Consider the following 144,179-nt stretch of genomic DNA (forward strand, 5'->3'; position numbering starts at 1 on the left):
ATATACAATTTCCGCCGTATAGTTAATGTCGCCAAGTGTTGCCTTAATGTACAGTAACAGTATACATTTCGCAGCTGTCTATAACTTTCTTTGATGTCATTTGTCGTATTCAAAATTGCTATAATGCCTCTTACTTTCTTGATGGGTTTTATTGTGATTTGTTTACTTTTAGACAGATTGTTCAGAGCAATCTTTTCTGTTAGAGTTATGTTCTTTCTGATGTGGATTGCGTATGGAATTTCCTCTATCAATCTAAGTTGTTTCGAGACAGTTTTACAATTTTTGGTTTTCTGCTGTTAGTAGTGTCGACATTGGATTTATCTTAGAACATCGATTGATCGTTTGTTTCTCATGAAATTGCACTATCTTATGATGCGAATAAATTTGTTGGTATCTGATAGGACAATTTTTTTTGTATAGGCACTTCTGAATGGAATAAATTTCAAGCCTTTGCTTAATGCTTTGATTTCAACATTTGGTAGGTTTGATTTGCAAGATTTTTTATGAATCTGAGAATCTTCCTGAGTTCTTGTTTTTGTTTAATCTTCGAATTTCTGTTTATGTTCTTCCTGGCGTTTTTCTGTTTTTGGTTTCCAAACAGCAAAACGATACCATGCCGAAAGGCAAAGACGCTTTTCATAAAATTCACGAAAGCTGCAAAAAAGCAAGGTAAGCTAGCTTAAAAAGGTAAAAACGTCTTCTCGCTCTGTTAATAAAACCCTGAAGAAACAGTCTATTTTAGGCCAGCACATCCTCCAAAAAGAGAACTACTGTAGCACAAAACTATGTGTCTGTCACCACACATCGATACATAAAAAACCAGAAAATTCAACAAACGAAAAAGGCTTCTCAAACAAAGGAAGCAAAAGACCAAAATCACAAACATAAAACCTTTTTTCGGGGACTAAGGTCACATGACCAGGGTCAAGGCATGATTTATTCACCGGTTTCTCGCCATATTTTTGTTATCATGAAATCACACTACTATTGATCTACTCACTATATCGTAACACTTTCAAAGGTAGAACCGATGCGTAAAGTTGCCCTCATTTCCTTTACATTGATTCAGTTTTTCAGACAGAGGCCATTTCATAATAGTTTATAACTTGTGTTGAGCTTATTGGATAAGTTTTGGTACATTTATCATTTATTTTGAGTTTATGGATCATCAAGACAAATTGTACATTACCTTTAAATTATTATTTTGTCACGTAAATGGGCTATTGTACTAAGCATAGTGAACTTCATAATAGGCCATTTTGTAATTTTGTGGCCATTTTTGTTTCATGACGTCATCACAATAATTAATTTGTATCAATCGTATGTGTTGTCCGTAATTTGGGGTGTTAATTTCAGTTCATGCACTAAAATGCTGGACACAGACTTGACAGTATTTGAACATTATCACACGATGTTATGGGGCTATTTTGAATTGGGGGTGGTCGGCCATTTTGGCTTTATGACGTCATCGCAATAATTGATTTGTATCATTTTTATGTTTTATTTGTAATTTGGGATGTTTGTGTCAGTTTATTCAAAAAAATATTGAAAACTGCCCGAACTAGGCATATTTTACCATTTTTAAGCAATATAATAGCGGCCATTTTGAATTTATGACGTCATCGAGCCTTTCCGGTGGCCCAAATTTTTGGAGCAATAGCTAATTTTGATCTACACATATATGCGAACCTCTGTAGCAAATTTGGCACTTTTGTCATCCGTGTAACGATATTTTTGTTAAGCCACCTGACTAGAGGTAATTTGAGCTTCGAAGTGATAAAGTTGAACTTTTCTCAAATTTTTAAACGAAATTTTCAACTCTTCTCTATCATCAAACCAAGAATAAAATTTGTACTAGATAACAAAGTATGGTACATGAGAAACAAATAATATACCATTTACCGATAGTTGAAGAAGGAAAGTGAAAAAGTCAACGTTTGTCTCAGTGTAAAAGAAAAATCTCTTAATCGAGGGTGTCATTTTTTCTGTTTACACATGGAGATCAACAACTTGATAGCTTCAGCACGCAAAAAAATATATTAATCAGTAGTTCATACATGTAAACTGAAATCATGTTTTTGAAATAAAATTTTGATAACAATGTGTAAAAGAATATCACCCTGCATAAACAATAATAAAAAAAACAATAAAAAAACAATAATTAAAAAAACAATAATTAAACAAATTATACCGTCGAGTTTTGTCGTAGTCATTTATTTGGAAAAAGGAAGGTTAAAAACATTCGTCAAGAGGTCGTTCTTTCTATGGCATACCCAGCTGCATTCTGGCTCCTTGTCCCAATTCTACCGCTGGCTACGCTGCTCATCAAGATAGGATCAGGTATGGGCAGAACTTTGACTGCATATCACTTGACAAGATCATATGGAAAATTGATGTCTCCGACTCTGTACTTCTATGATGGCATTATACGGTGAAATATAACGATTATCGTCTAAAAAATTAATTTTCGCTTCTCATTCAGTGTTGACATAGGAAACTTGGTTCGTGAAACCATGTAGGTAAAGTTACTCCATGGGCAAAAGAAATGTAAATTCGATTGGTAGCTTCAATTCGATTGGTAGTGCAATCAATGCACTCGTACTATTTACCAATGATAGCCATTCTTACGATAGTCCATACCTGACCCTTTTTTCGTGAGCAGCTGTAGAAATCGGGCAGGGGACCAGACTTACGTAGCGGTTGTCGGGAGTACATAGAGCATGCGCACCAATGGCGAATATCAGTCAGATGGTCAAGTCACTTCATCATAATCACTCGACAGAACACATAGGTGCGATGCCGTCTCGTATTCATTGAACATTGAATCTGATTTGCTAGCGATACACAACAATCTGATGTACTTTGCTTCGCTCGGAAAAGTACTGGTGGCAGAATATACAGTCTCCCTCAGGAAATACCTTGGAACGTCCAAGAGTGCCCTCCAAGGCCATAAGGTTCTGTAATATTCCATGAATAATTTCCTTGAATTGTAGGTCGACAGTCAAAAGAATAACAAATTAACTTTTATACTCGAGCATTAAAAATTTTGTAATTATTAAATGCGGCTTGTGAAATTGATAAATGATGGCGGTCGAGGAAATAAATTAACCTTGCCTAAAAGGTATTTAAGGAGAGAGAGAGAGAGAGAGAGAGAGAGAGAGAGAGAGAAATTCTGTCATAAAATTCTCAGTAGATTGAATACGACTGTTGTGTAATAGTACATAAATGATAGTGCAGTAGTCAAATGTAATTGAAGTCATGGTATTGCAAACTCAGTTCTCGTTACATCCGTTTTTCTTGCCATAAGTATTATCTACTCATTGAACAAGTCAAATAGTCCCCTTTATTTATATACAGATATGTACGATTGTGTGAATGCTTGTTGGAAATAAATACAGAAATATTTTTCCAGGGAAACATTTTGTACACAGAATTTAAATCCAACCGTAAATGCTGGTACAACATAGACATAATACCTAGAAAAAAGGAGCTTGAAGTGTTGCTTTCTCTTCAGACGTACGGTCGTTTACCGACGGAAAACGCCCATTTGAATACATATGTGAAAGGTAACGTGGCGCATTGTCGTCCCATACTAGCTGAAAATTTCCGTCCCTTTTTCGCTTTCTCCTCTACCGTCGACTTTGACTTTTGAAATTCGTAGGTAAGTATGATTGATTTGCATTTGCAAAGTATAATATATTTTTATCTGATATATTGCCTTTATTTACAAGTGGATACTTTGGATGTAAAATCTGTCAACAAAAAGATTATGAACAGAAGTTAAATAATGAACTAGAAAGTTTGAGTAATAGAATTATAAATTACTCTACAATATTTTGTGAAAAATATGATTGCTAATAATAAAAGTATCACTGCAACTTAAACAGGCTGGCAGTGGCAGGTTACTTAAACAGATGCATGTATTAATTAACATCAAATATACCGGTTCTCTATTATATTAAATGGGAATGATATCACATGTTTTTCCAAACTGCACAACTACAGATCTGAAGATCATTGATTTGATTAAGTGTGTTTCAAAACCGTATTTAAAACATTACTTTTAATGAAAATTAATAACTTTGCATGAAATACACATAAATGGACAAAATACAAGTTACTTTTGGCGCACATCAAATTACTAGTAGTATTAATTACAGTAATTTCAGCCTGAGGCAGTTGAAGTAAATATTAGTTACATGACACCTACCTGGAAAACTTGCTTTGGAATTTTCTTCTGTAATTTCTAGTTCACCACAAATCCCATCATATGGCTCAGAATGCTGCATTACACACCCATCATTCTGTGCATGCTGTTCAAACCATTTAGTTGGTTTCTCTAGTGAAGTAGGGGCATCGAGGTCATATATCAGACGTTTCCTGCACTTTGGTGCTGTCTGCTTCGACATGGACTCACCCCAGTTGTTTTATTCGAATAAGGTTGGAACCGGATGTTCAGATGTAGGGCCTTTGTTACCTTGGAAATGCCGGGAACACACTCTGGAAAACTTGTTTGGACACCAACTTGGTTCCCTCCGCAACACACGAATCCATTGTAGTCGCAGGCGTCTACATTTTCTTTCAGTTGGGAATGAGTGGAAAGTAACATCTTCCATCCACGGGTACTTTTGCAGATTTTCTAGCTTGTCAGTGGCCGAATTACAACCAGGGGCATTGCAAAAAGAAATGAGGCATCTTCTGGAGAGTAACAGTACTAAAAGTTCAATAATCTGAAAAATATTTACTCGTGGCTGTGTCTCAATCCTACAGACGACAGTTCACATCTGTCCTGCTAGCAGCCATCTTGAAATTCTAGCCCTACCAGTTGTCAACAAACAGCGCCCCCCGCACAACAAACAACCCATTATTTCTTTCGTTTTTATGCATCTCGAATATGGCGTATTGAATAGTTTAGTCCACTCCTATTTTGTTAATGGTTCAGTCCAATGGTAAAGCTAGCTCTGAATGGTACAGTCCAATCCTACAGCATTGAATGGTTCAATCCATTCCTATAGCATTGAATGGGTCAGTTCAATCCTATAGCATTGAATAGTTCAGTCCAATCCCATGACTTTATATGGTTCAGTCCAATCCTATGTGGTGTTGAATCTCTTCAAAAGAAAATAGGGCCGGAAGTTCGAAGATGTTAGACGGCAAGTCCTGACTCTTGTTTTTTTTACAGAATCATTTGAAACTTTTCATATGAAACAAAACTCCAAGGATGGGATCTTCGCTAAATTTTCTACTCCAGTATGCCAAATAGTGATTATATCCAGCTTCTGCACCATATGCTGCATCTTAACCTCAGGACTTTTTTAAAGCTTACATTTTTCTTTCTTTATCTTTACAGTACAAAAGAACCATATGGTAACTGTGTTAACCATAGTAGCCTGCATATTCATGTATTTTTCTGGAAACTCGGCGACCCATTTCCTATACTTAGTCAAAAGCATGGTGAGTACGACAAGGGTACTTTGCTTCAGGTATTTCTTCCTGTTTTGGTTTCACATGCATTGAAATTAAAGCACTTCTGAACAAGATGAACAAACCAGTCTCTGTGTGTGGCAGCTATGTATCCTTGTGAATATGTAGCGCCACCAACTGTTCAAAAATATAGATTCTCTTGTTTGCATGATTTGTTTGTTTGTTTTTTCTTTCACCACTAGGCATCTTCACTATAGAACAGGGTATTAGTCGTGTAGGTGTGATTGGAGTGACACTGATGGCACTGCTGTCCGGCTTTGGTGCTATCAACTGTCCCTACACTTACATGTCATATTTTATGAGGTAAGGACTAATACGAGTCGATGTTCCAATTCCACAACTAATCATGTGACCTATCATGATTCTTTTCAGTGACAAAGCATTATTTCTACAATGGGCAGTGGGGATGATAACATAAATGTAAAAACTTCCTTGGTGAAAAATTGTTTTTAATTCTTTATCAGGATTTCAGTGTACTGCAAGTTCAACCAGTATTGAAGTGTTTACGCTAAAAACTAGAAAGGTACTTACAGATATAGCTTGCCTGAAATGCTGCTTTGGAGATTGAACCTATAAGAATGTCTGACCCGTTGGCTTAAACACCTCTCAATGCCATGTCACATGAGTGAAAACCTGTGGGAAGGAATGGTGTTCTCTAACTGTTACATCGATAAAGCAAGTATGCACATTTGCTCTGTGTTTACTGTTTGCATTTAGTAATGTTTTGTAAAGCTGAAATTTACCGAATTATACAAAGACTCACTGATAACAATGAACAGATAACTTACCTGCTTAATCACACTGGTTTTTCTCAGGCACGTCAATGATTCTGATATCCAGGCACATGAAAGGAAGTTCATGCAAATCATGGACATGATTTTGACCAAGAAGAAGAGGTAAGAACAATGTCTATTACCATGGTGTGTGAATTGTGTGTGAATTACATATGATTGGTATAATTCATGCTTCCATGTATTAACCCTTTTCCTGCCAGACGGTATCACTTCCCCATCTGCCGAGTCAGTAAAAAGTGGTATTGAGCCAAAACATGACGTATTTTCACCCACTTGGCTTGGTATGTTATTGCAGCTTTCGTCTGTAAAAATCATGTTTACAGTATCTCTTTCTTCAGGTAACTCAAGACTTCGTTAAAATACACCATATGGGACATGTTTTTCTTCTCTAATTTTAACCAACTTGACCTGATTGTGAAACATGAACTTGACAGGTAAAGGGTTTACCAAGTGAATTGTCATTTAAGATGCTGTGAGCAGCATTCTTATGACCAGAGTGTTTAAATCGCTTAGAAAAAGTTTCCGAGTTAATGCTGTTCAAATTCAAGAATATGACCACACTGTATGTCATTATGTGTTTCAGGATTGCATTGGCAGAGAGGGAGAGTTTACAGCGAGCTGCCAGTGGTGCTCCAAAACAGACTGGTATCTGGGGAATGCTGAAAAATGTCACTGGGTCCAGTGGTAAAGAAAGTATCCCATTGAATTGAGTCCTGCAAATCGTGTTTCCATAGTAACTTCACTGTCCAATATTTATATAAGTTGTTTAATATTGAGAATGAAAACATTATGCTCCATCAGCAAGAAATAGTCGAAATTTTAATATATCAGACTTTCCAACAAAGGAAATTCATGACAGTTTCATGCAATACTTTTCAAATAATATCAAACTTCAACATGGCATTTTCTACCATGTTACATAAGAAATTATACCAGGTTACAAATTTACTTTGAAATTTACTGCTCATTGTAATATGCATACACACAAGTGTGAACAAGTCTGCTAGAGTATGGCCCGTAGTAAGTTTCTTTATCAATGGTAGAATACGCCCTGTTGATATTCTTCAAGTATGGACTCATTGTGTAGGAACTGAAGTTTTATCTATCTTTTGTGAAAGTGGAAACTTTAATTTGTACAATTTTACAATAGTGTTAATATAGCTGCAGTGGCCAATTTAAAACAAATATTGGAAAATGTTAGGTAAATTGTTTCTCTCACGCCTAAATTATTCATGGTAACCCCTGATATTTATTCTTGATTTTGAAAGAGACTGGTTTAGCGCAACACTGAGCAAACTCTGAGATAAAATTCAGATTTACCAGTTTCTTTGACACATACACCTTAACTGCATTTGTCAGATATAAGTCAGTTACAGCAAGAAGTCAATGCGTATGAAGAGCTGAGTCGACAGCTGTTTCTGGAAGTCGTTGACCTTCACAACACCAAGGTAAAGATGTCACATATGAGTATTGAAGAATTAAACTGTCAGTACGCATTGTTTTATCAAGTATTACATTCAGACTACCTAACCTGCAAAAGTCCATGTTATGTTGATACTGTCGAAACAAATTGTATTTCAGCCTGTTGTAATGGTTAGACTGGGTATACTGGTAGCTATAAGTCAGGAATGCTCTATGTCACCATGTTGATAAACATGGATAATTTTCGTGAAGCTGAGAGAGTTTTAGTGTTCATCAGAAGAGCTATTCATTGCTGTAGTTCCCGACAATCTTCGATCTTCAGTGTTGCTGACTATGCACATTATGCAAGTATAAGAAAATTAAGGAGTTAGCATTAGTCAAATATCAAATAAAAGACACTACTGTTCCTTTCTTTTGTCCATGGAGTAAATGTTGAATAAAAACAGTGTTCCCTCTAAGGGCAGGTGAAAAATTTTTTTGAGTCAAATGGAAGAAAAGTTGACATGCTGTGTGTCACCGCATGCATGAACAAGTTATAACTAAAAAGTTAGAAGTATAGCGCCCTCTATGGTTGTATGTCTTTCTCGATTCCTGATACTCTCGTTTGAGTCAGTTAGAAGATCATAAAAACAACAATGGCTGCCTCCTTGCCCACCAATCATTCCGCAAGATAAGTTTACTATCTGTACGTAGTATATCAATGCGGAGACTTACAGAAATGACGTTTTCGGATTTTTATTTAACCCAAAACTACAGGAAAATGTATTACCTGTGTAAATTATGATTCTGCTAAGCATTTCTAGTCATTGGCAGGCTTTTTACAGCTGCGTCAGTGATGCGTCAGATTACTTGTTATTTTGATTGTGGCAGGCAGGTTTGCCCTATGTCATGACACGTCAAATTTGTTTAGGGGGCACACTGAATAAATTTAAGTGCACACACATCATTTACACGTCTTAATTTCAGTTCAAACACAATTTTATGATCTGGAGACAAACTGTAGTTGATACACTTTCAGCTATATCACATCCTTCTTCCTTCTACAGACAAGAAGCTTGTATCACTTTGCAGTGGCTACAGATAGCTGAATACATCAACTGTATGATGTTACCTGTCACATTATAGACAGTAATCATGAAGTGGAATGCTACTATAAATACTCTGCGTAAATCTTCATCTGAAACCTCATTGTAGATGGGTGACATGTTGCTGCTTTGTGATTATTTGAAGGGGGTTTGATTAGATAAAGGGAATTCAGGCAATCATTCATCCTTGAGAAATAATTTACCGGTATATAATTTAAATAATTTTGCAGGTCCAAGAAACAAATAGAAAAAGATAATAAAGATTGCATTAATCAATTTAGATATCAGTCAAAGTTCTAGTGTCAGCATACCGGTAGTGTTCAGTTGCTGCATTGGCAGTACCATCAGTAGCAGTGCTCCAGCGACTACATGTACATTCTCCATGTTTCATCTGACGGCAAATTTACGTGTTCTTGTCTTCCAATGCAGGAGAGGATAATCTATTCCAGGACCCTGCAAGGCAAATACTTCAATTTCATGGGATACATATTTTCCATGTATTGCATGTGGAAGATCTTCATATCAACTGTGAATATTGTGTTTGATAGAGTCGGCAAGACAGATCCTGTCACCAAAGGTGTAGAGATTGCCGTCAATTATTTTGGAATTCAATTTGATGTGAGTCTAAAGCTTTTGAGGTTTTATGCCCCTTCCCACAGGTGCTGATGTGACTAGACCTGTTCATCCCAGTGCCCTGTAAACAGGTCCACACTCACCATTAATGACAATGGGTTTGGGCTAAGTCATGGTAGTATAAGGGTTCATAAAACAAATGAATCAAATTAGTGACTTAGTGATTGTGTTCACATGTACAATTCTCTCTACTAAGGTAGAATGTGTCTTTATGACAGATATTCATACTCAATAACTTTTACAAAACTAACAAGCTGATTGCTAAGTAAATGAACTTTTCTCTGTCTTCTGTTTTTGAAAGTCGAATTTCTTTTTTCCAAATTGAGTGATGACAGGGATAGCAGCCATTTTAAATATCAAATATTGGTAAATTCAGATTCAGATTTGGTTCCAAAGTAACAAAATTTTCATGGAATATAAAGTGACATTTAGCTTTAACGCCATAAGCATATGCAGACAGCAAGCTAGGTTGCCACCAACGTTTATGTTTTTTCCCCTTTTCTTATCACAGGTAAAGTTCTGGTCACAACAGATATCTTTTCTTTTAGTCGGTATTATTATAGTAACTTCAATCAGGGGGCTGCTAATTAACTTGACAAAGGTAAGGTTTACTGTTGTGCATGGAGTGTTTCAAACATTATAAATGTCACAAACCATTCTACCACAAATCAAACAAATATCAAGTTTGTGACTCTCGCAAGATGAGCAAGGAACATAAAAATTTCAATGGAAAATTGTGAATTTTAGAAACAGGCATCATCAGCTGGCAGTGGAATCTAAGACTCATTTCATTGATGGTTTATTAGAAGCAGTGATTGACAAAAGAATAAATCAAGTATCAAGATTGGAGGCAACATCTCGACGGCCATGTCTTAAAGTTGCATTGTCCGCCTTGTGTGTATCTGTATAAAAACTGCCATTATATTACTCTCGTTTAAGTCAGACCGCACCTCAGAGACAGACATTCAAACTCTCAAACTTTTACAATTCTTTACTGATCTACCACTTGTGGGGTCTCATTTTAAACCTCTCGGAGTGACAAAATTTTCAGTCTCAGTTTTCCAAAATTCGAAATTGTATTATTCCTCATAGACTTAACACAGGATGGCGGCCATTTTGGTTTTTAGATATCAGAAAATGCTAGGTAATTTGTTCCTTAGTAACACATTTTGCATGGCGACCCCTGATTTGATGCTTGATTTTGTAAGAGAATGTTTGAAAGTTTCAGTGAGGAAATTTGAGCAAAAGTTTTAGTCTTTCACTTTCGAGATGGATACTACCCTAAGAAAACCAGTTTAAAATATTTCTGAATTGTTGGTTTGTGTTGTATTTGTTTTATAGTTTTTTTATGCTATCTCAAGCAGTAAGTCTTCCAGTGTTATTGTCCTGGCATTAGCACAGATTATGGTGAGTACCCAGCGTTTGTCAATCCAAGACAGTTTTCTGTTGTGATTCCAGAATATTTCAAACAGGGTCTTGTACAGAAAGCAGTATGAAAGTACAATTTCCATCAAATTGTCATCAGATGTTAATAGTGTGTGTGTTCTCAGAACGTGCAAAATTCAAATTTGAAAGTCAGTGATTGTTTTTATCGCTATAACTATTTTTTTATTGAAGTTTACTTTCAAACTGTGTCTATAGTAGTATTACAAAAAAAAATATTCAAAAGTAATACTAAGATTATCACAAAAGGGAAATTAAGATAATTAAGTATGTAAATTGATGCATTTTTCAGTATTATTGTTATGTCTGTACAATACCTTTTCCTTGTTTTCTACTGCAATATATCAAAATGTCTAGTGCTCATCATAGTAATGTTCAATGTCCATTGTTATTCTTGACATTGAAATCTAGTCCAGTCAAGAATTTGTTTGTCAACAATGAGATTGGGGAGTGTGCAAAATGAGCAAAGTTGTCAAGGGTGATATTTTACCTTGTATATCAACATTCTTTAGGGAAAACAACAACTAAATGTACTTGTTGCAGAATAAGAACATCGTATTGCAGCAGCAGCAAACATTGTGGCAGTTCGCCATTTTTATGACAAAGTCAAGTATAAGTCTGGCTGTGCATAAAATGCGGTCCATTCTCTACACGGCTTGATCAATATCTTTACTTATATAAGTATTGTCTTCTCAACACTTCATCTCAGGAATGTACAGTAATTACTGCGGCGGTTGTCTATCATTTGAGCGCTGCCTTAATCTCCAATGAGTAATCACATGCATGGGCATGGTATTCGTGAATCTGTTGAGTATTATTTTTGACAGTTACTTTCAAAAAATAATTATAATCATTTAGATGTCCACTTCCCGACTTTACGATGTATCTGTTGTTTGCATATCTAACAATGACAGCTTTTCCGTTTCTTTCTTCACAACAGGGTATGTACTTCGTATCGTCAGTCCTTCTCATCCGGATGAACATGCCGCTTGAGTACCGCAGGATAATAACGGAAGTCCTCGGTGATCTGCAATTCAACTTTTACCATCGTTGGTTCGATGTGATCTTTCTCGTCAGTGCTCTGTCCAGTATAGGATTCCTCTATCTTGCCCATCAACAGACGCCTGAGAAACATATGACTCCCTGACAGCCAATGAGCAGTCATTCAGTGGATCACATGACTATGCTTTAATTGCTACATAAATGGGCAGAACCAGAGACACATTAATTAGCCATTTGGTGTCGGAGAAGATGCATGGCATTGCAAAGATTGAGATGTGATAGAGGGGTGCTAGTGTTTGGAGTCTTAAGCAGCTAGAATTCTTGTGGGACATCAGATCAATGCAAAGAACGATAACAATATGTGGTATTCTTCTTAAGGAGAGTAAGAAAGTATGTGCAGATAGAATTGTCACAATTACTTTATCAGGATATCAAACAATTCAAAGCTTCTGATAAATTATATCTTACATAAATCAGATGTAATCAAATTAAAAAAAAATCTTATACTCACATTTGAAGCAGTCTTAGAAAAAAAGGATACACTTAAGGTAGATCATGCCTCAAAAATGAAAGAGGTCAACTTTTGCTGAAACTTTCGTCAAACAAACTGTCAACCATTCTCTTTAAAATTCAATAATTAAAATCGGGGGTCACTGCTAATTTTGGTGCTGGAGAAACAAATTACCAAATATTGAAAATTCCCCTTTTTCACAAAACTAAACCAATGAAAACTTTATTTACCTCATAAGCTTTAAAATGGGCCCCCGCAAGTGGTATGCTGAAATAATGAGATAGAAGTTTGAGAGTCCAAATATCTGTCCCAAGACGTATTTTACCTCATTCAGCAACTGCTTAGTATTGTCTGCTCTTACCTCGGTGCATAAGGTTACCAGTAAGTGTTACATAATACCCATAGAGAACTCATCTCATCTACTAGACACATACTGTTAGCCAGTGGGAAACATTGCCATGCTTTGGCTGATAATCATCAGAGTTCTTCTCCACAAGTGTAGTCCAGGTAATGGGCCATCCCACAGTTTTTGAGCAGTCTGTTCATAAAAGAATAGGTTCTCACAACAAAAGAATAAGTTAATTATGTATTTCTATGTAAATCTGTAAGCCCTCTGTTTTTCCCAAGCTATGGAGAACACTAACAATTGTGTCTTGCCAACTTTTGGATTTGTCGTCAACTACAAAGATGAAAAAAGCTGGTCTAGCTATTGAGCAACCAATCTATCATTTCAGTGTCTTGTAGAAAAACAGAAAAAGTAAAGCCATGGGACCAGCAGCACATATATAGCTCATTGAATAATAACAGTAATGGTTGATGAGAGAGTAATTATTTATTATCCTTTTCCCAATTCTGTCAGGCAACAACAAGATCCAATGTCATTGTATGTATATGATTATCCAAATTAGTTAAATTACTTAAAGGCACAAAAAGCCCCTCCCCATAAGGTACTTTATCAAATTGTAAGACTTACAGGGACAACTCATCAGCAGGCATTGTGCCCTCTGGCCGAGGCGATTTTTGAACTCTCAGAGTTGGACGACATTTCTGACTCTCTGAGTCCATTTTAAGAATTGTGCCAAATGTAATTGCATCAGTGGCACACTAGTTCATGAAGAGTGAAATTTAATTGCATCAAAGAGACTCCTAGAGTCAGTGGCATGTCAAATTAGCTTTGAGAGCATGGTTTAAACAAGAACACGATTGGAACTAATTTGGGATAATTGGATTTTCATATTTTTCAAATTTCTCAAAAGTGTTAGGTGTCCCTATAGCTGAATGTTGCAATATTGCAAATTCCTCATTAAAACAAGTGTGTATCTTAAAAAGAAAAGCAGATGCGATTACATTTGCAGATTAATCGACATTACTTCATCATCCAATTATCCCAAATTAGTTCCAATCGTGTTACAAGGTAGATCAACTGTGACTTTAATTTCCAAAGGTTTAAAATTTGCTATTAAACTGCACAGACAAGATGAAACCATAAATAAAACGCGGCTCTATGATGTCAACAGAAAAGATAATGAACTGTATGGTCCGATGAAACCTGCACTAATAACGTAAGTCAATTCTCAATGGATTTTCAACTTTCCTGCCACTTTGTACCTTCTCCATTCCATTTTATTTCTTCAAAGCATGGAAACAGTTCTATTGACAAATAAATGTCAAGGTGGTCGCATGTGAATTATTTGGCTCTTGTCTTTTGTCTTTCCATTTCAACAAAGCAGCTTTAGGTATTTTTTTTCATAGCCAAAAGTGTATTCTCTTCATCCGTATACACATCATGTACACTTAGGATGTTGCGTAGCTAATTGTTTACTATTTCAGGTTGAATGTACATAAAAACTGAAAACCTGACTTTTGTCTAAACTCTCCCAAATGACACTTTTCAACTTTCTCTCACCAAATCAAGAATAAAGATTAGGGTCATTTGGCAAATTTGTTCTACTGAAACAAATTACCTAACATTTACCAATATTTGAAATTCAAAATGGCTACTATCCCTGTGTTAGCTCTGTTGGGAAAAATGAATTTTCGATTTTCGAAAAACAAAAGAATTGTAAAAGTTTGAAAGACAATATCTATCCTCAAGGTGCAGTCTACCTTAATGAAGGAACGTGAGAAACTCAGGTGATGGGTTTCCACATGTAATAGTGAGTTTCAATCTTATTTGTAAAGCTGTATGGATGTTAATGCTTGGATATATTGTTTTATCTTCAATTCATATCTATCGTATGATCGAAAGCGCGCCTTTATGTGATGTGTTTTAATAAAGAAACAATATTTCGATAATATCAGGAGGAGCACGAACACTCACAGGGTGGGGGAAGGAGAGGGGCTCCTACTTCCACGATGACGACATTTAACTTCTACAAGTTTGAAATAAACGGGTATAAACTTTGAAGACTTAGAGTGTCTACCCAATTTATGTATCGCAACGACCTCTCGCATGGCAATATCCCGATAGAAGACAATTATGAACTGTCATACATGGCGGAGAATCCGGCATAAAAAGCAAGATGTCAGTTGGAAAAGGCAACACTGAGTGGCAGAACATGCCGAAGGATTCATCCGGTCAGTGAACGAATGGTAAACAACGACTGTTTTGAACCAGGCAGAGGTTGTGAGAATCTGACAGAAAAAAGGCACACTGCATGAAGATGAAAAGCCAGTTTTTAAACGACCACGACGACCACAAGAAGTACTGAATACGACGAAAGGAATTCGACTGAGAGAGTAACATTGCAATACACCGAACAACGGAGACCAATACCGAGAGGTGCGAGAATCATCGACATGTTCAGGGAAGCAGAGTGTGAGTATCGTAATAAAGTTTGAAGCATCAATGACTCTCCGAACTCTAATTACCAATGAACCCTCGATGAACTAGTAAATACGATCTCTTTTATGAGGTTAATATGGCATACAGATTAATGCCATGTAAGTTAAGAATTATTATATTTGGTTTTCATATCGTAATAGTTAGAACTTGATGAAGAATTGTCTTTTTCTTCTCATTAAATTTTCTCATAACCTTACACCAATCAATGAAGTGAATGTTTGATTTAAACAGTCACATGTTAGTTGGAAACATTTACAAAAAAGGTGATAATTACAAGCCTCGACAAACAACATTTGGTGGCGCCAAAATGCAAAGTTGATAAAGAAGTGATCATGAAACTTATCTTATGAACGTCTCAGAGGCTGAGTTCGACTAGATCTGTAAGACTACAGTCGTAGCGTAGCCTTGCGGAGCAGGGCCATATGTTAATGGAGGCGTAACACACAGCCAAACCATGCAGACCTACACTTGGCGAAACCCTTCAATGGCACCACCATAATAAATGCATGACGTTTTGCATCGGCCATTATCATAAATATTGGACTGGACGACTTTGTGTCCTCTACTGAAAACTATTCTGGTCTAATCCATTCCCCAAAGGGCAATCAATCACACTCAGCGACGGTATGACCACGACATTTTGACCAGTTCACAATATGAGTGCAATAGCGAGTGCATATGTGGAGTGAACTGGTCAAAATTGAGTGGTATACCTGATGCTGAAGTGGTTTATTACTATTATATGACAGAGTTAAATTGACATTCTTGCGTGAAACGCTCTAGCTGAGAGCTCGCGCATGTTCCAACCGTCAAGCTCGAGCTCAGACACAGATGTTCGTTTGTGTTAGGATAAGGAAACACATGTCATGTACATGGCAATCCTGAATAGTTTTTTTTTTCCTCCCATCGGAAATTTTCAAGTACTCAACATTCGTGCATCATAGTTATTACTACCTGCATAGATGATTTTACTCACGAAGTGAAGTGAAAAATTAGTTCTCTTAGACTAACTGAACGGCAAAGGTAATCTGTTTCGCGCTGTTAATAGGATCATGGCCTATGGCGGGGATAGGGTATGGTCGGGGAGGGCATTTTCCACACTGTTAATCTGTAAATTTACGTACATTTCCCAGATCCAGCTAAGCAAGGTTCTGTCCCCCTCCCTGGCAGTTTCGTTAAGCTACAGCCCTGGTCCCGGATGTGTCGTGACAAGTTACAGATCATGTTTCGTTTCTCTTTAGCTGTCGACGTCAGACAGTCGCTAAGGTTAGTAGCGTGTAGCATTTCATGAATTTGCAGGTAACTATATCCTCTTGAACTTGACTATTAGGTACAGACGTATTTACAAAAAAGAGACCACTTCCTACGACAACTCTTTCCTATTATTTGAAAACAGAGTAATTTAAATTATTACTTTCGTTTTGTCGACAGGCACAGCGTCGTCTGTGCAGGTTACAAGCGGCAAGGCCATTTTGTGGAGCCCATTTATGACTCGAAACGTTGAACTATCTTCACTGACTGACCTTCCTTGATATAAGTCGTAAAGCTAAGTTTTGTTTTGTCCTCGGTCGACGACTTTGACATTGAAAAAATCGGTACGTATGCTCGATTTTTGTTCGATAAATATATCAACCACAAACATCAGCCATGGCTTACAGGCTAATTGGCAATACTTCTCTTCCCTAGCAACCCTGCAATGAAGGCTACTTGTTGTTTACGTTGCTATAGCTAGCTAGTATGCTTTTTAAAATCGTAATTTCAGGTCATATGACTTCTGTGCGACAATTTTTAACTTGTTGTGTTGCATTATCAGTTTTTTTACACCTACGACGAGAAAACTCAGGCCCTGTCGAACTTCCGTTCTAGTTAATGCATATTAGTCCTCCGATCCCTATGAACAGGAGTCCATACAAAGTGATTAAAAAAGAATGTAACAATAGGATTCCGCAATGGCAGGACCACGCGATGCTATTTAATCTACGATGATTAATCACTTCGATGGTTACAAGGGCTACAAGAAGCAAACAACAATTATATCACATGAGTATGTCATTCCAGAATTTTCATCCTTGTCTGCCTCAGCTGGAAATTCTAATGAGTTAGAGTTAAAAAACAAACAAAGGCCGTTTACTGCGTCATTATTTTGATACAGATTTAAGCTACTTGTTACGATCATTTCATAAGAGGTCTGCGGTACACACGCTATCCCTCAATATTAATACCTAGATCTTCAATCGAGCAAGCTATGAAGGTTACATTATTCTTGGTTTATCCAACTGTAAACGTAGTGATACGGGAACCTACGATTTCACTCCATATCAATGCCAAATGCACTCACCTCCTGGCTATCTATCTGTAAATCAGTTGACGGTGACCAAAGTCCTCGCTCTTGCAGCGTGATGAACGGTTTTGCAGACCTATAACTTGCACTTTGAAACATGAGGTACGAGTCTTCGATTGTAACTGGAGCTAGCACACCAAGTTGTCGGTTGTAAGCACCATTTAAATAGTTTCTAAATATACATATTACAATGGATGATGTAGCATACAGCTTTAATTAGATACAGACTCGTCCGAAAATATAAAAAGAACAGGAATATTTCCAAAACAAGATGAGATGATCTTTCAACTTGAAGCTCAGTGGAGTCAACGTCAACGTACGGTAATTACTGATAACTTTAGCATCAGTTAAAACAATACTTCAGGCAACGCAAGGCAGATGGTTACTTCAATGTTGGACGTGTAAGCAGGCTTAGCGAATCACATGGAAGCTACGTTTGCTGAAAATCTTTACTATCAGCCAAGTTGATGTAGGGCAGCGTTAATAATCGAAAATCATCGGGAGAGGGAGGTATTACACTGGGGAGAATGAGGAAGACTTTACACTACATTTGGTTTAAAAATTAACATAACAGCTACGGCTTGCGATCGCCATACGTAACTTTTATGCATAGAGTCAAGAAAAGTTCTGGCACTCTCGCCTTACATCGGCCATTCCCTTCGTATAATTAATTGTCTTTTGCCGACCCATATTAATATACCTACCCTTTATCTCATGAACAAACGTCATGGCAGCAACTTGTGTAGTCATATCGAGGTAAACTTTTATTTGGCTTGTGTTCAGATTACTCGATGCTTTTCAATAAGATGTATAATATAATATTTAAAGCCTCATAATTTCACTCAATAACGTACCCATTGTATAGGATGTCCGTTTGTGTTACGATAAGCAGACACATGTCATGTACATGGCAATCCGAAATAGTTTTCTTTCCTCCCATCGGCAATTAGCAGGTACTCAACATTCGTGCATTATAATTATTACTACCTGCATAGATAATTTACTCACAAAGTGAAGTGAAAAAATATTTCTCTTAGACTAACTGAGCGGCAAAGGTATCTGTTTCGCGCTGTTAATAGGATCATAGCCTATGGCGGGGATAGGGTGGGGTGGGGAGGGCATTTTCCACACTGTTAATGTGTAAATTTACGTACATTTCCCAGAGCCAGCTAAGCAAGGTTCTGTCCCCCTCCCTGGCAGTTTCGTTAAGCTAGAGCCCTGTTCCCGGTTGTGTCGTGATAAGTTACAGATTATGTTTCGTTTCTCTTTAGCTGTCGACGTCTCACAGTCGCTAAGGTTAGTAGCGTGTAGCATTTCATTAATTTGCAGGTAACTATATCCTCTTGAACTTGACTATTAGGTACAGACGTATTTACAAAAAAGAGATCACTGTCTTCGACATCTCTTTCCTATTATTTGAAAACAGAGTAATTTAAATTACTACTTTCATTTTGTCGACAGGCACAGCGTCGTCTGTACATGTTACCAGCGGTAAGGCTATTTTGTGGAGCTCATTTATGACTCGAAACGTTGAACCATCTTCACCGACTGACCTTCCTTGATATAGGTCGTAAATTTCTGTTTTGTCCTCGGTCGACGACTTTGACATTGAGGTAAGTATGCTCGATTTTTCTTCGATAAATATATCAACCACAAACATCAGCCATGGCTGACAGGCTAATTGGCAATACTTCTGTTCCCTAGCAACCTTGCTATGAGGGCTACTTGTTGTTAACGTTGCTATAGCTCGCTAGTATGCTTTGTAAAATCGTAATTTCAGGTCATTTGACTTCTGTGCGACAATTTTTCACTCGTTGTGTTGCATTATCAGTTTTTTTACACTCACGACTAGAAAACTCAGGCCCTGTCGAACTTCCGCTCTAGTTAATGTATATTAGTCCTCCGATCCCTATGAACAGGAGTCCATTACAAAGTGATTAAAAAAGAATGTAACAATAGGAATCCGCAATGGCAGGACCACGCGATGCTATTTAATCTACGATGATTAATCACTTCGATGGTTACAAGGGCTACGAGAAGCAAACAAAAATGATATCACATGAGTGTGCCATGGTATTCTCTCGACCTGCATGCTATATGTTCAGGAGAAGCATCTACCATACCAGAATTTTCAACCTTGTCTGCCTCAGCTGGAAATTCTAATGAGTTAGAGTTAAAAAGCAACAAAGGCCGTTTATTGCGTCATTATTTTGATATAGATGTGAGCTACTTGTTACGATCATTTAATAAGAGGCCTGCGGTACACACGCAATCCCTCAATATCAATAACTAAAACGTAGTAGAACGGGAACCTACGGTTTTACTCCCTATCAATGCCAGATGCACTCACCTGTCCTGGCTATCTATTTGTAAATCAGTTGACAGTGACCAAGGTCCTCTTACAGCGTGATGAACGGTCTGCAGACCAACTTGCACTTTGATACATGAGGTACGAGTCTTCAATTGTAACTGGAGTTAGCACACCAAGTTGTCGGTTGTAAGCACCATTTAAATAGTTTCTAAATATACATATTACAATGGATGATGTAGCATACAGCTTAATTAGATACAGACTCGTCCGAAAATATAAAAGAACAGGAATATTTCCTAAACAAGATGAGATGATCTTTCAACTTGAAGCTCAGTGGAGTCAACGTCAACGTAAGGTAATTACTGATAACTTTAGCATCAGTTAAAACAATACTTCAGGCAACACAAGGCAGATGGTTACTTCAATATTTGACGTGTAAACAGGCTTAGTGAATCACAGGAAGCTACGTTTGCTGACAATCTTTACTATCGGTTAAGTTGATGTAGGTCAGCGTTTAAAACCAAAATCATCGGGAGTGGGTGTTACACATTTGGTTTAACAATTAACATTATATAGCAGCTACGGCTTTTGCAATTGCAATACATAACTTTTATGCTTAGAGTCAAGAGAAGTTCTGGCACTCTCACTTCATATCGGCCATTCCCTTCTTATAATTTTCTTTTGTCGATCAATATTAGTATACCGACCCTTTATCTCATAAACAAACGTCATGGCAGCAACTTGTGTAGTCATATCGAGGTAAAATTTTATTCGGCTTGTGTTCAGATTACTCAATGCTTTTCAATAAGATGAATACTATAATATTTAAAGCCTCATAGCTTCACTGAATAACATTGCCTATTGTATAAGAATTGGGATGCGAGATATCTTTTTGCGGCTATGTTATTCAGCTAAGGTTGTCACCGGATGGTTTGGGGGGGGGGGGGTAAGCTCAAACCTGGTTATTTTCAAATATAAAATCCTATCTTCACCTTCAAGGGTTCACATTGGTGTTTTTCTTCTCGGACGTTATCAAATGAGACAGAGAACTATAGTCCTGAGATATTTATATCTTTATCAAATGAGACAGAGAACTATAGTCCTGAGATATTTTATATCTATCTCATGAATATGCATTACGTGCGTAATGATATCCCTCAGTGATTCAGCTTAAAATATTGTTTCAATGACCGAGTGCGGCCTTTTGTTAAACCCTTTAAGTGACGTCATGCTAAATTCCAGAAAATTATAAAATGAACCGTATCGTTATAATGTTTTTCTCCTGGTGCCCAGAGACAGCACCAAAAAGAACAGAGGGTATAGCTGTAATGCATAATTTGTGGACAACAATTTCCATCTGACCTTGTCTTTCATGAACAAGTCTTCACAAAAAGGAACCGGTCCTGTTCAATTATCGCTTTTTATGCCTAATATGGGATGAAATAATATTAGTGTTACACTTTCGTTTTGTTAACCTGCGTGGCTAGGTGTAAGGGTTATCACACCAGCAAATCTAATTAGTGTGGCTGGCAGTTTTCGGCTGTCTCATATACTGTGTCAGTCGGAAACGACTTCAACGGTACGTGTATGCTAAAATTATAATTTCATATATCTGCACTACTATCATCAACCATAGCTGCCAGGGCTGTTATTTGTTGCCAGGCAACCCTTGTAAGCATACCACTCGACATGCTTGGCTTGTTTAGCTATGTACGAGACAGATGCGATCGTTACTATAGGATATAGGTTGTGACTTGATGAAAGATTACACAGTAAGACTATGCCTTCCCTAGAACCTTTATCGACTGACATCGGATCAAAATCTATCTGTTAGGTGTCTGATATTTGGTACGATTCAAGCACAATTGAATATTGCGGACAAAATTCATTATTTGACCCAGTGTAGGGCAACAGAGCAATCCGATGTTCATTCAGTCCCTTTTTCCTCATAAATATAACGTGCCGATGTTGACTGAATGTGTGTATGGATAGTCCATGTCTGAATTAAACGTACAGCGACACCTCGAGGTAATTCTTAACACGATTGGAACTAAATTTGGATAATTGGATATGCGCAATTTCTCAAAAATTTTAGGAATTTGTTAAATATTACACCATATTTACTAACCATCTTTAAAATTTTACTCAAAATTTGCGATGTTGTGCTCATGTTATGAGTAAGAATCATTGCATGGCTCCAACTAATGAACAATATTTATATTTGAATGAAAATATGTGAACTTGTCTATACTTTCTTTGGTACTGAAATACTAGTTTTAATCTCGATTTGTTACTTTTCCCCAGCCAAAATGAATTTTTTCGATCGATTTAAGGTTTATTTAGTCAGGGTCATTTCAAAAGTGCCCTGACTACATTTAGTGTTTATTAAGCCTCAAATTGACGAAAAAGTAAGGGACATTTTAAAAGTGCCCCGACTCAAAGTCATTAATTAGACACATTTTATGCATTTTGTGTCGTTTTTTTATGACATTTACACAAAAATACCACCTTTTCATAGAAATGAATACGATTTAAGGGATATACAATAATTGACGTGTTTTTGTTGTTTTGTTCGATGAAAACAATATTTTAATTTTTACAGTATTCTATCATTTTGTAAAATTTAAGCTGTAAAAATTTCGATTTCATCAAACTTTCGTTATATTTACTCTCATCCAATTATCCCAATTTAGTTCCAATCGTGTTTCTTGAACTTGAACTGCACACTGTCTTTGCTAGCGGAACCCAGCTAACACTGTTCATTACTGATTTCCTGATTGATATTGGATAATCAAGGTAACGTCAACGGGCCATTGTATGTTAGTCATCCCAGATTAAATGTTCAGAAAAGTGCACCATTTTATTCCGTCAACTTGTATTGTTTAGGGAAATCAATGGTTGGTTTCTTATGACACGGCCATATTTTTGACTCAGCTGGAAACTACGTCAAACATAAAATACTATTCGCCATTAGTGCCTTGCATTGCTGAATGTGTTGCCAGCAACTTCAAAATGAGATTTTTGTATTGCATGCAAAATACCTTATTATCAAGTATTACTTTGTTGGAAATCATACAGAATACACGATACAAACATTGACTATTTATTGAGAGTATGCGATCCTGCAGACAACGTTAGAGTTTCCACCGGATTTGCAAACTAGCAGAACTTGTAGGGTGTTGAAAAGATTTCGATCCTTCCAAAGAAACGTCTTTGGTTTTATCGGATTACTGATGTTCAGAAACATATTTAAGTGCTCTACTTAAAGGCTTTGCTTTTTAAACGACGTGCTCGATTTCACTGCACAATACGGACTGGTGCAGCAGGAGAAAATTAGCCCATTCACCAGACATCTTCCTGCAACTACATTTCAATTCATGTTCTAGAAGTTCAATCTCAATGACATTTCTGCAGGGGTGTTATATAATGTGTTTACGTTTTATCACATTTAAGGTTGTTATAATACAAAAGTAAAATTAATTTTCGTACGTGGTTCTTTAATATCAAACAAAATGTAATGAAGATGGAAGAAGCAATTTGCCATGAAATTTAATACGGCTGTCATTACATTGATGAATGAAAATGTTGCGTATGCTTTAATGAGTTTTGAACAGCTCAAGCACAGCCATGTTTCAAAAACAGACAACGAACTATCTAAAAGTTGGTCATTGAGGGTGTGCAAATCTAGCTAGAATTAAGGCAGGTAAACACTAGGTAAGAGAACAATGCTTGAGGCAAAGACAATTAATCCAAAGGCATGGCGACACACGGATATAAACAGACCACGAAGAAATGCTCTGTAACAAATAGTTAAATTAAAAATTTTCTTATGATTCAATCCTTTTTTGCTATTTTGACATTCGGTAAAATCTATTTGATTCTGAACGATAATGGTAAAATTGTTTGAAAATGCCCTGCTATAACTAAATGTTATATAGCGTTAACTGTGAAGAGACATGTGATAAAAATAGTATTGCCTGAATACTTCGGTTTACGTGCTCCCGCAGCAGGAGAAAATTTGCCCTCCTGGCGTCGGGCAAATTGTCACCTGCTCTCGGGCACATAAACCAGGCAAAATATATATATAATATTGCACCATATATAAGTGATCATCGTTGAGAAGGATCAGCACTCTTCGAGTTTGCCCGACAACCAGGATATTGCTGGGTATACAACTTAATCCAAAACTCATCCCTTTCCAAAAGGTACTTTAACATACAACACCTCTGCCCAACTTTTACTCGATATGCGGATATCCTTACCATATCCTATGTGGAGAAGCTTTTGCCATTTCGAATCCACGAATCCACAAAAACTATCGTTATAAAATGTGAAACTGAAATACAGATGTCTGTTTGTGTCACAACACGCAGACACAGGAACGTAGTTTTTATGCGCAGTTATTTTCCACACCATCACAGAGTTGCCAGTATTTAACATTCGTGCATATAATTATCACTGCCTGCATAGGTGGTTTTACTCACGAAATAGTACCGAGTTGGTTTTCCTGGACCAATTGAACGTCCAAGGAAAATGGTTCGCACGGTCAACGGGCCCGTAACCTGCTGTGGGGAAGGAGGAGGAGCATTTTGCACACTGTCAGTATGCAAATTTATGCACATTTCCCAAATTTAGCTCAACAGAGTTCTGCCACCTCTCCCTAGCAGTTTCGTAATTGACACGTGATTATGTTCCGATGGTCTCTTTCATTTTAGCTTTCGACGTCAGACAGGCACCACGGTGAGTAGTGTGTGGAATTTAAAGAAGACATTTGAAGATAACCATTTCCTCTTAAACTTGACTATTATGTACAGCCGTATTCGAAATAAGTACCTTTTTCGATTCCGACTCTCTTTTTCACTTTATTTGAAAACAAAATGATTTTATTTATTACTTTCATTTTGTCGACAGGCAGAGCGTCGTTTAATATACAGGTTACCAACGGCAGGGCTACTTGTGGAGCTTATATGTAACTCAAAACGTTAAACTGTCTTGACCGGTTGAGCTTCCTTGTTTTGTTTTGTCCTAAGGCGACAACTTTGATATTAAGAAAATTGTACGTATGCTCGATTTTTATTCGCTAAATATATCAACTACCAACATCGGCAATGGCTGACAGGCTTACTGGCCATACATCTCTTTCTCCGCAACCCTTTCAATATTGCTTATTGCTGTTTACATTTCTATTGCTGGTTACTATGCTTTTTAGGAATCGAACTTGGTGTGGCATTTCTTCACTCGTTGTTTTTCTTACTAGTTTATTTTGCCTTTTAATTTTACACATACGACAAGAAATACGTTCTCGCCCTGCGGAAATCCGCTCTATTTATATTTGCATATTTGTTCTCCGATCCATTTGCAAAGGAGTTCATTACAAAGTGATTATCAAAGACTGTAACCATAGAAACCCCGAAATTACAGGATCACGTGATACTGTTTAATCTACGATGATTAAATATTTCGATGGTGCCGTGGCAAACAAGCTAACAACAATGATATCACATGGGTGAGCCATTGTATTTTCACGACCTGCGTGCCGAAGGTACAGATTGAGCATAGCCCACTCTAGACTTTTACACCTTGTCTGACGCAGCTGGAAATTTTAATGACTCAGAGTTGAAAAGCAAACGAAGACCACCTATCTTGTCATTATTTTTGATAAAGATTCGAGCTTGTTTTGAGAGTCATCCCATTGAAGGCCATAGGGGACATACACAATCCCTCAATATCCATGAATAAAAATTTAATCGAGAAAGTTATGAAGATCACATTATTTCGTGGATCTGAAACCTATGGTTCCGCAACATACAATGCCAAATATACTTGAGCTAGAATAGAACACATGTTGATAAAGTTAGGGCGAGTCGTCTTCTCTGTTCTGACTCTATGTGTTTGTAAAAATCATTTGGCGGTGACCAAGATCCTTGCCTATACGGTTTATTAAAGGCTTAGCAGACCTATAGCTTGGTTTTAATACAATTTAAAATTGGTTTTACACACCCGCAAATCAGGTTGATCGATTAGTCTCTGCATGAAAGGTAACATCATTTGACCAATGATAGACCATCTTGCTAGAGAGCTCTGGGACGCCTTAAACATGTGGCTTACTTTATAAAATATAACTTAAATCTATGTTATGATATGAACTTCGATATGCTTCTCAAAATTTTGAAATGTTGCTTTTATATCATAGTTACGTCCGAAGATCAAGTTTATGACATGTCTTGGTGTCAACGGTGATTTGTGGAAAAAATATTCAAGGTTTACGGAAGTTATAATTTCAAGTTCAAAAATTCTGTCATGGGTCGATACTCATCGTATCGATATGTAGATTAGACCTATTCCAGCTACGTGCATAGTTTTAGAGTGGAAAAGAAGAACTCAGAATTATAACAACTATTTGTTTTGTCAAAGATCCCTATAAAAACGGGAAATCATGCTATTCTATGCAATTGGTTTGTTTACTTCCGCACACTCTATAGTAAAATAGCAAGCTGCTGAAAATATGTCCAGGCTTGTAAAACTGCCATTCGTCCTAGAATGTGCGAATATTAATTCTCTGGAGGGAGGCAAATTGTCTCCTGCTGCGAGGAAACTGAAAATTTCTTCGTTTTATCAAAATCACAAAGATGTACTGTAAAACAAGAGGAGGTACCGCCAGCTATGTTGACTTGAATCACATAATAAAAAATCAGGAAATTCTGAATTGAATAATGTTGAAATTCGTATCGAATAGGGTCTGCCATATTGTTTAAAGAGTGGCAACACACGAGCTTTCTTTTCATCTCAAGTCTGTCGGAATTTGTGAATGACGAAGTACAACCTACAAAATGGAACTCGGAATCCAAATAAATGATCTGTTTCTTTTCAATTCATGACTCTTTAGACCTGTCTAAAACGATCTGACCTGCTGATGCCAAGGATAGTACCAGTATATTAGAAAAAAAATCCGTTATTCTGAAGGATTTTCCTACAATGGCTTCATGACCGAAGAGAGAAAACTATTTGTAAACTTTTGAGTAGACTATTATGAACAAGAGAAGTACGTTGGACAAAGAGTTCTTTGTTCTCTTTGTTAGAGTAACGATTCCCTACTTTTACTACAAGAATAATAGGTTGACCCCAACACAGCTCTTCTGACGTTATCATTATAAGCCGCACAAAAACATACTTTTCCTGTGTGTGATGACCACAACTATTCGCTGCTCAGTGACATGAAACCAAAATGAAAGTAACAATTTTAACCAGGTTTTGTTAGAAAATAAAGCACAAAGAGGCAAGGATTACTGAAAATTGCTTTCTGTTCATCTACTTTTCACAGATAATTTAAATTTACATGAACGTCATTTTTCCAATTGGTCAATTTAAATCTTTCATTATACAAACTATTGTGTCTGTGTCACGTCAACAGAGGAAAAAGGGACCCTAACGTGACATGCCCATTATAAAGTCAGAAAGCCCGTGTCCGTGAGCTTTATAGTTAGGGTTTCTCCTCCTATTTGAAATGTTGTAGCAACAGGCGTGTGTACATCGAATATTAACATAACAGCTTTGATTGCAGTTGCATTACCAAATACGAAACTTTTTCTCGGCATAACGAGGGGTACTGTTCATGGATATATGAAACATAATTTTTACGCTTATTGTACAGAAAAGCACCGGCACTTTCATTCTTTCATCGACTATTGTCTTCAATTGTGTCTGGCCGAACCATTGTAATCTACTGACCCTCGAACTCAAGACTTATTTATAAAAGCAACTTTTTTAGTCATATCGAGCTAAATTATTTTTGGCTAGTGTTCAGGTTACTATGTGTCTGTCAATGGGATGTTTACGACCTTTCCTAACATATGCAATTGACCGGGATCGGCCTTTTGTTGAACTGTGAAAGTGATGTCATGCGACAGAAAGTTACAGAATGAAACATCTCATTCTATTCTTTGTTTTCTTTCGAACCCCGGGTCAGCAGAAGGTGAGTAGTGGGTATTACTGCAATTAATTATTAGTTACCAAACATTTCCATGTGAACTTCTCTTCCACGATTCAAGTTGATTTGACCAAAAGGAACGGTCCTTTTCGCTTCTTGCATTAAATGCCTAAATGCGGGACGACGAAAAATTCATAAGTACTCCTTTGATATCTAAACAGGTGTCTTACAGTACGAGTTACCACCAGCAAAGCTTATTACTATGACTGACAATTAGGTATTGATTCGTGCGCAGTATTGCTTTAACAGTCGAACTGAAAAACTGCACCAGGGAAATTCTTTCAGGAAAAATAACAGCAAACCCTTTAAATGCACAACTGCTATGTCCCTTATAATTTACGGTCTATGAGTTGAGGTACCGCTCTTTGACAGCAAATTCTCTTAGTAGCTGAAGCTGACACGCCAAGTTACAACGATCGATAGCCAATTCTCCACCAGTTTGTTACATTAGGTACCAGTCTTGGATCGTATAATTCTTCAGTAATGAAGCTGGCACACAAAGTTGTCGGTTGTAAGCCCACTTTGGATCTCCATCACAAAACAGTATTAGTGATGACTCAACTTTTAAATCAACAACTTAAATAGTTTCTAAATTTACATATTACAATGGGTGATTTAGCATGCAGCTTGAATTAGATACAGATTCGTCCGAAAATATTAAAAAGGGATATTTTCGAAAGAGGATGAGATAATCTTTCAACTTGAAGCTGGCGTCAACGTCAATGTACAGTGATTTCTAATAACTTTGGCATCTGTTAAAACAATACATCAGGCAACGCAGTATTGTGTGTATTCTGAAGGCTTTTCCTACAACGGTTTCATGACCGCACAACGAAACTATTTATAAAGGTATGAGTACACAATGACAAAGTCCATTTGAGATAACAAAAGAAGTCCGTCGGACAAGGAGTTCTTTGTTCACTAAGCCAACGTAATGATACCCTACTTTTACTGCAAGAATAATAGCATGACCCAACACAGAATTCTGACGTAATTATTATAAGCTGCACAAAAACGTCGCTTGTTATCACTGTTACTGTACGAAGCACATAAAACCAAAGAGAAAGTAACAATTTTAAGCAGGTTTGTTAGAAATAAGGCATTCAGAGGCAAGGATTAATTACTTAAAATGATTTCTACATTTATATCGTTCAGGCCGTCCTATTGTCAATAGTCGGATAGGTTGTGTATGTTGGCTCATGGGGCTATGTCAAATATCACCAGAATTTCGCCAACCGTACCAGTATCGTGCCAAAACGATTAACATGAACGTGCATGTACCAGATCAGTACCTGAACTGTACCTATCCTTACCGTACAGTGCAGTACCTGTACCGTCCCGTACAGTACTGTACTAGTGTCTGTATCGTACATACGTTTCCCTCTTTTTGACACGTACTGTATGCATCTTCAAGCCACAGATAATGTAAATTACGTGGACGATATTTTTCAAATTGATCAATTTTAACCTTACATTATACCCACTATTGTGTCTGTAACGGTTGCGGGGAAAAAGAAGGACCCTAACAGTATGCATGCATGCATGCAAAGATCTGGGATCAGATTTCTCACACGAGGTGGGGATATTTTGTCTCACACGAGCAGCAGGTGAGTAAGGGACAAAATATTTCAAGCTCATGTCAGAAATATGATTCCCTGTCCTTGGTGTGTGAGGTTCCTTTCTCACATCATCACAAAATGCGTTAAATTCACACTGGAAGCATCGAATGTTTTAACTGCATCTCCGACTATTCTACTCAGTGGCCATGTAGTATTCCGTGGCACTAACAGAAACTCCGTGGCGAGTTCCACTGCCGATATTTCAACTACTGCTACGGACGAGAAGTCCAACAAAAAGGAAATAGGCTATGTTCCAAGTTGCCTTTGTTCACCAGTTATTTAGAAAATTCTGCTCCCTTTTGTGTTTGTCACCAAAGACGTGCAACATTATCCAAAATTGTGACAACGCTATCGTTTTCCACTGTACTCTGACCTGCTTGCTTTGTAGTTTACGGTCCGTGTGCTACTCATCGTGCTTATTACCACACTTATACCACACGAAATCTTTAGAAATCTTTAGAAATCTTTAGATTTTCCATTTCACCAGTACGGTTGTTGCAGGCCTACATGTGATCTTCAAAGCTGATTACATACACTCCATGATTATACCTAACTTTAGCAAATTATTATACCAAACTACTTACATGTAAAAGGGTCTGAACATGTTGACTCCTATCGCAAGCCTATCAACTAACAAAAAGCCTAGTTAACTTGGTGCAGTTTATATCAATGTTTTCCTTTCATAACCATCCGCTTATATCCTCTTTGCTGGATTTAACATGTTTATTTCTTTTCTCTGCTTAGGTGAAACCTCTCTCTGTCTCAGTTGCAGTATGATGACAATATTCTGTACTTGCTACAACTATATAAAAACAGTCACAGAAGAAAATTACTCGAACTGAGCAACCTATCATCATATTGTGTGCGGATCCCTTTTCATATCCTCAAACGATGATCACAATATATTGAAACGCTTATTCCGCAACAAAATCACATGTGTTACACTTTTAGTATCATACTATTACTCTAAGAGTATAAACTGCAACTGTTACAACACTTATACCACTCCAGGTCATGTGACCTATCGTTCTTGCCATCCATTTATCCCTGAAACACGACTGGCACCTATTGTTCTTATGCAAAATAAGTAATCAGTCATACTTTTATTCATATGTAAATAAGTAATCACCACACTTTAATGAAAGAAAATCATTATCATATCAATAAAAGTGTAGTGATTACTTATTTAAATATGAAAAAAGTATGACTGATTACCAATTTGCAAGAGAACAATAGGTCAAGTCGAGATTTCTAAAGCATTCACACACATTCAATAACAAAATGAAGACAATTTGTTCTACTGATATGTTATAGCATCACATTTTATAATTCAATTTTAACTTTCTTCGGACCATGCTCAATGTAAGCAACATGATTTGTTGATGCAGACTGTCCATCTTTAGATTCGGCGTCTTCTTGGGTTGGACCAATCTTGTCTGTTTTGTTACATTGTTTTGTCGTAACTTGAGAAACTGATTTACTTACAGATTCCTCTGATTTAACACTAGATGGAGGTGGTAGTAATATATTCGACATATGCTTTTGTTGTGCAGTAGACAAACATTTGAGGCGCGTAAACCGTCATCTGATCTGTGACCTGTTTTTTCTTTGATAAGCTGTTCATCGAATCCCTGATGATACAGAGATGTTGCCGCATTCACCTGAAATTATCAAACACAAGACATATGTGACAAATATCATGGAAATAAGTACAGCCTTTTTGTAACGTTTGTGGAATAGTCGAAAGAAATTCTGTGATACTGCCGCACACACAACAAATTGTTTTGGTCAATGAATTTAATTTTATAACTTTACAGAATTCGTTTTGGGTATAAATATTTTAGTAAAGAATAAATTACCTTGCCAGAATATCCAGTGTGCTGGCAGTCTGGCCAAGCCATCTTGCACATTTGCTTTAGGTAAAGACGTATATTTTCTGGCAGGAGAACTTGATTATCCCTTTGCAAGGGTCATCGATAGTACAATCCCGTCCGGTGTTATCATCGCCAAGTACTTTTTTTTTATAAGTTGAAGTACACATCGTGGATTTTATGCGCTCCGTAGTAGCGGCTGCTCTTATAGGGCAGTTTGCCCGTGTAAAATCCACTTTGGTTGGTTTTAAGGATGTACGATCGGAAAAAGTAAAAGTAATGTCAATTTTTTCACATGGGGTTTTTTGAATACCTACATATGAGAGTAGTCCAAAACTGGGAAAAAAAGATGGGTCACAGCGCTTGTTTTTTTACAAAATGACATTAAAAATTCACGGTTTTTCACAAAATCACTAAAAATCAACAACACAGGTCATCATTTTCATATTTATATCATGATTGCATTTTTCATGTTTACACTGTAAAAGAACAAACAAATTATAAATTTAAGCTACTTTGAAGATTTTACTTACATTAAAATTGAGCTAAAAAGTCACGATATTTATTTTTTAACCAAAATTGCAACAAATATGCACAAAATTTTAGGAATGGGAGAGGGTAATTTATCAATTATTGATAGTTTCTACTAATGTCAATTTTCTCAAACTTTGCTAAGTTATAGCTCTTTTTGTGAATTTTTCAAAATCACATTTTGTTTAGTAGGTCACCGAGCTCGATTTTTCACAATTTTGCAAAATGTAACTAGGATTTATAGGTTCTGGCGATAAACCATGCTCTCCCTGATTCGTTGTGCGAAGGCGCTCTTCAAATGCTGCTGACCTGCAGTGGCCTTGTCCAGGCATGGTCATGATTCAAGCCTAATAATACAGTAAACTTTAATGAGAGGGAAATGACAGAACAAAGCAAAGACTTTCAGGTTCTTCTACTTTTTAGAGTCTATATATTAAACTTATTGCCGTGACGCTTATCGGTGGGGATTAGGTTAACTTCGCTGCAGGCTAAGTTGTCACACACTACTAGGAGCCAGGAGCTGAGGCCATGAATCGTTTCCCCAATACACGATGACAATCGTAAGGCAAGCCCACAACTGACACAAGTGTCAAGATTTTTGGCTAGTACACTCAAATCGACAATGCGACGGCCATTCTTCCATTCTCCGGTAGGTCTACTAGCGACACTATCATTGGGACTATAATACTCGTCTTTCTCATTGTCCACTACCTCAGGCTCCTCGACCTCGTGAGTAGCGAATCGGACGGACGTCACACTTCTGAATTACGCTGTACAGCTGCATTTGTTTTCATCTCTTCGCTGAATTCTCGTACCTTCCAGCGTGTTTTGAGGGCACGCTGAACATTTTCTCGTCGCGATTTTTCTCCGCAAAATAGAAATTTTCCTTTACCTGCAGTATGGAAATCCGGTCACGACATGCGATATGCGACCTGCGACTTCAAAACTGCGATCGACCTGCGTCCTGCGAGTTTGAAACATGCGACCTGCGACTTAGGGCATTTAGACCTAGGTGTAACCTGCGACTTCACAACAGCGACCTGCGTCCTGCCTGTTTGTCAAACTGCGACCTGCGACTTCACAACTGCGGGTTTAACAACGGGGTATCTGAATTGTTTTTAATTTGTCCACAGTCCCTCGTGGGCTATTCAGCTCTGGGACTATTCGCCCCATAGACGAGTGTACATAAGCGAGGGTTCTTTCTCGCTTATGTACACTCGTCTATGGGGCGAATAGTCCCAGAGCTGGATAGCCCACGAGGGACTGTGATTTGTCTCCATTTATGCCGCAACTTATCGTATAAAACCAAGATGCAATCAGTCATCGAATTGGTACTAAAATCAACCAAACTCAAAAGATTGCTGAGCAATACAGAAAACATCATCTGGCAAAGAACATCAAAAACTGAGAGAGCTGCCATACAAGTAATCAAAGTTGGCGGCATGAATTAAATAAACAAATACTCTCCTCAGACCAAACCGATTTAAAAGACCGTTTACAGCAAATATTGTTAACGAAACCATGAAACCTGAGAATGGCTAAACATAGAGAAATAAATTTATTTCTTGAAACAGCCTTCACAACATGCTTTTCAAACACCGGAAAGCAGGCATCAATATCGACCCGAAATCTATTACAAAGTCCATGAAAAATTGACACAAAACCAAAAGTTCGGATAATTGCTTTCAATGTCCAAAACATACTTATCGTTGTCAGATTAGTACAACATTTACAGTTAACATAACAAGCACTAGCAACGCTCAAAATATGCAGTAAAACAAAAATCCTTATAAGCGTCCAGAAACTCCGGTCGATGCTGGGTCATGTTGACACCACACACCGGATCGCTCACTATAGAGTCAGCCAAAAGTGACTAATTCTCTCAATAACGAATCTGGTTTCTCCTCTTCGAGGACGAAGATGACTTCATCACACAACCAAGCGGAGGGGATACAAAACAAGAGAGCGACTGATGAAGGAACCCCATTTTTAGTTCCGAACGGTTAAGACGAATCACTCAATCAACAAACCGGTTTACCGGGGACACAGATCACATGACTAGGGTCAAAGCACTATCGATTCACATGTATTCCACACAAAATAAATGCAATGATCCTTTTATTCACCATTTCGTAATATTAAACATATTGCTAGAGCCGATGTGTGGAGTTGCCCTATGCCCTCAAAGATATTCATAATGTCTAGGGCTTGGTGGGGTGCATGGTTGTATTACCCCTATTTGTAACAATCAACCCTATTTTTAACAAAATTTCATTTTCAAAAACACTTTGCCGTATATGTTGAAATATTAATAAAATATGCATATTTGTATGTTTGAGGGCAATTTTCTTTTTTTTCCTTGTCAAAACTCATTTTTCCGAAACTGCTTTTGTTACAAATTGGGTTGATTGTTACAAATAGGGGTGACATGTGTCAACCCTATTTGTAACAATCAACCCTATTTGTAACAAAACCTAAATTTCAAAGAAACTTGGCCGTATTTGATGAAATCTTGATGAAATATACATATTAGTATGTTCGGGGGCAATTTTCTTTGTTTTCCTTGTTGAAAATCATTTTTCCGAAAATGCTCGTGAGATTGAATTTCGTTGTGCAGGTTCCTAGGGATAAGAGCGCTACTCGTAAGATATAATCAAGTCGTGCAGATACATGCCAAAGGTTTGTTTTGGGGCAATTTTCACCATTTTCGGTCAAAAATGTTAAAAATCTTGTTTTCTGACCGAAATCATACTAAACCTATATGGGGTTAACTTTTGTTACAAATTGGGTTGATTGTTACAAATAGGGTTGATGTGTCAACCCTATTTGTAACAATCAACCCTATTTGTAACAAAATTTAACCAACTTGAAACAAAACCTAATTTTCAAAAAAACTTGGCCGTATTTGATGAAATCTTGATAAAATATACATATTAGTATGTTTTGGGGCAATTTTTATTTTTTCCTTGTCGAAACTCATTTTTTCCGAAAATGCTCGTTAGATTAACTTTCGTTGTGCAGGTTGCCTGGTATAAGAGGCCTACTCGTAAGATATAATCGAGTTGTGCAGATACATGCCAAAGGTTTGTTTCGGGGCAATTTTCACCAATTTCGGTCAAAAATGTTAAAAATCTTGTTTTCTGACCGAAATCATACTAAACCTATATGGGGTTAACTTTTGTTACAAATTGGGTTGATTGTTACAAATAGGGTTGACGTGTCAACCCCGTGTCAACCCTATTTGTAACAATCAACCCTATTTGTAACAAAATATAATTTTCAAAGAAACTTGGCCGTCTTTGATGAAATCTTGATGGAATATACATATCTATATCTTTAGGGCAATTTTCTTTTTTTTCATTGTCGAAACTCATTTTTTTCCGAAAATGCTCGTTAGATTAAATTTCGTTGTGCAGGTTGCCTGGGATAAGAGGCCTACTCGTAAGATATAATTAAGTCGTGCAGATACATGCCAAAAGTTTGTTTCGGGCAATTTTCACCAATTTCGGTGAAAAATATTAAAATCTTGTGTTCTGACCGAAATCATACTAAATCTTTATGGGGTTAACTTTTGTTACAAATTGGGTTGATTGTTACAAATAGGGTTGACGTGTCAACCCTATTTGTAACAACCAACCCTATTTGTAACAATCAACCCTATTTGTAACAAAATTTAACCAATTTGTAACAAAACCTAATTTTCAAAGAAACTTGGCCGTATTTGATGAAATCTTGATGAAATATACCTATTAGTATGTTTGGGGCAATTTTCTTTTTTTCCTTGTCGTAACTCATTTTTTCCAAAATTGCTCGTTAGATTAAATTTCTTTGTGCAGGTTGCTAGGGATAAGAGGCCTACTCGTAAGATATAATCAAGTCGTGCAGATACATGCCAAAAGTTTTGTTTCGGGGCAATTTTCACCAATTTAGGTCAAAAATGTTTAAAATCTTGTTTTCTGACCGAAATCTTACCAAACGTATATGGGCTTAAGGTAGCTACATACCTTTTAGACACTTTCAGATTTTATTTTTTTCTCAATTGAACACGTCCAAAACCCAATAAACTATACATTTTCTGAAAGCCCTGATATAGAGCTATCCGACCAAGCACAGTACACGGTCATTATTTGCATAAGAGTCACGTGACAAGTGTTTTGCTGAACCTTCCAAAAACCGGTTTTTCCCGCCTTATGCGAACACGCTGCAAGATTTCCGGTTGAATTTCTTCATTGACAAGCCTTGACAATATCCCACAAAACCGTGTCTGGGATTTTCTTTATATGCCTTTGTTTTTTTTAATGCGCTCTTAAAGGTGTTAGATGAAGGTGCTTTTCAAGGAATTTTAATTATCGGGCCATATAATTTGAATGGAGCCTCCGGGAAAAAATCGCAGACACGGTTTTGAAGGATATTGTCAAGGCTTGTCAATGAAGAAATTCCAACCGGAAATCTTGCAGCGTGTTCGCATAAGGCGGGAAAAACCGGTTTTTGGAAGGTTCAGCAAAACGCTTGTCACGTGACTCTTATGCAAATAATGACCGTGTACTGTGCTTGGTCGGATAGCTCTATATCAGGGCTTTCAGAAAATGTATACTTTATTGGGGTTTGGACGTGTTCAATTGAGAAAAAAATAAAAATTGTAAGTGTCTAAAAGGTATATAGCTACCTTAACTTTTGTTACAAATAGGGTTAATTGTTACAAATAGGGTTGACGTGTCAACCCTATTTGTAACAATCAACCGTATTTGTAACAGAATTTAACCAATTTGTAACAAAACCTAATTTTCAAAAAAACTTGGCCGTATTTGATGAAATCTTGAAGAATTATACCTATAAGTATGTTTTGGGGCAATGTTTATTTTTTCTTGTCGTAACTCATTTTTTCGAAAATGCTCGTTAGAAAATTGCCCCGAAATCTTACTAAACGTATATGGGCTTAACTTTTGTTACAAATTGGGTTGATTGTTACAAATAGGGTTGATGTGTCAACCCTATTTGTAACAACCAACCCTATTTGTAACAATCAACCCTATTTGTAACAAAATTTAACCAATTGTAACAAAACCTAATTTTCAAAGAAACTTGGCCGTATTTGATGAAATCTTGAAGAATTATACCTATAAGTATGTTTTGGGGGTTTTCGGAAAAATGAGTTTGACAAGGGGAAAAGAAGAAAATTGCCCCAAACATACAAATATGCATATTTTATTAATATTTCAACAAATACGGCAAAGTTTTTTTGATGAAAATTAAGTTTTGTTACAAATAGGGTTGATTGTTACAAATAGGGGTGATACACATGGTCACCGAATCGAAGTACAACAACCACAGAATAAACTAGGTCATTTCGATCTGTGAAATAGCCACCACTTTAGGAAACAACATATATAACAACATGCTTGTTGAAGTAAGCTTATCAAAACAAATTTTATTCATGAAAATCGGTGATCAGTTAATCATTGTCCCTTTGAAACCGGACTTTGATAGCAACCGAACAACAAGTAGGCCAACACAGCTGTACGTGTCTTTGAAGCTCATCTCTTTCCTAAATGACACCACCTATCACTGATATTACTTGTGACTGCTTTTCATACTCTCAATAAACACCAAATACCTAAAATCATGGATCAGGTCGTGATCTCGCAGATCGCAGTTTCAAACTCGCAGGTGGCAGCTAGGCCAGAGCACCGGAAGTCGCAGGTTGCAGTTTGACAAGCACGCAGGACGCAGGTCGCAGTTTTGAAGTCGCAGGTCGCATGTCGCATGTCGTGACCGGATTTCCATAGCAGACGACATTTTGTACAACGCAAAAACGTTCGGAACGTCACTATGCGCGCGTGGTTACTATGGATACATTTCTGCGCGGAAATCGCCGCAGTACGCTAATTTTTCCGATTGTACATCCTTAAATGGCCGTCTATGGAACTCTAGGTGGTCTCTTGGGTCATCAGATCAGACAAGCTGACAAGGTCCATCTTAACCAGTCGAAAACACGAAAATGGTATTGAAAGCCTGATGCATCCACGAGGCAATCACATGCATCTACAGATTGAATTCCTTCTCGCTAGCCAATAGCCAACAAGATAGAGTTAGGCAAGCCATTTTATTTAACCAATCAGACTAATAGTTTCCTCTACACAGGTGCATTATACCACTCTGTAGCCCTTATTCAAATGCAGATTTGCAGTTGACCAGAGCCCTTGTTCTACTTGTCTGGGATAGGTCATTCTCCCAAACTCGCATGACCTCTGTGAACCTTTCGACGTACAATGGGTCACTCCTTTCCATTGTGGGTATTCAAATCAAAAGTAGACGATTTATTGACAGTAATTTTCAAATTTTAGAGAACATTGGCCTGTTTTTCGTGGTATAAGTCGTTAATCGCAGGTGAGCTGTTACAGTTGTAATCACCACACTTATAGTCAGGAACTTGTAACTTGCCTTCGGCCTCGTGACGTTTACAAGTTCCTGACCATAAGTGTGGTGATTACAACTGTAACAGCACACCGACTCGTGCAATTAACTATATATACTAAGCACTGTTTATTTTACAGAAGTCGGCAGTGAACTCTTACCAGGTGGACATACAGATTCTGACGATATGGCATCTGAAAGCAATACAGGTGAGTTATATTCTCAAAGACATGGATGTCTTTCTGCGGAGTTTGACTTCTTGTCTAATAGAGAGATAAAGGTAATAGATAAATAATGATTATAAAACTTTAATTTGTCGTCACAATGACTACAAATGCTGATTCCCAAAGTCGGACTATACGGGGAGAACATTTACATAAGCCTCAGATATATCATATATAATATATATATATATATATATATATATATATATATATATATATATATATATATATATATATATAATGTGTGTATATGTTTGTGTGTGTTGGTGTGTCTGTGTGGGTGTCTGTGCGTGTGTTTGTCTGTGTCTGTGTGTGAAATTCAGTACTTGTCACCAAAAAGCAAAGCCAAGACTTAGGGAGGTGAATTAATGAAATTGAGCAATATTTTCTTCATAATATTGGTATATTTGTTCGTTTTCATTCTAACGCTGTGGGCTTCTTCATCACATAACAACGCGTGAAAATTATTATTTTGCAACAGGATTTTATGTGTTACACTTATAATGTCATACTAGTACAGCATAAAGATCACAAATTACTTTATTTTACAGAAGTCAGCAGTGAACGCTTGCCAAGTGGGCATACAGATTCTGACGATACGGAATTTGATAGCAAGGGTGAGTTAGATTTAAAATAACATGGATATCTTTTCATTGAGTTTGACCTCTTGTTTTGCTACAAGAAAATAGAAAAACAGTTCATAAATACAGTTGATAGAGTTTTGCCAACAATAAACTATATTACGGGCATACAACTTCCATATTGAATGTTATTCTAACGACATTTATAGGGAAAATTAAATGCTATCAGCAACTTTTATCGATGTATAGGCTGACCATCTTTCTCATTAATGGCTTTGAGGTTAGATAAATCTATTGCACTTAAGCTGTACAAAATGCTTTCTCACCGATATACTGAGACTATATCTTTTCCTGAGTACTATGCGGTTTTACATTACCTTTTTCCAGTCTCTGCGATAAGCAAAGGCCATAACAGTGACATCAAATCAATGATACATGGTTCTAATAATGTCCATTTTACAATTTCATGCCGTTCACATAGTTGCCGTACCAATACCAGAGAGCCCTACTGAAGATAAAACTTTGAAAGAAGAAGATACATCTGGTGCAAGCAGACTAAGTAAGATACATGGAAGTTGAACCTTTTAAACTTATATAAGGGCGTAAACGGATACTCTTGACGCAAAAAGCTATTTTACTGCGATCTTAGCACAGGGATTGAGAGAAAACCATAGAAATTCACCAATGAACGATTTTGAACGGATATTAAAAGTTCTCCAGTATGCATGCAATTCACAAGTAGAACACCTATACCAAGTGACCAGTACAGTCACATATAGTCTTTTATGGCATTATCTGAATAACCCATAGGCCTATAGCACGTACCGTACAATCACTCAGTCAAGCCACAATATATTTCAAAAAATGTTATTATTGTTTCTTCCAACGAACGTAGGAAATGGAAAGGAATTTGAACAGAGAAATATCACTGACAGTTCGACAAAGACTGAGCAGGAGCTACTGATGGAAAAAACCAAAGAGGATCTGGTCAGTGAAATCGAAAATCTGAGGGCAGCTAGTCTTGAAAACTGCGAAAAACAGAAGGAGCAGCTAAAAAGAGAGGTCGACAACCTGAAGTTGATGGTGCCATCTATGGAAGGTAATGAAAGGGTATATGATTCTCTGTATAAAAACAAACTATGGAAATGCCATGCACTTTTGCACAGGCTATGTTTGTATTGCCATTCTCGTATAGCTCAGTTAGTACTGATATAAACCCGTAACAATATTTCATGCTTCAACATGATATTTCTGTCTACTCGGATCTAGGTAAACGCGTTGGTATAGTAGCCACCGTGACAATCCAACATGTCATTTGTCTTAAAATTTTATTGTCTTTCCTCGATTGTTTGGCTATAACACTTAGGCCTATGTACGTGCAAGTTTTACTGAATTAAAACAAGTGAGACTTTTCAGTCTTCACGATCGACGTTATCGTCCGTGTCATCAAGGCCGATGAACAGTCAATTCGACAGTGAATCATGGCAGAATGTCGAGTCTCCAAATAACGACTTTTAATGTGCCAACAGAAAAATGCAATTCTGTTTAGTGACCACAGAAATTACACGTGTACTCTTAATTTTTTATGAAACTCTCTACTTTGAAAATATTCGTCCTAAGAAAGTTTATCGCTAGGTTGAAAATGCCGTGAATACTCAAAGGTGGGAAATGGCCTTTCAGATAATTGCGTTATACACAAAACAAGATGATATAAAATTTGGGAAAATATTATAAAATCAACCCTATGATAACTGCATTGTTCTGTAACGATTGCTGAATTCACCGAAAGCTCAAAGCTGAAACGTATGGAACGCCGTTGCTGCCTTCTGAGGTTTATTTGCTGTATTTGATGAGATGACATCAATACATGATTTAGTAATGCCTTTATATGATAAGGTAGTGCCAATATATGATTAGGTGACGCCTTTATATTATAAGGTGGTATCAATATATCATAAGGTGCTGTTATTATATAATTAAATGACATGAATATATGATTTAGTAATGCCTTTATATGATAAGGTCGTGTTAATATATAATTAGGTGACGCCTTTATATTATAAGGTGGTATCAATATATCATAAGGTGCTGTTATTATATAATTAGATGACATGATCACATCAATATATGATTTAGTAATGCCTTTATATGATAAGGTCGTGTTAATATTTAATTAGGTGACGCCTTTATATTATAAGGTGGTATCAATATATCATAAGGTGCTGTTATTATATAATTAGATGACATCAATATATGTTTTAGTAATGCCTTTATATGATAAGGTAGTGTCAATACATGATAAGTGACACCTTTATACTATGAGGATGTGTCAATATGTCATAAGGTGCCCTTGATATATAATTAGGTGATATCAATATATGATTAAGTAATGCCTTTATATGATTTGGTAGTGTCAATATATGATTAGGTGACGCCTTTATATTATAGGGTGGTATCAATATATCATAAGGTGCCCTCAATATATAATTAGGTGACAGAAATATATTATTTAGTAATGCCTTTATATGATTAGGTCGTGTCAATATATGATTAGGTGACGCCTTTTTATTATGAAGTGGTGTCAATATATCATAAGGTGCCCTTAATATATAATTAGGTGACGTTAATATATGATTTAGTAATGCCTTTATATGATTAGGTAGTGTCATATAAGGTGGTTTCAATATATCATAAGGTGCTGTTATTATATAATTAGGTGACATCACCGTCTATGAATTTCCGCAAGAGATTTCCAAGTCCTAACTCCCGTAAAATCCGTTCCATCCATTGAGATTTGAGTGATGTACCTTGCAAGAACTTATGCGTCGGGCAAAGCGAATGAAAATTTGCACGCTTAAAGAAAGTGTCCGAAGGCGTGCGCCCTCTATATAATCATATAATGACTTTAAACATAACAATAAAGACGTTACACATAATAATAATGGCGTGCACACATAATATATTGACCCTTCTAATCAATATATTTACATTAAGTTATAATATAATGGCCTTTTCAATTCATACATGTTGTGCTCTAACAATATATAAGCACTGCTTAATCATATACTGTTATTGACTCGAAATATAAAGGCATTGCCTATTCACATGTAGATGTCACCTAATTATATATTTACGGAACCTTATGATATATTGACACAACCCCATAATATAAAGGCGTCACCTAACCATATATTGACACGACATAATCATATAAAGGCATTACTAAATCATATATTGATGTCACCTAATTATATAATAACAGCACCTTATGTTATATTGATACCACCTTATAATATAAAGGCGTCACCTAATCACATATTCACACGACCTAATCATATAAAGGCATTACTAAATCATATGTTGATGTCATCTAATTATATAATAACAGCACCTTATGTTATATTGATACCACCGTATAATATAAAGGCGTCACCTAATCATATATTGACACTACCTTATCATATAAAGACATTACTAAATCTTATATTGATGTCATCTCATCAAATACAGCAAATAAATCTCAGAAGGTAACTACGGCGTTCCATAGAAACGTGCTCGTAACCTCTTATTCTATGCTTTTGATATTGTTGTCGAGTCGGATTTTCTCTACTGACAAAAAATCATTTTAATCATGTTATAATTCAAATACCCGAACCATTGATGACTGTATTACTCAGTTTTATATCGCATGATCTATTCAAGTACATGGAACATACGCCACATAGTAATTCTGCAACAGAGTATTGTTTCATTATGATTGCTTCCAGGTTACTTGTAAGCTTATTCGAACATGACAGGTTTGCAAAAGTGACTCTTGCGTCCCGGTGGTGCAGAAGAACTGACATAATTCTAAATTCGTTTAACATTCAGAGCTGTTAAGAATGCTTTGAAACTACATGAAATTAAATACCACCTTGAAACTTTTGCGAAGTAAGAGTCGGGATTGGCGGTCTTGTCTGTGGCAGCTTCGCAAGGTAATCGGGTGCCGTACGTTTTTAGTTGAAGCCCATTAAAGATTTACTGTATTCTTTCACAATCAGACACGATTGGTGGTCCCGGGAAAGACGACGGCCATTTGAACATCCAAGCGGAATAGCAATTGATGAAAACGGTGACTTGATAATTGCTGACAAGAGCAATCGAAGGGTGCAAGTAATGGGTTGGGACAACGAATGCAAACGTAAAAATGTTTTTGACAAGTACGACGAGTGGTTCAGACCACGTGACGTTGCTATGTCTTCTGATGGTACTTACTTATCGACTGATCATGGGAAAATGCAAGTTGTGGCTTTTGATAAGAATAATGAGGTTATAACCTCATTTGGTGGAGACATAAACCCCTATGGCATTACGATGACTAAGGATGACCATGTACTCGTTAACGATCGCAGTAATGACACTGTGAAAAAATACACTAAAGACGGCAAATTTTTGACAAGTTTTGGATCTCACGGTAAAGATGAAGGCCAATTTGATTTCCCATGGTCAGTCGTCGTCAATAGTAAGAATGAAATATTAGTATCTGATCAAAACAACCATCGCGTACAAATACTCAACTCTGATGGAGAATATATTGCGTCACTAGGGTCGAAAGGGTCTGGGCCAGGTCACTTAAATACTCCCTATGGTATTGACGTTGATGAGGATGATAACGTCTATGTCTGTGATAATGGGAATAGAAGAATTGTTCAGTTTTCATCAGACGGAAAATTCCTTTGCAATATCGGTGAAGGAAGGGTTTCCCCGAGGTATGTTGCCGTAAGAACGGATGTAAATCCGATGAGAGTGGCCGTCACTGACTGGGGTCAAAATTGTGTCAAAGTATTCTATGTAATGAAGCAAACGCCACCAACACCAGGCGAGGGGTTACCGTAACAGGGACAGAATTAAGTATGTGGATCTCTGTATGCATTGCAATTTGGTAAATGAGCCATTTTGTACTATTGCTATGTTTTAAGTGTACATGTGTTCAGATGTGTTCTTAGGATGAATGCATGCGAATGACGTGTATTTTTCTGACAGAAATGAAAAGAAACTCGTTAATATTTTATTGATTCATGTTCAGCAGTGACAATAATTGATATCAGCTTTCCATTGAATTTTTCTGTACACAAAATGAATCCAAAGTATTATCTTTTTGAGATAGCTATTGCAACAAGTTTTCGTACAATTGTACTCTTAGAATATTATGTTTTTAATTGTTGTTGTGGTCGTGGTTGTTGAATTCAATACTCAGAATACGTTTGTTGCTGGTGTATATTTAGAACAAAGTCAACTCTTTTTTAAATGATCTTTATTGAGAAATGTCAACAAGTTTGTGGTAAAACATAAGTTTGAGTCTGTTTTTGACTGAGTGTTGTATTTATGTGATGGAGTTATACATTTTTGAAGTAGTGTTTACACAAATCTAAAATTGTAAGTAATATAAGCACTGTAACTTGCTCGAATTAATATTTCATTTGAAATGACGAAAGGCATTGTTGTTGTTACTTGTACCTTTGGCTCCAAATGCTTGAATAAACAACTGTCTTGATATAGAAACGCACCGGCTTTATGCTTTACTTATTGAAATATCGGTGCTAACCAATTGACTCATTTTACGATGATGGTACTCAACTTATTTCTGTTATATACACTTTCCCATTCATGCCTTTCACGCCTGAAATATTGAGTGGCAGCGATCATTGGAGCGCCTCTCATCGCTCTTTGTTTTAAAGCGGGTGTGTTATTTCACAAAATATTGTTATAACCCAAAAAAGAGATTGACAATATATTTTCAAGATCAAATGCTATGAGAAAAATTCCTGCGCATTAAATGTTGTTATAAGCCTGGATCAATACTCAAATGTTATCAAGAAGAGGGTATCTGCTTATGCGTAGAGGCGCCTTTTAAGTCGGTAATAAGCTAAAAAAAACTCATCGTGGGATGTTGATCAGAACCAGGGATGCATCTTCACTGTTAAGACCCTGTAACATCGTAATTTTAAAAAAATCCCAAAATCCCATACAGTAAGATTATATTACTACAATTCACCGTGTGGGACAAGTATGTTTTGTGTTCATAATAAACCATAAATCTCATTATCACTTTATATATTGTAGCTATCAATACATTTCTTGATTGCTGTTAAACCACTAAAAGTTAGATCTGTCTGGACTAATTTTTACTTGCACCAAGTTAAGTTATATGATTTTTGTTGTCGGCTAAGAATGCTTTAAATGCAACACATTTATTTCACTTTATATCCCAAAGCTTCGAAAGTAAAAGACTCCAACTTTTGCTCAAGCTAAAAACAAATTCAATGTTAGGTCATCTTTTTCTCTTCAAATTTACCAAATGTTTTTATCTAGTACCAATTTTACCGATATTCGAAATTCGAAATGGCCGTCATCTCTGTGTTAATTCTATGGGGAAATAAATTTTCCGTTTTGCGAAGAACTAAAACAGTGATAAGTTTTCTCGCACCAAAAGCTTTAATATCAGCCAAGATCTAATATAAGCTCCCGCGAGTGGTGTATCAGTAAAGTGTTGAAAAAGGATGAACGTCCGAACACGTGTTCCGAAGCACATTCTACCTTATCGTCACACCATACAACTAAATTCTTTCGGTTATTGTTTACATCGAATCAAAACTTTACAATTAACGGGTCAGTTATACAGCTAAACAGATTTGCCCAATGAAATGCAATTTGACATCCAAGCACATAGTTTATGTTTTGTATGCAACGTGTGTGCATCACACAGTGGGTTGTGGAGTTAAGATGAAATGCACTGTAATTGTTTTTTCAAAACTTGTCCTTGAACTTTCAAAATATTATCTTGACTGTGAAGAATGTGAAAAGAAAATTATGCACATTGCAGTCATTGTTAAATGATCGGCAAGACTACGTTCGGCAAACATATCTACTTCTAGCGCCCTCTGACAGATTTCTGCACGTTAAATGAGAATGGGGAGCAGAGATTTTAGTTAAATATACTAAGACCGTGTTTGCCTACTGGGACACTGGCGAATGTAGATATAAATAGTACCTGGTCTGCTATGTGGGAATATGGAAGTGGTGATAGTAAGGTGGGTACCAAAACTTACGTGTAACCTTTTGCGTGGACGAGAATTACTTTCTATGCGTGCGTAAAACTGCAAAGGAAGTACTCACTCGCACTGCGGATTTTACGTGAGTAACAGTAGTCTTTGAGTCTCCATTTGAAAAACACAAGTCACAATATGGTCAGGGAGAGAAAATGACATTGTGTCACGTCCTTCAGTCTCTTCAGTCATTTGTCCGGCAACGGACAGGGCAAGTATACCTATTTGCAGAACGTCAGAGGGAAAGTACAAAATGGTGTAGTTACCCTGTCAACACAACAAGACACACTTAAATGAAAGGGAGACAATCCTTCTATAAGAAAAACAACTTTCCGATAGGAAGACCATTCAATCATCTTTCGTGAATTTTGACATAGCTGTTTCGACTGCGATTTTCTCTTTAAAGAAGAGTTTCCTCGATCTGTAGAGTTTGCCTTAGATATATAGTTGTGTGAAAAAAATAATTTCATGCTTTAACTCCTCGACTTGACAATGACACAAAAAGTACAGATAAAATTGATCCATTCTGCAAAATTTAGACTTCGACATGCTTTTTCACCTCATCTCCAATCTCCCAAGAAGTCATACTATTTATTAAATAAACTTTGAGATATACGTAGAAAGCATGGTGACCTTTTCAAAGAAAAATTGAGAGATTTCTATTTAGCTAAAATTGCCGTTGTTGAAAACGAAAAGCAACTTTACTTTTTCCAAAAGGCTTTTTAATGAAAGAGAGAGAGAGAGAGAGAGAGAGAGAGAGAGGAGAGAGAGAGAGAGGAGAGAGAGAGAGAGAGAGAGATCATTTCTGTGAACAAAAGTCCAGGTCCTGATTGTATTTATGGTCGCACCCTGAAGTTCTGTGCTGATCAGCTTAGAGTAGTTTTACAACACCTTTTCCAAGTTTCTCTTGATACAGTTAGTATTCCTGCCATATGGAAAAATTCTATAGTAGTACCAGTCCCAAAGAAACCTAGCGTTAAAGAACCCAATGATTTTCGACCTGTTGCTCTTACATCCCTGGTAATGAAAACATTTGAGAAAATAATTAAGTCCATTATTCTGACCAAGGTTGCCGGGCAACAAACTATAATTTGCATATCGACCGGAAAAAGGTGTTAAAGGTGCTAAGCTTTTCATTGTCAATACACTGTACAAACACTTAGAAAAAAACATGTCCACATGCAAGAATCCTTTTCGCAGATTTCTCTAGTGCTTTCAACACAATCCAACCCCCCATCCTTGCAGAAAAACTCTTAAAATTTAATTTTTAGCAATCAACTTGTTCTTTGGATTATTGACTTTCTTACAAATAGATCACAAAGGGTGTTTGTCAATGGTCTTTTGCCAAGTTTCATTCAAATAAATACAGGTTCTCCTCAGGGTTGCGTTCTGTCTCCTCCGTTGTACATCCTTTATACTGACGACTGTAGAAGTACACATGAAGGTAGCCATCTTGTTAAGTTTGCTGATGATAGTGCTCTGCTTTCATTACTACAGGGATCAGAATATCATCATTGTCCCGCTCTTGGCGATTTTGTTGAGTGGTGAGATAATTCGTATCTAAACTTAAATGTTAAGAAAACTAAGGAAATGATAATTGATTTTAGGAGGCAAGAACGCAACCCTCCTACGTCAATTGTTCACGATCAAGAAGTCGAGATTGTTTCGAAGTATATACATACCTTGGTTCAATATTTGACAACAAATTGAAAGGAGATCATAACACCGATGCTATCTTGAAGAAGGGGCAGCAAAGATTGTACTTTTAAGGAAACTGCGTTCATTCATAGTTGATAGACAAATTTTATCTCTTTTTAGCGACGAAGCTACGTAACTGAGGAAGCTTATAGAGTTGGGAGAGGCAAAATTGACGTCATTTCCGTCAACAACTTCCGTAAAACTATTTTGTCACACCACGTGATCACAACTTCCGTAAAACTATCTTGTCACACCACATGGCATACCATTAACGCTGCACACTCACTATCAGCGAAAATACCAGATCGAGTTGAATTGACATTATATAATTGAACTTAGAGCGTACGTGTGAGTGTATTGGCCTTCATGAAAATGCGATAGACAATGATGCATTTACGTTAGAACGAACGTCCATGCTCGATCAAATTGTTTTTGTTCTGTCAGCGTAAATTACGAGATTGGTGGATGTTGACGGACATCTTGCGTGCGTTTGGTCCTGACATATTGCATGTCGATCTCATTTTTACTGCGCAGTGGAGAATGATTTACGTTCCTCATGGGTTTCAAATATGTCAAAAAAATACGAAGTTTTGAGTGGATTTACGATTTCGTTTGTAAAATTACGAGCGAAAATTTCAGCTTGCCATTTCATCGGCGCGACCGTGCAAGAAACCTCAGTCAGTCTCCTACTATCTCCATGATCACATGTTGTACCACGCATGAAAGACGGCCTCTGAAACACTCAGTGTGTAAGCGTGTGGAAATTTGCGTAGTGTTTTTTCTCATCTAATTTGGCAAATTATCAGCAAAAACCTCAATAATTCAAGGTAACCCTTTCTTCTCAATCGCTTCCTGGAGTTTCAAAGTCATTACAACGAAAATGAATGAAAAATTTCGATGCAAAAATCGTGCATCGGCGATAGTAATAAGCGTAAGCGTAAAGAGACTGAGAGTATTCATTCAGAAATAGCCCATGATTCGAGCATGGTTTCCTGTTTTTCGTTTGAATTTTGGCCAAATAGTCGCTTTTTAGCGAGTTTGAAATTTTTAAAGCATCTAAAAATGTTAAAATGACTTTCATTAACAAACGAAATAAAAAAGTAAGAAATTCAATTATTTATCTACAAAATAAAAATATTTTGGCGGGCTGAATCATGCAGCTAAAAAGTGAACAATCAATGTTTTGGACGAGTACATACGTGTGAGTGATTTTTCGCGGGGATTCCCCGACCGTTCATGCTGTGGCGCTCGAATATGCAGTCAGTTTCTGTGAAACGGGATGAAATTTTCTTTTAGGCGAGGCGTTTCAAGTTACTCTTGAGAAAAGTTACTTATTTATCAGTTGTTGTTTTACTGTTCATGACACATGTTTCTGATTCAATCACTTGTTGACCTGAAAACAACGATATTTAGTACTCTTTTTCAACAGACTGTTAGTAAGTATCGGCGGTACAGCTTTCAAAATACTATCGTTTTCAAAGTACATTTTGAGTGAACTTTGTAAATGAACATTCTGAACCATCGTGTAATCAAATTTTGTTGCTTTTGAGGTTTATTCGTGTTTTTTTTTTGTTTCTTTCCATCATCAAACATTGACAAGTAAGCTTGTAAAACTAGCCTTAAATCACTTAAATTAGAATTATGTGTTACTTTCTGGTTTTGTAATATGTAAAGAAATAAATAAGTTGATTTCTTTTGATCCTTTCCACTTATTGGTATTTTTTCCTGGTTTAAAGTTACTAATATCCTTAACCCTTAGTCTCTACAATCTTAGAAAAAATGAAACGATTGATTTAATAAAAGAAACTTATTGTGACACAGTTCAGTCATTTTCATAACACTGGTTCAAAATTCAGTGTGCTATACTCATATCTTGACAGTGCTGAACTCTTCTGTCATAGTATCTGCAATTGAAGAATTACTTCACATAGAATAGAATTTGTAAATGTAAATCAGTGCTGTTGAAGATTATTTAATTGTCAGGGTGTTGCCAAATCTTGTGTGTATATAAGTATGTCCGGTTCTGAGATGAGCTGTATTGGCATACAAAAGAAATTTATTGATAATTAACTGACCATTTAATTAATAAAATCAATTTGAAATTTACTCAAAACTTTTGAGACTGAATTTGTAACTTTACTAAGAATTTTCGGAAGCTAGAGGGGAAACAGACATACCAGTGTGATGGGCGGACCAGAAAGTCCATGGAAATCAAGCAGGTTGTTCTTACATGAACATTGCTGTTTAGTGTGTTGATTTGTAACACACTATGCTAACATGTTTCAACACCCAAGGAAACATTTGCAACTTTATAGTCAATGCGACATATTAATAAAATTATTTTAATTTTGTATCGGAATATCACAAAACAATGTTCATCGCAGTCGAGCTAGCTGTTATGAGTAAGCATGTGTACTTGGCTGGACCGATCAAGTTTCTGCAAAAATATCATTTCACCATCAATGACAAGCTAAAAGTGACGTCTTTAATAAATGTGTCCATTCGATATCCAAAGAAAATCAAGGCTATCAATGATGCGAAGAAATTTTTTTAGAATTATATTTTCGTTTTAAACTACAGTTCTTTGATGCAGTGTGGTCGTCTGGCAATCCATCATCACGGCAGATTGTAGTGCATGCAATACACAGTCCACACTGTCCAATCATGCGTGCTTGTTTCCTGTTACAATTCAATTGGGTCAGAATTTTGTAGCAAGGAACACACAAAATCTTGCAGATAAATCAATTTGGATGATCCATGTTGATCTATGCAAATTCAAAGTTTGGTGGACATGTGAAAATTATGGTTTTGCCTTCGTGTACAAGATAGCATGTTTACCAAGCTGGACGCTCACTGCTAAAAAACAATAGGTTTTATTACAGTTTCACATTTCAACCCTTTCTTTGCATCTTTCTCAGTAGCATTTTCCAAACCTCTCTCCTTGCATCCCTACCGCTAAATGCACTGAGGAGCACATTGTCATATCATTGACGCTATTTTTTATAAATCTTACATTGAAAGCGTTATTTCATTTTCATTCATTTGTTGGTATCAAAATCTGTCTGTTAAAAACAAAACTTCACTTGATAGAATTGTTTCACTTAGCTCAAAACTAATTGGTATACCCCAGAGAAGTCTTTCTACGTTTCATAATCAGCAAGTACTCAGGAAAGCCCGCTCAATTCTTTTGTCTAGTGATCATATTTTATCAGCACACACTTCCCTCTGGTCGGCGTTTTAGATACCCGGCTTGCAGGTCAAACCGGCGCAAGTTGTCATTCATTCCAACCGCTGTGCGGCTTTTAAATGATTCCTAAACTGTTTTTTATATAGTCCTGCGTCTCCTACCATTTTGTATTATTTTATTATATATTTTTGATGTTGTATTTGAGCCACGCTTTTAATTGCCCGTGTTTTGGATAAATAAAGTTCTATTGAATTGAATTGAATTGAATTGAGGAATAGGTATTCAGTTAATAATATCGCAAAAGTTAGAATTCGATAAGAATTATTACTCTTGTTATTAAATTTTCGCATTTTCTTACACTAAATCACTGGAGTGATTGTTTGACTGTTCAGAATTTAAAAAACAGGAAACATTGACAATGAAGGTGACAATTAAAATCCCCCCAACAACATTTGGTGGCGCTAATGTTACAAAGTAGATAAAGAAGTTGTCATAAAACTTAACTATCTTACGAACATCAGCGGCTGAATAAGACTCATCTGTAAGACTGTAGTATGCATAGCCTTCCCGGGGTTAGCCTTGCGTAGCATGGAAGCGTAACAAAATACCCAACCATGCAGAGCTACACTTAGCGTAGCTGCAATAATGGGGCTTGGGCTTCTGTCGTGCGGCTCGCGCCTTGCCCCAACCAGGGCTACAAGGCAATACTCATATTTTCAAGTAAAACGCCACTGATGATCTTCAATGCACGCTCAAGGGCCGCATTATCAGAGAATCTCGCCTTACCGTGTGCAAAGTTCACCATAATCCTGCTCCCGGATAATGTTAGAATCCTTGTAACCACGTATCGATGGTCAACTGTGCTCCTTGCAGCTGAAAAATGACAGTTTAATAACTCGGGCACGAAGTCAATTCAAACTAGACCGCCATCGTTGAACTCTGTACCAAGCCGACTAGTACCATTACATTTTAGGGGTGGCCGACAGGTGTGAGCGGCTGAAACGGTGGTACTAGCAGTAACGCATTAGTGGCAGAAGTTGTTGTTATTTTAACGTTATCTTTTTGGAGGATCGGAAAATGGGATTTTCCATACTGTTAATGTGTAAATTTATGTACATTCTCCAAATACAGCTGAGCAAGGTTCTGTCCCTCTCCCTGGCACTTTCGTCAGGCTCGTGACAAATTGCAGATCACATGATGTTCCGTTTCTCTTTAGCTGTCGACGTCATACAGGCACCACGATTAGTAGTGTGTAGGATTTCATAAATTTGCAGGTAACTATATCCTTTTGAACTTGACTATTAGGTACAGACGTACAATAAAGAGCGCACCTTCTTCGACATCTCTTTCCTATTATTTGAAAACAGAGTAATTTTGATTATTACTTTCAATTTGTTGACAGGCACAGCGCCATCTTGTCCAGGTGTCCTACTTTGTAGAGCTCATTTATGACTCGAAACGTTGAACTATCTTCACGGACTGAACTTCCTTGATATAAGTCGTAAAGTATTGTTTTGTCCTCGGTCGACGACTTTGACATTGAAAAACTCGGTACGTATGCTCGAATTTTGTTCGATAAATATATCAATCACAAACATCAGCAATGGCTGACAGGCTAATTGGCCATACTTCTCTTCCCTAGCAACCTTGCAATGAAGGTTATTGTTGTTTACGTTGCAATAGTTAGCTAGTATGTTTTTTTTTAACTGTGATGTCAGGTCATTTGACTACTGCGCGACATTTCTTCACTCGTAGTGTTGCTTTACCCGTTTTTTACACTTACGACGAGAAATAGACTCTGGTCGTGTTGAACGTCCGCTCTAGTTATTGCATGTTAGTCCGTCGATACCTATGAACAGTATAGGAACCGAAATGACAGGACCACGTGATACGGTTTATTCTACGGCGATTAATCATTTCGACGGTACCAGGGCTACAAGAAACAAACAACAATGAAATCACACGAGTGTGCCATTGTATTTTCTCGACCAGCGTGCTATAGGTTCAGGCATAGGACCTGGGGTCTAGGGTCTATGGTTCAGGTTGAGCAACTACCATTCTAGAATTTTCCACCTTGTCTGCCGCAGAAGAAAATTCTGAGTAGTCAGAGTTGAAAAGCAAATAAAGGCCGTTTATTGCGTCGTTATTTTGATACGTATTCGAGCTCAATGTTACAATCTTTCATAAGTGTCAAGCGGTATACACGCAATCCCTAAAGATAAATAAAAAAATCTTCAATCGAGCAAGCTATGAAAATTACATCATTCTCGGTTTATCCAACCGTAAACGTGGTGATACTGAAACCCACGATTCCACTCCAAATAACACTGCGAATTCCATTCAGCAAAACACAACAAAAGAATCATAGATTTCATTGACTAATGCGTATTTTGTTTCTCTGATGTACAAAGTGAATTTGCTGACTTGCTTAATCTACAGACGCAAAAAAACACTCTAAGACATGTAGAGAAAAAGGTGAGCCCATATGTCGGCTGAGGAACCCTATACCTCCAATATGAGAAACTATGATTCTCACACCACAGGATCATAATTCAGATGAACAACGGATATGAAAATATTACACAAAAATAAGATGATATGAAAGAGGGCAAAAATATTTCATATTGGGACTTTCTGTCTTATTAACAACATTTAGGTCATGATGAGTATATACAATAATATAATTTTCTCAAACGAGAACCATGTGATTTACACATGTAAGTCTTTCCCTTTACTAGCCGTGTACTACCTAAATATAAATTATGAAAAAGGGCTTTTACCGACAAATGTTGACTGTTTTGACTGCTTTGATTAATCATACGGCACAATGCAACATTTACTACCGGTATGAACTTCTTTCAAATCGTTTCTCTAAGTATTACCATTAACGTTCATTCGTCATCATTAGTATTTTTTATATATTAAGCTTACGCCTATGATATGCAAAGTTGACATTCATATTAGACGTGACCGTTATAAATAAACTAACATTGATAACTATGAACGGTAGAAACCAGTAAAAGTACATCAAATTCAATTGAGTTTCAAAATTGAGCTCTATTGGTCAAAGAATTGAGAACAATAACATGATAATTGCCAATAACAGTGTTGAAATAATATGTGTTCCTGTAGAGAACTTGATTTTACCTGTATCTTGCCTGCGAAAAGTGCACAGCGATAACAGGCCTGGGTTGAGGATAGGTCTGGATAATTCAAGGCTGCAGCTTCCCTTGTGGCTTTAATATACTGGCTGTTTTAACAAATTGAATAATAAGTTTAGAAAATGCAGCAAGAAGCTGTTACTTCTAAAAAAAGATTACGAGGTATCTTAATATAAAAAGCGAAATAACTGATATTAAAAATCTCTGAGATTTCAATGCTGTGTGGCGTGTATAAGTATGCATAATTCAACAGGAGGACTTGCAGATCAAATCAGCAGAGCTGTACAATGCCTATTTAGTAATAAATATAATTTCTCTGTGTTTTGAGTGTTTGCTTTATAGCAAAACTCTTATCAAATGAAACAGAACAACATATTTTGTTGACGATTTAAACATTGCAAAGTATTTAGCTTCGTTTAAAACCAGGGGTTTCTTTTTTCTAAAGCAATGACATTATGTCAAACATTTGGTTTCAGATCAAAAGCTATTTGATATGATTATTTTGTTGTAACAATAAACTTCTCTTTCTGGGGTCTTATCGACAGTGGCCGTTTTGAACCTTGACCAATGAATGCTACGTTTGACCAAGCTCCGCGTCCAGCCATAAATTTTAACTTATCTTTGCTTGGCTTGAAGTGCAAACAGAATAGGGCGTTATCTGTGACCTTTTTTAGCTCCGCTGTCAGCGACGCGGAGCTTATCAAAAAGGTTGATTTTCTGTTGTCCGTCAACAATTGCCTTCTCCTCTGAAACCTCAAGTCTGATTGCTTTGAAATTTTATATGCAGTTCACTTTGGGTGACCTTATTTAAGTTGTCCAAATCGTGGTGAAATTTGCATATTTCTATTTTGGGGCATGTTTTACTGTTTTTGGTAAAATATCTTCTTCTCTCCCGCTTGTCAGATTGCTTTGAAATTTGATATGCAGTTTATTTAGGATAACTTCAGTTAGATTTGTACAAATCATGGGGAAATTTGCATATTTGTATTTTTAAGGCAATTTTTGCGTTTTTGGTAAAAAAAAATCTTTAAAAATCTTCTTCTTCAAAACTACTGGTCAGATAGCTTTGATATTTGGTACACAGGTCCCTAGGGATGATCTATTTCAGATTTGTTAACATCGTGAAGAAATATGCAACTTTGCATTTTAAGGCAATTTCTGCCATTTTTGGTCAAAAAATGTGTTTCTCAAAAAGTACTGGTGTGATAGCTTTGAAATTTGGTATACAGGTTTCTACAGATGAACTAAGCAATAATTATTGAATTTCTGATGAAATCTGTAATTTTGTATTTTGGGGCAATTTTTGCCATTTTTGATCAAAAAATGTCCCTTTCCAAAACTACACATCCGATAGCTTTGGAACTAGGTATACAGGTTTCTATAGATGAACTTAATGATATTTATTAAAATTATGATGAAATATACAATTTTGTATTTTGGGGGCAATTTATGCCATTTTTGGTCAAAAATGTGTTTCTCAAAAAGTGCTGGTCTGATAGCTTTGAAATTTGGTATATAGGTTCCTAAAGATGATGTTAATGATATTTATTGACATAATGATGAAATCTGCAATTTGTATTTTTGGGGCAATTTGTGCCATTTTTGGTCAAAAATGTATTTCTAAAAATGTACTGGTCTGATAGGTTTGAAATTTGATATTTAGGTTCCTACAGATGAACTGTGATATTTTGAAAATTTGATGCAATCTGTTATTTTGTATTTTTGGGGCAATTTTTGCCATTTTTGGTCAAAAAATGTGTTTCTCAAAAACTGCAAGTCGATAGCTATGATATTGGTATACCGGTACAGGTTCAAAGGATTATTTTAATATATGATGTATTGAAATTATGGTGAAATCTGCAATTTTTATTTTAGGGGCAATTTTGCCGTTTTTGGTCACAATTTCATTCTCAAAAAACTACTCGTCAGATAGCTTTGGTTGACATGTTCTTAGGGATGATCCAATGTGATATATTCAAATTATGATGAAATCTTCAATTGTGTATTTTTGCAGCTATTTCAGCCACTTTTTTCTGGCCACCGAAATGAGCTATATGTATCAAAGATTTCTACCTTCTTCATCAACATGTGTTACAAATAGTTGTTCTCTACATAAACACAGCGGAGCTATATCGGCCGTTTGGCCGCTTGTTAATCATGTACTTATGCTCCTGTCTTGCACCGTCTATGCAACAGAGTTAGCACAATGTATTATAGGGACATTATCGCTATCTTTTGACCCTTTTTTTCACCAATATTGTTGCAAGCAAGTCATTGTTAATGACATAGTCCCCGCTCGCATTTCATGTTGTATGAATGGGAGAGTTTATGATGGATTGGTGGCATGGTGTTGGGGTTGTTGGATGTGGGTTATATGATTTTTGGGGAGCTTGTTTGAGCTTATACATTTGTTTCACATTTGTTTGTAATGAATTGAAAGTCAGATTCTCTATTGATGTCAGCATATTTAAATGATGTTTACGTTTTGAATTCTCTACACAATTTATGATAGTCAGGCTATGAAGAGAAACTGATGTAATTTCGAAAGGTACGGTTTCAAGTGGTTCGTCTGTTAATGTGCAAACCAAATGTTGTAAATGATTACAAAGCTCAGTCAAAGAGTCAACAATAACTAGCATTGCATGTCCATTGTAGTGTAGATAGCCTTCATCATTTCTGCTATGAGAATCAAATACATAGGAAAAACCATTCTGCTTAGATAATGCCATGCCATATTCTTTGATGATAAGGATTGCCTGTGTGGACGTCTGAAAAGCAGTGTGGAGAGCAGAGTATAATGTATAAATGATATTATCGATTGTACAGAAGTTATCCCCAAAATAACCCAACATGGATGAGGTTGGATCACAAGCAAAATACCACTGTCCAAATGAAAAGCTTGTTTTCAAATCTGTTGCCTGTAAATATGCACATGAATCTCTACAATGCCTGTGTGGATACAATTTGTCATACAATGACTTTCCTACATAAAGAATTGAATCAATACCAGTTCTGTTCCAAAAACACATGTCAATTTTTTTTTAAATATGCTAAGGCTATTAGGCTATTTGGCATGCATGTGCTGGTATAAGCAGCACAGAGTGGAAATGTAGGCGACCCAACTCCTTGTTTCAACTCCCTATATAGGCTTAGCTATTGACTCCACCTCATATGCCTTAGTTTTTATCTCCTGTTATGCCATGTTTTTGACTACTTGTTTTTTGCCTTATCTGGCAAAACTCAGCAACGATTTCCAAGCTTAATTGACACTGCATTTTATGTTGCTGTTTCAAATCGAACTGATGAAACGATTCCCCTCATACAGAAGTGACATTTTGGTATTTGACGTAAAAATATTCTAAAATATGCGAAAACATGACGTCTTTGTAATTTAATGCTTGCAATGGGTACACGGCTTACACTGCACTGCATGGCCGGCCTGAACATGGAAATAGAACACGTGCATGTGCTTGCAAGTGAAAAGGTTCATTCACGGTAACGCTACAAAACAAAAGTGTCTTTGATTCATCACTGTCCCTCTCTATGATCAGACCATAACTTTCCATGCAACATTGTATCTACGCATCACAAAGTGTTGTGCCAATCCTTAATTGCAAATTCTGCAAGGACAAGGTCCTGTTCTAGACATGTAGGAAATTCTCACGTAAACACAATACAGTTAGGGACCATTCAGTTTTTACGGCGGCGGGGGGGGGGGGGTATCGTAATTTTGGAATCCGCGAGGGGGTGGTCATCGCTTTTTCACTGGTAGGAAAGGGGCACCACATTTTCAAAAAACACTATACGTACAATAAAGTTCACTTTATGCCATGGCCATGATCGACCCTCTTTACCGGCGGGCCGCCTTTGGCGGCCCACTACAATAAATGACTTAAAAAAAGTTTATATATTACCCATGACCCTCTGAACGGGCAGACGCCTTTGGCGGCCCACTTCAATTAGGTTTACTTCGTGCAACGGCTATGATCGACCCTCTTTACTGGTGGGCCAGTTTCGGCTGCCGACTACAATAAATTGACTTTATGTAATAGCCAATGACCCTCTTAATGGGCGGACGCCTTTGGTGGCCCACTCCAATTAGGTTTACTTGGTGCAATGGCCATGATCGACCCTCTTTACCAGCGGGCCGCCTTCGGCGGCCCACTTCAATAAATTGACTTTATGTTATAGCCCATGACCATCTTAACAGCCGGACGCCTTCAGCAGCCCTGTCCAGTAAAGTTTACTTTATGCAATGGCCATGATCGACCCTCTTTACCGGCGGGCCACCTTTGGTGGCCCACTAGAATAAAGTTCACTTTACGTAATGGCCCATGACCCTCTTAACCGGAGGGCTGCCTTTGGCGAACCACTCCAATAAAGTTTATTTTGTACAATGTCCATGGACATAAGTTGTCTTAGGAAATGAAGTTAAATATTGCCTACAGTCGTCCTAATTAGCAGACGTTTGCATGGATGTGTCTGAGAAGTTTGTGCGCTGGCATCTCTGCTACACGAATAAAGTGCGCCGCGTACCGGAGTTCAAATCCAAACTGCGTGGGTAAATTTGACATATGGGTTTTGGTTATTTTCAGCCGGGTGGGGGGGGGGGGTCATCAATTTTTTCGTCTTACAAAGGGGGGCGGTCATCTTTTTTCACGAAAAAGCGGTAAATTTCCTCCCAAACCCAAAAGGCGAAGACGAGGGCATTCTGCAATGGACGCTGTCAGCTTTACCTTGTTTCAGGCACCACACCAATCTCGGCCCGGCCCCGCTTACAGTCTACAGTATAATTGTCCCGGGCATTGTCCATGCAAATTTCGGGCATGCCTTAGCTCCCTCCGATCGTCTCTAGACTACAGCCAGAATCACAGTACTAAGCAAATTGTGCAGTTGTGAAAGTCAAATACATGTATCATGAATTCTTTACGAAAAATAATTACACAGCCGAATCAAACCAAGAGGTTCGTTTGCTGTCGGGCCGGGTACGCACGGGACGACTTGCAACCACTTTTCAGTGAGGCCGGGAAGACCGTCATTGTCGTATTGCAGCTAGCCGGTATTTGTACTACTGTAGTCCTTGTGAGGATTAGATGCCCGTTACGTTTGATATTATTTGGAAATACTTTTAAATTTAATAAGTAAGACTTTTGTACTGCATTCAAGATATAATTTGGTCCTTTCTGAGCGTTTTCAATTACCGTAACGGCAACGACATGCGAAGTTGATAGGCTATGTTGCCTGCAGCGTAGCCCGGCCGCACACTAAAGTTCGTTTGAGTAGAAGGAGCAGAATCAGTCCCGTCATTTATTTTCAACGAAATTTTCATTACACTTCATAATGGAAGAAACGACTAGTTCAATGATTAGGATGGTAAAGTATTGAATTTTTATTATATATTATTTTCTCTCTCAATTCATTCAGCAAACTTGATCTCCGTACCATCGGTCACAACGTGCAATGCCTTGCATGAAGCTTACAATCGACTGCCTCCGTCGTTAGTTTAACTGTTCAAGACGTTTGTGAGCACGTCTCATTATAGTCGGAACAATCTGTAAACACTTAATATTAATATCTTTCCGACATTTCGCCCAACTTTCGCGCGTTTGTAGCTGAATCATACCCTTTCGAAGAGCGTAGGTTTCTATGGACGCCACAGTAATAAAACTTGCGTAGATGTGGTTGAACATGCGCGGTGGTGTAATTACGTTCGTTTCGTGTATCAACAAAGCCTGACTTATAGTCCGGACAAAAAGTTATTTTTCACTCCTTTTAGTGTTAATCGTACATGTTTGTGAGACGGGCTGGCCATGCAAACCATGCGATTTGGTATTAATCATGGTCTACTTTCACATACTGAGGATGTCATTTCAATCAAAAATATGAAAAAAATCGTTAAAAAAGTTAGAAATACTGGGCCTTTTAGCATGGAAGTACAGACAAGTTCTCTTATTCCACTGTGAATTACCAAGTAGATATGTTCGAACAAATCGCTTGTCCTTCATCAGTGTTCACACTTGATCCAAGTGCAGAAATTTAAACAGCTGCTGTTGGAGGTGTGAAAAAAATCTTGGTGTAAAACATTTCCTTCTGTCAGATCAAGTGTTGAAACGGATGAAAGACAGGTGGTTTGTTCAAAACACATCTGTTTGCTAATTCAAAGTGGAAGAAGAGAACTTTTCTGTACTTCAATGCTAAAGTTTCCATGATGAACATACACGGTATTTTAGGCATGACTCTCTCATTTATGACCGTGGACATCTGATACATTTGCATTGGCTATCCTAAAATTGCTTGCCAGTCGTTTGATCAGCCTAGTACAGTGGACGGCAGAGCACAACATTGGTGCATAAAGCATGCAAAGGGCGACACAAACGTTTCTTTATCTGCAGAAACATTTTAAGTTGAAGACGAATTGCAAAGTAGACATACTATGAGTTGTATACGGAAATCGTAAGACACTTTGCCAATGACACTTCTTAATAGTTGTTTACGAATACTTCATCGACCTGATTATACTTAACAAACATTATTTTTTTTGCTTTTTCGACATTTGGTATTGATCTATCCTAAATGAATCCGATAACATCACAACTTTATCAGAGCTATGATTGATTGCAATATGGTGTTTTTATGGCGATTGGCCAAATGCTATGACTGAGAGTTAGATAATTATTAAGCCTTTAACTGCCAAAATGCTGCATTTGCTATAGACGGTAGGATTTATTCATTTAACACGATTTTCAAATACTAAAATATTACCATTATTGAAAAGTCGACTTACAATTCGAAGAAGAACGGAGAATATTTTTTCCTCATTTGTATAATTTCTATTTCTCTCCTTTCTCAATGAAATATGTCTCCTTGAAATATTCTGGAATGACTTCTTGTACAATGCTATCCTCAAAGCCGTGTTACCATAGTCCGTGTGAACTATCTTCTTTAACCGTGACATCAAACATTTAGCTCTGGTACATTGGTGCAAGAAAATCAAAAGGGTATCATCAGTGGCCTTTAATTCAATCAACGCAATGGTTTATTGACTACGGCTACGTTTGTTGGGCGACGAAATCCAGCCCTAATGGATTTGTATCAATGGCCGGTATGGTAGAATGTTGAACAATTAATGTTCGGTGTTCCCTGTTCATGCTGGAAGAAAGTATTTAGTGCACAAATTAAACAGTAACTCGTTATTGATATGGAAATATGCAAAGAGGGTTTAAAATAGTGAGAATCACAAAACCCTGCTCTTAACCTTTTATTGCATGAAAATGAAAATGAAAGTGCAATCTACCATATAGGCGTACATTATGGGAAGGTGGTTGAAATTCCAACAACCTTCCTGACAACCCTCTTGATGTCATCGCAATTCTGTCCTTTTTTAGTTTTGCACCATGGCTGCTAATCCTGCATCTGAGGGTAGCAACATTCAGCGGCAAGATACAACACAGACACAACGCACGGGAAAAGCACTTGTGATCTTTGATTCTTGGAATATCACAAACTACGGTCTTCCAGAATTTCACAGAAATCTGTTTAAAGATATCTGCTCAAGACAAGAAGGAGCGTTGGAAGGTTTGCTACTGTGCTTGATATCGCTGTTAGTGAAGAACAGATCAGAGATGCAGGACAGGCTGGAATAACTTTGATACCCGGTAAAAGAACTGAGTACCTTGATGAGAACGATGACCCTATTAACATTCGCTGGCTGCATTACCATATGAGTTACTACCCGGATTTTCACAAACTTGACGACGTCAAATACGTCATCGGGTACGCCCCCTTCACTGCTGATGCTGCTGCGAAGATTAGAAAGGCTCTGTTTCGAAACGCCAAGCTTTACCAAATCAACGCACTGCATCCTGATCTTCGAGCGAGCGTACCAATAAGAGATCAAAGTAAGCTGGAAGGTGATATGCTGAGAATGGCGGGTGAAGCAGATGCAATGGTGTCGATTGGTCCCAACATGTATGATTACTTTGATAATGCATACAGGGTATATGAAGAAATAATACCTCACTTGTTACTCTTACCGAAGACTGAAGAGAGGTACAACCAACGGAGAATGACGGAACCACAGAACATAAGGCAACTCGTTATATTATCCTATGGTGAAATACACTCAAACATCCAGGAAGCACTGAGTGAGTATGATGGATTAGCAGCAGCTCTTGATAGGATTGCTTCTAACCTGAAAGGAACAGGAATCAGAAATATCACATGGAACATTGCTGGTGTCGCGGAACAATACGCTGAGACTGTAAAGGGATACGTGTACACAAAACTTGAGAGAGCTCAAGTAACAGTAAAACCATTGAGTAGATTGTTCCATTGATGGTTTAATATCCATGTTGCGCCAGTGTCATGTGTGTCTTCTTCCACAAGTAAGATGGACTATGGATTTATTGGTTTGGAGGGCATAGCAGTTGGTGTGCCAACCTTCATGTATGAAAAATCTCAACTTGGTTACTACATTGATGACATCTTAAAAGAGAAAAGCACACAACGTCTAGTTGAAGGTGACACGGCGTGGGGTGAAAAGATAATGCAAGTAGTAAATAATGCCGGCAAGGAATACGAGCGTGCTAGTAAGCTAAAAGATACGTTCATCAAAAACGCTAAGGTAGAGGAAAGCTATGAAAGAATAGCTGCTTTGTTCACTGAAGAGTCAACACCTTCAGAAGGTACGTAAGCTGCAGTGTCAGTAGACGAATTTAATGTATTTGATAAGTTTCGTGCACCTGAGAGAGGAATATTAGACAAGATGACTTTTTACCAAGCAATATTGACATATTCTCTTTCATTCTAAATTTTTAAAGACTGCATATCTTGTATTTTAGTAAGGAACATTTTTGTTCATTATGATTTGTGTTTACTTAATCCAATAGGTCTTCATGTTGACATTACCTTGGATGACAATGATCGTCTCCTGTATCGACAAAAACTGATGGATCAGCTAGAGGCGCTATTAAAGCAGCATCCAATCGATAAATCCAGCATTGTGACGATAAAGAAAAACCTAGAGGAATTCACTGACGCAATGCAAAGATATGTCGAGCTGTTTGATGAAAATGCAATGAGAGTTGCAAATGATGACAGCAAGAAAGTCAGTAGCATAATCAATAGTCAAAATCTGGAACACACAGTATCACAAACATATATACTAGCTCCCTTGGACTTATGGTCAATTTCCTGGGTATACTCTACCTCTACAGATTCAAGTCAGCCTGTCTCAATGGTACATTTGCCAGAGCATTTGAACCATTGCTGATAACTGACGAGATGAGAGAGCTGGCTAAGAGATTCAACATCCCATTGAAGCTCAAAGCCACCTATGACCAGCAACAGTTTGATGCGATTGACCAATCTTTCTGCAAACGTAAGTTTCAAACAAAGATTGTGATCACATAATAAAGTGTTTTACATCAATGCGTGGTAACTAGATCCTTTGCAATTGTTTAATATTAGTTAAAATTATGCGGCTGCATCGACAATGACACTGTGAAGGACATTTCGTGGTCTGAGCCTGTTATAATCATAATTTGTTAACCAGTCCCTTTTCATGCTTAAATAATAATCTTAACAACATTTTCAAACAAAATTTAAATGATTAAAAAGCAACAACATGACACATAAAACACTAATTGTCTCCTCCTAGAAAGTTATAAACTGCAACAATACGAAATACTCTTTGTTTTTCAATAGTTGGCAGTGAACACTCGCCAAGCGGAAGTGAAGATTTTGAAGACATAGAGTCTGAAAGCAAGTCAGGTGAGTTGAATTTCCAATAATATGGATGTCTGCGGATGGAGTTTGACGTCTTATCTGATCGCGAAGAAATATTAATATCATTTGATTAATGTAAATTATAAAACTTTCCCATAGGTAATTGCCATTAATAATTCTATAGGCAAGCAACTGCATTTTTATGTATTTCGGACAACCTTTGAACGGGCGATTAAAATGTTTTAGCAACTTCGTTCGAGGGATTAAGTTTGATAAACCTACGTAGAGTGCCTAAGATGCATTTAATTCCATATGTACCACAGTTTAACTGCACTGGAGCGCGCGCCTACAAGCGGTATTTGCACAGCAGTTCTTTACCAAAAACATTATGCCATTTCCTAATGTTAATGAGTGTTTACCAATTTTGACCCGGATTTTTTGTTTGTACACAAAAACTGTCGATTGCAAGTTTTCATTCATATCAGTTCAAGGCTCACCGCCTCAGTACTTTGGCGTACCATGACGGTGACCCTTGACCTGAGCGGGTTCGATAGACGCCACGAGCACCGCTGCGATATCACAGCCAGTTCGGAGGCTTTGCAAGTTATCAGTTACCGTATATAATGAATCGATGACCTTATCTTTTCAGTGTTGACTTGTATCGACTATCTAGAAGAATTTCGAGCTCTAAACGTGAAAAATTAATGTGTTCCATTTCCAAAGTTCTTTTCGCAGCTTTTTTAGCCAATCAAAACAGTGGGTGTGGCGACAATGGCACATGAATAGTGAAGGCTGACTCAATGCCTAGTTTCAGTAGTGCCTCCGTAATATAAGTCCACAGGGTCGAGCTGACGTTCGTTTAGGATTTGACAGATAAGTAGTACGACTAATCTTCCATTCTGTCGCTGAATGACGCAAATAAAATATATCACATATGTAGTAATAACAGAACCTTATGGCCTGTGAGTGCAAGCGTGCCGCATTATGACAGAACTGAATGACCTCAAAGGTGATGGAGTTCTGTTATTATTACATACGTTCCCCAATTTTGCCGATCGCCGTCGAAAGAAACAGGTGATCGCGACACTGCCAGAATGCATGCAGATTTTATGTAGTGATAGTATAGTGATATGCGGTAAATGACCTTTTAGTTAGCTGTGAGCTCACTGATTGGCTAAGGGAAAATTTCTGCTATCCATATGCAAATATATTGATGCAGCGTTCACTCTGTCATTGTCACTGTATTTCCATATCGACTTAGACAACGAAAACAGACACAAAGAAAGACGTTTCAGAACAGACTTCTTAAATATCTTTTAATACATGTGAACAAAATTGATATTTAAAGTAAAAAGATTAACTGTTATACAAATTCGAATGACGGAAACTTCACATGTGCGCGAAATTGGACATTCAGAAACAGACAGAACAGAGTCCGGAGTACGGCTGATATACGGTAGTGCTCGGACATTTGGCAAAGCAACACGCTGTTAAGAGTCGTTTCCTATGGCTGCGATGTTGAATGTGATGTTGAAGACTCTTCCGGTGATTGGAGTGTTGGAGAATAGTCCGGGTAACTGGTTTTAAACCTGCTGGTTACACCATGTAAGGATTGCGAGCTACCGATCGCCGCATTGTCTGATGAGGAGCCGATCTCACTGATATTTGTCTTCGCCAGGACGGCACTTGTATTGCACAATTGCCTGTCTATGTGCTCGGTCGCGGGTTGAATTTGTTTTCAATATGTTACTCACAAGCCGTTGTTGATCTTCGTTTGCGACTGATGTATGGAAAACTAGAAACCAAGCTCGACTGGTGGTAATACTCTCGAGTAAACGAATTTCCCTTGTTATTATCCGACATCAGTCGTGAAAACATCTGGTTCGCAATGCATTTTCATAACGGTATTTTGTTTTCTAGCAACCCGACGAGAGCTTTGACGTCTTCGGTAGAGACCGCAGCGAATCTTGCAGATGTCGGCGACTTATCGTAGATTTCGCCAGCACGGCATCGCTTTCAGCGTAGTCAGTTTTTGTTCCATTCGTGCAGGGATATTACTTTCACTTCGATAATAAAATTGTCATTCCAAATGCTCGAAATAACACTGCCAATCGTAATAATAATTTTCCTCCACAGATATTAAATTCTCTTCAATATTTATTTTTGTTTAGGAGTAGGTAACAATATTTCCACAAAGAAAGTAGTACCGGATCATAAGTAATTCGCACTATTTAGCATGAAATAATTCGACCTGTTTTCAAAATACTTTGCAGTTGGCAAAACACCCGAAGTATTTTGCTGAAAGAAAGTAATTATTAAATTAAATTACTTTACTCAAAAATTTTGGGGTAGTAGAGGGGGGACTTGAAAATTGTTCTCTGCCTGTAAATAGGAACTTGAAAATGTTTTGGTTCCCTTTTATTTTTACATTTTCCAATTCAAAGTTCTTGTAGGTAATTTCAATAAAAATTAATACCATTTTATGTCATCTAATCGTCGTAATGTTAGTAATCATTTAACAAAATCTAGAACCATTTTGTCACATTTCATGACTTTTATCTCGAAAAATCCAAACATGCGTGATTTGTCATAAAAAAACAAACGTGTCTAGTAATAGGGTAGAATCTGCAACTGTTGATGGTTTTTGCCATTTATCTATGTAATATTTCAACTACAGTTTCTTGCTGTCTCCCTTCAGCATAATAAAACACACAATATTAGTTTGTCAACGAAGCCTATACATATATAAATATGTATTAGGTGATAGTTTAATTGGAGTCCAAACTGACAGTCTGCTGTCAGTGATACAAATGCATGGTACACATACACATGCTGTGATAGCAAGCTGAATAGTGGACAGTTTAACATGCTGTAGGGAGTAGAACAAGAACGCGGTTATATAAACTGAACAAAAATATAGTCAAAATTATCAACGGTAATACAGCTACCGCGTACAGGCAGTGCCACTATCAGATATTGCCAGGTGCTACTGCAGTGTCACTGTCACAGCATACCTGAACAGTTAGAGATAGCTCTGACTATGGTGTACAAGGTAGTTGAAGAAAAGTTTGTGTCCAATGACGCTCATTGCCCGCTTTTACTCCTGTCACAATCAACGATGAATCTGTTGAAGTCGTTTCATGTTTCAAATACGTAGGTTCATTTCTAGATGAAAAACTCGCATTTGATGAAAATACTGACTATATAGCGAAAAAGTCCCAACAAAGATTATACCTTCTCAGGAAACCCAAATCGTTCAATGTGAGTCAAAATATCTTACAAATGGTGTACAGATCCTTCATTGAGAGTGTTTTAACCTATAATATCATTTTGTGATACGGTAATTTGACTGTCAGAAACAGAAGTTAGCTTTCTCGTAATGTGAGGATGGCAGAAAAGATTATTGGCTGTCGTCAAAATTTCCTTGTAAACCTCTACCAGCTGGCAGTGAAAAGGAAAGCCTACAACAATCTCAATGATTCTGATCACCCTCTTCATGGTTACTTCCAGAAACTCCCGTCAGGGAGACGTTTTCGGGTTCCTCGTGCAAAGAAAAACCTCTTCAAAAAGTCATATCTTCCATCAGCAGTTTCAATTTTAAACGCAAACTCGATGTAGTTGTTTTAAACCTCCAGTTGGTCCTTTGTTGTTTCAGTCTGTGTTTCAATTTTTGTATCTATGTCGCTACCTTGTGTGTGTGTTTTAAGCATTTGAATGTGTAATAGCGTCCCCTTTTTATAGAATGCTCTTGCTAATTGTACTATTTTAATTTGTATATGATAAGCCTGAAGGCAAATTGGATAATAAGGTAATTGAAATTAATTTAATTGAATTATTTTAACCTTCCAATATTGTCAATTTTGAGTAGCATCTAATTCTTATATGTCTTTTACTTCTGAAACAAATTTTTGGTAGGTCACAGTGCTCAGTCTTTCACAATATGGCAATTAGCCAGAATTCACAATTTGAATACTCTCTCATGATCGCCATTTTGTGTGCTCTTCGGCAGGAGCAATTGGCTTGGCCAGATTTTGATTAACTCAAGTTAGCTTAGACTGATTAATCCAAAAAGTTCACTTTTGCGTTTAAAATGAATAGTTGAAAAAACTTGCCTTAGAAATATGACTTTACAAAGTAATAATAACAGTTTATGTAGAACATCTGCGAGCGGAATGGCGCAATACGTGTTTTATTTGTCTGCGTGCACATCCTTTAAAAACATGCGTGCTTGTGATAGTTTAAGGGCACTTGAAAAATTTTGATCATATAGAGGGGCCATTTAAAATTTTTGGTGGTATTGAGGGGGATCTGAAAAAAATAAGATTTCAATCGCGATTCCTCCAGTCCCCGTAATCTTTTTTTGTGAACGCAGCCTTACCCTTATAAGGGTGTAATCGTACATGCCTTCCATTAACTTTGCAGGGCTCAAAATTAGCGATAGTCCCGCGTCTACATACTACCAACTTTTCTCTGGGGCTACCAAAATCAATAAAATGGTAGCCGACACGAACTACCAAAGCCTTGGACCTGAAATTTAGTCAGTACTTGGCCTGCCATTCTATTCCGTCATTTTTGGACGAGCTAAATGCAATCACGGTGTGGAGGGACTGTGGGTAGAGTAACTGTGATGCAGTCAAACCCAGCTGGACACAGAAATGCCATACTATGACTTTGCTATGAAAATTACGAAGACGACCGGCCCTGCGGTGGAACTTTGCAAGAAAGTGAAATATCTGAACTGACGTACTTGAATGACCGGCACAAGAAATGAGGGCCAATGAAAGCGCATTTTCGTTGCATTTTGATCATAATATATCAATCACAATTTTGCCTTCTCCCTACAGAAGGGCCAAGGACATGATCTATTTTTAGTCCAACTACAGCATGTCTCAGTGCTGAGAAGGTCGTTTTATTGTCATGACGACCATCAAATTTGCATACCACTCTGAGAGGGTGTCATAGGTCACCAAACGTTTGAGTATCACCATTGCATATCGTCCTTTATACCTGTTTCCTTGGGTACTAAAGGTGTGCAATGATCACATCAAATTGCTAGAAAATTTGCTTTTTGGGCATTTTCTTGAAAAATAGCCTTTGCTTGTCTGGTTAACGAAAAAGATACCCCTGAACTAAAATATGTATGCGCTACAAGCCATTGTCACCGGACTACAAACTTCCCGAGGTGGTAGCAAAAGTGGACTACAGGGGAAAAATAATTTCGAGCCCTGCTTTGTGTTGATTTCTTGATGAGAGTAGTAATAGTTGGCACCGTAACGGGCAGATTTTGTTGCAGTCAGGTTTCAGTGAGGCACTGTGGGGCACAGGACTCCCCGTACACACATTTTTCTTTTGGGCTCCAAAGCCTAGTCAAAATTAGCATTTATTGAATTTTGGCAGGAGGTTCAGTGAGACTAAGTGAGCTTTGGCAGGAGGTGTATTGAGAAGCTATAGGTGCCGATGTTTTGCTACCCCTCTAATCTGTTTGTTTTGACCACTTGCACGGTCAAAATTAGCAGTTTGTGGATTTTGAAGGAGGTTCAGTAAGGTTCAGCGAGGTTCAGGGAATTTTTTCAGGGTATTTTGGACCCTAATACTCTTTGTGGGTCCCCTAAGCTGAGTCAAAATTTGCGGTTTGGGATTTGATTGCACTAGATCGGGAAGCACGGTGAGACATGACCCTTATATGAGAGGTAATAGACTGATGGTAATATGAAGCCACATGTTTGGACTCCCTTACTCAGTTCGTTGCCACTCTTAATTTGGAGGCGCGTTTTCGAACGACTGCGTATGCCCAGATCTCAGCTCGATTACGTCACTGACTTCGACGTCTTCGTGTTTGGTTTGGGACATCGACTAATTTCGGCCTTTGTTTTTAACGCTATGCAAGGCCAAGTTCGGAAAAATTCGGTCATGGTTAACCTCGTGACTAACCTCACTACAACATCATGGCAGCAAGAGAGCATTGTAGGTCGTAATTTTCCAACTTTTCGAGCTTTCTGTTTGACGTAGTGCGATCGTCACCTCAATGTTTCAGTATCGGCAGTGACAGGTCAAGCACCTGCAGTTCAAAAAAGTCCCATTTTCGCGTACTTATGTGTTTGTGAGCAATGTCATTCGAGTTTTTCAATCGATAAATATAAATGAACAAGGATGGCAGTTTCATTGAACTACGTTGACGGGGGACGTTGGGGACATTTTTGAAAATCGGTTACTCTTCCAAATGTATTCGTTTAGCATGGTAAAGCCATCGAAATTGATGATCGCCGAACTGTGGATGGTTCAAAGACTTTGGATGTGCAGATTTTTGATAAAGAGCTATGTGCAATAGAGGAAAAATTTTAGAATTAGACAGGGTTTGCCTAAAACTAAACCAAATGCGACAGTTACTTCATATTGACCCAGAATTGAGTCAGAATTTATAAATGCCCCAGCCATCTGTGTGTGTGCCGGGGGGTGGGGGGGGGGTATGGCGATTTGCTTCTTGATTTTAGGGTTTCCAAGTTGTCTTTCCCGGGGTTGAGGCATTTGACAAACTTCATAAGATTATTTCCAAATACCCCACACTAGGGTAGTACGTGGGTAGGGGTTGACATTGACTTCGTACTTTCCACTGTCCCTTAAACCACATCGTAAATATGTTGAAGCTTCAGCATGCTCGAGATACATGTTTTAATACAGATACACTGCTGTTAGTCAAATCACGTGTCACACATTCAGAACCGACCTAGACACATTGGGCATGGAGTAAAATCAGTTACTTTGCACGTCGCCTTCAAGTTCAACTTAATTCGCATTCCGAAACTTCATCATTACAGTACATACAGTGATAATACCATTGCCAATGAATTGTTCCCGAGAATTTACCAATGAATGGGCGTTCAGTTATGAACACGGAGGAAAATGTACAGCAAAGCGAAACTTGAGGTCTAAATCAGCTTGAAATTGGTGTGTAAACAACCTATAGGCCTATATCTTCGCTAAGTGATCGGTCCCGGCATTATCACTTGCCCGGCTGCACTGTGGCCGGTCACCGTCCATTTCCGAGTGCGTACAGTTCAACTGCTGATTCCCGCCTGTCCCGCTGTAATCTGCGTGACGTATACGCGTAATCGGGATTGAATAGGCATGCGCGTATCAAAGTTCACGAGGTCGTACAATCTGCGATTGCGCGAATGAACCTCCAAATTAGGAGTGGCAACGAACTGTTACTCGGTTCAAATAATTGTTATGACTCCCTCTTTGAATGCCAATTCTTTAGGCCCCGTGTCAGACATCATTTGGTGATAGTATATTGAGCGCCAATTCTTTAGGCCCAGTGTCAGACATCATTTTGTGATAGTGCAATGCAGTGAGGTGTCAGTAGATGGTACATGGTGAGGCAGATGCCGTTCCAAAGACATTGAAGTGTGTATTGATTGGATCGTTTTTATGTTGCAAAGCATCAAGGGCAGATTCAGAGTGTTCTTTTGATTGGCGTATTTAAATCTAAGAAATTTGAATATGGCCCCTAGAGGATGGTATTTAACAAAATGTAAAATAAAATCAAACGCGTAGTTATTCTATAAGCTCAACGAATAGGATTGACTCGTGGCTAAAATCACTGGAGTGTTAAAGTTATGAATGATCGATCTTCTGAACTACAAATTCAGTAGTATTGGGTTGTAGATCTGTGCATATTTCATGTTACATGTTGTTTCGGCATCCACGTCACAACGCTTGATGTGCAAAGTAAGCGTTTATTGTTCGATGTGAACAAAATGACTATGTAACGTTTGAGTCGAGTAAATTTGTGAAATTTGAAGGAGCATATCATTTGCAACTAGGGGTTAAAACTTTATATTCCACTTTTTGACAGAAAAGTGCTATATATTTAATGTGATCTGAGAACAAGGATTGAATAAAAGAATAAATAAATAAATAAAGGGTTAAAGCAGATCCACGGACGTAACACAAGTTCTGCAAACAGAGAAGATCTGTATATTCCAGGGCATAGAACCCAATTTTTCAAAAGAAGTTTTATGTACAACGGGGTTAAAATATGGAATACTTTGCCAGGAGAGATCAAATCTAGTTCTTCACTTCTATCATTCAAAAGAAATTGCAAGTGCCTTTTTTAAATAGATGGGTTTTTAGATTTTTTTACGTGTAGCTTTTTTATTTTTTTTATTCAGTATAAAGTTTTCTTCCTGAATTAGTTTTTAATGTAAATATTGTAAATGTTGTTATACTCGACTCTGTGTGAGAAGAGCCTCAGGATCAACAGTTTACCGAGTTTAAATAAAGTCTAATAATAATAAAAATAATAATAATAATAATAATAATAATAATAATAATAATAATAAGCATCAAAATTTACCCATTAACATTGTTTAATAGAAATTAAAAGTTCTGCAGTTTGAATGAAATTCAACGGTAGAAGGTCCATGCAATGTAACCAGAACATTCACGCGTGGTCTTTTATGACGTTACCTGAATAACGTCTTAACCACGTAGAGTACGATCATTTTGTCAGGCCATAATATATTTTTATCTTCCAACTAATGCAGAAGATGAAATATCAACTGGAACAGATGAAGCCGTAAGTGAAAATAAAGAAAAGGAATTGGAACAGAAAGATATCAGACAGGAAAAAAACCGCAGGAGATCTGGCCATTCAAATGGAAAATGTAAGGGTCAGGCTTGAAGACAGCGAAAAAGAAAAGAAACAGCTTGTAACGAAACTGGCGCAACAGGAAAAAAATAAAGAGGAGCTAGGCTTCGAAATGGAAAAGCTGAGGGCCGAAAAGGAGCAGCTTGCTCTGAAACTGGCGCAACAGGAAAATAATAAAGAGGATCAGGCCTTTGAAATGAAAAATCTGAGGGCTAGGCTTGAAGAGTGTGAGAAAGAAAAGGAGCAGCTGGAGGAAAATATGAGGGTCAGGCTTGAAGACAGCGAAAAAGAAAAGAAACAGCTTGTTATTAAAGACGTGCAACAGGAAAAAAATAAAGAGGATCTAGGCTTTGAAATGAAAAAGCTGAGGGCCAGGCTTGAAGACAGCGAAAAAGAAAAGGAGCAGCTTGTTATTAAACACGTGCAACAGGAAAAAAATAAAGAGGATCTAGGCTTTGAAATGGAAAAGCTGAGGGCCATGCTTGAAGACAGCGAAAAAGAGAAGGAGCAGCTTGTTATAAAGTACGAGAAATTTGAAAAAGAGTCTGACTACCTGAAGTTGATTTTGACATCTATGGAAGGTAATAAATGAATATCTATTATTCTTTTCATGGGAACTAAACTGTCTGAATACCATGTATATTTCACACATGCTAATTTTGTATCGCCATTCTCGCAATGCTAGGTTGTATTGATATGGACCCGTATGTTACAAGCTAAAAGTGATATTTCTATCTCCTTGGAGCTGGGTATTAACGTTGGTATGTTAACATGTACGTATATAAAAGCTGAGCACACAGAAGTCATTATTACATTCCAAGATGTCATTTGTTAAATATTTTATTTTATATTCTCACTTGTTTGGCACTTATATAAAAGCACGTTTTATTGATTTATAACAAGCAGAGCTGAAAAATCCCGTGATTACTTAAAGGTTGGACATACCTATTTCAGATAATCGTGTCACATACAAACCAACAAAATCGGAAATTTTGTGAAAATATTGTAAACTCAACCCTTTTCGAACTTCATTGTTCTGTACCTGTTGCTGAATTCACCGAAAACTCAGGTCTTAAACGTCTTCGTAACCTCTTATATTATGCGATGCTGTTGATAATGTGCTCAAGTCGTCTTTTTTCTAATAACGAAAATCTCTTCTAAGAAAGTCTAGAGTACCAATCATGTCAGGAAGAGTCAGTTCATTATTGTTTGAATGAACACTGTCTACGTTCCACTGGCAGCGTAGCTGATTTGTTCCGTTTTCTATGTAGCGAATATTATCTCAACATCGTAAATCAAGTTAATATGTGACCTACATACTTGCTTTGCTATAATTCTAATGCCTCAGACATTGATGACTCTATAATTTTCAGTTTCATATAGCACGATTTATTAAAGCACATGGAATGTACGCCACATAGTATTTCTGCGACATAGTATTGTTTCATTATGATTGCTTCTAAGATAAACACGATTGGAACAAAATTGGGAGAATTGGATTAGCATTATTACTGTAGAATTTAAGAAATTTGTTAAATATTACACCGTATTTGGTAACAATCTTTAAAATTTGCGACATTCTGCAAATGTTATGAGTAAGAATAATTGCATGACTGTATCTAATGCAAAATTGTTCAATACATATGAACGATATTTGAATGAAAATATGTTAACTTGTCTTTACTTTTTGTTTCTGAAAATCAAGTTCTAATCTCGATTTGTTACTTTGCCCTAACCAACATGAAGTTGTTCGATCGATTTACAGTGAAGTCACTCAGGGTCACTTGAAAAGTGCCCTTATTACATTTAGTGTTTATTAAGACAAAATTTTTGAAAACGTAATGGACATTTCAAAAATTTCCTGACTCAAAAACTCACCAATTAGAGATATTTTATGCACTTTGTCTCGTTTCTCTATGGCATTTATACTAAAATAAAGCTTTTTTGTAGAAATGAATACGATTTAAGGGATATACAAAAATCGATGTCTTTTTGTTGTTTTGTTTAATGAAAACATATTTGATGTTTTACAGTATTCTATTAGTTTGCAAAATTTACGCTGTAAATATTTCGATTTCATTAAAATTTCTTTTTCATTACTCTAATCCAATTTTTCCCAATTTAGTTCCAATCGTGTTGATATCTTGCAAGCTTACTCGGCCATAATAGGTTTGCCATGGTGACAAAACTCTAGCGTTATCGGTACAGTTTTCTATCAGTTTGCAAAATTTACGCTGTAAATATTTTGATTTCATTAAAATTTTCTCTATAATTAAAATTTCGTAAATTACTCTCATCCAATTTTCCCGATTTACTTCCAATCGTGTTGATATCTTGCAAGCTTACTCGGCCATGATAAGTTTAAAATGGTGACACAACTCTAGCGTTACTAATGAAGGTATAACAAGTGTCAGCATTATTTGGTGGTGGAATAGAACTAAATAATTATAAATTTATGAAACATTTAGTAGGAACTTAACGGTTACAGTAACAAAGTTTGAAATTACATGCAAGTAAATACCATTTGAAACTTTTCCAAGCTAAGAGTTTGGATTTATCCCAGTGGTTCTGTCTGTAGCTAGGTGACTGGATGGTGCCGTACAATGTGAATTTGAAAACGATCAAAAATTTACTGCATTTTTTCCAGAACCATACACGATTGGTGGTCCCGGGAAGGAAGGCGGCAGATTCGACCATCCATGCGGAATAGCAATTGATGAAAATAGTGACTTGGTCATTGCCGACAAAAGCAATCGAAGAGTGCAAGTAATAGGCTGGAACAACGAATGCAAACGTAAGAATATATTTGACGAATACAGGGGGTTGTTCACACCAAGTGACGTTGCTGTGTCTCCTGATGGTACCTACTATCGACTGATCATGAGCTATTGCAAGTTGTGGCTTTTGATAAGAATAATGCGGTTGTAACCTCATTTGGTGGAGACATAGACCCTTATGGCATTACCGTGTCTAAGGATGGCTGTGTACTCGTCACCGATCGCTGTAATGACTCTGTGAAAAAATACACTAAAGACGGCACATTTTTGACAAGTTTTGGATCTCATGGTAAAGGTAAAGGCCAATTTAATTTCCCATGGTCAGTCGTCGTCAATAGTAAGAATCAAATATTAGTATCAGATCAAAACAACCATCGCGTACAATTACTCAACTCTGATGGAGAATACCATAAGTCATTAGGTTCGAAAGGGTCTGGGGCGGGTCAGTTGAACTTTCCCTACGGCATTGACGTTGATAAGGATGATAACGTCTATGTTTGTGATTTCGGGAACAGGAGAATTGTTCAGTTTTCATCAGACAGAAAGTTCCTTCGAAATACCGGTGAAGGAAAGGTGAGCCCGAGGTACGTTGCCGTAAGAACAGACGCAAATCTGTTGAGTGCGGCTGTCAGTGATTGGGATCAGCATTGTGTCAAAGTATTCTTCGTAAAGGAGCAAGAAAAACCAACAAAAGGCGAGGGGTTATCGTAACTGATAGAGGCTCAAGTTTGTGCATCTCGGGTATGCATTGCAATTTGGTGAATGAGCCATGTTGTGTTATTGCTATGTTTTAAGCGTACATTTGTTCAGATGGTTATGTCTGCTGACATATCAACGTAGCGAGGTCCTCATGTTCACATCAATTAGTGCTAAAGTTGTTAGCTACATGTTTTCTGACAAAAACGAAACGAAACTCAATAGGAATGATTCGTGTTCAGCATTTGCAAGAACTGATATCAACTTTTCATTGGATTTTTCTGTGATTTCCAGTGATTTAAATTGATCCTCACACTGTAGGAAATTATGTCTTTTGAGATAGCTATACCTGTAAATTGCCATTTGATTGCTCTCTTAGACTATATTTTTAATTTGTTGTTTTTGTTGCTGTTGTTGTTGATGACTTTAATACTTAGAATACTTTTGTTGCTGGTGTATATTAAGAACAAAACCAACTTTTTTCAAATGATCTGCGATGAGACATGTCAACAAGCGTTTGGTATAATTTGAGTTTGAGTCCGTTTTTGAAAGAGTGTTGTATTTTTTGTGCTTACCATTAAAAATTCGTGTAAGCACTACTTCGTAGATGTACCATCCCATGACTGTAGCTTGCTAATTAATAATGCAATGAGTACTGACGGAAGGCACCGTTGTCGTTACCTGTACCTTTGGCTCCAGACACTGAATAAACAAATATCTTGATATCAAAACGTGTTGGTTTTATGTTTTTCATGTTGAAATATCGGTGCTAAGCAGTTAACGTATTTTACGATTGATGGTACTCAAGTTTTTTCTGTTATATACCATTTCCCATTATTGCCTTTCGCACTTGACGTATAGATTGGCAGCGTACACTGAAGATGCTCTCTTAATCCCATTCTCTGAATTATTTCTCAAAGTACCATTTATATCATGATAATCCACTAAAACAGATTTCAGGAATATTTTCAAGATCAAATTCGACAATTAAAACAATCCGGCTCAGTAAATGTTGTTTTATGCCTGCGTCAACGATGAAAATATTATCAAGAAATAGCTTCTCATGCGTAGAGGCACTTTGGAGATGGTAATAACAAGAAAATATCCCTCGTGACGGAATGTTGATTGGGATTAGGAATGCATCTTCAGAGCCGGTAACATCGCAAGATTACATCACGGCCAACGTGCACAATTCACCATCTGAGACAAGTTTGTAGTGCGTACAGTGTAAACCATAAACTTAAGCATCACTTTAAAAATTGCAGTTAACAATTCATTGCTTGACTAGTGCACTACACTAAAAGTTTGATCTGTCTGGACAGGCTGCTTTTCAAATGCACCAATTTGATTTATCTGTTTTTTCCTAACAACGGCTAATATACGGACGAGTCTTGCTGTCGGCTTAGGAACTGGTTAGTTTCTTCAGCGGGGGGGGGGGGAGATGGAGGATTCATGGGTCACCTTGTTCGCTATACTTTAAAGATGTCAGACTTCTGCATCAGACATACCTTGATGTTTGCATACTAAACGGTTGTTTCGCATAGCATCATAATACCATATATATCGGAGATATATAGATGTTTGCAAATTGAAAGTCTTTTTTCCAAAGTGTGCCAATAATTATGAAATCTGCTGTTTATAGGAAAAGCGTGACAAATTCCTGATACATTTATGTTAACTCTATAATATTCAGTATAAGAAAGCAGCATGCTCTAATATGTCACAATACATTTGATAGAGGGATATAATGTTAGAAAAATGACAATATATTTATCGTTGTAATTGATGCAACTATTTTCCTTTGTGTATGTCATAGGTTTTCAGTGAAAGACGTGTGCTTTTCATGACTATAAAATAATAGTTAACAAATGGCAGTTTTTAAAATTATTAGCTGTGCTTTTATGGTTTCAACATTACAAAAGGTCCTTTCAGACACTGCGCACATCAGATTTGGCTAAAGCCTATAAGCCTATAAGAATAGCTCTCTATGGCTTCTCAGCAGATGTAATCTGAAGGCTGGCAAGTCTAAACGCCCATCAAAGTTTTGATTACTGCTGTTCTCTCTTTGATATTAATGATGGATATCCATTTATGTACAACAGTTCTGCACATTTGGTTATGCATAGAAAGTGTGAAATACAATCACAGATCATTCAAAAAACTATTCAAACTTAGAACTGACATGTCAACAATGTCATTGCAACACAAATTGACTGAATTTTTAAAACATACAATAAATATGTTTATCAACTGAACTGACCCCGATCACAACCTGTGTGACGTAAGACTAACACTGATACGAAATCCATATTACCCCTGTTGTACGTCATCTACCGGAACGTTTTCCTGTACTGATACTGTTCGTAGAGGCACGCCGCCACACAGACCGATTTGTCGTGATCGATGCAGTAAGACGAACATTGACGACAGAGATCGGGATTGACGAGTTGACACCGGCGGAGATCGGTGGCAGCATGGTTGTGCCCACAAGCATCGACTTTTTTCGGGCTCGCTAAGTTTGTAAACTTGTTTGTTATATTTAACACGATTGGAACTGATTTGGGATAATTGGATGGTGAAGTAATATCGATATAATCTTTAAATGTAACATCATCTGCTTTTCTTTTTAAGTAACACACTTGTTTATTATGAGTACTCTGCAATATCGCAACATTTAGCAATACAACACCCAACACTTTTGAGAAATTTGAAAAATATATAGATCCTATTATCCAAAATTAGTTCAAATCGTGTTATTTTTAAAAGCCACGGCATCTCTCAGAATGGAAACTACTGTTCATGTTTCGACCGTGTCGTTGCATCTATGTCATAAATATATTTGTACATACTCTAAATAAATCGAAATACTATAGCTATTCATCGCTAGCGTGTTGAAAGTTATTTCCGCCGATGGCCGACTTGATTTGGCAACGGGACAGGCGAGACAATATGATTGACATGTTAACCTTACCGAATCCATATGTCTGATTGCTGGGGATACCATTCGGTGTCAACTTGATCGGATTTATGCATGAAAGTACCTGTAAATGATTTGCATATCTCCTGGGTGACGGGCCACTTTACTAATTCATTGAACACAATAAGGGTAAAGAATCAAAAACGTGACAAGATCATGACAGGAGAGAGTTTGAAAGTAGAAGGATTGGAAACCACACGAGAGGCTAGGGAAATACCCTTCTCTGGCGTGGAAATATTAAAAAATCGATTTGTGCATTGTTGCAGTCTGATGCAATCTGAGAAGTGTCTCCAATTTGGTTTTTACTAAAGAAAACTATTAGAGAAAATGACATTTGACACCCCAAGGGGAAGAGCACAAATGTGTCCTACCTGTTGCATCGCAAAATTTGTCAAATTGATTTAATAATAAATGCAATTGTGCAGTCTGGCGCAATCTGAAGATGATTTTCAATTTGTAACAGGATTGGAACTAATTTGGGATAATTAGATTTTCATAGTTTTTCAAATTTCTCAAAAGTGTTAGGTACCCTATAGATGGATGTTGCGATATTACAAATTACTCATAAAAACAAGTGTGTAATATAAGAAGAAAAGCAGATGAGATTATATTTGTAGATTAAATCGACATTACTTCACCATCCAATTATCCCAATTAGTTCCAATCTTGTTTTGTGTTTACTCAATGATACTCTTACAAAATAAAATACGTCATCCCAAGGGAGGAGCACAAAAGGGGCGTCCCCATCTGAAAACTTTGAGAAAGTGATGTGTATAATGGTGAAATTTAAGAAGAGTTTCTATTTATTTTCATTTTGCGCTTTGTAAAACTGTTTGAAAATGACACTGAACACTGACATTTTTACTACATGTTTTGCACGAGCAGTAGATTGCAGATCAAATAATTTACAGGAACGGCAGATCTGCGATTTTATTGTGTCATTTACAAAATCTGTCATTTCTGTAAACGATAAATGTCAGACCAACAGTCAGAGTTTGTATTTTTCGTTTTGCTACTTCGAGATTTTCAGTCGGAGAAATGACCTTGCCCGAAATGCGATTTTTCCGGATGCTCCTAATGGAAAGCCCGATAATACGGTAAGGTTAAATATTAACTATGATTGCGATTATATTAAAATGGTTAGTAAACCAAGTCAATTAAAACTGTATGTTTCTTTGATAATATTAGATGAATCCGCAACAGTTTAGCTTAGTCCTGAATCTTATGCACTAATAATGGTATCTGCTGAGAGCGTTCCTCCATGATCTCGTCTATATATTTAACATTTATGAGACTGAAATATACTTTCTCAAATAATCATTTGTATGGCATCATAAAGGGTATCAAAATTTCGTTTCTTTTGTATTATGTTTATAAACAGATTACCAAAACCTGTGGCACAGAGGACTCAGAATATACACAAGACAAGAAAAAAAAATGTGAAGATTTGGACAAAAGATAAAAGAATTAATCTCCGTTGCTAAGGTATTTTTGGAAAAGGGCAATTTTTTCTTCCAATAAAAGGAGTTGTTATCGAGGCAGTCCAACGTTTTGTATACTTTGCAGCATTATTTTTTTATATTCTCCAAAGAAATCAGAACCCTTTAGTATTGAGAGTAGATTGTTCTCATGGTTTATCAGGGAAGTATACGAATTTTGTCATTAGAAAATCGAAAAATTACTCATTCATAACGTTTTTATAAAATTGTACCATTTTATGATCTTTTTTTTTCTTTTCTTATAATTTTTTTATTTCATAACTGCACTAAACGCTTCAACACATTTTTCAAATGATGAGTAGCCCTCCCCCCATTCTTCATCTTCACATTTTAGCTACTTCCTTGTAGCTTTTAATTTTTAAGTGACCCCCTCAGATCCCCCCCGCCGTAAATAATGACGGCTCCCTGAGAAATTCTATAATGAGAAAGCATTTCATGATCGGATTTTCAAAGTTTTGAAAATGAACGACTATTTCTTCATTTCTAAGGTAAAAGTGGCGATTTTCAGGAAGAATCAAATTTTCAATTAACTTAACTAGCTCTCTTGTGTGAAATGATAGCTTTAGACATTATGGTGGCGAAAAATTGTCCTGTATTGAACGGACAACTTTGCCTCAACACCGGTCATCCTAAAAGACAATTGGATGTTATCACAATTTGAATATTTCTTTTCAAAATCGTCATACCTTAATTTAATCAATGGAAATCTATTTATGGATGCTGTTATGTTAAAAATCAATATACGAAATGCAAAATGAAATTTGCACTTCGTACTCTCTATGCCTAGGAACCCGCATTATTCCTCACCTACAATGAACATTATCTTTGCTGAAAACACTTCCATGCTGTTTTTCGCCAAACTTAAGAGTTGTTACCTGATTATCCCGTATTTTACGTGACCTTAAAATTTGCCAATGAACAGGAAACATACGATCTCAGTACTAGTGGCTTTGCTTTACACGATGGTACTGTACGGCAGGTTGATTGAACTGTGTTTTGACTGAATATTGGTAGTGCATATTGTACGTCACATTGTTTATGGAATGCTCTGCAGGTCGTTGACGGTGAATCACCCTTTCATAAACCATACAATAAATCATCGATTCTGTAAGATGGCAAAAACAGACTAATGTACTGGGTGTACTCTGTTCCTCATTCCAATGAAGTAAGAAAACTACAATGAGAATAGAGTGAAGTCATGCAATTCTTCGTTGATCTGTACGGGGAAATTGTTGTTCATTTCCAATGTCTGTACTTCCCTTCTCCGTAATTCCTGGTATAGGTGTGTCGTGACACACTACAGATCATGTTCCGTTTCTCTTTCACTTTAGCTGTCGACGTTAGACAGGCACCACAGTGAGTAAGTGTGCAGAATTTCATAGAGCTATTTGCAGAAACCATATCCTCTTGAACTTGACTATTACGTATTGCCGTATTCAAAATAAGTACCTTTCCCTATTCTGACTCTCTCTTTCAAATTATTTGAAAACAAAATGATTTCAATTATTACTTTCATTTTGTCGACAGGCAAAGCGTCATCTGTACAGGTTACCAACAGCAACGCTACTCTGTGGAGCTCATATGTGACTTAAAACGTTGAACTTAAAACATTTCACTTAATGTGAAATGATATCGTTAGACGTTATGGCGGCGAAAAATTGTCCTGTACTGAACGGGCTACTTTGCCTCAACACCGGTCATTCTAAAAGACAATTGGATGTTATCACAATTTGAAATATTTCTTTTCAAAATCGTCATACGATATAGTGAACACCTAAAATAATCAATGGAAATCTATTTATGGTACTGTTACGTTAAAAAAATCAATATACGAAATGCAAAATGAAATTTGCATTTCTTACTCTCTATGCCTAGCAACCAGCGTTATTCCTCGCTTACAATGTACATTTCTTTGCTGAAAACACTTCCATGCTGTTTTTCGCCAAACTTAAGATTGGTTAACTGATTATCCCGTATTTTACGTGACCTTAAAATTTGCCAATGAACAGGAAACATACGATCTCAGTACTAGTGGCTTTGCTTTACACGACGGTGCTGTACAGCAGGTTGATTGAACTGTGTTTTGACTGAATATTGGTAGTGCATATTGTGCGTCACATTGTTTATGGAGTGCACGGCAGGTCGTTGACGGTGAATCACCCTTTCATAAACCAACAATAAATCATCAATTCTGTAAGATGGCAAAAACAGATTAATGTACTGGGTGTACTCTGTTCCTCATTCCAATGAAGTAAGAAAACTACAATGAGAATAGAGTGAAGTCATGCAATTCTTCGTTGATCTGTACGGGGAAATTGTTGTTCATTTCCAATGTCTGTACTTCCCTTCTCCGTAATTCCTGGTATAGGTGTGTCGTGACACACTACAGATCATGTTCCGTTTCTCTTTCACTTTAGCTGTCGACGTTAGACAGGCACCATAGTGAGAAGTGTGCAGAATTTCATAGAGCCATTTGCAGAAACCATATCCTCTTGAACTTGACTATTACGTATTGCCGTATTCAAAATAAGTACCTTTCCCGATTCTGACTCTCTCTTTCAAATTATTTGAAAACAAATTCATTTTGTCGACAGGCAAAGCGTCATCTGTACAGGTTACCAACGGCAACGCTACTCTGTGGAGCTCATATGTGACTTAAAACGTTGAACTTAAAACATTTCACTTAATGTGAAATGATATCGTTAGACGTTATGGCGGCGAAAATTGTCCTGTACTGAACCGGCTACTTTGCCTCAACACCGGTCATTCTAAAAGACAATCGGATATTATCACAATTTGAAATATTTCTTTTCAAAATCGTCATACGATATAGTGAACACCTTAAATAATGAATGGAAATCTATCTATGGATGCTGTTACGTTAAAAAAATCAATATACGAAATGCAAAATGAAATTTGCATTTCGTACTCTCTATGCCTAGCAACCCGCGTTATCCCTCACCTACAATGTACATTTCTTTGCTGAAAACACTTCCATGCTGTTTTTCGCCAAACTTATTAATTGGTTAACTGATTATCCCGTATTTTACGTGACCTTAAAATTTGCCAATGAACAGGAAACATACGATCTCAGTACCAGTGGCTTTGCTTTACACGATGGTACTGTACGGCAGGTTGATTGAACTGTGTTTTGACTGAATATTGGTAGTGCATATTGTGCGTCACATTGTTTATGGAGTGCACGGCAGGTCGTTGACGGTGAATCACTCTTTCATAAACCAAACAATAAATCATCAATTCTGTAAGATGGCAAAAACAGACTAATGTACTGGGTGTACTCTGTTCCTCATTCCAATGAAGTAAGAAAACTACAATGAGAATAGAGTGAAGTCATGCAATTCTTCGTTGATCTGTACGGGGAAATTGTTGTTAATTTCCAATGTCTGTACTTCCCTTCTCCGTAATTCCTGGTATAGGTGTGTCGTGACACACTACAGATCATGTTCCGTTTCTCTTTCACTTTAGCTGTCGATGTTAGACAGGCACCACGGTGAGTAGTGTGCAGAATTTCATAGAGACATTTGCAGAAACCATATCCTCTTGAACTTGACTATTACGTATTGCCGTATTCAAAATAAGTACCTTTCCCTATTCTGACTCTCTCTTTCAAATTATTTGAAAACAAAATGATTTCAATTATTACTTTCATTTTGTCGACAGGCAAAGCGTCATCTGTACAGGTTACCAACGGCAACGCTACTCTGTGGAGCTCATATGTGACTTAAAACGTTGAACTACCTTTGCCGACTGAAGTTCCTTGATAGTAATCGAAACATTTAGTTTATGCTCGGCCGACAACTTTGAAAAAATCGTATGTATACTCGATAAATATACAAACTACCAACATCGGCTATGGCTGACAGGCTTATTGGCAATACATTTCTTCTCTGACTGAGCGATTTTGTGTGTTGCCTCTCCGCTAGGTCACTGGAACTCGCAAATCGTGATTTCGAACCGGATTGAAAACACCGTATTTCGTAGCAAACCTTGCAATGAAGGTTATTTGTTGTTTACTTTGCCATACCTAGTTAGTATGCATTTAAGAATCGTAATTTAAGGAGAATCATAATTTCAGGTCGTTTCACTACTATGCGACATTTCTTCACTCGTTATGTTGCTTCACCAGTAGTTTTACAACCACGACGACAAATAAAATGTAGCTCGATGGATATTCTGCTCTAGTGATTGCTGTTAGTCCTCCGATCCGTATGAACAGGAGTCCATTACAAAGTAATTAAAAGACTGAAACAATAGGACTCCGCAATGACAGGACCACGTGATACGGTTTAATCTACGATGATTAATCACTTCGATGGTGCCATGGCTACAAGAAACAAACAACATTGTATTCTCTCGACCTTCGTGTTATAGGTTCAGGTTAAGCATTTATCATTTTAGAATTTTCCACTTTGTCTGACTCAGCTGGAAATTCTAATGACTCAGAGTTGAAAAGCAAACAAAAACCATCTATCGCGTTATTATTTGATACAGATTCCAGCTCATTGTGAAGATCATCTAATTGAAAGTCAAGGGGAACATACGCAATCCCTCGATAAAACGTCTATCGAGAAAGATATGAAGGTCACATTATTTTTGGCGTATCGATGCGTTGATTTGGTAAAAGTGAAACTTAAGATTCCACTTCACTACATGTCATATTATGTAGATTAGATCTATTCCAACTATATGGTTTTGAAATGAAAAAGAAGAACTCAGAATTATATCGACTGTTACATCCGTATGAAAACGGGAAATCATGCTATTCTATGCTGTTGGTTATTGTAATTTCGAAGCCGTTTAGTTCTCTTTATTTCTGAATCGTTTATTGAGAGAGTTGGTCAACAAGATGAAATAACATTTTGTCACGTATACACTCAAATTGTATTGTACCATCGGCTGAGACATATGGCTAAGTCATAATCATGGAAGGAAAACACCGGCAACGCGATTGGAAGTAATTTGAGCTAACTAGATAGTGTAGTAATGTTGGTGTAATCTGCAAATGGAAGCTCATCTGCTTTTCTTTTTCTTTTCTTTTTTTTTGCAATGCACCCGGCAATAGTAATATGGCATCTTACGGCACTAAACACTTTCCATAAATTTGAACGATAAACATCCAAATATTTTGAACCTTGTTTTACTCAGAATGGTCGACTAAACCTTGCTTTTAGCTTGAGAGGTTACTGTTATTTTACTAATCTCTAACCGCAAGAAGGAACGCATTGCAATAACAGACGCGGCATACACAATGTGTTGTTTTAGCTCAAGTTCGATGAAAATTGGCTATCTTATGTAAATATTCGGTTTTTAACAAATGTATGGACTCCGCGAGAGCTTACACATTTTCGGCCTATCTAAACTTCAGTGTCTTTCATCACAGTCTAAAATTGTTATGTAATGTCACATGGCACAGAAGTCAGTCCCTGGGGTGGGTGGGGAGGGATGGGTTTTTGTGCAACGTTACTTTATTTGTGTGGGGAGGGGTGGTCTTTTTTGCAACGGTTTAATTTATTTTATTTTGATTGTGATATTTTCAATTAAAGATTTCGACTCCACGCCGTCTGACTGTGTTTTAATACCTACAATTCCTTATCTTCTCTTCAACTAGTGTACATACCACAACAATTGCTCCGCAAACATTGCCAACTTGTTAATGACTGTATATCAGCGGATTAGCTTATTAAGTCAACACCACAGCCGTCCCATACGTAGTAAAATTCTTATTTTACTACGTATGTAACGGCTGTGGTGTTGACTCAATCAATTAATCCGCTGTTAAGGACTGAGGATTAGCCAGTTGGCAATGTTTTCGGAGCAATTACAGTGGTGTTTACACAAATTGGAGAGGAGATAAGGACTTGTCGATAAAGATAGAAAGCAGTCAGACGGCGTAGAGTCGAAATCTTTATTTGAAATACCACAGTCAACATTTAAATTACTTGTAGTAATAAAGAAAGCTGTCAGACGGTTTTGGGTTTAAATCTTTATTTGAAATATCACGGTCAAAATTAATAAAATAAAATAAAATAAAGTAGCGTTGCACAAAAAGCCATCCCTTCCTGACTTTTGTGCCCGTGGTAATGTCCTCAGCATAACCCAATATCTGTAAAATTAAGAAACAACTAGTCTCTGCAAACTTGACAGTTACATATACTGATCAAACCTTTAATTATATTTGACCTTACAATTTAGCACATCGCACTTATATACATATTTTTTAATTTTGACTATAGTTTTTCTAGGAAACAAATACAGATGGTTCCTCTTACGAGACATTATGCAATTTCCGCACCATACATGAAACATTGGTCTTCACCGCTCTAATTTGGCAGCCCTAAACTTGCTTATTAAAATCATTAATTTGGTCATCTGTGGTATTCGTACATGTATAATAGTAACACATTATAGCCTTTTCTCTCGACTGCGCAATTTCGCAAATTGCGTATTTAGAGCCATTGTCTGCCCAGCAAAGGTGACTGGCAACTCGGAAATTTCGCACAAAACAGAGCAAGGAAAGACGTCAATACGACGGTGACCCAAGCGCACAGTGTAGTGATCTGAGAATGTGCTGTTATTTTTAGTCATAATATTCCCTCGGAAAAGACAAAATATCGCCTGTCATTCAGCTTCGGTAATAAGAAAAACGTGGAGTGTACGCATAGAAAAGAAAAGCCAATGACGTAATTGCGGTTTAGTCTCCAGGGATACCAGTGCAATTATATTCATGTTTTGATCGCGGTATTAATTGAAAGCAGAACTTGTCAATGACGGCATTGTGGAAAATTCCAGTTGTAGCATTGTGCATGTAAACTGCAGTGACGAACGATCTCGGATCGATAACTATGAAATGCAATCGTTTGATCACCGCATATATTGACAGATTTAAACCCCCACATTCTGACCAAAGCTTGTCTAAGGGAACAAAAAAGTCAAATTCTGTGTCGCGGATATCTGTGGGTGACAAATCGACAGAAGATGAAGGGCAGCAGAACACGTCACAAGCTGGCAAGCATCATAATGTCGACGATAGTACAGGTGCTGTATGACAAATACAATGCAACTGGACTAGGTGACGATCGTAATGATACTTTGGAACAGTTTCCTGGAAAGGCGAAGTCAACATCAACACGTAAAATATCAAGTCTGTCCCCTAATTTTGGGTAAATGGGGCACAAAGTGCCTCTCTAATGAATAGAACATGCAGAGAAAACACTGATCTATCCTGTAGATAAACACAGTATTAGAATTTCGAGTATACAGTATAGGAGTCTTCTTCATCCAAATTAATTCTACCATCATTCCTGACATCACGCGACCGAGGAATGCACCCTTTTGTGTAATTATATGTACTGAGGTGATATCATGCCATCTGGCTTGATTTTATGACAGGACTAAAAATTGTTGTCTGTAGAATTTGAAAAAAAAAAATTTCCTCGGAAGATAATGTTCATGTAAAACGGTCTGTTATGAATAGACGTCGCCAAATGAAGTAAATTTCTACTCTAAGTGCTTTCTGGTACAATAACACTAATTATGGTACGAAACTAAAAGGTTTTAATACGATATATACGACCGCTGGCAACCTCAGTTGGTAACCAAAGAACGCAACAAAATTAATTAATTTCCCACTCTAAACCCTGTTGGTAAATGAGATTAAACCCAGTACACAGCTAAGAGCTTTATAAGATATATGCGACCTTTGCTTACCTTAGTGGGCGATAAAGTAATGTGTTCGAATTAAAATTCAATCAAATGAATTTTTGGTTATTATGTTAATTGATCTTCAGGATTAATATAAAATTCGAGTGTTCCTTTAAACATGAGATAAAAATAATAGTTCGTGACAAGAGTTAAAGCCATTCTGCGAGATATCGGCCAGTTAGTATTGTATTTGCAATAGTGCATGAGGCACATGAGTATAAAAGTATGAACGCTTTTCATGATCGCATTTTTAAAATATTAAAAACGAAAGACTCAGTTAACTAAATGACTGACGTGATATCTCTAGTCGTTATGATGGCCGAAAATCGTAATTATAGTAAAGGGCTATTCTGCTTCAACACAGGCCATGTCAAGTGTCAGTGGATACTTGATTGACCCGAATAGTGACGCCCGGAACACCTGGCAATATCATAATGTTTTATGTTATTCTTGCGTTTCGCTTATTGCTAGGTAGCTATATTTGAATCAGCTGGAACCAACGTCCTGCTAAAGGCAACAAAGTATAAAATCGTGGCAAAAATGTCCAAATCGCCCCATTTGTTTAACTGCCCCTTTGAAAGACTTTTGTTTTTATTTCTGAAAAAGGAAATACTTAAGCATTTGTCTTTCTCAACCAGGGGCGTGAACATTCGTTAGTATTATTCAAACATTGGTTATTTCTCAATACTTCTACCTTCCCTTACAAAAATTGTACATGAACCGACAACTGTTATGAGCGGCAATGATGTACATGAAAAGCAGTAATGATTTGCATAGGAATTACATAATGTTTTAATTACAGTATTTCAAATTGATAATGCAGAACGTACATACAGTATACATGACCACTCCGAATAAAACTTGTGATTGAGGAGAGCAACCTTTTGTTAGGCTGACAAAAAAAAATCAAATGATGGATACACGATGATACAGAAAAGTGCGCCGGACGTGAAGGTCCTTGTTCCGCATGAAAATGTATTGATACACCAATTTAAACTTAAGGATCGATACACGATTATTACTTGTCAATTAAGGATTTGAGTAGCGTATCATTGAATTGAACAGAATGGCTACACACTGGCCTCAGATTGAGTTGTCTTAGAGTGTAGGTCTAATAATCTCGTGTGTCAACTTTCTGACAGACAGGAAAATTGCAAAGGATTGACAAGTCGATTTGATAAAGAGTATTAAGGAACTTCTTTCAGAAAAATAACAGCTAACCTTTTTAATGTAGCTGAGGTACCGCTCTGGGATCGCAAGTTCTCATGGTAAGTAAAGCTGGCACGCCAAGTTACCATGATCGATACCCCATTCTCCACCAATTTGTTACATAGGGTACAGTCTTGAATCGTAATGCTTTCAGTAACTGAAGCTGGCACACCAAGTTGTCGGTTGTAAGCACCACTTATAATCTTCATGACAAAATAGCAGCATTGAAGACCCAACTTCTAAATCAACAATTCTAATAATTTCTAAATTTACATACTTCAATGGATGACTTAGCAGATAGCTTTAACTAGATACCGATTCGTCCGAAAATATATAAGAACGGGATTATTGTCAAAACAGGATGATATGATCTTTCAACTTAAAGCTGGAGTCAACGCCAACGAACGGTAATTTCTAAAACTTTAGCATCAGTGAAATCAATACATCAGCAACACAGGGCACATAGTTACTTCAATATTGGATTTGTAAACGGGTTTAGTTAATCACAGGAAGCTAAGTGTGCTAAAGAGCCTTTCTATCGATCGAGTTGATGTTCAGCGACGTTAAAAATCCGAAATCATCCGGAAAGGGAGGTGTTACACTGACGGAGAAAGGAAAAGGCTGTACACTACATTTTTTCAAAATTAACATAATAACTATGGCTTACAATTGCATCACATGAATGGCGAACCTTTTCTTATCATACGTAGGGATACTGTACGAGGATATAAGCAGCATAACGTTCATGCTTAAAGTCAGGAAAAGTCCTGGCCAAGCTTATTCATTTTTATCGGCCATTCCCTTTGTACATTGTCTTTTGCAAAATCATTTAATATACCGACCCCTTGAACTCATGAATAAACGCTATGACTTGTATAGTCATATCAAGGAAAAACTTCTATATGGCTTTTGTTCAGATGATTCAATGCTTTTCAACAAGATGCATACAACCTTTTCTAACATTATAATATTTGAAGCCTAATAACTTCGCTCAATAACATACCCTATTGTATAAAGGATTGAGAAGTATCTGTATGCGGCTATATTATTCTGCGATGTTGTCATCGGGTGGGTGGGAGGGTCAGCTCAAACCTGGCCACTTCCCATGCAATATCTTATTTGTACCTTTCAGCGTTCGCACTGGTGTTCTTTCTTCTCCGACGTTATCGAGTGAATGAGAGGCGAGTTTATATCTATCTCATGAATATTTAATTACATGCGTAGTGATATCACTCAGTGATTCGGCTACTAATATGTTTGAATGACCGGGTGCGACCTCTTGTTTAAATGTAAAATGACGTCATGCGACATTCCAGTAATTTATAAAAAGGAAACCTCTCACTCAGGTCTTTCTTTTCTCACGGAGCTCAGAGACAGCATCAGAGAGAATATCGGGTATGACTTAAATTAATGATTTGTTGAAACCATTTCCATCTGAACCTGTAATTCGTGAACAAACCTCGACCAACAGAAATGGTCTTCTAGACTTCTGGCTTTGTATGCCTAAATATTTGACGAAATAAGATCAATTTTACACTTTTGTTTCGTAAAACAGGTGCGGCTAGGTGTAAGGGTTCTCAGAAGCAAAGCTAATTAGTGTGGTTATAGTTTGGTGTTGTCCCATATACTGTCTCTGCCGGCAACGACTCCAACGGTACGTGTATACTAAAATTATTTTTCCATATGTCTGCACTGCTGTCATCGACCATAGCTGTAAGGACTGTATTTGTTGCCAGGCAACCGCTGTAAGGATACCATTCGACATGCTCGGCTTGGTTAGCTACGTAAGAAACAGAGGCGTTCATTACTATATCATATAGATCGTGCCTTGAAGAAAGATTACATAGTAGACCATGCTGCCCCGAATACTCTGGAACCTTTACCGACTGACGACGGATCAAAATCGATCAGCTAGGTCTCTGATACTTGGATACGATTCAAGATCAGTTGAATATTGCTGACAAAATTCATTATTTAACCTTGGCTTGGGTAACAAAGCAATCAGAGTTCTTTAGTCGTTCTTTCCTTGTAAGCATAACGTTCCGGTACTAACGTGTGTATGGATATTCCCTGTCAGAATTCAAGTGAAAAGTGACACCTTTATATAATTTGTGAACTCGATAATATACAGAGTTACCTCAAGTGGCGCTTAGCAAATTGAATGTACACTTAATATGAGTTTAAAACTGTTAAGGACTGATTCATTTGTTTAAAGCACGTTTATTCCACCTAAAGTTATCCTGTCAAAATGGCGAGCATATCATCGAGAGACTATTCAAGAAGATGCGCATGCGCCATTGTCTTCTGTCATCCTGTATTGTTTCGGGCAAATTATTGCTCTGTTGTGACGTGGCCATATTTCTGGCATATAACTCATAGCAGCAAGTGAACTTTAAAAAAAAACAAGATGAGTTTAAATTTGATGATTGAGCCAAAATTACAGTATCATGTATCGTGTTTAGCGGTGAACAATAGGAAGGCAGAGCGAAGAGAATTAGCTCTACACAGCACTAAGCATTTTTCACATAATGTGAGTCAGACTAGTCGACGCCGGTTGTCCAATTAAATGGAGCGCTTCTATAAGTAGCAAACAAACATGTTGTCATTCCATTTACGGTGCTTGTCTATTGTTGATCGTGAGCACTTATTTGTTTAACAAGGAGCAGTGGCCATACAAAGGAACGGATAAAACTATAGCCCTGTAACCTTATAACCTCATATGCTCTCAACTAGTGTTTGCAGTTGGAGGTGAATTGTTCGATTTTTGTGAAGTGACCATTGATCCTATGACTTTGTCGAGTTGAAAAGCAAAAAGCTTGAACAATCATTGTTACAAAAGCAGAAGCCGGGAACACACCCTGCTTTGTATTTTTCATTAGTATGCAATATTTTCCTCTGAGTACTTGCCGCTAGTATGCAATGTTATAAAACACTTGGCCAAATTAACAACAAATGTGTTTGATGTAGACCACTGATATAGCTACATCTGGGACAAGGTAATCGTCAAAATAATCAAGAAAAGGGCAATGGATCATTTATAATGGGCATAACATAAGATGTATCATGTTTAATAACGAAATTTTCTTCAGAAATTTACAACGTGATTTGTATATTACTAGCCTTCCAAAACGTATGCAGCCCCTGCAAAACATGCTTTTTTATGCCTGCTTAATTGTAATTCTGAAATGTTTGATATATCTTTTATTAAGTGACAACTGTATTGTTCCCGCAAAGTGTGATAAAGTTGTCATACTGTATGCGTCTTAGTGTGTAAGCATACCTGTAGAACACGTAAAAAAATCCAGGAAATGTGAGGGGATCACAAATTTTTTGATAATTTATTAGAGAGGACCATGGGAAAAAATCACAAGAAAAATAGAAAATCCTCCGGCCTCCTCGGAAGTGAATTCGTAACAGTCCCTTAGCAATGTAGGATGCTGTCATTGACATTAACAATAATGTCCTGGTTTTAACAATGTTGTCCTAGGCATTTAACATGCTTTTCTTAGGCATTCAGTAGTCTTTTGAATTCAATATGTTGTCTTATGCAATCAGCATGTTATTCTAGATTGGTACTCTCCAGTAAAAAAAAAATTGTTCGTGCCATGACAAGTAGTAAGTTTGATGCGCACACCGCACCACTGTTCAAGAAATTAGGCATCCTTGATATCTTCAAACAGTTCGATTATCAAGTTGGCATTTTTGTACATTACACACTTTGTAACAGGCTACCATCTCATTTCAGTAGCTATTTCACTTATGTAAATCACGGCTATCAAACAAGATGTAAAGCTAAAGGAGATCTTCATGTACCGAAATATGATAGTAGCATTGGTCAGTCTTCAATCATGTTTGCTGGGGCGAAACTTTGGAATAATTTACCCCAACACTTTACGTGATATTCGAGGGAGAAATAAATTTAAAAAGAATACAGAAAATTTCTTTTACAGAAAGACTCTAATTTGTAAGACGAATATATTATTATTTATTCTGGTAGCTTTTGTTTTAGTTAGACACGGACTGTCTCGTTTAGACTTTCCTGAGTTGTGGCCTTACTTGAGAACGGTTTTTTGTTATGCAAATATTTGAATTTTTCTCTTCACACTCCATTTGATGTTTTGTTTATTGTTAACTGCAGCTGTCAAATTCTTCTATGTTATTAAACTAGTGTTCTGATTGGCTAGACTAGATTAGTCCGTTTTGGACTATTTTCTAGCCTTTCACCTAGTTATGAAAACACTGTTTGATTGTATACAATCAAAACACACATTTGTTTGATTTGTGATCATACCTTTTCTAGGTGAAATAAATCATATCAAATCATATCATATTCAGAATGCACTTTTAGCAATTGCTGATCACTGATTTCTGTGTTTATGAGTTTGTGCGCCGACACTTTTTTATAAATCTTAGATTGCTGATGCAATCGACTTTGTGCATTACATGATCAAGTATAAATAATCGATCATCTTCCTTCGTGAACTAAGTACATTCGTTCAAAATTGTATGAGTTATACTTACTTTAGAAAATGCGTACATCCGTTGTAGGGGTAAAAACGATATTAAATTTATTTCTCCCTCGAATATCACGTAAAGCGTTGGGTAAATTATTCCAAAGTTTCGCCCCAGCAAACATGATTGAAGACTTTTACAACTAACACGATTGGAACTAATTTGGGAAAATTGGATGAGAGTAATTATTAGGAAAATGTAACGAAATCGAAATTTTTACAGCTGAAATTTTACAAAATGATAGAATAGTGTAAAATTTGAAATATTGTTCTCATCGAACAAAACAACGAAAACACAACGATTATTGCATACCCCTTTCATCGGATTCATTTTCATAAAAAAAAAATCATTTTTGTGTAAATGTACTAAAGAAATGAGACAAAATGCTTAAAATTTCTCTACTTGACGACTTTTGAGTCAGGGCACTTTTGAAATGCCCCTGACTTTTTCGTGGATTTGAGGCTTCATTACATTAAATTGAGTCAGGGCACATTTTAAATGACCCTGACTGACTTAACTGTAAATCAATCGAAAAGCTTCATTTTGGTCGAGGAAAAGTGACAAACTGAGATTATTACTAGTGTTTCAGTAATGAAGAAACTACAGACAAACTCTCATATTTTCATTAAAATATGAATATTGTTCAAATGTTTTGAACAATATTGCATTAGATACTATCATGCACTGATTCTTTCTCATAACATTTTAACAGCATCGTAAATTTTGAATAAAATTTTAAAGATGGTAAGCAAATATGGTGTAATATTAGACAAATTTCTAAAATTCTTGAGAAATGTTGCCAATCCAATTATCCCAAATTAGTTCCAATCGTGTTAATTATACTCTAGCTGTACAGACAAAGGAATACATAAAGTTGGCCGTTGAAGGTGCACAACCTAGCTATAATTAATGTAGGTCAGAGGAAGAGAAAAAGACGATTGATACACGACTTGACGTATAGATAGGTAATACCAAGCCATGAAGACATAGGGCCACAAAAATTTGGAAGAAATGTTCTTTACTCAGAAAAAAGTCAAGCTTAAAAGAAATAAAACGAAAAATAAAAGGATGAGGAAAAAGAAAAAAAGTAAGAATAAAGTCAGTCAAATTTCATTTTGTTATTATTTATACATGATTTGTGAGTCCCTGTGGTATAGCTAGCATTGTCTAGATGGCTCAAAGGCTCTTAGATTAAAGTTATGGTTATTTAATGTATCATACAATTCTGCACATCACTATAACATGGATACATTGTATTTAAAAATGAAACCAAGGGAGATTGTGTAATTTTACTAGTAAATATGAATGTCTGCGCGGCGTTTTGTAGGCGCAGTATGACAAGAAACAGCATGATATAAAAATATTTCGATGGACCTATTTCTAAATCTCATGCATTTTTTGCATGTCTGTAGATCACAAGTGGTTTAGGGTCACAATGAATATCATACAATCAATCAATTGTTTCGCCTGCCTAAAATATTTCACTTGTAGTGCCGAAAAATTAAATTCAAATGTTCATTCTGGATGTTTTCCTGAGCATTTACAATGATATCCTGAGCACTAACAATGTTTTCCCGGGCGCTCAACGTATTTTCTGTGCTCATCCCTACTGCGAAGTCCGAAGGTGTTTCGTAAAATTGTAGGTGTCGCCGTCCGCGGTGCCGAGTTTACCCTCTTTTTACAAGCATTCCTCCTCTTCTGGGGATATTGCTGTACTGGGGCGACTACCTGAGCCAAGCCAGATTTTTTTCAGGTGCATCCCTTGGCTTTTATCGTGTAGTTTGTCAGCGCGAAGAACTTGTCTGTCAGTGATGCTCCGTAGTTGTTTTGCTGATATATCTTTCCAAGCAGTACTTCACCGCCGAAACTTAGCCTGGTTACGAACTGTACTCGGTTTTCTCTTGGCTTTGATGAATTCGTCTACTGTCGCCAAATGATCTTTTCCAACTGTCATCTCCTCTGTAGAGTTTTCTCCAGAAAGCAAAAAATCTAATACATCTTTCGGAAGCTCGGCCATCCACTGAATGATATCGTCCGCCGTCATCGTCGACGTCTCTTGCTGCAGACGATAATCTTCGAATCTCGCGCACTGTTGGTTTTTACAGTAAAACTTTCTAAAAACAAAAGCAGACGCGGAAAAATAGATGTTCAACCAAATATGTAAAAATGTTTAAGGTTGAATAATAAAAAACAGCTGGTATGTTGAAAATCGGCAATACTCGCCCATTCCTCCATTCATCGTTTTCGAGGCAATATAAATGACTGACTCTTGAAATTACCAATGAACCTAAAGAGTCTACATATACAGGTATCCCGACTTCAACATTCCAGTTGGCCAGTGTTAAAAGTACGACAACTCATTTTAACAATGTATGTATGTATGTATGTATGTATGTATGTATGTATGTATGTATGTATGTGTGTATGTATGTATGTATGTATGTATGTATGTATGTATGTATGTATGTACCTACCTTTCCTGACATCAGTCTGTGACTGAGTGAGCCTTTTGTGCAATTGTTATAGTGACGTCATACGGACATGTCAGGAGGTTATAAAACACAATGACCTTGTGGTGGCCGTTTTAAGAGATCGGGGACATACACCGCAATAAGTAATTGGTAGCTCTCAATGAAACATTCAGGCAAACAATTTCCATTTGAACTTTAATTTAATAGTCATACTTGTCACAAATAAATGGTTTCTTTATTCTTCACTCTGTAGGTCTCAATGTGCGACGAAGTAACATTAAAGCTGTATTTTTCTTTTGTCTACAGGCACTACTTTGTGTAAGAGTTATCACTGGGAAAACTGACTTCTGAGACTAAAAATTGAATGCTGTGCCATATACAATACACAATTCGAAAGTTTAATTAATCAGATTCTGTTGTCTCCATTCAACATCGAAAAATTCAACGGTACGTATGCCAGATTTGTGATATATTCTATCTTTGCGTAGTATACACATGTCATCAATTGATGGCCACAAAGTTTGCAAAGCAGCCATTTAAGAACATCAGTCTATCAGACAACCATTTCTTTATCTGTAATGTCAGCTGATTTATGAAATCGAGACCGTTACCCAGGATGCTGATGATTTATAAGATTCACATATCGTATAACCGTAGGTAACACAGTAAAATATATTATGTTCTCAAAGCCAACTTTTCCTTGTTTCCTTGAAAAATGAGTCGGGCCGGCGACAACTAAACGGTTGTTTCAATACACTGCGAACTGTTCAAGCATACAATAACATATCAAGACAGTTCTCGAATTTTTAAGGGCCTTTTATTTTTGATTTTTCACTCCACTGTTCAGCACCGATTGATTGATTTGTTTGCATTATTCGGGGTAGGATTATACGGTCGCAATAGGCTGCACGTTCTCCTGTCGAAGGATCATTGTCGGCACGCCATGGTATCATGTCAACTTGTGCAGCTCGGGTAGTTTTGTTCTAGTATTATTTGAAACCGTTTGATAAATGCACGCAACGCCTTGTGTTCTCAGAACGTCGAAGCCAATTATACGTGAAATGGAAGAAAATCAACAGAAAAGACCAGCCATCGTTCTTATTTTTGCAATTATTAATTTTGGTTTATCAATGGTGTCTGAAACTCTTTTTATTATCTCTACAATGGCAAGTTTCCTGGATATCTAAGTGATGTTAATTTCCTTGTAAGAATAAAACAGATCGCGTCGAACCCTGATTTACAATGTAAGGACTTCACATAGTGAGCATAAAGACCGATAGGTCACCTTGACAGCTTAAATAAGAGATGGTTCGGTGACCAACTATGATGATGACACTATACCAATGTCCAGCCAACCTAAACACGACATAAATCAACATAAGTTTGCACACAAACAAAAAAACTCGACAAGGGCTCAGCCATAACTTTATATAAGACGTAAGACACAAACTATGAAAGTCAAAGAAACTAATCACATATGATATATTTTCACAATAATATGTCTGACGTGTATTTGATAGAAGAGGAGAACGCCAGTAACAATGGATTTGCGTCATCTCAAGAGCGAAATTGGTCCAGATGAGGTAAATACGGTTAATAAATATATTGGTTTTCAGAAAACTTAACAAATTTTCTGCCAAGTTTAATTTTGCAAACTCTCCCTGCCTGTCTGTTCGTCAGTCTATCTGTATGTCTTCCTGACATACTCTTTGTCATAGGGTGCGTGTCTTTACACATTGCCTGTCTGTATGCCTGTCTGTCTGCATTTATGTATGTATGTATGTATGTATGTATGTATGTATATATGTCTGTATCTATGTATGTATGTATCTATGTATGTATATATGTCTGTATCTATGCATCTTTCTATTTGTCTTTCTATCTATTTATTTGTCTGCCTGTCTGTACGTCATTCTCCTTAACGACATTGAGATCAATTTGTCTTGTTTAGAACTTGCAAGATGGTCATGTTTGCTACAAGTGAAGATATGTTTACAATAGTCATTAGCATATCAATAGAACTTCAATAGACTTCCTCACTCATAAGTGCGTCTTGACTGAACTCTCTATGAGTTCTATGCTGAGATAAGTAAATTCTGCTCTGCACTGTAATTGTTATGTAATTTACACTCTAAATTCACTTATTAGTTTAATAAATTTATCTTAAAGAAAATCGCGCCTTTACCCCCTTTTTTCTGTCTGAACAATATAGATGAAATGAATGCTACGTCATACCTTGGATCTACCTTTGTTCGTTGTACGATAATGTGAATGGGTGAATCATTGTAGTAATTTTGTAGTAGTCATTGTACTTAGTGTATGATTCGAATCTAAGACAATCATGGATGGGAATACCCTTCTGAGTATCACAGAAAACGTTATTTTACTAAAACAAGCGAACACACCACCTTATTGTAAACAAATCGAGGCTCAAAAAGAAACCAAGTGATCCGGCCTTTTCGTAAATAAAGGGGTTTCATCTCAATCAGAACATACTGACGATCAGGTACCAAGCAAAAGAGATCATATCTTTTTTTGGCAACACCAGAGTACTCAATGTCAAAAATCTAGACAGAAGGTAAGGATAATGTTATCAGAGAAGAAAAAGAAACTACTGAGTTAACACATGCAAATATATATTCCAAGATTTTTACTAGAACAAGCAATATATAACCATAAGACGAGCGAAAACTAAATTGGTGAGTCTGTATACTGCAGTTTATAACATCAAGAAGTTGATCTCAAACGCTACCTAGAATAGACGAAAATACCCAAAAGCCTGCAAGTAAATATTAAACTAAAAATGCCTGGAATGCAACTTCACGATAACTTCTTTAATAATAAGTGTAAACAACAAAGACGCAGCGCAAACAAGTTTGCTAGAAGAAGATAAGGGGAAATGACATCAGAACAAAACTTATCTGTACAATCACCTTTGGTCTGTATATCAAATCAACCTAATAAAACAATGTTTATTAAGAAATTGAAAAATAATCGAGGGCGATCAAACACTGGCCACAGTTTTCTATTAAACTCCATCGTAGCATACAAAAGGAGTAATAACATAAAAGACACACTCATTCAAATAAAATGCCACCTCAGGGAAACAGAAGGATACGAACGGTCTGGGCAACAAAACATAACACTCGAACAACAACGTAACGATTCTAGCATCTATCTTTGACGGACAGTGGCGACCATCAACTTACACATGTAGGAAAACAAAACCATTTGGGGCGACTACTGAAAAGACCTCACTTTTGGTTCAGAAAACACCGTTCAGACGAATCACTCGAACATAAAACTGGTTTTACGGGTGACCCAGATCGCATGACCAAGGTCAAACTACTATCGATTCACCATGTCTTGCCATGTTTCCCGTTATCATGACACCACTTTGAACGAATCACTTTACTGTATCACTAACAAAGGTAGCACCAATGTGTTTAGTTACTTGAATTGCATATATATATATATATATATATATATATATATATATATATATATATATATATATATATATATATATATATATATATATATATATATATATATATATGTGTGTCTGTGTCTGTGTCTGTGTAGTCAAAAGTAGTTAAACTGTTTAAATTCACTCGGATGGAAATAAATACATCAATGATGTAAAGTAACGTCATGCAAGTGCAAGCAATAGATCATTATGGGTTCTCTATGATTGTGTCATGTGAATGATGAAGATATGACATCAGCAGGATTAGTTTATAACAATTAATATACAGCAAAGAAATAACATCAACAAAATCTCCTAGGTGTTCCTAGGTGTTGACCACGAGGTGTCAAAGACCTGGCCCTTGTCTATTGAAGACCAAACACACTTTGACAATTCTGTGCTATTACTACATTTGTTGTTACAGAGCGATTACATGTGATTAGCGAACCACTAATCACACTTAAAATATGTGTAAAAATGTCTCTCTATATCTTTTTGTAGATATCGATGTATCTGGCCTAGAATCTAAATGTATCTATGCATCTATTCATGTATATTATATATAAATGTATGTATGTATATATGTATGTATGTATGTATGTATGTATGTATGTATGTATGTATGTATGTATGTATGTATGTATGTATGTATGTATGTATGTATGTATGTATGTATGTATGTGTGTATCGATTTATCTAATTATCTAATTATCTATCTATCTATCTATCTATCTATCTATCTATCTATCTATCTATCTATCTATCTATCTATCTATCTATCTATCTATTTATCGATCTCTATATGTATAAAATCTATCTAAAATAAACTCTCGATTGCTCTATTTTTGGAGATTTGTCTTCACCAGCAGATACGAGTAAACTTATGGGTGTTGTCTATGTACAATTCTGCCCTCTTCAGGTGTCTGCTGCTATCGTAAGCAACAGTTGGGGTTTGGCATGTAGTGATGGAATCCCGGCCATCAATCGCATGATTGTTAAAATACTCAGACGTATTGGGTTCAAGAAAATATATTTGATTGTGGTACGATGTCAACAGGACGACAAAGAAGTGGCCGAACAGAACGAAATCAAGTTTATAAGCCCAGAACCGGAGGACCGTGATCTGAAAAAATTATTTCAAGATTGCTCTATTCCCAACAGAGTTTATTTTCACTTACATAGCTACTTCTTTCCAAACCTACAGAAGTTACAGCGCGATGTTAAATTCGTGTTTGGCTACTTTTAGAGAGTGCTAAAGAGACACAAGAAATAAAGGAAAGTGTCTTTCCTGAAGCAGAGCTATATTTCGTTAATTGGCGGGATCCAGACACGATCGAGCTTGGAATGTTTCCCTGCAAGATCGATGAGAAAGAGCTCTCGACACGAAAAAATGAACTTTCGAAGTTGTTCCGTCGTGAATCGTACGAGCCGCACGTTGTGTCTGTTGGGGAAAGTGCCCACAAGTTCTTGTTGGATAAAAATTGGGGTTGGCAGTCAAGCAACCACTATCTTGTTCAGCCAAACATTGGCCAAGACTGTCGACCTGATCCGAAAGATAAAAATATCCACGCGACATTTGAAATTGTTACGTTCTTTCAAAGCGGAAATCTTGAGAGGCCAGAATATCGTAAAAGCCTAGAATCTATGGTGAAGGTATTAGAACATGTCGCGTCAAACAACGACATACTAAAGATCAAGCTGAAGGTTGTTGGGGACGTCAGCGAAAAGGAAGATGAAATACGAAACATTCGCAGTCCTTGCTGAAAGTTGTTCCTCAACACTGCTACACTCAAGATGAACTCGAGCGCGCACTACTTGACTGCCATTTTGTACTGTTTAACGGAAATACTCATATTTCTGATCCGTCGATTTCTTTGGCCCTATCACTTGGAGTTCCGCTATTGCTACCGAACAGTGATGACTTCAAAGCTATGATTATGAATCATCTCAAGCTATACCAAGATCATCTATTGGTAGATATGAATAAACGGACATGCTTGGCAAAAAGCTGGAGGAGAAAATTAATTCCTATCAGCTTGCCATTTCAACCGCTAAAGAGATCAGCAACCATGTAACTTCGGATAGCGTTGCCATTGCAACTTGTCGTGAATTCCAAGAAGTATTAAAACAACAATTTGATCGTTTTTCGCATGTCGGTCAACCTACTGAAGGTAATTAATTAAGTCTTTCTTGATACGAGGATAGCGTGGCAATCATTTTAGATTGTATGAGCATTACGATTTACATATGCATACACAGAGACTGACGGACATTCAGGCAGAAGGACAAAGGGACCGTACATTTATCTCAACCTTTAAAAGCAAGAAATGGAAGGGAAGATTCATGTCACCATTGCGTCAATGAAGGACGCCGGTAGGCAGCAACGTTTTCAAACACAAAGCAAACGTATATCTTACCGTAGAATTCTTTCCAATAACGACAATTATCGTAGCATAACGAAAATATCTCTACCGACAAAGCTGCGCTTTGTATAACTACCCCACACAATGGGGTACGTGACAAAATGTGCAACGTTGAGTGATAAAATTTACATCACGCGCAATAATTATAAAGTCGCATTAGAAAGATGCGTGCACACGAAATAACGACATATTGAGGTACCAGACACACATTGACGTATACATCTAACATACTTTTGCCTAGTATGCTTTACTACATTTATATATATTTCCTGCTAAATGTTATATGCTCACATTGACAAATCTCGTGGCATGGGAATGGCGCTTAGAACTATGTTATGACAGTGCCAGAAGAGGTAAGGATATCTGAGACTTATGTTGAGCCCTGTTTTTATGAATAGGGTTTTCATGATTTCAAATTTTTATCATAGATAACTTCTCTTACGTAACAGAAAGTGTAGTACGAGTTCTCCACACAAGTGGTTTTTAGGTGTAGCCTTATAATGTTCCGTACAACAGCACATGAGCCGAATTAACGTTTGTTTAGACCTCAAAGGTGTCCCCATGTTTTCAGTTGAACTTGATCTCCTCGCAGTCTAATGAATTTTTCATTCTTATCTTGTATAGGGCTGTAGAACTTTGTAACATCCTCTGTACTTCTCTGTCGTTCGAGTCATTCTTGACAAATGAATTTACTTGTATCATGTTTTTCATTCCCAATGCATTTATTTTGCAAAACAAGACAGAACTGCGCATCAATTTCCACACTGGCCAACATAAGTTTAATGAAAGCGTCATGAGATTGCACAAATGCTCAGACAAGACCCGACCGTCGATAGGATCGGCAGAAATAATATTTAGCCATGTCCACACCGTGAGCACTGCTCATGCTATTTTACCTATTTTGGCCAACTTTGATTGATTTGATCAACAGTCAAACACAGTCTCTCGGGACTTCATGATGATATTGAAAACTGTAACCAAGCGAATAACTGGTTCCACGAAGGACCACAAAAGAGTTAGTATAGAGTCAAAATTGTGGCAAGCGAGCCGTCATTAATAACGGTCTGAGTGGCGGATGAATGACCTCGACAATCCGAAGTCATTGTGTTGGCCTCTTATATATGACAGCTTGGGCTGGAAACCTAAACATCGTCCGAAGTCGCAAAAATATCCTACCATCCGTGTGTCCGTCCATCTGTCCATCCGTCCACAGCAATATTTTGTTTAAGTGGCAACTCCAAATTAGAAGTCATGCAATTTGCTGATAGCATCATCATTGAAAGATATAGGCTTGGTTAGAATTTTAGTAGATGTGGTCTGCATAACTTACAGTCATTTGTATGAATATTTTTTGCATTAGGCATTAATTCTGTCTGAACACTTACCCAACCAAGCTTGAAGTAACTATAAGCACTGAATATGTTCTGTGGTTGCACTATGCTAAATGTTGATATGTAGTCTTACAGAGTATAAGCTCATTTGCATATGAGTTTACAAATTGTTACAGACCTCCACTTTTTTATTGACCATAGCGAAGGCTTTTTATTGTCAATGTTTTATGATCATACTTCTAATAGCTAACTCATTTGCAGAGTTAATGGCTTCTGGTCAGTAGGCTGTATAACAAGATAGAATGCACTGATTTTGGTTTTCACCTCTGCTATTTATTAAGTATATGTAATTAAACATTAGTGATTGTTTAATTGACAGGACATCCTTATTACTGGCTCATTAGCATATTAATGAAATTTTGTAATAAGGTCATGCATCAAACCTTAAAAGTCTGTATTTGATTGAAATTTTGAGGTACATTGGTTACGTTGCGCTTCATTTATGCTAATAATTTGATTTGTGTGATATTTGTGGAATTAGACCACATATCAAAGCTATATGTCAAAAGTGAATCGAGTAAATTTGATCAAGTGTTAAACGTACAAAATTTAAAATCACATTAAGTCATAGTGGGAGTTCTTGGGCATGATATATCATTGCATTATATCTGGTTTCCCAGGTTCTCAAAGCTGACTACTCTGAATTTTAAGAGGCACAACATTACTGAGAATGATTGATGATTATATGCTTACACTGCAATATCCAAAAATTTTACGTAATTGAAGGAATTAATTTGACTTATCATTACGGTACACTTCCACAGTTTTGTTAACCTTTAGTATTGATTATTGATTGATCAACTGTCTTTGATTCTGATGATTGCACTAGTGTGCTCATACTTCAATATCCAACTACATTTGCTTAATTGAAGCAAATTGTTTTTATTCTACATCTATCTTGAATCTTTAATTTTATATCCAACCTTAATAGTTAAATAGCAGTTATAATATCACTAACAAGCAAAATGGTTGGAACAAAAAAAACCATTAACCTTATTGGTTCGGTGATATGATTTTTAAACAAAGCAGACACAGGGGGAATTCATAGAACTGAATAATGTATCTTCATCATATTGTGTATGGGTCCCTTGTCCTAATAATACAGTAGCCTTCAAAACATAATCACAACACATTGAATTGATTATCCTGCAGCAACAACGTTAACATCTCACCTTGTGTTTTACAGAACGTGCCAATGAACTAACGCCGAGTGAAGTACATATTCAGAAGCGATGGAATCTAATAGCAAGACATGTGAGTTATATAATAATAGGATATCACTTCGTGGAGTTTGATTTCTTACCCGATCGCGATAAAAAAATCATATTATAAATAATGGTTAAAAAACGTTGCCTTTGATATTTGCAAGAAATAACACTTCGGGAATTCAGTTAATTCTTAACGTATTTTAAGCAACATTTGAAGGGAACATTAAATGTTCTTCGCAACTTCGATCGAGATATGTTTTGGTAATCTTCCTTTCTCGCGTTTAGGTTAGATAAACTTACTGATGTTCAGCTTTCCATAAAGCTTATGTATCGATGCATGGAGAATACCACTTTTTACTAGTACGATGATCTGAATACAGATCGCCTTATTGTTCCATTTTAACGATCCTCACATGCTCTATTCCGAATTTAACATATTAATTTATATAACGGACGGAAGTCTAACCTCTCGTTGCTTAATCAAGAATACAGAAACAGTATAAATATAAATTTTCTAAGCTTGCCACTTGCTACATTTAAACAAAAACATGACTTACATGGTAATTACTTGAACTGAGCAACGTATCATCATATTTAGCATTGTCCCCTTTCCTGCTAAATGCAATAACCTTCATCACATCATCGCAATACATTGAACTGATAATACCGAACAACATCTTAAGTCTGGTACATCGTGTCTATGGAAATTGTAACAAGGCGAAGCACTATGTGTTTTTCAGCAGTTGGAATTTACAGATCGCCCAGTTGAAGTGCATATTCTGGAGAGACAGAATTAAATAGCAAGACATGTTTGCTAGTTATTATGATTTTATATCACAGTGATTGTCTTCTTCGAGTTTGACTTGTGTTTTTGAGATGTTTGCAGTGAACGCTCGCAAAGTGGAAGTATATATTCTGGAGACATCAGAAGATATGAGTGCTTAATTTAACATAATGGGTATAAACTGCAAGCGAGTGTCTTTGATTGCAGATAAAAGACCTCTGGGGTAAAAATTATCATATTTGGCGGGAAATGATAAGAGAGCTAAGCTAGGTGATTATGTCAGCCAAATATGCTAATTTTTGCATGGTCTTATTTTTTTAAAGGGCGTAAACGGATATTTTTCAGTCACTCTCATTGCAACAAGCAATCGCCATGATAGTCACATGGAATCAATGATACTTGATTCTTGTAATAATCACAGTGCAATTTCATTCATTCTACACAGTTGCCTTAGCAATACAAGAAAAAACAACTCACGATCAAGTAATGGGAGGGAAAGATACTTCGGCTGCAGACAAACAAGTAAGATACATTGAGTTTGTGCACTTCTTATTTTATGAAGGGCGTTAACGGACATATCGTCAACTTTGTACCGATTTATTAATATCGAAAAGGCTGCTGAGTTGCTGTTGATATTTTAGTATCGCATTTCAGGAACAGAAATAACATGACTGGAACTAATTTGGTATACTTAGATAGTAAACTAATGTCGTTGTAATCTGCAAATGTAAGCCCACCTGCTTTTCTCCTGAAGCAATGCACTTGTTTTTGTGAGTAATTTGCAATATTGCAACATTCAGCTACAGAATAAATGATACTTTTGACAAGCTTTAAATATATTAAATCCCATTGTCCCAATTAATTCAAATGGTGTTAAATACAGCATGTGCGGAGTGACTCACCGCTCCTTTGTTGAGTCTGAATTGTTATAGCCCGATGTCGTAATGGGGACAGTTATCCATGAGAAGTGAAATAATGTCATAACAAGAAAAAACTCTATTCAATTTCCGTTTCACCAAAACATGTTCTGCTCTTGCACATGTGATCTTTCAGGCTAACGATACCTAGTCATGTAAAATAATAGACGCATTACAACGAAGAGTTCTGAACGTGTCAATTCCAAAATCATAACAGATTGAATATGGCAGCGTTTTGCAAGACTGTGGATGTTAGTAATAATGGTTTCAATTGTTACACTCGCTACATTCCACCCTGAAAGCATTTTTTATCACAAAACGCAAACCTATCAGGTTTTATTGGATAAAAATTTAACTGAGTAACGTATCATCGTCATATTATGTATTGGTCACTTAACACGCTTATGTAGTAATCTTTCATCACATTGCATCATGGAATAACATCGCAATAGTGACACTTACTGTGTCACTTGAAAAAATATAAAGTGCATTAAAATGAAGCACAATGTGTTTTCAGATGTTTGCAGTGGACGCTCTCCCATTGGAAGTACATATTCTGGAGAGTTTAAGTTTGATAGCAAGAAATTTGTGTCAGATTTAAATTATTAGAGGGTAAAAATTGCAAGGGAGACCTCTTGGGTAAAAAATGATCATATTTGGCGGGAAATGATAACAGAGCGAAGTTAGGTGATTATTTTAGCCCAAATATGCTAATTTTGCATGGTCTTATTTTTTAAAGGCTGTAAACGGACATGTTTCAGTCACTCGCATTGCTACAAGAAATCGCCATGATAGTGACATAAAATCAATGATGTTTGATTCTTTTAAAAATCACAGTACAATTTTATTCCGTCTACACAGTTGCCTTAGCAATACAAGAAAGACGAACTGACGATCAAGCTATGGGAGGGAAAGATAATTCGGCTGCAGACAAACAAAGTAAGATACTTCGACTTTTTACCCCTCTTATTCTATGAAGGGCGTTAACGGACATACAATTAACTTTGTAGTGACTTATTGAAGGCGAAAAGGCTGCAGAGTTGCTGTTGATATTTTAGCCTCACATTTTAGGAAAACAAATAACGCGATTGAAACTAATTTGGGATAATTAGTAACTAATGTCGGTTTTATGAGTAATTGCAATTTTGCAACATTCAGCTACATAACAACTGGTACTTTTGACAAAATTGGAAAATAATAAAAAATCCAATTCTTCTAAAGTACTTCCAATGATGTAAATGCAGCATGTGGGGAGTGATTTGCCCCTCCTTTGTTGTGTCATACTCGTGATAGCCCGATGTCGTATTGTTAACAGTTACCCATGAGAAGTGAAATAATGTCATAAGTTTCAGAGTAACTGATTTTTTTGAAAAATTGAAAAGCATTGAAATCCAATTGTCCCACACTATTTTCAATGATGGTAGATGAAGCATGTGGGGAGTGATACCATAAATATTTCTTCTCGTCTTTTTTGGAAGACGAGTGCACTTCATGACCTCTTTTTGGTTTGCTTACAAGTTAATTTCGTCAAAGTCTTTGACAATTATTGTGATTATGATTGTGATTGTAATGTGCTTCCTGCAGATGTCTCCTCTACTCACTGGTTAAAAAATATCTGAGTGCCTTTTTGCTCTGTTTTGTGCTTCATACATATCAACAGCATGACTTTTGCAAGTTGTTTAAATGCAACAAAGCAACCCTTCATCAATTAAGATTATGGAAATGACGGGATACTCCTAGTATTGCAACGCCTTTGGCTGTTGCTTTGTTGTTAACTGTTTATCAGGAGTACACAGTGACACATCCCGTAATCATAATGAGGGGCATAAGAAACCATTGGCCAGGCAGTAAGATGCATCTATACAATCGTTCATAAATTTTAAAAGTACATCTTTTTTATACAGTATATGCCAATTTCAAAATTTAAAACGGCAATAACACTAACAGAAAGCTTTGTGTTTAAAACAGCAACTGGAAATGAAGCTCCCCGACAGGAAACATCGATCGTGAACAGATGGATCCTGAAATAACAAGTAATTTTGGACTTTTTTGATTTACAAGCTCTGTAGACCATAGCCTTTCAGTTATGCAAATTATATAACATTTTCTCTCTTTGTTCGCCTCTCTTTGTGACCTTCTCACTTGAACTACAGGTTGGGAATCTCTTTACGTAGCGTGTAAATGTTCGCTCTATGATGACTGCCGAATTAACGAATGGTTCCATTTAAAGACAATGCAAAACTTCTAAATGAAGTTAAGCCAATGCTCAAAGTTCAACAACATAATCACGGAATTCTTACGGAATTAAGTAAAATTATAAAAGTTAAAAACAACAGTGCTTGATTGAATGCTCTTTTTACAATAATTCAATCTTCTACTTCTGCTGTCTCAGTGATAATTCAAGCAGCAAGTGGTATCTCGGAATCTGGTGGTACAATGTCTATGGTATCACGCAATCTGAGCGACAACAGCACCGACGGGCTGTCTGCAGAACTCCAAGAGACTGGACAGGTACTCGAAAGTCTTGAGAGTGACATCGAAGTAGGAGAAGCTCAAGAAGGGAGCATCAGGTACAACATCAAATGTAAAACATCAAAGCACTGCAAGGTTTTGTGGCGACGCTATCAAAGTGGTGAATTGCGTGAATTGGTGCAGAAGACCTTGATAACACCAGAGGTGTTAAGTAAAGTACACGCTGTCTGCATCTGGATTAGGTGATCATCGATTACAGTGAATACGAAGAAACTCTTCAGAATTGACATCGAGGGAAAGCAAATCAGGTGAACACTACAACGAATATAGTCAGCACCTTTCCCCTTCCAAGTTTCGCACTATCTGAACGCATCGACACAACCGAATTCCACGTTATTTTAATACTTTGCCCTATTATCACAGTCATATGAAAATAAGTCTGTCATTTGTCGTTGTATTTTACAATATTTGTTTGACATTTACTGCTATCATTTTACTTTTGAATTATAAATGGATTAATTGCACAGACCTCATTATCCTTTTCACAATGGACATGCTATATTGATCGGTGATTTGAAAATGCAATATAAAAACAAAACGCGTCAGTACTCTGAGACAAGCTGAAAGCTACTGCGTTTAGGATGAACTAACGGCTAAAATTACTGGAGTGTTTAAGTTACGAATGACCGATCTTCTGAATTACGGATTCAGTTGGCTATCGGGAAGCTAACTTCTTTAGGATGTGACGCAGACCTGTGCACATATAAATTAAATTTTTTGTTGGGCATGAACATCATAAAGCCTGTTGTACAAAGTATGCGGCCGATGTGAACTAAATGACTGTGTAACGTCTGAGTCGAGTAAAGTTGTGGAATATTTAAAGGAGCATTATCCTTTGCACCTATGGGGGTTAAAGCTTCTATACGCAACTTGTGTATTTGATGTGATATGAGCACACGGAATGAGGCATAAAACTTCAAAATGTACCCATGAACACTGTTGAATGTAAATCGACAGTTCTGCAGTTTGCAAGAACGTTACGGGTAGAACACCTATGCCATGTAACCACACGTGGTTTTATTATGACGTTACCTGAATAACCTTTTAACCACGTACAGTACAATCATTTAGTCAGGCCATAATACATTTTATCTTCCAACTAATGCAGAAAATGAAATATTAACCGAAACATATGAAGCCGTTAGTGAAAAGGAAAAGAAATATACCACTGACCTTTCGACAAATAATAGGCCGGAGATACTGCAGGAAAAAACCGCAGAGGATCTTGCCTTTGAAATGGAAAATCTGAGGGTCAGGCTTGAAGACAGCGAAAAAGAGAAGGAACAGCTTGTTATGAAACTGGTGCAAAAAGAAAGAATCGAAGAGGATCTTGGCTTTCAAATGGAAAATCTGAATGCCAGACTTGAAGACAGCGAAAAAGAGAAGGAGAAATTGTTATGAAACAGGCGCAAAATGGAAAAAGCAGAGAGGATCTGGGCTTTGAAATGGAACATTTGAGGTCCAGGTTTGAAATTAGCGAAAAGGAGAAGGAGCAGCTTATTATAGATTACAAGAAACTTGACAAAGAGTACGACTATTTGAAGTTGATGTTGACATCTATAGAAGGTAATAGATAAATAAATGTTATTCTTTGCATTTGAACTAAATTGTCGAAATACCAAGTATTTTCACACCGGCTAAGTTTATATCGCCATTCTCGTAATGACTAGCGTAGTACATGCTAAAACGTGATATTTTATCTCCATGGACCTAGGTATAAACGTTGGTATGTTAACATGTATGTATATAACAGCTGAGCACACAGAAGTCATCATTACATTCCTAGATGTCATTTGTTTTGATATTTTATTTTATATTCTCAATTGTTTGGCACTTATATAAAAGCAAGTTTTGTTGATTTAAAACAAGTAGATGCACTGAAAAATTGTGCTTTGCGAGTGATACTTCTCAGTCTGCATGATCGAATGTATCTTCCGTGTCAACCAACGCCGATGAACAGTAAGGTCCTGGTCGACAGAGAATCATGACACAATGAAGAGTCTCCGATTAACGACTTTTAATGTGCAGACAGAGAAATACAATTCCGTTCAGAAACTACACGTATCAGAAATTGTTTTACATAACTCTGTAATTTTGAAAAGGTATAGCGTCCTAAGAAAGTTACCAAAAAGAGCTGAAAAATCCCGTGATTACTTAAAGGTTGGTGTCACATACAAAACAATAAAATGTGAAATTTGCGAAAATATTGTAAACTCAACCCTTTTCGAACTTCTACTGCCCTGTACCTATTGCTGAATATACCGGAACTCAGGTCTTAAACGTTTTCGTAACCTCTTATGCGATAATATTGATAATGTATTCAAGGAGTCTTTTTGTACGGACGAAAATCTCTTCCAAAAGAGTCCAGAGTACCAAACATGTTAGGAAGGGTCAGTTCATTGTTGTTTGAATGAACACTGTCTACGTTCCGCTGGCAGCATAACTCGTTTGTTCCGTTTTGCTGTGAAGTGAATATTATCTCAACAGCGTAAAAATCAAGTCAATATGTGCCCTACATACGTGCTTGTCATAATTCAAATTCCCCAGACATTGATGACTCTTTCATTTTCAGTTTTATTTTGCACAATTTTTTAAAGCACATGGAATACACGACACATAGTATTTCTGCAACAGAGTATTGTTTGATTATGATTGCTTCTTGGATATCTTGCAAGCTTATTTGGCCACGATAGGTTTCCAATGGTGGCAAAATCTATTGCGTTACGAATGAAGGTATAAAAGATGTCAGCATAATTTGGTGGTGCAAAAGAACTGAAATAGTTATAGATTCATGTAATATTAGTAGCAACTTAACAGTAACATTAACAATGTTTAAAACTACATGCAAGTAAACACCATTGTGAAACTTTTCCAAACTAATAGTGTGGATTTGGTCTGTAGCTAGGTGATGGATGCCGTACGCTAAGAATTCGAAGCTATCAAAGATTTACTGTATTTTTTCAGTTTCGGGCACGATTGGTGGTCCCGGGGAGGAAGACGGCAGATTCGACCATCCGAGCGGAATAGCAATTGATGAAAATGGCGACTTGGTCATTGCTGACAAGAGCAATCGAAGGGTGCAAGTAATGGGTTGGGACAACGAATGCAAACGCAAGAATGTATTTGACAAATACGAAGGATGGTTCAGACCACGTGACGTTGCTGTGTCTCCTGATGGTACCTACTTATCGACTGATCATGGGAAAATGCAAGTTGTGGCTTTTGATAAGAATAATGAGGTTATAACCTCATTTGGTGGAGACATAGACCCTTATGGCATTACGATGTCTAAGGATGGCTATGTACTCGTCAACGACCGTGGTAATCACTGTGTAAAAAAATACACACGAGACGGCAAATTTTTAACAAGTTTGGATCTCATGGTAAAAGTAAAGGCCAATTCGATTTCCCATGGTCAGTCGTCGTCAATAGTAAGAATGAAATATTAGTATCAGATCAAAACAACCATCGCGTACAATTACTCAACTCTAATGGAGAATATATTACGTCACTGGGGTCGAAAGGGTCAGGGCCGGGTCAGTTAAAAGATCCCCACGGCATTGACGTTGATAAGGATGACAACATTTATGTCTGTGACTTTGGGAACAGGAGAAATCGTACAGTTTTCATCAGACGGAAAATTCCTTCAGAGTATCGGTAAAGGAAAGGTTGCCCCGAGGTACGTTGCTGTAAGACAGACGTAAATCCTTGAGAGTGGCTGTCAGTGATTGGGGTCAAAATTGTGTCAAAGTATTCTTTGTAATGAAGCAAAAAAAGACATCCGGCAAGGAGTAACCGTAACTGATACAGTGTGTTTGAATCTCGGAATGCATTGCAATTAGGTGAAGGAGCCATGTTGTATATATTGCTATTTGTTAGCTATACATATGTTCAGATGGTAATATCTGCTGATATATCAATATAGCAAAGTAGTTACTTGTGGCCTTCTTAATCTTTATTTCACTTTCATTCTCCAAGAGTTGTAAGCTATGTGTTTCTAGGACGAATCAAATGCGAATAATAGGTATTTTTCACACAGAAACGAAAAGAAAATCGTTTGAAATGATTCATATTCAGCAGTGACGACAATTGGTATCCACTTTCCATTAAATTTTTCTTTACACCACCTTTGTTTTAAATGAATCCTGACACTCGTAGGAAAGTATATCTCTTTGAGATAGCTATACCAACAAATGTTCAGACAAAGTTGCACTCTTAGAATAGTGACTTTGTTTTTCAGTGTGCTTGTTGTCTTGATGATGAATTCAACACTCAGAACACTTTTGTTGCTAGTGTATATTTAGAACAAAACCAACCCTTCTTCAACTGATCTTCAATAAGAAATGTCAATAAGCATTTGTAGGTATGAGTCTGTTTTGAATAATTTTTGTATTTATGTGCCTACCATTAAATATGTGCATTCACTACTTCGTAAATGTATAGACCTTTACTGTAGCTTGGTCTTATTAATATTTCAATCAGAACATACGGAAAGCATTGTTGTTGTTGTTGTTGGTTCCAAACGCTGAATAAAACAAATATCTTGATTCAACAATGCATCGGCTCTTGTTTTCTATGTTGAAATATCGTTGCCTATCAACAAACGCATTCATAGTATGCATCTCGAAAGTGAATGATTTAAAGTTTTGATCAACTTGTTCTCAATGACTCTTTCAACTAACCTCTTTCCAAATCACGTGCAAATTATAATACTAGAGTTATAAATTACCCAATATTTACCGACATCTGAAATTCGAAATGGCCGCCATCCCTGTGTTGACTCTATTGATGAAAATAATTTTTTCTATTTTCGAAAAACTAAGACGATGAAAAAATTCTTTCACACGAAGAGCTTAAAAATGAACCTCCTGTCCCGAGCCGCATTTAACCCTAACGTGTTTGCGATTTACGGTACCGGTACTGAACTTTTTTCTGTAATATACCATTTGACCTTCTTTCTTTCGCACCTGAAATATTGAGTGGCAGCGGGCATTAAAGATGCTCTCTTCACTCTTTTCTTTAAAGCAGGTCCGTTAATTCACAAACATCAACTGCATTGTGGTCATCCATAAAAAGATTTGCTGATATGTTTTCAAGATCAAATTCAATGACAAAAACTGTGCGTAAGTTTGCATCAAAGATAAAAAATGTTACCAAAAACAGGGTGTCTTCTCATGGTTAGAGGCGCATTTTAGGTTGTAATAAGCTGGAAAAACTCATGATGGGATGTTGATCAGAATCCGGTGTGTATTTTCATAAAAAGTGAAGACCCTGTAACATCTTAAAGAGAAAAAAATTCCAAAATCCTACGCAGTAATATGCATTACGCTTCAAGATTCAGGTGTGAGACAAGCATATTGTGTGCACTATATAAATTTTTCACTTCAGCATCACTTTATATGTTGTAGTCATCAATTTATTGCTTGATGCTGTAAACTACCGACAATTATTTCTGTCTGAACAGACTTCTTTTCAATCGCAGCAATTTAATTCATCTGATTTGTCTTAACAAGGGCTTATATACGAAAGAGTTTAGTTGTCTGCTAGGTTGATTTATAACACACACATATTTGTTTCATTTCACAACAAAAACTTATTGAAAGTAATTTCAGCTTCGAAACTGTAAGACTTCAACTTTTGCTCAAAGTTTAAAACGAAACTTTCAATTATCCTCTTTGATCGAACATAGAGAATAAAGTGATACTAGATAATAAAGTTTGGTACAAGAAAAACAAATAACTAACAATTACCGATATTTGAAATTCAAAAATGGTCGCCATCCCTGTGTAATCTACCGGGAATACGATATATGTATTTCGCAAAACTCAGACAATTATAAGTTTCTCATCCAAAACCTTAAAATTAGCCAAGCTTTAAAATGAGCCCCCGCAAGTGGTACATCAAAAAAGTGTTGAAAAGGGATGACAGTCTGAATATGTGTTCCGAAGAACATTTCTACCTTATCGTCACACAATCAAACTAAACTCTTTTAATCAAAACTCTGAAATCATTATGGCTAAACAGACTTGCCCAATACTGGTTCACTTTGATATTAAAGTCAACGAGTGGTAATGTTGAATTGCAATGTGACATCAAAGCTAATATTTTAATATGTTTTGTATGCAACGTGTTTGCCTTACACTGTGGGCTGTCGACTTAAGACGAAATGCACTCAGTCTGTAATTGTTTTTTCACAAATTGTCGTTGAACTTTCGGAAAGTGAATTCGACTGTGAAGGCTGTTAAAATAAAATTATGTACATAGCAGACATTGTTCAATGATCGGGAAGATTACGTTTCGGTAAACATTTCTACTTGTAGCGCCCCTCTGACAGATTTCTGCACGTTAAATTAGTGTAGAAAGCAGAGATTTAATATGGCCCAAGTAAAATCTACTAAGACCATATTTACCTATCGGAACACTGACCAGAATGTTAGTTAGTGAGGAATGTAGATATAAGTAGTACCTGGTCAGCTATGTGGGAGGATGGCAGGGTTGACAATAAGGTTGGTAACAAAACGTACGTGTAACCTTTTGTACGGACGCGAATTAATTTCCGTGCAAAGAAAGTACTCACTCGTACGTGTGCCCTCTTGCATCGTAGCGAATTCATTTCTGTGTGTGCGTAAAAGTGTAAAGTAAGTGCTCAAATGTATTGCGAATTTTACTCTAGTAACATTAGTCTTCTGAACGTCCTTCATTTGAAGAAAGCAAGTCACGATATAGTCAGAGAGAGAAAAAATGACATTGTATCACGCCCTTCAGTCTATTCAGTCATTTGTCCGGCAACTGAGAGGCATTTATCCCTCCTTGCAGAAGGTCAAAGGGAAAATGCAAAATGTTGTGCTTACCTTGACAACACAAATCTAAATCTAAATCATCTGGGTAGATGTGGTGTAGATAATTGGATATACCAGGATTGTTTAAACTGATGAGATCATCGATATATCTGTGGGTGTTGTTAAATCGCTTGGCAGTCCTTTTACACCCAGATTTCTGAAGTGATGTATGAACTCTGCTTCATACGAATACAAAAATAAATCTGCAAGAAATGGGGCGCAGTCTGAATAACTTAAGCACACAAAAGTTTCAAAACATATTAATCAGTAGTGCATAATTAAACGGCAATAAGTCTCTTGAAATAAACATTGTATAACAATATATAAAAATATCACCCTGCAGCAAATATTCATTTAATTTTTCTTTTTTTTTTTTGTAAAAAAAACTGTCTCTGGAATCATTCTTGTTAATTTAGTATCGATAGTGCAATGATGCATGTAGCGTATACGGGAGCCGTCATTATTTACAGCCCGGGGGTCACAGGAATCGGTAGGGCGTGTCCGAAGGAATTTTGTCGGAAACTCCGAAATTTTGAGTAGACCCAAGCTAGCCATGATTAATTGAGTATTTCCCCTGTGTAACACCGAAATGTTAACCTACTCCCTAACTTGGAAAAGTTATATACATTAATACTGTATTTCCAAATTTACACATAAACACAGCAAAAAAATATGAACGGGCTAGTCTGCCTCAGGGCCGATCATCTAAGAGACAGTTGGTTGATATCACAATTTGATAAATCTCTTTTTAAAATCGTCTTACAATATTGTGAACATCTTACTTAATCCATGGAAATCCATTTATGGATGCATCTATGTTAAAAAAATCGATGAAATGAAATGAAATCTGTTTTTTCGTGTTCTCCATGCCAATCAACCCCGAGCTATTCTTCACCTATAATCTACACCGCCATGCTGTCTTTCGCCAAACATAAGAGAAGGTTTTAAGTGAATACCCCGTATCAAATTTGATCTTAAAATTTGCCGATGGACAGGGAACGGATACGAGCTCATTTCTAGTAGCTTTGCTTTACACGATGGTACTGCATGGAAGGTTCACTGAACTGCGTTTTGACTGAATATTGGTAGTGCATATTGTGCGTCGTATTGTTTATGGAGTGCTCTGCAGGTCGTTGCTAGTGAAACAACCCTTTCATAAAGCATACAATTTCTCATAAAGCTCTATTCAAGATGGGAAACAAGCATATTGTACTGGGACAGGTGTGTACTCTGTTCCTCATTCCGATAAAGCAAGACAACTATAGAAGAGAGAAGTCATATTACTATTCGTGCATTTGTATGGGAAAGCTTTGGTAAATTCCCAATGTTTGTACTTCCCTTCTTAGTATTTCCTAGAAATAGGTGTGTCGTGACACTCTGCGATCATGTTCCGTTTCTCTCGGCCAGAAGCGGGTAGGTTTTCATATAGCTATTTGCAGTGAAAAATACCCTCTTGAGCTTGACTATTACGTACAGACGTATTTACTATAGAGAGAGTACCTTTTTCGACTTTCTCTTTTCTATTATTTGAAAATAGAATAATATAAATTATTACTTTCATTTTGACTTTACAGGCACAGCGTCGTTTATACAGGTTACCAACGGCAAGGCTACTTGTGGAGCTCATATGTGATTCGAAACGTAAAACTATCTTTACCAACTGAACTTCCTTGATATTGATCGAAACTTTTTGTTTTGTCCTCGGCCGACTTCTTCGATATAAAACATCGGTACGTATGCTTAATTTTTATTCGATACTAATCAACTACCAAACATCGCCCGTGGCTGACAGGCTTATTGACCATACATCTATTCCTCAGCAACACTTGCTATAAAGGCTATTTGCTGTTCACTTTGCTATAGCCACTTAGTATGCTTTTAAGAATCGTAATTTCAGGTCATTTCCCCACTGTGCGACATTTGCCGCACCAGCGGTTTTACAGCTACGACGAAAAATAAAGTCCAGCCGCATGGAAATTCCGCTCTAGTTATTTCATATTTGTCCTTCGATCAAAGTCATTAAAAAGACTGCAGCGATAGGAATTCAAAATTACGGGCCACATTATTCAGTTTAATCTGCGATGATTAATCACTTCAGTGGTACAATGGCCAAAAGAAGCAAACGACATAACACAGGTGTGCCATTGTATTCTCTCGACCAGCGTACTATAGGTTCAGGTTAAGCGTCTATCATTCTAGAATTTTCTACTTTGTCTGCCGCAACTGTAAATTTAATGACTCAGAGTTGGAAGGCAAAGGAAGACCACCTATCACGTCATTTTTTATACATATTCGAGCTTATTTTGACGGTCATCTTATGGTGCAATCCCTCGATATCCATGAAGTAAAATATTCAAGGTTTACGGAAGTTTAAGTTTCAAGTTCACAATGCCGTCACGTGTCGATACTCATGGAAAAGATATGTAGATTTGACGTATTCCAGCCATATGGTTTTGAAGTGGAAGAGAGATCTCAGAATTACATCAACTATTCTTTTTGTCAAACAATCTTATGAAAACGGGAAATCATGCAATTCTATGCTGGTGGTCATTATAATCTCGGCGCGATATAGTTCTCTTTATTTTTGAGTCGTTTATTGAGAGAGTTGGTCGTTAAGCCGAAAAACAGTTTGTCACGTATTTACTCAAATTTGGATGGCCAATCACAAGCTGACAAACATGATGTCGACGATAGTATAGGTGCTGCATTCGACATAGACGATGCAACTGAACTGGGTGACGATCGTAATAATTTTTGGTTGTTCTAAATGACCTTAGATTTTAGCGGATGTGTTTTGCACCCGAGACAATTCAACTCTGATTGCACAATGTTTGATGTGTTAGCTGTTGACACAGGCCCTCGTCAACCTTCATGCTGTTAAGCGTTATCTTCTCGCATGACTAGGAATCGTTTGCGTTCCCATGAGAGAGAGAGAGAGAGAGGAGAGAGAGAGAGAGAGAGGAGAGAGAGAGAGAGAGAGAGAGAGAGAGAGAGAGAGAGAGAGAGAGATGTTTGCAGTTACCTTTAGTTTCTTGACATGTGATGTTTAATACACGAATGTTTGATACTTTTTGTACTGTTACTGAAATCGTGCTTGGCAATTGGCAATTGAAATCTTCAATCATTTCATTTATACCGTCTTTAAATTTTAAGGAAAAGGAAATGGCTTCCTTCAATTTCCTTTTTATGGTGTAACAACACCAAAGCACAGTAAAGGGAATTACTTCTAGGCAACACTCTGCATTGTTCGCATGATATGAGTCGGACTATTCGACTTCGATTAGTTTTTTGGCGAGTTATTCTAAGTAAAACTGGAGAGATAGTAATTCCATTTACCGTGTTTACTATTGTTGATGGTGAGCACCAAAATTACCTGCCAGGTGCAGTGGCGAATAGCCTTTCAACCCTATGACCTTATATGACGTCAAATAGTATTTGCTGTGCACATGGACGGCATTGTTGTATTGTTGTGAAGTGACCATGCCTGACTGATCCCGAAACTGTGTTAACACTGCTGAAAAGAAAAAAAAGAAACCTTGCACAATCATTGTGATTAATTGCAGAAGCCAGGAACGTTTATTGACAACGTCGGACTGTCGTACCAGTAGTTGTTGAAACTGTTGCCATATGAGTATACAAGTACACAAATTTTAGAATAATTTGAGTGACTGAGCTCAATAATTCGTAATTTTATGAATACGACGTAGTCGGTTCCATCAATTTTCAGTCTAATGAAAGATTCATCGGAAATCCCCCCCCCGTAAATTAACACAACTCAACCACAAATACCAGTGAAGCCTCAAATACACGATATATTGCATATCTATAAAAACTTCATTGGTAACGGCATATCACAATTTACCGAGATAGTCATCGCAGGATTGCCGCATTTAGCACCTTTGCTACTTGACATTTCCCACCCGTCTTTTTAGGAGAATTTATTTGTTTATCCTAAAAAAATCTCGAGTAAACTGTAAAGCTGCCTAAACATATGTTCAGGCTTGTTATATTGCAGTTTGTCTTAGGGTGTGCCAGTAGGAATTCTGTCGTCAACTCATTATCTCTTCCTCAAATCATCTTGTTTTGCCCGTCCTAAAAATCACAGATTCATACTTTTATAGAGTAAGCATAGCTAATTGGCTTGACTGACACATTGATAATCATTGATAATCACTAACTTCGTTCTAAACTGAATGATAGTCAAAGATGTAGAGCACAGGGTATATCATATTGCTTAAAAAAGTGACAGGATGCCTATCTGAATCTCTAAATAAAGGAGGGCAACCTACAAATTTAATTTTGGCAGAGCTCCTTCGGAATAAGAGTTCTTTGATCTCTATGGCCATTCAATAACACCCTGCTGTTACTATAAGAATAAAAGTGTGACCCCTCACGTGACCCCACGCGGGAATCCGTGACGTTAGTACAGATCATGTTATGTCAGGCTCCTTCTTTTCCCCTGACGACGCGAGACAGACACAGTGGTGAGTAGAATCAAATATTTAAACTCACCAATGTGAATAACAATGTCAAAATTAATTTAAAATATCTGTGAAAACTAGATGTAGACGAAATTTCTATGTTTTCCCGTCTTTGTGCCATGTATGTAACACAGTCCGGTTAAAATCGTTACTTTCACTTTGTTTTTAGGTGCCGTGTACAGTAAGAGCCACTTATAATGCTACGTTTCCTCAAAGGTTTTGTTGTTCAGTTTCGCTGTGTGTCTTTAAGCAGTCGCTCAGTTCAAGAAAGTTAGAAATATTAAAAGGTTTATACGGTATATTCCTGTTCGTCAAATCTCTCAGCAATAGCATTGACTCTTCGTCCGATCCACACGATAAGCAATGGCCCATACAGTCTGCCAAATCATGCCTTGCTTGAAATTCAACCTGTTTCATGTGCCGCCTTTGTATTAAAGCGCACGTTTGAAATAGAGCTGATTGCTTTCCTCAAGTCAGTTTACCGGCCATGCAGGTAGTCGTTATATGTGAGTGATTGTTACAATAAACGGAGCGATTTGAGAGTATCATTACCAAACTGAAACATTTGTGATTAAAAATAATCTGTGAAAGACTTATAGCCACCATACGCCATATCGGCCAGTCAGTACCGTAAGGGAGCCACCATTATTTCTGGCCAGTCGGGGTCTGAGGAATGTTAGGCGGGTCACTAAAATATTGAAAACTTAGAGGGGGGTTGCTCAAAATGTTGAGAGGAAGAAGTGTACTCAATTTTTTGTGCGAAATAAATTGAAATACCACTCAGATTGCACCATTCAACACATCAATTTCTCAAAATTTTCCACGCCAGATAGGGGACAGCCCGATCTGACATATTTCCTATCAGCCTCTCACGTATTCTCCCATGTACTTTCAAATTCTGCCCAGTCAGATATCCTAGCGAAAACCATGTCATGATTCACATCCAATTTAAAGAATACTTAGTATACATGGTTGGATACGGTTTATAGTGTGAGCTTTTATATCTGTGTTTGTTATGACTTTGAATTTCATTTTGCTTGTTTCATCGTTTTCAACCGTCATGAGATAACCGATGATAATGTAGTAGGGAACATCAGGATTTGAAAGGTCTTTACTATTGCTGTATTTATGTAAATTTTACAAATACATGTATCGGTATTAACGTTTCTGGGTGAGGGGGTCAGTCAAAATTTCTGATTTAGAGAGGGGGGCTAATCAAATTCATCATGGTTGAAGGGAGGGGGTACTCGAAATTTCGGAGTTTCCGATGAAATTCCTCCAAACCCACCCCAGCAGCAGGCCGAAAATAATTACGGCTCTCCACGAAAAATCTTCCTGTATTCAAGTGGCTACTTTGACTCAACACCGGTCATCTTAAGCGACAATTGGATGGATATCACAATTCGATATGTTTCTTTTCGAACTCGTCATACGACATAGTGAACATCTTACCATGAAATGAAATAAAATCTCTTTCGTATACTCCACGCAGAGCAACCCCGCGTTATTCTTCACCTATAATGTACATTTCTTTCATGAAGACGTTGCCATACTGTTTTTTTCGCCAAACTATAGAACAGAAGGGATTAATTGATTACCCTATCTGGACATCCTTAAAATCGCCATATTATGCTTGACCTTAAAATTTGCCAATGAACAGGAAACGGATACGGGCTACTAGTGGCTTTTCTTAACACAATTATACTGTGTGGCTGGTGATTGAACTGTGTTTTGACTCAATATTGGTGGTGCATATTGTGCGTCACATTTTTATGGAGTACACTGCAGGTCGCTGCTCGTGAAAGCTCCCTTTCATAAAACAGACAAGCAATCACAAATGCTCTATTGGAGATGTCCTGTTGGACTGGGTGTATTATTTCTCATTCCAATAATGTAAGATAAAACCCATAAGAATAGTGTGAATTCATGCAACTATTCGTGCGTATTGGGAAACTTTGGTTAATTCCCAATGTGTGTACTTCCAAATATGCACTCACAAAATTGTACATGAAGCGACAGCTGTCATGGGAAGCTATTATGCACTTGAAAAGCACTAAGGAGTTGCTCAGTGATTTTTTGTTCTCAACATTCAAATTCAGTGCATAACGTACTTAGAGTATATGCGACTATTCTGACTGCAGTTCTCAATGGAGGAAAGCGACCATTTCTGAAGCATACAAAAAATGCATCAAGGAATTTCTTGGACTATTAACTATGAAACAAATGACATCCCTCTATTACAGCGAACCTTGTACTTGACACGACACAATGTACACAGTGATGTCGGAAACACATTGCCCTATTATAAGTTCATTTTTACTCCTTGAAACTTGTTTGTTTTTTACAGTTTCAAAAAATATGACTCAGCTGGAATTACTGTCTAGCTAAAACCGGCGAAAAAAACCCAAAACAAAAACAACAAAAAACCATAACGACACCATAAAATGATCGATACACGATAATACAGAAACATACGTCGGACTTGGACGTCTTAGTTCAGCATTACAATGCGATGACTCACCACTTCTACCTTGATGATAAAGCGAGACAATGCAACATTCCTTAGCGTTAAAACATGTCATGTCATGTCAGTCTCTTTCGCAGTCCATTGAAGATGCCAGACAGACACAATTGTGAATATAATTAGGGATTTAAATAGCATAGCATACCTGGATTCATCACCAATTTATCACATCTGGTCTTTTACGATCTCTGAGTTGAGATACCGGTTGCGGATCTTAATCCTCTCGGTAATGGAAACTGACACACAAAGTTGTCGGTTGTAAGCCAATTTAGGTCTGGTTTCGAAAACAGAAACGGTGAAGAGTAAACATTCTAATCTCCATCCAACACTCAGCTCTACTCTCCTTCTTTGTAGATAGTATACAATTTAAATAGCTTCCAAATTGTATATACTATAATGAATGATTTGAGCGTAGGACTCTATTTAAATACAGATTCGTCCGAAAAAATTACTGAAAAGGCATATTATCAAATCTTTGAAGTTATAGTGAATGTACGCCTATGGTAATTTTTAATAAATTTAACTTCTGTTAAACAGTACAATCGCTCAACGCAAGGCAGACGGTTACTCCGGCCAAAGGAAGTTATATCTGCTGGCAATCAGTCAAGTTGATTACTATAAGGCAGTGTTAGACATCGGGAATCATCGGAAGAGGGAAGAGCAAGGCATTACACTACATTTTGTTTTAAAATTAACATATTATGATAGATATGTCTTGCAATAACATCAATTAAATGACCAACTTTTCTCTCAGCATACTTAGGATATAGTAGGTGGATATTTGTAGTATAACGGTTATGCTTAGAGTTCAGAATGGGGTTTTAATGTCTTTGTTAGATCTTTTACCTGTGTTTTGAAGAGAGAGACAATCAGATTGGTCTGACGGATATGACAAAGCAGGTGACAGAATAAGTTACTCTTATAAGAAAGGCCAAGTATTTATCAAGGATTATAATAGCATACGGAGATATTTCTGTTCCATTGCAAGAGAAAGTTTGGTTACGACGTTAACAATAGAACCAGGTTAAGAGATATCTGACCAGCGAGATGCAAAGAGAAATCATGAATAAAGAATGTACTATTGTTTTGCTTCTTTACATTTTTTGAGTCACAGTAATGAAATGCTTTATGCGTGATACAGACGGAAATTCAAACGGTAAAAATGTGACATTTGGAAATCTACTATCTTTTGGAACAACAAATACCTCTCCCCCCTGTCTGTATGTCTGTCTGTCTGTCTGTCTGTCTGTCTGTCTGTCTGTCTGTCTGTCTCTCTCATTTTCTCTCTCTCTTCCTCTCTCTCTCAAATGTTATTGACATATACTTGTAGGTATGCTGGGAGCTTGATCTACTTTTCAATTATTTACTCTACATTCTAGTGTATGTTTGACCTTAACTTACTACTGTAAAATGATTTTCAATGTTTCAATTTTTTCTTGTGTTTAGCATATGAGCTTTGCATCAACACTTCTCAAGAGAGAGAGAGAGAGAGAGAGAGAGAGAGGAGAGAGAGAGAGAGAGAGAGAGAGAGAGAGAGAGAGAGAGAGAGAGAGAGAGAGAGAGAGAGAGAGAGAGAGAGAGAGAGAGAGAGAGAGAGAGAGAGAGTCAGACAGACAGACAGACAGACAGAGACAGACACACAGACACACAGACACACAGACAGACACAGACAGACACACAGACACAAACAGACAGACAGAGACAAAGAGAGACAGAGAGACAGACAGAGACAGACAGATGAGAGAGAGAGGTTTGTTGTTACCTCTTATTTACTAGATATATAATGTTCATCGAGTGTATGCCAAATGTTTAATGCTCAATTGTGCTTACATCTGTGGATTCCTTCTTGTTGATTTAAAATAAAATATTTTTTCAGTAAATCATTAGATAAATAGAAGAAGAAAATAGATTTCTTCAATTCTCTTTGTGCTGTAACAAAAGAAAGGCACTGAAAAGGGAATTACTCGGGAATTGTTCACATAATATGAGTCAGACCTTTCAACGCCGATTGGTAAATGGAGAGGTCCTTCAAAGTAACAAAGAAAATATATTGCGTCCTTCTATTGTTTGTTGTGAACAGGGGCAGTACCTACACAAAGGAACGGGTAACCCCATAACCTTATACGCTGTCAACCAGTTTATGCTGTGAGGGGGCATTGTTCTATTGTTGTGAAAAGACCATGCTTGACTAATCTTGAAACTCTGTTGACACTGTTGAAAAGAGAAAAACATTGCACAATCATTGTAATAAATTGCAGAAGCTATATAAGCTGTTAGGTGTTGTACTGGGGGGGGGGAATGACGAAAGTTTGACACCACATTTGGTTTCAATATTAACGTAATAAGTGCTTGCAATTGCATAACATACATGGCCAACTTTTCCTCGGCATACATAGGGATGCTGTCAGCGGGTGTATGAAGTATAGCGTCTTTGCTTTAAGTCAAGACAAGCTCTGCCTCTTTGAGTTTTATGGCCGACGGCCATTCCCTTCGTACAATTGTCTTTTGCCGAAACGTTGCAATATGCCAACCCTTAAGAATAAACTGTACGTCAGCAACTTGTTTAGACATATCGAGCTCAAAACTTCATTTGACCTGTGTGTCAGGTAATTCTATACTTTTCAATAAAATGTATACGTACTTACCTAACTAATGTCAATGAACGGGTGCGCCCTTTTGTTAAACCGCTAAGGATACGTCATGTGACTCGCCAGACAATTATAGAATGAAACGTCTCGTTCTGGTCTTTCTTTTCTACCGGAGCCCAGAGACGGCACCACAGTGAGTAGTGGGTATGACTTCAATGAATGATTTGTGGATAAAAAATCCCATTTGAACTTGTCTTTGATGAACACACATCACAAAAGAAACGAGCCTCTTCAATTCTCGCTTTGTATGCCTAAATATTGGACGAAATGATATTAATTTTGCACTTTCGCTTTGTGAACAGGTAGCGTAGTGTGAGGGTCACCATCAGCTGAGGAAAGGTAATAAGTTGGTTGACCATTTGGTGCTGTCTCAAAGTTTGAAATTGAACTTCAAGTGTCTGTTTGGGTTCGCAACAACTTCAACGGTAAGTATGCTAAATTTATGTATTCACATGTCTGCACCCCTGTAATCGACCTTAGCTGTAAGGGCTGTTATTTGTTGCCAGGCAACCCTTGTAAACATAACACGGACGCGGACTTTACTATATCATTGGCTGTGACTTGAATAAAGATTATATACTAAGACCACACTGTCCCGTATACCCTTGAACCTTTACCGACTGACAGAATAAAATCGATCAGCTAGGTATCCGTTACTTGATACGAGTCTAGCACAGTCGAATATTGCTGACAAAAGTCATTGTTTGACCTCAGGCGGGGCAACAAAGCAATCAGACGTTCTGTGAGCCTCTCTTTCCTTTAACATATAAAGTTCCAATGTTGACTTGTCCAATGTTGACAATGTAAACTTGACACGAGTCTGAAACTGCTCAGGGTTATTCCAGGCAATCTTATCCTGTCATACCAGGGAGCATACCCTTGAATGACTATTCATGAAGATGCGTTTTTGTTTTCCGTCAATCTTTGTTGTTCCGGCAAAGCATTGTTCTATTATGACGTGGCCTTATTTCTGACTCAGCTGGAAAATATGTCTGGCCGGAAAATCAATCAGGTCTCACAAAAAAAAAATTGAGGCACCAATCAAGTTTCTTGCAAATTCCCAGGAGATTTGTTATGAAAAGTGTCTCATTATGAAGAATACGGTTGATAGTAATGGCAGAGTGTGTACGTTTAGGCACAGTCCAATTATTTAATAAGGATATGACTCTGCAAAGGACGTCAGTTTTTCAACAGTAGGTATCAGCAACTGTAGGGTTGTAGGGATTGTGTATTTTTCAGGGGGGTGAAATCATTTCACTCTTACTGAGGAAATATCTTTGAAGTTACTGATACGTTTTAGGAGCTGTACCTAAAGCCTTTTTTTATAAAGGTGTGTTCAATTTCACTGTAGGATACGGACTGTTATATCCGGAGAAAAATAACACCCTTTGAAGTACATGTACCGGGAACTACATGTCTCAAATTCATGTGGCTGTTGCTTTGTTTGAATGTGTAACTATGACGAAGAGTGACGTTTCTCAACGGCTGACATATAATTTGTTGAAATTTTATTACATTGGAGCTTGTTAAAAGGTAAACTAGATGTAGTCAAAAATGTAGAAGTTACTTTCATGACATTTAATTGTTGAATACGCCTTCTATCACATTAATTTGACGATTGTAAATGTTGCGCATGCACTAAATAGTTTTTACAGCATGTGTACAGCCAAACTTGACACATACGGCAGAAATGGCACTTACGGTTGAACAGACAAAGAAATTATATGATTGGCCGCTAAGGGCGTGCAAATCTAGTTTATCATACCAGGTCACTGGTACAGAGCTTGATATGTCCATAGACATTAAGACACACGGACAAATCAAAACAAGATGTGAACTGAATGTGCTCACGTGTTTTACATGAGGTTAATTAAAAGTAATAGCTTCACAGAACTATCAGATATCTGTTATATCATTATATGTAGCAGGTTTCATCAACTTTCGCACAGTTCTCTCAGAGTTAGATCACAAATTACAAAACTTCATTTAATATGCAAATTAGCGGTTTATTAACTTGACACAGCCGAATGATTCATGGGACAATTAGACATCTATCAGGTCAGCATTTGTACCTCAATGACGAGGCGGACAATAATCTTTGGCTAATGGTAGCGATATACATTATATTTATGTTTGTTACGTGAGGGGCACATCGTGTTATGTCACTAGTTCTGAGTTAAATTGCTATCTTTGACGATACGTTAGGGTGACCCTATTACTCCTAGACCTTCCAAAACTTTGCCGTTCAGTTTTTGGTTCGGTCTTCAGCAACGACTAAGTTAGAGGTTGAACAATTCAGGGCTAGCTATTCTTTGACCAGGTGTCTGTTCTTTAATTGTAAATTGAAGTAGAAAATATAGGTTGCACTAAGTCCGGGCGTATTGGCTATTACTTGCTGATTAGATTGGCAACCTGTGAAACAAACCAAGCAGGGAAAGATTACACAGTAGAAAATATATTTTAAAGTTAGACGACCGTTTGATATTGAATGTACATGTGTCACACCGTTGTCTCTTCATACAATACTGTGAGGCATTTAACTGAAAAGCATTTTAAATAGACACATTCAAAGGCTTGGACATTCGAGCGCCTGTCATATTTATTCATTCGCCATTAAACTAGACCTGCTAGACTAAACAGCGACATTTGTACCAACTATAACATGTTTCTCACAGTCACAAAACCTAAAAATCTACCTAAATTGTTTATTGCAACTATTTCTAGAATTTCCCATTTTAGAGATGCTGGATTTATTTCGATTTGTTTTCAATTGATTTTTCCTACTCCTATGACGGGTTCAGACCTTGTCGAAATAGCTTGATCGGAGGTTGAAGTATAAATTTGTTCTCGGGTCGGCATTAGGGGCATTAAGAAACTGACTCTGAAATTTTATTAGAAGCTTTGAGTTTTTAGCCGATAGATATTAAAGGTATACTGTCACCTGTTCCAATTTTGCCACAATTACCATGGAAAGAGAAAATCTAACCAATAACAGATTTTAAGCGGGTGGCCGCTTTTTAAAAACAGCGCCCTCAAATGGAAATTTTGAATACCAAGGAACGCCTCTTTGACCATATATGGGTATATTTAGATTACAGGTGACTGTATACCTTTAAACAAAGGCTATCTAGCCGATGCACCATTGCATATTAATGATCTTGGATTTTAGATCGTAAACTTCTTCTGAAAATTGTGTCCTTTAATGTATAGTCTGTTATTAAGAATGTACATGTTATGCGTACATCGTGTTTTACTCGCAATGAAAGTTAGACTTATGTAACGTTTCTTAATATTGCCACCATTATACATTTGGTCTTGTGAATAAGACCTTTGGATTAACAGGCATAGACGCGGTTTGCCTTTGCGCCTGGTGACATTGGATTTAAACTTTTACCATGTAAGTTTTACTTTTCTTGCAACTTAGGAAGAATGCTTCAATTAACACGCTAGAAATGTAAAATACTTTGTTTATTTATTTTCATTGGTTGTTCATTTCATCTCTTATTCCCTCTCTTTTAATCCAGGAACAAAAATATTCCAAATCTATTAAGATGCAACGTTCGAACAAGGTAATACCGTTTGTGAATATTTAAAATTTCTAAACTTTCTATACCTCTTACCACCTACTTACTTGCTAACCTGCCTACCTACTTTATGACGTACCTACTACATAACTACCTAACTACCTACCTACATACCTACCTACTTACATCTCTACCTACATACTACCTACTACGTATCTACCTACATACCTACCTACTTACGTATCTACCGACATACCTACCTACTTACGTATCTATCTACATACCTACCTAATGCCTACTTGCCTACCTACACACTTATCTGCCTGCCTGCCTGCCTATCTACCTAGCTAGCTAGCTAGCTAGCTAGCTACCTACCCACCCACCCACCCATCCACCCACCCACCCACCCACCTATCCATGCACTGACCCATTCATCCACTCAACTAACTACCCACTCATCCACCTACCCACACATCCACAAACCCACCTATCCATCAGTCCGTCTGTCCGTCAATCCATCAATGCATCCGTCTATCTGTCTGTCTGTCTGTCTGTCTGTCTGTCTGTGTCTGTCTGTCTAACAGTCTGTCCGTCTATCTATCGATCTGTCTATCTATCTATCCATCTATCCATCTATCTATCTATCTATCTATCTATCTATCTATCTATCTGTCTGTCTGTCTGTCTGTCTGTCTGTCTGTCTGTCTGTTTGTCTATCTGTCTGTTTGTTTGTTTGCCTGTTTACCTATCCTTGTATTATCTATCACTCTTTCTCTCGATCTACTATTTACTTGGTATCTCTTAAAGGTATTCGGTCACCTGTTTTTTAATATCAAATCACAGATTTTACGAGGGTGGCCGCTTTTACAAAGGCGCCCCCACACGACCAGCCATGGCATATTTGACAGAGTCGTCTGGTTGACATTTGACGTATCAAATCGGAGGAACGACAGCTCCCTTGCAGCTACTACTAGACTTGGTTTCTGCGAAAGTCGGGTCACAACCCGTTACCCCTTCATTTACTTCGATCCGGTTTCAATTGCACTAAATAGGGCTACAGCCGACTGTTGATTATGTCCATGTTCCATCGTATCGACCAAAAAACATTTAAATTTCGCGGTGAAGTAAATGGCGTCCTTGACAACAATTAGTCGACGGTACCTACGCTAAGCCCCGCCCCTTTACCATACATGGAATATGCAAATTTACGATGACCGCGTCCCTTTAATGTAATATTACAATAATGTTTATAACTTACCAACATCCATAAAATCTCTCTTGTAATTCGATTTAAATTATCACTCTTATAGGTTTCAGCATTGATCGTAAACGAAGGATGGGGTTCGGCATGTAGTGATGGAATTCCGTCAATCAATCGCATGATTGCCAGCGTCCTCAGTGAATTGAGATCGATAACATCTATTCCACGGTGTACAATGTGGCGAAAGGGAAGAGGAAGAAGCTGAACGGTTCAGAGTTCTATTTAAATACCCAGTACCAGAAGAGCGGAAATTAAAACAGTTACTACCTAATCGTTCGATTCCGGGCACAGTATATCTTTACTTGCACGACCACTTTTATCCAAATCTGCGGAAACTATCACGAGATGTCAAATTCGTGTTTGGTTACTCATTAACAACAGCTGCGGAAGCTCGAAAGCTTAAGCGAGATATCTTTCACGATGCAGAGCTGTATCTCATTAACGTGTGGGATCCAGATTCGATCAACCCTGAAATTATCTCGTGCGATAAGAAGGAACTATCAACGAGAACTGACGAACTTTCGGAGTTGCATAGAGGGTCGCACGCACACGTATTATCTGTGGGTAAAAGCGCCCACGAGTACTTCCAACCTAAACATCGAGGACCTCAATCTAACAGACACCACTATGTTCAACCAAACCTCGGCAATATCTCCAAAGCTTACGAAGAACTGAAAAATCGACTCAACATTTGAAATAGTTTCGCTTCTACAACCAACAAACTTGCAAAATCTCAAACCCATAGTTGAGATATTGGGATATATCGCGATGCCCGCAAGGGCAAATTAAGATCAAGTTGAAAGTAATCGGTGATGTGAGCGAATCAGAAGGAAACATAAAGACAGAACTTTCGCATTCCGAAATCAGACTTGTTTCGAAACACTGCGAAAACTCAAGGTCAACTTGAGGACGCGCTACTCGGCTGCCATTTGGTACTTGCAAACCCAAATGCTCATATTTCCGATCCGTCGATCTCGTCAGCGCTATCACTTGGAGTTCCACTTTTGCTACCGGACAGTGATGACTTCGAATATATGATCAAGAAGTATCTTGAACCATATCGACATAATGTATTAGTAGATATGACTGATAACAACATACTTCGCACAAAGTTGGAGGAAAAATTGATTCCTATCATCACGCCGTTTCAACCGCTAAAAAGATCAAGGAAAGTCTTACCTTTGACACTTGTGTCGAACTTCGCGAAGATTTGAAAAAGCAGCTTCTTCGTATTACCCGTGTCGGTCGACCAAAACAAGGTAATTAATAAGCCTTCCTTAAATACGTTGCAAAAAATGATGATTTAAGCATGGCGACTAACAATATTATAACACATACACATAGACGTATGTGCGCATAGAAACAGAATAAAAACATATAGACATTCAGTTACCTAAATAGACACATCCATGTCTTCACGTGACAAAAATTGATATTTTTCACCATCGTACAGTCGAACATGGGCAGCCAAATGAAAACAACATTGTCCGTAAAAACAAGATAAATCTAAATCGAGAGATTTTTAAAGTGCCAACAGTTATCATAACCACGAAACATTTCTTACGACAATAATACACTCTAAGATAAATATGAAATACGAACGACTGGTCATTATTTGCAATAATCGAATAACAGCTGCATGGCAGCACAAATGCAAGAAATCGTATGTTGTTGGGCAACCATGACCTTACCAGGTCTTCATAGAAAGGGTGCTCACCATTTGCTGTTTGCATATTAGATCGGCACGGGTGAGGTATTTCTGCTGGGCTAATCATACACGTTCACACTTCGGAGGAGGTTGCCTCTGAGCTGAGGCGTCTCTGGCTAAAATTGTGAGCACTAAGGTCGGCCATTGGCTAATGTACTGCATATCTTGCTGGAGAGATGACGTCAGAGAAAAATCAATTTTTAAGAGCACACCAAACTTTTGTGTTAACGGTTAGAATGGCCCTGCACCCATTGCACTAGAACAATGTGGACAATTGACTTAGAGGATGTACATTCAAATATCGTGTAAAAGCGGACCAATTTCTCTTATGTTATCACATCTAGCAAAAGCTGTAGAGACGGCCTATGGGATGAAATTGAACCTGACACGAGGTTACTTACGTTTTGCGGGAAAACTTGATTTAATATGCTGTAAAATATCTTCACAGAAAACGGCTAGGACAGACACATACCTGAACATTTTAAGAGGTTTAAATTTCGATGTCACACCCTCACTGAGTGGAATTTTTTAACACCTTCTGGCAATTCACTGGCAAAACATGAGAACGTGAAATTTACTTGGTGTAGTAACTTCTAGACATTGCCAAACGAAGTGTGAAGTATCAACTGCGAACACAACACAAGACAGATGAAAGGGTTCGTCATTCTTACCCTACGTTATCAGGTGTGATTTAGATTCAATCCCTACGACAACTCATGATCCGAGTTAACTGTCTGCACAATGTATTCTCTCGTGTATTCGGCTTTTCAGAATCGACGTCCGAAGATGATGATTTAAACAGTAGTCAGGCTGGAGGTTAGTTCAATAATCTATCGTCAATTCAGATAACATTGGAAATATGATAGTGTTGTTCCCGTTGTAGCAACAAAATGAATTACTTTTAAGATTTTAGTGGAGTTTACCTTTTTCTCCAAGGTTTATCATATACTCATGCCCTATCGCCCCATGTAGGCGACATATCAGACGTGATATTTTGTGGTAAACGTCGAGATATACACGATAAACGTCATCGGTTCGGTTCCCGAACAACATTTTTAATATTATAGTAAACCAAGTAAACAAACAAGATGGCTGCCACACTCCGTCAACGATTAGATGTTGTCGACATAAGTAATTGAACTGCTTTGAGGAAAAGTATATTTTTGTAGCTACACATGGGAATTATATATTGAACCTTGTAATATTATATGTAGGTATATAGGTAGTTTATTTCTAATGCTTGGGCCTCAGCCCATCGCAAAAAAGCATACATCAGAACAGAGAGATAGAAAAATACAATGCAAAAAAGTGTACTTGTTAATTTTTCAACAGTTAACACTTTTCAGAAGAAACTCTTCTCGAGCTTTAAATGATCTGTGCACATAAAGAGATAATTTGTATTGAACAAACTGGTTTTTTGAAGTTAACAGAGCAATAAATTTGTCATGTGTAGGATACAATCGGAATCTTTCTGGAATCAATTCTAGTCTATGCTGGTCATATAAAGGACAAAACAATACAAAGTGGCATTCGTCCTCAACAACCTTACGACATTTACTTTGGCAGAAAACACAAAATCTTTGTTCCGCTGGAACAACTGGTTTAGAGTGACGACCAGATTCAATGGCTAGATTATGACTGGATGTGCGAAGCCTGGATAAACAAGATTTGAATTTCATTACACTAATAGAGGATAAATACATTTCAGGCTCTAGTAGAGATTTAAATTTTACATAAGTACACAGTCTTCGTGATTGTTGCATACTAGCAGACCACTTTGCTTGTAGCAGTCCTGAAGTCTTAATTGAAATAAACGTAAAAAGCCTTTTTATCTCCGACCTGTTGTTCAACCCACGCAATTCCAAAGCCATATTTATAAAGAAGATCTTTAACCTTTGTTACCCAATTACTCCTTCCTGCTTCATCTAATTTGGTTAACATAGTGTAACAAGCTTTGGGATAAGGGTAGTGTCCATTTCTAAACGTTTTAACCAATAAGATATGCAACGTTTCATATATGTACATGACAGGGGAAATCGACCACATTCTCCAAGGAGTACCTCAAAATTTACACTTGTATTTACCCCCATTAAGAAACGACAAAAGTCCAATTGAACTCTTTCTATCTCTAAAGAATAATCACAACCCCATATTTCAGCCCCATAACAAAGTACGGGTAAAACTGACGTATCAAACAACTTAAATGCTTCCCTTAAAGGGAGACCTCCTAATTTTTTTATGACAATTTTTATTTGGTGCAAAGCTCTCTTTCCTTTCATGGCTAATTGATGTTTTGCTGGTGACCAAGACAGTCTGGATGAAATTAAAATCCCGAGATAATTATAATGTTTGACTGTATTGATTTTTGCACCATTGTAGAACCAACGTTCATAATGTTTAAGGATACCACCGTTTCTAAAGACAATGACTTTGGTTTTATCTAAATTTACAGACATGAGCCATTGCTTGCAAAACAAACTCAAGTTGATTTAACTTTCTTTGTAAAGATATTGGTAAATCAGCAACATCGGCAACGTCATCTGCGTACATCAAAATTCCTAAATTTGGGAAATCGTCATTAATAAAAATACCATTGTTCTGATTTATATCCATATATGAAGCTAACTCGTTCACAAATAAACAAATAAAAAGGGACTTAACATACATCCTTGCCTAGTACCTACAGTACAATCAAAATATTCTGTTAAACCTCCATTACATAAGACACATGACTTTAAGTTATTGTACATTGAGCGAAGGACAGTTAAAACTCTACCGTGAAGACCATACGAGATTAATCTATGCCATAAATAACTGTGGTTTACTGAATCAAATGCTTTCGAAAAGTCTATGAATACGCAATACATTCGACCTTTCTTTTGAGATAAATACTTCTGAATCATTGATTGAAGAGAAAATATATTGTCAATGGTACAATATTTTTTTCGAAAACCAGCCTGGGCTTCAACAATAATTCCAGATTCGTCTGCCCATTTTACAAATCTGTCGTTAATAATTTTTGTAAATATTTTACTCATCGCAGAGAGTAAAGAAATCCCTCTGAAATTATTACATCAGATAAGGAGCCTTTTTTATGTAGGGGAATATTATCCCTTTACACCAGCTCTCAGGAAAATTTCCTTTGCTCAAAATAAGATTAAATAAGTCACACAAATAATACACATTATCTCAGTACCATGTTGAAACATTTCATTGACAAGTCCATTTGGACCGGGTGACTTATTCCTCTTTAAATGTTTAACAGAGTTCACAACTTCTTGATGAGTAATATCCTTATTTACAGAGATGGGAAGATCATTTTGACAACTGTCACAATATAAATCATGATTTTCCAATTCACTTGAGATCTTATTATCGAAATCAGTGTCAACAAGATTACAACGAGTGTTGAACAAATCTTTAAAATAATGATACCATTCGGCAGATGCAATTTTATTTTGATTCGTAACTGTCCTTCCCGTCTTAATCTGTTTTATCACACTCCAAAATTTGGAAGGATCGTTCACACTTTCTAGTAAGTCTGTACGTTGCTTCGACTTGTGAGCTTTAATTTTTGCGGCACACACTTTCTTGAAAAGATTGCGAGAATCTATATAACTTTTTAAATCATCTGCACTGTTTGAAGTACGGAATCTATTAAGATATTCAAATTTCTTTTTCCTAATATTAACACATTCATTATCCCACCAAACCTGTAATATTATTCCATGGTTACTCCCCGAAGTTCTTGTATTTCTAGGCAAGCACTAGCATATTTTTAAATACTTTTCGCAAAGATCGGTCAACCTCCGAAGCAGTCTCCGTACAGAGATAGTTGGGCTTGGATAATTATAACCTAGCTAGGGAGTCTCAGCAGTAGCTTCACTAATCTTTGCCACAGGCGACGGTTTTCACCCACTTTTGGGTAATACGCGTTTTGAATGATATACATTTTCTGTCTTGTTTATATATAATACTTAGAACCGAAGAAACTTAGATAAATGAAGAATACACACATGTCCGCCACGTCTATTGAGCAAGTTGGCGTGGGGGGGGGGGGAGGCACAGGACTGAAAGAAGTTCCAGTTTGGAATATTAAAATTTGCCTGCAGCAGAGATATGAGGGGGGCTACCGGTCAACGAGTCGAGGACCCTCTTGGTTTGTTAGAATAATCCAAGCCTCATCGCTGACACACCGCGCTCCAACACAGATGCAGTGTAACAGAAAAATACTGTTAACTTCTACTTGCTGTTACTGAGCAAAGTAAGACAAAGAAAGAAGTTACTTTAATAGAGCCTGTAAAAATCATAATATTTTCCGGTCCCTTTTCACGCTTAAGCAATAAATCTTAACGACATTTTCAAAAAACATTTACATGATTAGAAAGCAACAACATGACAGTTATAACACTAATCGTGTCCGTCTAGAAGGTTATAAACTATGAAAACACGAAATATTGTTTATCTTACAACAGTTGGCAATGAACACTTGCCCAGCGGGAGTAAGGATTTTGAAGATATGGAATTTGATAGCAAGCCAGGTGAGTTTAATGTCCAATAATATAGATGTCTGTTGGTGGAGTTTGACTTCTAAACTGATAGCGATGAAAATCATATCATTTGATAAATGTAAATTATAAAACTTTCCTATGGGTAATTGCCATCAATAATTTTACAGACGCGCAACTTGCTATTTCATGTATTTCGAACAAATTTGAACGGACGACTTCGCTCAATGTATGTTTTTTGATTAATCTTTACCCAGCGATTAAGTTCGACAAACCTACGTACAGTGACTAAGAATACATCTAATGCGTCAGATGTTCTACATACATGCTTCAGTCACTGTCATCGCAATAAGCAATCCTCCATGAAAGTTTCTTCAATTAAATAATACTTGGTTCCTGTAAGTTCAATGTACAACTTTTTCTGTTCAATTCTGTCTAAACAGTTCCCGTAGCAGTAGCAGAGACCACAACAGATGATGGAACTAAAAGGCGGGAGATGCATCGGTACCAAGCACACCAAGTAAGATACGTGGAGATTTCACTCTCCTACCTTTAAAAGGGTGTAAACAGACATACCTTTATGATCTTTGTGTTGATTTCTTGATGAGGAATGAGCTTCAGAATTTAATTAAAAATTTCAGCCTCGCTTTCGGGAAAACAAGTACAACACATAACCAGTGCTTTGTTACCCCAATACTTCAGTCATACTTGAATGAGACTAACACCATATCGCCGCATGAAAGACTATGGTAATTGATATAATATCATTGCTAGACGAGCTATACACATTTTCCACGTTATCAAAAGATTCGTGCTCATCTACATATGATCTTTACAGCCACTAAACACATTTATTATAAGATTTCGATTACATGCATTCCTTGTAGAGATTATAAAAGTGTCAATTCTAAATCACAAAACTTAATGCGGTACTGTTTTGCTTGTCTTGATGTGTTAATTCCGATGTTTTAACTTTATATCCTATATATTACACCTTGGAAGGTATAACATAAGCAAGAAAGCGACCGTGTATGGGAGACAAGATACCATGTTAAACCTTATTTCATATCGTGATGCATACAAATAATCTTATTGTTATTTCATAACCATCCGTTGGATATGATCTATACCTAATATAAAATCCAGATTTGATTTACTCCGCTTGGGTCAAACGGCTTGTTACTTAATGTTCAGGAATACAGACGCCGTATACAGAAAAATATTCTTAACTTGTTACTTGTTGTGACTAAACAAAAACAAGACTTAGAGGCATATAACTTGAACTGCGTGAACCTCTTATCATCATTACTTGTTTACTGGTACCTTTCCAAGTTTATGCAATAATCTTCACGACATTGTGACGCCAAATTTATATGATTTTATGGCAAGAACATGATACGTGTAACACTTATCTTGTCACTCTGGTATGGTATAAACAGCAACAAAAACGAAGCACTATTTGTTTTACAGCGGTTGGTGGTGAACGTTCGCCCAGTGGAAGTACACATTCTGAAGAAATAGAGTCTGCCAGCAAGTCGGGTGAGCTGAATTTCCAATAACATGGATGTCTGCATGTTCGTTGACTTTGACTTCTAATCTGATGGCAAATGAAATAATATTATCACTTGATAAATATATAAATTATTCTGCAATACGTTACTGTCACAAATTATATTACGCGCATGCAACTTGTTTTTAATGTATTTTAACAACAATTGAAAGGAGGGATAAGAGGTGTTAGCAACTTCTCTTTGGGTATGTTTGTTATAACCTTTCTCGTGCTTTAGTTAGTTAAATCTTCTGTTATTAAGCTTTCAATATACTTTAGTCACTGTAATTGCTAAAAGCAACTTCTCTTTGGGTATGTTTTGATAATCTTTCTGTGTTTCAGCCAGTTAAAGCTACTGTTATTGAGCTTTTATTACACTTTAGTCATTGTCGTACCAACGAGCTTCAAATCAATTATACTTGCTTCTTATAAGTCAATTGTACAATTTCATGTCGTCTACACAGTGTGCCGTAGCAGTAACAGGGACTACGACTGACGATGGAACTAAAAAGGGTGAAGATGCATTGGTGGCAGGCAGACAAAGTAAGAAACATGGAGTTTGAATTCTCCTAATTTCATAAGGTTGGAAACAGGCATACCTTTCATTAAATTTGTGTTGATATCCTGATGAAGAATGAGCTTAAGAATTTATTTAAATATTTAAGCTTCGCATTTCGGGAAAACAAGTGCAGCCTATGACCAGTGCTTTGTTACTCCAATACTTCAGTTATACTTGAATGAGACCGATACCATATCGCTGCAAGCAACTCTATGGTAATTAAAACAAATTACGTTGCCTGACGAGTTATGCTAAATTTTTATGTCATCAAAAGATTTTCTTCTCGTGTGCATGTGATCTTTACAGCCAATAATACACATTTAACATGATATTTTGATTACACGCATTTCCCTGTAAAGATTATGAACTGGTAGATTCTAAAATCATAAAATAGATAGCGTTTTTCTACTGAGTAGGCGTTTAGTTTTTAACTCTTTTACACTGTATATAACATCTCAGACGGTATCAGATAAAACACGAAAATCATCATGTAAGGGATACAAGATAAGAAGTGAGCCGTTTTTGACATCATGATACATACGGATTATCTTAAGGTTCCTTCATAACCCTACATTCATATAATCTATACCACGTATACAACATTTTGATTTGTTTTCTCCGCTAAAGTCAAACCACTAGTTGCTTTTCTGTTCAAAAATACAGAGGTTGTATATAGAAATATATGATAGGAAAGGTATGTTCTTTCTGCAGATGTCTCCTCGATACACTGATTAACACACTTCTAATAGCCTTTTTGGCTCTGACCTCGGCAAGTTTTTACATACAACCCTTTTTCAATTTCGATTATATATATGACGAGATGCCCCCGATAATCCAGCTGTTTTTTCCGACTGATCATAAGTACTACAACGACACATCTCTTTTAATCAAAACAAAGGACATCAAAATGATATGACAATAAAATCTACCACACAGTGAGACGAAGTGATACAACCATTCACTCATTTTAACCGTACATATCCTATGATATTCTTACAGTATATGCAATTGTAACCATTTAAAACTCCAATAACACTAACCGAAAGTTTTGTGTTTAAAACAGTAGCTGGTGGTGAAAGTTCCCCCATAGTAAGCATTGATCCTGAACAGATGACGTATGCTAGCATAACAGGTAAATTAGACTTTTGTTTTACATGTTCTGTAGACCAGGGCCTTTCAGGTATACGAAATAATTGCATATTTTGTCCGCCTCTCTCTTGTAACTTCCATACTTCAAAATTCAGGTCGGAAATTTTGTCTCCGTAGCCTGTAGTATACGCAACAATACTTTCAAAAATAAGGAAGGCTCCATTTATTTAAGACAGTGCAGTAAGTTTGAAATGAAGTCAAGTTATGTTCCAAGTTTACTAACACGATAACGTCTTAGGGAACACTGGAAATTATAAAGGTTGAGACAAGATTGCTTTAATGCTCATGTTAACAATTATGTACTCTTCTACATACTGTCGGCCATGCTGTCCCAGCGGAACTTCGTGTAGCGAGTGGTATCCCAGAACCTGGTGGTACAATGTCTATGGTATCTCACAGTCTGTACAACACCAGCGCCGAGGGACTATCTGCAGAACACGAACAGACTAGACAGGTACTCAAAGATGATGACCCCGACATCGAAGTAAGCGATCCTGAGGAAGGGAGCATCAGGTACAACGTTAAATGTAAAACATCGAAAGCCCTGCAAGGTTTGTGGCAACGCTATCAAAGTGGTGAACTTCGTGAATCAGTGGAGGAGGCCTTGATAACACCAGATGTGTTAAGTAAAGTGCACGCTGTTTGTATCACGATGAGGGTTATCATCGATTACAGTGAATACGAAGAAGCTCTTCATAGATTGACATCAGGGGAAAACATATCAGGTGAATACTCCAACAAATATAGTGGACACGTTTTCCCCTCCAAGTTTTGCACTATTTTAACGCATCGATACCACCAAATTATTTTATACTGTGCCAAATTATCAAGTCATAGGTAAATAAGTATGTCATTTGTCATTTTATTTTATAATATTTTGATATTTACTGTCATTATTTTACATTCAGGCTGTAAACGAATGAATGGCGCGAACCTCATAGTCCGATCCTTAATGGACATGTTATATTGATTGATGATTTTTGAATGTAAAATAAAACTATGCTCGGCAGTACTCTGATACAGGCTGAACGCAAACTGCGAATAGGATGTACTCATGGCTCAAATCACTGGAGTTTGAAGTTAGGAATGACGGATCTTCTGAACTACTTATTCAGTTTGATATCAGGGTGTAAACGTCTTTAGGATGTCTCAAAGACTAGACAACATTTAATGTTACATATCGTATGGGGCATCAACGTCACAAAGCTTGTTGCATATCGTAAGCGTCCATTTTTGGATGTGAACAATATGACTATGTAACGTTCTAGACAGTAAATTAGTGAGATATTTGAAGGAGCATTATCTTGAACACCTATGTCGTTAAAGATTTTATATGCCATTATTTGAAACAAAAGTGCTATTTTAATATGATCTGAGCACACGGAATGAGAAAAAAGGCTTCAAAACTTACGTATGAACGTTGTTGAATGGTACATAAAAGTTCTTAAGTTTGCATGAAATCCACACCAAGTAACCCGTATATTCACACGTGGTCACTTATGGCGTTATCTGAATACAGTACAATCATTCAGTCAGGGCGTAATATATTTTTATCTCCAAACAAATGCAGGAAATGATATATCAACTGAACCAGATGTAGCCATCTGTGAAAATAAAGAAAAGGAATTGGAACAGGAACAAACCAAAGAGGATCTAGGCTTTAAAATCGAAAGTTTGAGCCCAAAGCTTGAAATCAGCGAAAACCAGGAGGAGCAGCTGGTTATGAAACAGGCGCAAAACGGAGAGGCCAAAATGGAAGATCTGAGGGCCAGGCTTGAAATCAGCGAAGCTCAGAATGTTCGGGTGATTATGGAACTTGACCAACAGAAGAAAGAACAGAAGAAAACCAAATTGGATATGGGCATCCAAATGGACAATCTGAGGGCAAGGATTGAGCAGCTTGGTATAGAGTCTGAGAAACGTGACAGAGAGTCCGACTACCTGAAGTCGATTTTGACATCTATAGAAGGTAATATATGGATATATTATTCTATGCATAGGAAACAAATTGTGGAAATACTATGTATTTTCACACATTCTATGTCTGTGTCGCCATTCTCGTATTGCTAGGTAATACTGAAATGGACCCGTCTGTTACATGTTAAAACGTGATATTTCCATCTCCTTGGAGCTAGACATACACGTTGGTATCTTAACATGTACCTTTATTCAGCTGACCACACATAAGTCATCTTACATTCCAAGATGTCATTTGTTTTAATATTTTATTTTATTTTCTCAATTGTTTGGCACTTATATAAAAGCACGTTTTATTGATTTTAAACAAAAAGATGCATTGAAAAATTATGTTTTAAGAGTGACACTTTTCAGTTTTTACGATCGAATGTATTTTCCTTGTCACCAACGCCGAGGTAAGGTCGCGGTCGACAGAAAATCATGACAGAACGATGAGTCTACAGTTAGCGATTTTTAATATGCAGACGGAGAAATACAATTCCGTCCGGAGACCACCGAAACTACATGTACCAGAAATTGTTTTACGTAACTCTGTACTTTTGAAACGACATTTCGTCCTAAGGAAATTATCCCACAAAGGTGAGAAATCCCGCCAATACTTAAAGGTGGACATGCCTTTTTCAGATAATCGTGTCACATACAAGACAAGAACATGTGAAATTTTGCGAATATATTGTAAACTCAACGCTTTTCGAACTTCATTGTCCTGTACTTTTTGCTGGCTTCACCAAAAGCTCAGGGCTTAAACGTGTTCGTAACCTCTGATGCAATTGTATTGATATTGTGTTCAAGTAATCTTTTTATAATTACGTAAATCTCTTCTAAGAAATATAGAATAACAATCATGTTAGAAAGGGTCAGCTCATTGTAGTTTGAATAAGCACTGTCTACGTTCCACTGGCAGCATAGCTCATTTGTTGCATCTTGCTATGTAGTGAGTATTACCTTATCAGCGTAAATCAAGTTAATATGTGCCCTACATACTTGCTTGTCATAATTCAAATGCCCCCAGATATTGATGACTCTATAATTTTCAATTTCATATAGCACGATATTTTAAAGTACATGTAATTTACGCCTCATAGTATTTATGCAACAGAGTATTTTTTCATTATGATGCTTCTAGCATATTTGCAAGCTTATTTGGCCATGATAGGTTTCCAATTGTGACAAAACTCTAGCGTAACCAATGAAGGTATTACATGTGTCAGCATTATTTGGTGGTGCAGAAGAACTAAATAATTATCTATTCATGTAACATTTGTAGCAACTTAACGGTCACATTAACAATGTTTGAAACTACATGCAAGTAAATACCATTTGAAACTCTTCCTAATTAATGATGGGGATTTGTTGGAGCGGTTCTGTCTGTAGCTAGGTGACTGGGTGCCGTACGCTGTGAGTCGAAGCCGATCAAAGATTTTCTGTATTTTTTCAGAATCAAACACAATTGGTGGTCCCGGGAAGGAAGACGGCCGATTTGACCATCCGAGCGGAATAGCAATTGATGAAAACGGTGACTTGATCATTGCTGACAAGAGCAATAGAAGGGTGCAAGTAATGGGTTGGAACAACGAATGCAAACGTAAGAATGTTTTTGACAAGTACAAAGGGTGGTTCAGACCACGTGACGTTGCTGTGTCTTCTGATGGTACCTACTTATCGACTGATCATGGGAAAATGCAAGTTGTGGCTTTTGATAAGAATAATGAGGTTATAACCTCATTTGGTGGAGACATAAACCCCTATGGCATTACGATGTCTAAGGATGGTTATGTACTCGTCAACGATCGTAGTAATGACAGTGTTAAAAAATACACTAAAGACGGCAAATTTTTGACAAGTTTTGGATCTCATGGTAAAGGAGAAGGCCAATTCGATTTCCCATGGTCAGTCGTCGTCAATAGTAAGAATGAAATATTAGTATCAGATCAAAACAACCATCGCGTACAATTACTCAATTCTGATGGAGAATATATTACGTCAGTAGGTTCGAAAGGGTCAGGGCCGGGTCAGTTAAAAGATCCCCACGGCATTGACGTTGACAAGGATGATAACATCTATGTCTGTGACTTTGGGAACAGGAGAATAGTTCAGTTTTCATCAGACGGAGAATTCCTTCAAAATATCGGTGAAGGAAGGGTTTACCCGAGGTATGTTGCCGTAAGAACAGATGTAAATCCGTTCAGAGTGGCTGTCAGTGATTGGCATCAGAATTGTGTCAAAGTATTTTATGTAATGAAGCAAATTTGAATTGAGG

At 37.1% G+C, this 144,179-nt stretch overlaps 5 protein-coding genes and 2 long non-coding RNA genes across 8 annotated transcripts; all 7 read left to right on the forward strand.

Moving 5' to 3' along the window:
- Nucleotides 1-2,264: 2,264 nt before the first annotated feature.
- Nucleotides 2,265-13,550, forward strand: LOC139129334 (Golgi pH regulator-like). The gene is made up of 9 exons (XM_070694968.1): nt 2,265-2,340; nt 5,667-5,787; nt 6,300-6,380; nt 6,862-6,971; nt 7,638-7,726; nt 9,215-9,403; nt 9,930-10,019; nt 10,760-10,825; nt 11,802-13,550. Exons 1-9 carry the CDS (start codon nt 2,265-2,267, stop codon nt 12,006-12,008), a joined length of 1,029 nt encoding a protein of 342 aa, XP_070551069.1. The 3' UTR covers nt 12,009-13,550.
- A 3,217-nt stretch (nt 13,551-16,767) lies between these two features.
- LOC139130109 (uncharacterized) lies at nt 16,768-44,639 on the forward strand. Of its 2 annotated transcripts, none has more exons than XM_070695829.1 (7): nt 16,768-16,814; nt 24,783-24,931; nt 38,437-38,502; nt 39,069-39,134; nt 39,580-39,657; nt 39,994-40,197; nt 43,139-44,639. In XM_070695829.1, exons 3-7 carry the CDS (start codon nt 38,481-38,483, stop codon nt 43,192-43,194), a joined length of 426 nt encoding a protein of 141 aa, XP_070551930.1. In that variant the 5' UTR covers nt 16,768-16,814; nt 24,783-24,931; nt 38,437-38,480; the 3' UTR covers nt 43,195-44,639. The 2 variants fall into 2 exon arrangements, with proteins under 2 accessions (XP_070551930.1, XP_070551929.1); XM_070695828.1 differs by lacking the exon at nt 16,768-16,814 and adding an exon at nt 24,576-24,611.
- A 7,563-nt stretch (nt 44,640-52,202) lies between these two features.
- LOC139126825 (uncharacterized) lies at nt 52,203-62,283 on the forward strand. The gene is made up of 3 exons (XR_011550814.1): nt 52,203-52,342; nt 52,471-52,619; nt 61,615-62,283. It is a non-coding gene; the product is annotated as an uncharacterized lncRNA (long non-coding RNA).
- A 211-nt stretch (nt 62,284-62,494) lies between these two features.
- LOC139126833 (uncharacterized) lies at nt 62,495-64,000 on the forward strand. The gene is made up of 3 exons (XM_070692767.1): nt 62,495-62,913; nt 63,118-63,608; nt 63,935-64,000. The coding sequence occupies exons 1-2, from the start codon at nt 62,619-62,621 to the stop codon at nt 63,498-63,500; spliced, it is 678 nt and encodes a 225-aa protein (XP_070548868.1). The 5' UTR covers nt 62,495-62,618; the 3' UTR covers nt 63,501-63,608; nt 63,935-64,000.
- An 8,612-nt stretch (nt 64,001-72,612) lies between these two features.
- On the forward strand, nt 72,613-110,593 carry LOC139129335 (flagellar attachment zone protein 1-like). Its single transcript, XM_070694969.1, has 5 exons — nt 72,613-73,186; nt 75,253-75,399; nt 107,498-107,599; nt 109,053-109,343; nt 110,301-110,593. The coding sequence occupies exons 1-5, from the start codon at nt 72,613-72,615 to the stop codon at nt 110,591-110,593; spliced, it is 1,407 nt and encodes a 468-aa protein (XP_070551070.1).
- A 15,192-nt stretch (nt 110,594-125,785) lies between these two features.
- Nucleotides 125,786-132,993, forward strand: LOC139130111 (uncharacterized). The gene is made up of 5 exons (XR_011551783.1): nt 125,786-125,828; nt 125,987-126,109; nt 129,209-129,253; nt 130,519-131,728; nt 132,949-132,993. It is a non-coding gene; the product is annotated as an uncharacterized lncRNA (long non-coding RNA).
- Nucleotides 132,994-138,683: 5,690 nt separating this feature from the next.
- Nucleotides 138,684-144,172, forward strand: LOC139129336 (uncharacterized). Its single transcript, XM_070694970.1, has 5 exons — nt 138,684-138,777; nt 139,857-139,925; nt 140,278-140,667; nt 141,513-141,911; nt 143,358-144,172. Exons 1-5 carry the CDS (start codon nt 138,684-138,686, stop codon nt 144,170-144,172), a joined length of 1,767 nt encoding a protein of 588 aa, XP_070551071.1.
- The last annotated feature ends 7 nt before the right edge of the window (nt 144,173-144,179 follow it).

This window comes from Ptychodera flava, chromosome 3 (assembly GCF_041260155.1).
Source record: "Ptychodera flava strain L36383 chromosome 3, AS_Pfla_20210202, whole genome shotgun sequence".
Classification (NCBI taxonomy): Eukaryota; Metazoa; Hemichordata; class Enteropneusta; family Ptychoderidae; genus Ptychodera; species Ptychodera flava.

Coding starts and splice junctions, on each gene's coding strand:
- LOC139129334 (XM_070694968.1), top strand. CDS start 2,265: ATGGCATACCCAGCTGCATTCTGGCTCCTTGTCCCAATTCTACCGCTG. Junction 6,972..7,637: donor TGGGTCCAGTGGTAAAGAAA/GTATCCCATTGA, acceptor TGCATTTGTCAG/ATATAAGTCAGTTACAGCAA. Junction 9,404..9,929: donor ATTTTGGAATTCAATTTGAT/GTGAGTCTAAAG, acceptor TTCTTATCACAG/GTAAAGTTCTGGTCACAACA.
- LOC139130109 (XM_070695829.1), top strand. CDS start 38,481: ATGGCATCTGAAAGCAATACAG. Junction 38,503..39,068: donor GGCATCTGAAAGCAATACAG/GTGAGTTATATT, acceptor TTTATTTTACAG/AAGTCAGCAGTGAACGCTTG. Junction 39,658..39,993: donor ATCTGGTGCAAGCAGACTAA/GTAAGATACATG, acceptor CAACGAACGTAG/GAAATGGAAAGGAATTTGAA.
- LOC139126833 (XM_070692767.1), top strand. CDS start 62,619: ATGGACTATGGATTTATTGGTTTGGAGGGCATAGCAGTTGGTGTGCCA. Junction 62,914..63,117: donor AGAGTCAACACCTTCAGAAG/GTACGTAAGCTG, acceptor TTAATCCAATAG/GTCTTCATGTTGACATTACC.
- LOC139129335 (XM_070694969.1), top strand. CDS start 72,613: ATGGAAAATGTAAGGGTCAGGCTTGAAGACAGCGAAAAAGAAAAGAAA. Junction 75,400..107,497: donor CTGGAACAACGAATGCAAAC/GTAAGAATATAT, acceptor TAAAAATCACAG/TACAATTTTATTCCGTCTAC. Junction 107,600..109,052: donor TTCGGCTGCAGACAAACAAA/GTAAGATACTTC, acceptor CTGCTGTCTCAG/TGATAATTCAAGCAGCAAGT.
- LOC139129336 (XM_070694970.1), top strand. CDS start 138,684: ATGTCGTCTACACAGTGTGCCGTAGCAGTAACAGGGACTACGACTGAC. Junction 138,778..139,856: donor ATTGGTGGCAGGCAGACAAA/GTAAGAAACATG, acceptor TGTTTAAAACAG/TAGCTGGTGGTGAAAGTTCC. Junction 139,926..140,277: donor GACGTATGCTAGCATAACAG/GTAAATTAGACT, acceptor ATGCTGTCCCAG/CGGAACTTCGTGTAGCGAGT.